Source organism: Ovis aries, chromosome 8 (assembly GCF_016772045.2).
Source record: "Ovis aries strain OAR_USU_Benz2616 breed Rambouillet chromosome 8, ARS-UI_Ramb_v3.0, whole genome shotgun sequence".
Lineage (NCBI taxonomy): Eukaryota > Metazoa > Chordata > Mammalia > Artiodactyla > Bovidae > Ovis > Ovis aries.
Genome location: NC_056061.1, coordinates 38068825 through 38213003, shown reverse-complemented (window position 1 = coordinate 38213003; position 144179 = coordinate 38068825). Strand labels below are relative to the sequence as shown.

General features: G+C 40.4%; 2 protein-coding genes across 3 annotated transcripts; one reads left to right on the top strand and one right to left on the bottom strand.

The window, feature by feature from the left end:
- Positions 1 to 7088: 7088 nt before the first annotated feature.
- On the top strand, positions 7089 to 14230 carry POU3F2 (POU class 3 homeobox 2). Its single transcript, XM_027972434.3, has one exon. The coding sequence runs from the start codon at positions 7398 to 7400 to the stop codon at positions 8712 to 8714; it is 1317 nt and encodes a 438-aa protein (XP_027828235.1). The 5' UTR covers positions 7089 to 7397; the 3' UTR covers positions 8715 to 14230.
- Positions 14231 to 41660: 27430 nt separating this feature from the next.
- FBXL4 (F-box and leucine rich repeat protein 4) lies at positions 41661 to 120024 on the bottom strand. 2 transcript variants are annotated; one of them, XM_012182734.5, is made up of 9 exons: positions 119890 to 120024; positions 98136 to 98253; positions 96897 to 97496; positions 87614 to 87959; positions 79694 to 79938; positions 72351 to 72564; positions 54933 to 55004; positions 51839 to 52151; positions 41661 to 46483 (listed from the first exon to the last, which is right to left on the bottom strand). In XM_012182734.5, the coding sequence occupies exons 3-9, from the start codon at positions 97406 to 97408 to the stop codon at positions 46320 to 46322; spliced, it is 1866 nt and encodes a 621-aa protein (XP_012038124.1). In that variant the 5' UTR covers positions 97409 to 97496; positions 98136 to 98253; positions 119890 to 120024; the 3' UTR covers positions 41661 to 46319. The 2 variants fall into 2 exon arrangements, with proteins under 2 accessions (XP_012038124.1, XP_004011306.1); XM_004011257.6 differs by having other exon boundaries at positions 96897 to 97480.
- Between the last annotated feature and the right edge of the window lie 24155 nt (positions 120025 to 144179).

The window sequence follows — 144179 nt, the reverse complement described above, 5'->3', positions numbered from 1 at the left end:
CCTTTGGGTGATTTTTAAACTCATAACAAACAGCTCATTCTGCCTCTGGTGTCACCGCTCCTTCCCGGTACAGCGTCGCTGTCTTGCGCAGGTCTCTCTCCTCCGACGGCGCTTCCAGCGCTGAGACGCTCCCACCAGGTCTAAGCAAGGAGGGGGTTTCACCCATCGAAACGTCTCTCGAGTTTGGGAGGGTTGTAAGAGTTTTCCTAAATGAAATATGGCAGGGAAAGTGTAGGGGGAGAGAGAGTGTGTGTGGCGCGTCCGCCCGCTCCAGCAGTAATCTGCTTGGCTGTTCCCTGCTGGGCTGGATATCCCCTCCCCTCGTTCGGTGCCCGGATCCTCCCGGCCCCTCTTCTCGAGCCCGCTGTCAGCTCTCCGGGGAAGGGGTGCCAGGCCCCGGGCGGCACTTTTATTTTGGCTGAGAGGAGAGAACGCTGCTCCCAGGCCCGAGGGAGGCGAACTGAGCCCTTCTGTTTGGATTTCCCTCCTCGCTATAGCAACCAGCAGCATCCGGACAAAAATGCGCCCTCCCTGGACAATGGCCGGGCCTCCCGCTTCTCGCCCTCGCCTTCCTCCCCCGGATCGCAGCCAGGACCTGCCTAGGATCTCAGTGGCTCGGTGACCGGGAACGCCCCCACCCCCAGCTCGCGGCGTTCCCTAGCGGTACCCCTGGGAGGTCAGGCCGGGGCGCCCGGACGCCGCCGCCCGTTCTCCCTACCCGGGCTTACGCCCCACGCAGGCCGAGGCCCGGACACACTGCCTCCCGGCGGAGTACGCGGGATCCCACCGCGGAGTTTTCAGCAAGATTGTGTGGGTGGTTGGATGGCCCTGAGGGGCACAAACTCCAGCTTTTTTCAGTGTTTTTTAAAAAAGGTTACTGTAATGCACGAAGCAGACTACTCCTCCACCCCACACATTCACGTAAATATAAGCATCCTAAACCACGGGCCTAGGCTTGATCTCTGACTTTTCTTTCACTCTCCCAAGGTTAATTAAGTTCCTTTCCACGAGCTCCTCGCCTATTCATTATTCTCTTCCTCTGACCTAGGGCGTCAATATGATCAGGCCTGTGACTCTGCCTGTCCTGTTTTCCTATTTTTGCATTTAATGCTGGGATCCAGCTGCCCCAGATTACCATCAAAACTCGCAGCAAAGACCAGAGGGGTGAGATGGTCTCATTGCTCCAACCTAAGGCTCCTTTTTCCTGAGTCTTCTTCCAGACAATGCCAGCCTCTGCATTCCCAGGACCCACATTCTGGAAACCAGTCTTTTAAAAAATAGTCATCTCTAGCTTCACTAAGCCCCAAAGTGCCTAGAATGACAGTTTTGAAACTCAGAGATCTAGAAGAAGGTCCCAGTCCACAGCTATTATCGCTGTGGTCAACTGTACACAAGAAAAGCTTCGCTCAGTGCACCAGGACACTAACAATAGGACTTAGTGCATTCTTACACTTTAGCGGGGATTTGTATTCATACTCTGTCCAACCAGAATAAGAAAAATGAAGTCCGACTTCAACTAAATGCAGCCCAGTTTCCCCCAGTGATGGAAACCCAGCCCTAAATCTTGGACACATTACAGATAAAGTAGCTGAGGATACTCTACCCCTGCACCTGTGCACAGGTGTGTGGGGGTGCTCTTGGCCCCTCCTTCTGCTTCTCAGACTGTGCCCCAGAAGATAAGAAAGAGAAAGGACTGTGGCAAGAACTTAATCTTGGTACTATCTCCAAAAGCTTTGGAGGGAAGGAGGTTTCTGTTGAAATTACTTTTATCTATTAAAAAGTTGTCATTTCCTCCTGCTTTAGGGCAAGGGATAAGGGTGGGAAACACCTTCAGGCTTCATTGTTAGGAAGTCATTGAGTGTTAGCCCTTTGAAAAGGAAATTTCAGAAAGGTAACTAAGAGCCACCAATCCCCTCATGTTGTCTCCCCGCTATTTTGGTATAAGCAAGCTGTATTAATGCCAAATAGAATTTGCCTTGTACACTGATGGAATGTGTCCTTTATGCTCTATCCCCTGTAAGGCCTCATATTCACCGCTCAAAATTTAGCAGACTTCCTTTGATAAATTACTCAAAGTAATCCTTGAAATAGCTAGACTGCCTGCGTGATACGGTTTTAGAAGTCTTCAAGCCAAGCCGTGCCCGTCTATAAAATAGTCACTTGTGGACTACAAAGGTGGGGGGTCACTTTTAATGATGAGATTGAGAGCTTGAGGAAAAGGAGAAACAGATTAATAGCCACAAATTCAAATAATTTCATTTTAAAATACTGAACTTAGAACATTACATCTTACTGGTTTACACAGTAGTAAAGATAGAATCATCCGTATGTGAGACATGGACAAACACAGATTTGGCAAGAATATGAAGAATGGGTGTTTCAACTTTCAGAAAACTTTTCCATCTTCAAAACCGTTCATGACATGGAGATGGATGCACATTTAGAAACTTGTAAAATGTATATATATACAATAACATATAAAATCTATGTAGAATTTTTTTAATCAGGAAGACATTGTGCTGCATAATTAAAGATATTAATTTCTGTTCTTTTTTAAAGTAAATGTTTATTGTGTCTCACAAGAATTGGCAGCTTGGAAATGCGTTTTTCTTGCTTCTTACAAATGCATCTCTAAGCCTGTAAGTCTTCAAGCTCTAAGGAGGGTTTCATTAAAGGAGCCAGCTGCCTCTTTGTGTGGATTGGTTGTTTAAAGCTGAAGCTCTAAAGTAGAAACCTCAGTTTTGACATTCTGTAGGCCCTTAGCAAAGAAGTTCCATTTAAATGAAGCTCTCAAACAGTTCCTGGATATTAGCAGAAGAGCAGAAAGTCCAGGAATACAATGACTGGGATAAGGGAGAAAGGAGAGAGACAGAAGGGACTTGGAATCCTCCTCCAAGATGGAGATATTAAAAAGGAAATCCCAGTAAGTAATTTTACTCAAGTTTAAACCAGCTGCCACCTTGGAAGAAAATTCCCTTTGTTTCCTGATTTCCATTATCATAAAACTATTAAAACATCAGTAAGAAATAAATTAAGATCTATCAAATGAATAAATACCATCTCACCTCTATTTTAATAACTGCATCCTTTCAGCTCAATGTTTGGGAGTGATTATGGCGGTTTTTCTGCCAAGACCTGGTATGGAAAAATACAATAAATGATATTTTACATATGGTGTGTGTTTACTAGATGAAGTTAAAATAGAGTTCAAATTAGAGTATACAGGTTGATATCATTAGTGTTATTCATGTGAAGACTTTGGGAGATTCTGGTCAAGGAGCTGGGCACTACTAAGACCCAGGTCTGGCTCACGCTTTTGAGAAGTGTGACAATGTGGGGATAAATAACTGTCTTTTTGGTTTAGCTCGGATTCTCTGAGTAATTTTCTCTCCAAGTACTGCAGTACGAAGTCCGCACCACTTCCTCAGACCAGTCCAGGTCAGGATACCGACTCAGCAGAGCCCTTGCTGGGACCTAGAGGAAGGGCATGGGCTGGCGAGGTTGCTCAGGACGCCTGGAGCTTGTTCTCGTGGAAGGGGCCCAGGGGACCCAGCAGTCAGCCAAGGAGGCTGCGAGGCCCGCGTGAACCGCTTGCTCAGCCATTGTCCTAGCCAGTGATCTCGGGGAACTGTACTGGAGTGAGGGAGATACCAAGACACCTTGTCAGTTCAAAGCATTTTAGGTTTGTTTGAAATCCTCTCCACGTCAACGTAAGCAGCCTCTGTATTTGAACAGTGCTTTGAACAGTGAAAGGGAATGAGCTGAATCAAAACCTGGAGGTGTCTCCCCGAGACACTTTCAACGTGCTTTTATGAGGGTGGAGAAATGCAGGGAGACGCGTGGACTCTGCTCCAGTGGTGTCAGCCGCAAAGAAAGGCGCCCACGACGGTGGGAGGAAAGCAAGGGAGGACCAAAAACCCCTCATCGGGGGTCTAAAATCTCTGAGGTTCCTGGAGCCCCAGGAAGGGGCCTCGCCGGGAGGCAGACTGGAAGCCGAGGTACTCAGGACCCGGCGTTCGCGCCAACCGGGCCTCCGGCGACAGGCGGAGAGGCGGGGATGGCGCGGGGGGAGGTGGTACCCAGAGACACTGTGCGCGCCCAGCCCAGCCCGCCCGGTGATTGGCCAGGCTGCGGAGGTGGGGGTGGGGTGCAGAGGCTGAGGCCCAAGGGTAGGGCAGTGCTTTGTGTACTCCCGGGGATTTATTGGGTGCATTAATCGAGTAGAACCACCCGGCTTACCCTGTTGGGAATGTTTCGGCTCCGTTGCCTGCCAGCGAAATGAAGCGAAGGTGGGGGGAGGGGGGTGGAGTGGAGAGCTGGGACGTCAGCATGGGATGAATCTCCGAGCAGTCATCGTCAGTGAAGTCCCGCTGCAGACAGGAAGTTTGGATGTACACACGCAACCTATTCTTGCTCCCCCACCCAAAACCCCAGCGCCCAAAGCCTGAAACTGGGGGAAGGGAGGCAGAAGGAGAGGAGGGTGTGTGTTGGGGGAAATTTTAAACTGACTCCGAGTCTGGCCGCCTCGGTTCCCTCGGAGACTGGAAACCTTTTTCTTCCCTCGAGTGTTTCACCCCCACCGGCTGCAAAGGGCCTTGTCCCTTGAGAAATGAGAAATCAAATCCAGAGAAAAGCAGACACCTGCCCCGGAAGGGGGAGGGGGCGAGCTGTTCAGCAGCCGGACGCGGCCCTTCCCGGCGGCTGGATCCTTCCATCTGTGGGAGCTCCGAGTTCTCCCAGCCGAGCGGTTGGGGAGGAGGACAGCCGGCGGCCGGGGGCAGCGGGGGGGGTGGAGGTGATGAAAAGAGGCGCGGCGGGTTGGGCCAGGACGCGGTTGGCGAGTGGCCCGTGCGCTCCCAAAGCCCCAGGAGAGCCAGGCGCCCAGCTCTGGGGACAAGGAGGCGCTGCTGAGGGAGGCGGTCCTACCCCCAGCCCAGCCCCTTCACTCCTGGTCGAGCAGCCGCGGGCGCCAGAGGCCGAGTCTGCGCGCTTCCAGGCTTCGACTTTTTCATTTTTTCCTAGCCGGGCAAAGTTACGGGATTCCTAGCAGCCCCCAGGCGCGCGGCCAGAGTGGCTCCGCGCTTGCGCGAGAACCCAGCGCCAGAAGGTGTGTGTCCTCGCCTCGCCGCGCGGGTGCGCGCGTGGGGGGATGCAGGTCCGTTCGGTTGGCGGCCTGTGGGCTCGCCCCTCCCCTAACCATTTCTCTCTCTCTCTCCCCCACACACGCTCATAAACACAGGGCACGTGGAAATTCTCTGCCAAAGCGCCTTGCCCGGGCGAGTGCTCAACGCGGTGATTTATAAACAGCTCAGCCACTCCCCAAAGACCTCCGCTCCTCGTTAGTCATGATGAATTCTCTGGCCCGTTCCACTTTGCTGTCTAGATTAAGATGCTCGGAGGCCCCAAAGTGCTCCCCTTGAGCGTCGATTTGGCTTCCCTCACAAACCCACGATCGCCGGCAACGCCAGCGCTAAGGGCGACGACGGAGGGTCGGAGGGCGGAGGATGTGAAGTAGGGACGCAATTCACTTTCCCTGTGGTTGGGTTTCCACCCGCTCCCCCCCCAACCCCCGCCTTCCAGGGCAGCAACTTCTGATTCGCTTTGCAGTATTCGCGCGGTACACTCGAGCGTGCGTGGTGGTTCCGCCGCTCCAGCACCGGCCTGCGCCGGATCCTTCTACCCTTGCTAGCAGACTCCGAAAGCGGCGGCAGGCACCTGCTCCGGGTGGCTGCGGCGCTGACGGCGCGACACGCTCGTGCTGGGTAGAACCGTACTGCCGGTGCAGGGTCCCGCAGTCTCGCTCTGGAGTTTTCTACCTAAGGCTAAGCAGACAGGTTCGCCAGTGAGCGCCTGGCAGCTGAGTTAGACCACCCCACCCCGCGGGCGTCCGCCGAAGTTTAGGATTCGGAAGATTCCCCTAGTACAGCCCATTTTCCTTCACTCGCTCTTCCTCTCTTTCGAAGCAGCTAGCGGAAAAAGTTGCATCCAAAAGCTCCAGGATCACGGAGAAGCGCTCACGCAGTCGAAGCCGCCCTTGGTGCCTCCCTGCCCCTTACCCGGAGGCTGAAAACACCCTTGACAGCGCTCCTGTCACAACTGAAGGGCTACCCGAGTAGGATCCTAGTTTTCTCTAAACCCAAACCTGTGCGCGCCCCCAGTGTTTGAATGTGTCAGAGACTTTTAGAGTTTTGTTTTGTTTTCAGTCCAGTCCGCTGCGCTGTCAGAACAGGCAACTCCTCCGCTGCTGAACAAGTAGTCTCTTACAAACCGAGGAGCCGGTGGAGCCTGCCTTTAATGGGGTCCTCACCCCGAGGTGCTGGAAGACCATCGGGTCTGGAACCTGAAAGGAAGAGATCTGGCGCTAGCGGGGTGGGGGGAGGCGAATTAAAGCACCTTTGGGGAGGCAAAAGTGTCACACCCTGGACCAAGAAACACATGGGCACTGAAATTCTAACAGTTGGTGAAAGGAGACTTCAACGTGTGTGTGGGGGGGGTGGGGGGGTCGGGGGAGGTTGTAGCCTGACTTCTGGCTCTAGGTATTAGACGTTGGGGTTGTATGTGTGTGTGTGTCCCAAGGTGAATAAAAGTCGGACTCCCCCTGGCTTGTTGGGACTCAGCCTTTCTCTTCCTCTTTCTTCACTGCTTCTCCCGCCCTATTGGGAGAAGAAAGTGGACCGACACCCCGCCCCCCCCCACCGCCACCCAAGTCTTGCAAGTGGCTGTGGTCGATAGAGGGCCGGGGCGCCCCCGCCCCCCGCCACTTCTCCGCCCGGACCGCCAGGCGCGTCTGCTCGGGAGACAGATGGGGGGCGGGCCCATCCAAGAGGGTCGGAGGAGGCCGGGGGTGGGGGAGAAGGGGAGGTGAGAACTCTGAGAATCTGAATGGGGCGGGGGGGTGGAATCAGAGAACAGCTAAAAGGACTCCGCGCCCGGGAGGGGGGAGGAGGAGGGGGCATCTCTGCGCCAATCAGTGGCGCCGGCCTGGGAGGTTGCTAGCGGTATCCACGTAAATCAAAGGGCGCGGAGCCAATGGGAGGGGGTGGAGGGGGCGGGGCCCAGGCGCGTGCCGCTGCGAGCCGGCGCTGCCAAGAGAGCGGGAGAGAGCTGGAGAGAGCAGGGAGAGGGGGGAGCGCTGAGCTAGTCGGAGAGTGAGCGAGAGCAAGGAGGGAGAGGAGGAGAAAGAGAGCGAGGGCGGGCGGGCGGGAGGCGGCGGCGGCGGCAGTAATAGCAGGAGCAGCCACAGAAGGCGTCGGAGCGGGCGTCGGAGCTGCCTGCTGGCGGGGAGAGAGAGAGAGGAGAGAGACAGAAAGCAAGCGAGGAGAGGAGCCTGAGGCGAAAAAGTAACTGTCAAATGCGCGGCTCCTTTAACCGGAGCGCTCAGTCCGGCTCCGAGAGTCATGGCGACCGCAGCGTCTAACCACTACAGCTTGCTCACCTCCAGCGCCTCCATCGTGCACACCGAGCCGCCGGGCGGCATGCAGCAGGGCGCGGGGGGCTACCGCGAGGCGCAGAGCCTGGTGCAGGGCGACTACGGCGCGCTGCAGAGCAACGGGCACCCGCTCAGCCACGCTCACCAGTGGATCACCGCGCTGTCCCACGGCGGCGGCGGCGGGGGCGGTGGCGGCGGCGGCGGGGGCGGGGGTGGCGGCGGGGGCGGCGGCGACGGCTCCCCCTGGTCCACCAGCCCCCTGGGCCAGCCGGACATCAAGCCCTCGGTGGTGGTACAGCAGGGCGGCCGAGGCGACGAGCTGCACGGGCCGGGCACCCTGCAGCAGCAGCAGCAGCAACAACAACAACAGCAGCAGCAGCAGCAGCAACAGCAGCAGCAGCGGCCACCGCATCTGGTGCACCACGCCGCCAACCACCACCCGGGGCCCGGGGCATGGCGGAGCGCAGCGGCTGCGGCGCACCTCCCGCCCTCCATGGGAGCGTCCAACGGCGGCTTGCTCTACACGCAGCCCAGCTTCACCGTGAACGGCATGCTGGGCGCCGGCGGGCAGCCGGCGGGGCTGCACCACCACGGCCTGCGGGACGCGCACGACGAACCGCACCACGCGGACCACCACCCGCACCCGCACTCGCACGCGCACCAGCAGCCACCGCCCCCGCCGCCCCCGCAGGGCCCGCCCGGCCACCCGGGCGCGCACCACGACCCGCACTCGGATGAGGACACGCCGACCTCGGATGACCTGGAGCAGTTCGCCAAGCAGTTCAAGCAGCGGCGGATCAAACTGGGATTTACCCAAGCGGACGTGGGGCTGGCGCTGGGCACCCTGTACGGCAACGTGTTCTCGCAGACCACCATCTGCAGGTTTGAGGCCCTGCAGCTGAGCTTCAAGAACATGTGCAAGCTGAAGCCTTTGTTGAACAAGTGGTTGGAGGAGGCGGACTCGTCCTCGGGCAGCCCCACGAGCATAGACAAGATCGCAGCGCAGGGGCGCAAGAGGAAAAAGCGGACCTCCATCGAGGTGAGCGTCAAGGGGGCTCTGGAGAGCCATTTCCTCAAATGCCCCAAGCCCTCGGCCCAGGAGATCACCTCCCTCGCGGACAGCTTACAGCTGGAGAAGGAGGTGGTGAGAGTTTGGTTTTGTAACAGGAGACAGAAAGAGAAAAGGATGACCCCTCCCGGAGGGACTCTGCCGGGCGCCGAGGATGTGTACGGGGGGAGTAGGGACACGCCACCACACCATGGGGTGCAGACACCCGTCCAGTGAACTCGAGCGGGAGGGGGAGGGGCAGAGCGCGGGGCTCCCCCTCCCCTTTGGTCCGCGGCCCTTTCCCGACCCCCTTGTTCCCTCTCTAACTTCTGATTGTTATTTTCTTTTTAATTATTATTTCCTCGTCCCTTAAAAAGAAAAAAAATAATAATAAGGAAAACAACTAAGGCACTGGACTATCCTTTAAACGGTAGCAGGTGTAATGATATGTTTTGACCTTTACGGACTAGTACCCAGGCAATGGAGTGGAGTGTCTCCTAGAGAGAGTGAGCAAAGTGTGTGTGTGTGTGTGTGTGTGTGTGTGTGTGTGTGAGAGAGAGAGAGAGAGAGAGAGAGAGAGAGAGAGAGAGAGAGAGAGAGATGGCGAGCACTGAGTTAAATACCTGGCAAAACTAAATAAATTACCAAAAAGAAAAAAAAAAATCCACCAAACCGTAGTAAATACAAAACACAGCTCCTGATGCTCGGTGTTGGCACATGCTGCTGTGTTTATTCAATGTGGATCCCCATCAGGAAAGAGGGAAAAATACTTCCTTTGATATAGGCAAAACTTAACCACATAAATTTGCACTGCAGGAAAATTGAAGTTTACATGAATAAATTCACGAGCATGTTTTTTCTTTCTCCCACCGTTAATTTTGAAATTGCCGGGTTGGGTTTGGTTTGATTCCTGGGAGAGAGTTGAAGCCAGCTTTTGGCCACTCTCCATTTCTGATGCTCTTGTGTTACCCCTCCTTATTCTTACTGTTTGTGAACTTTGGTCACCTTCAGATCGCATCTCCTTACATTAGGATAACGTTTATTTGCTCCTTTTACCAAAGCAAACCCGATCGACTTCATACAAAATAAACAATTCTCTGCTTTCAGGAAATGGGCATGTTCTACCCGCTTTATCCAAGGCGAGAATCCTGTTTGGAATACAAAAATGAAAGTGAAGCATTGGTTTCAGTGACCAGCCACAAAGTAAACTTCATTTTCAGGCAGTGTTTCTGGGGGAGGTTGTGGAGGGGAGAAAAAGCGAAATCGATAGTGAGTGACTGATTGCTTCATTTTATCAGGCGGGGCCCATTGTGAAAGAGCTCAGAGGAAATGCCGAGGTTAAATATATTTTCAGAGTTGTCCAACAGAAGGAAAGTGGCACCTTGAAAGGAACAAGGGAAATATATATCTTCAGACACCACAGCTCAGTTCTTTGCCTTCAGTTTTAATAACTTAATTATGAGGAATTATTTGTGCTGACAGCAGCAGTTAAACTTTGTTCCTCTAATAGCTTTTTTTTTTTTACATAAAATAATCTGGGAACTTAATGGTGTATGCATAGACTACGATTCTTAGCACACAAAATACCCACATGCCTACAGAGAATATCTCCACTCTAGGCTGACTTTTGTCTTCACTAGCTCATTTGTTTATCAAATCATATACAAGTTCCCACACCCTATTCGTATGTAATTTATTACAGAAAATACCAGTTTGACTTGGACAGCTTTCCCCCCTCTTTTACTAAAGAAGCCAAATGAAGTATAGGAAAACAATGTTATTTTCAATCCTTCCTACTCTCCCTTTGTTAACAGTTTTAAGTGCGTTTTTTTTTTTTTTGACCTTATCTTGATGGAAAACGGTTGACTCCCTTAACAAAAGACTCTACCGAGAAGTGTAAGTGGAAAAAAACAACTTGTAACTTTACTGAAAATAAATACCATTAAACTGTGATCAGTTAAAATATTAAATAATAATCAGCACAAAAGGGCGCTAAAAGGGAAAATACTTTGTATTCATCTTAAAAGTTTGGGGCTTTTTTTTTCCTGGTTAGGTCTTAGACAAATTTTTATTTTAAAAAATTAAATTCTCACTACCAGAAAATGATGGTTCAGCATCAAATTAGCATTGCAATCAGTCGTTAAGGTTTTAGGAACTATGCTTTATATTGTCTTTTCAAACACCTGTGCTTGTTTCATTTTCAGTGTTTTTGCAAGATAAATGATGGCTTATAAATGGGCATATTTATTTGCCTGTATTTCATTTCCCCCAGTGAAGGTCTCAAGGAGATGGCATGGAGCTCCTTGGGGGTGCATCATGCCGCCTGTTCCTGAGGTGTGGGAACTGGCCTTTATAGAAGCAATCCAGAGCAGGGCATAGAGCCAATGGTAAAGGGAGGAAATGAATTTTCAAATTCTTATTACCAAGTGGGTAAGGTCAGAAGCTGGAGTTCAGGGGATGTGTCTGTAGCCTCTAACTCTCATAGGTTTACTAAGATGAAAGTTACCACTGAACCTTACCACTATGTATATATGTTTAATATCTGTCTTTTGAAATGCAGAAATAGTTTAAATGTTTCTTTGTCTATTTTCTTTTTTTTAAATGCTACCCAGGGAAATATTTTCATATCATTTTTAAGTGGCCTGCCTCAATGTATATTTATTTCTTTTAAAGCAAAAAGGTTCTGGAAACTGTTTTTCTGTAGCTTTAAATGAGTAGGTAAGCAAAATCTATATGGGATGTAATTTTTTTTGTTCAGTCTCTTTAAAAATACTTTGTTTGGGTACATTTGGTTGTGCTTGTGGGGAAAATAAAAACGCAGAGATCCTTATATATTTATGTTAAAGTAATATTTTATTATCTACATAAAACAGAAATGCACAATACCTTCGTAGTTTGTTCTAATTATTGAAATATCTTTATTTTATTTTAAAAATAGTGCCAAGTTTTAAGGGGGGGAAACCCTAGACCTTATACTGACTGAGTTGAGTTGTGTGTAAACACTTCCCTTCCTTTATACTTCATAAAGTTTTGGAATAAATTTTATGCATATACTGCCAGATTTCATGTTTATAACTTTCAGGAGCTTTTTTTTTTTAAGAGCAGTTACTCTTCTGGTTCACTTTTCTTTGCAAAAACTATCAGTCCCAAACCTTGGAGTTAGTATGCCTGTAGCATTTCATTGAAATGGTCACTGGGTTTGAGCTTCAATTTGTTTCCATTTCATGGTCTGACAAAGAGATATTTGCCCCCTGATATATCTGCAGTGTCCCTGCATCTTCTTTCTAGGTTAGCTTTACCTTATCTGATTGTGCTTTTTTGGAGAGCATCCATGGAACTAGGTGAACTTTGATCTTTTACCCACATGTCCTCACATAATTTGGGACCCACAGAAGAGCAAGGGTTAGTTAAGAGAGTTATTCTTTTTCATGATTAACAACTATCTTTCAACAAAGAATGCTCCTGGCAATATGCACCATGTGTGTTTGCCAGGTGATTAGAGGTAGGTGCTATATGTTTTTCCTTTCAGGCTTACAGAAAAAGATGGGATTTGTAATGGTTTATATAGTAGTGTCTATTTCTCATCAGCCAAGCAAACAGGATCTGAAACAGGAAATAAAAGAAAAAGAAAAGAACATATGGAAGAGACTCAAGATTGAGATGTGAATAATATTGTTTCAGATAGTCTTAGAGGGAACATCACACTTAACCAAAATCAGTTTTAAGGTTAGTGAGAAATACAAGCAGTGTTGCATTAGTTTACAAGTTTGCTGATGTATTTAAAACCCTCCTTGGAACAGTGGTTTCAGTATGCATGCCCATTTGAAAGGTAGTTTCTGGGCTTATTACATCTGATCATCTTTTCTAACTCCTAGTCAATAATACCCAGGTCCCAAACAGATTCAGCCAAATGATCTTATCAATAGTCTGAAAGAGAAGTGACAGAAAGAAGAAGTATTTTGTGACCGCAGTCATGCTGATGGGTAAAATGTTTAAGCTGGCTATAGATTTGAGTTCTGGGTCAATATCCCCCTCCATTGTAGGCAGAAAACAAGCAGCATGTGCCCTCTGCAGGGCATTTGAGTGGACCTTGAGAAGGTGTTTTTTGTTCTTAGCCACAGGGGCTACTGACTGGAAACTGTCACGTGTTAACGGACACGCCATGGTTTTGACCCAAGCCTGCCATTCCGACTCTAGAACTACTCTGGCAGTTTTTGATGCCCTTTTGGGGAGTGTATGGCATGCTAAGATGAAAAACTCCATCATTGCCACTGAGAGAAATCTGTGGGGCAGTCATCCCTAAAATGCTGACTAGCCATGACCAGCCCGTTCGTTTTCCTAAAGACAATAACGCAGAATACAGCCATCCTGAAAGAGTTCCTGTGTTTCCTTTTAAAATTTATGGTGTAAGATGGGGAAGAAACAATCCTGTGGGAGAGTTATGCGATGGTCAGCTGGAGGGAATGGCCATAAATAATATTATGCTTGGCACTTCTAAATATTCTCGGTTCCCATGAAGTTCCCTCCTATATATTTCAGATGCAACAACAATAGCAATATTCTCCTTCCCTTCCAGCTCCTACTGAGGGAGCCACACTGGTTGGCAAAATTTTCTGGTGAAATGGCTTTAATAAAGGCACTCATCTTTCTATCATTTTATTTCTCCAAAAGCAACTAATAAAGAGATGCAAGAGCAACAATGGGGGGGGGGTGGTATGTGAACGCACAGGTACCTGCCCTTGTGTGTCTATATGCTGCATTCATTTGCCTTTCATTTGCCTTACTGTGGAAGCAGCGACTTGGCTAGTGCTGAATTGCAGGGTGAGAGAAATGATCTTTTTATCACTGTTCTCTGTGATTTGTCTTTGTTGATTTTTCCATCAGTTTATAGAACTCAGTTCTAGATTCTATTAAATACTTAAACAAGGTAAAGAATGAGGGAAAGAACGGAGCTTATACAGAAAAAGGAAGAAGGATGGTGAAGGGAAGGTCAAAGGTATAAGTGTTTTTTGGGGTCCGCTTGTATATCTCAGTGAGGCAAAAGGGACAGTGTTTATTTAAAATGAAAGAAAAAGATGCGTCTTGAAGTGCTATGGACAAATCTTGACAACATGACTAAATGGGACCTACAGCTAAATTTTAAACAAATGTTTTCCCTGTTCAGGGAAGTTTACTTTTTCAATGATGCATAGTCTCTTCACAGGGGACAGATGGTGGTAGGAGAGAACCAAGGCTCCTGGTACCTATCATCACTTGATTCAGGATAGGAAATAACACACAAGTGGCAGGGGCTTGCCACTTGACTAGCAAATTATGGAATAAACTTGCTCACATTTGTAGAACTTAAGCCAGACTTATTTCAATGCCCCTTATATAGATGTAAGTACAGAGGGCCAGAAAATGGCTTTTTAGTTTTCTTTAAGGCTTTGCTTGGTTATGGAGATAAAGAAAAATCAAAATATTTTCACATTGTTCTTGTGTTTGGTGGGAAGCTAGGAAATATGTTTCCTCCCTTTTTTAAAAGAAAAAAGTTAATTAACTTTATCATGTAGTACTTTCCCTTTACCATAATAACAACTCTGCTTGGCTTAGCTATTAGAGGTTTTAAACACAATATCATGTCGCATCAAAACAACCCTGGCCTCTCTCATTGTTCCCAGAATTCTAGTTGTTGATAACATGAAGATGTATTACTTTTTTTAATGTCTTAAATGTTATTTAATACATCAGTAAAAGTGCATCTATATCTTAAACTTCATTTCTTCCACGTCTTTTCTGAGTTTTTATAGCTCTTTGTCTGGGATTTGGGGTGGGGGGGACTTCCATACGCCTCGCGGATGAGGAGCCTGGGCTCTGGGGTGGTGTGTAGCTGGCAGCAAACAGCTCTCTGCTCTCAGAATGGGGAGCTGTCATCTAGAGAAAAGAAGAAAATAAATGCCCCACAAAGACTCACTTGTCACTGATTTCAGAAAGACAGGGGAGCACTTGGACCCCATCTGAGTGATATGGAGGGGATTTTGATTGTTATGAATTGTATACGATTAACTCTCAGTGTGCAGAACGACGGCGATAGGAAACCTCGCGATGGAGTAAATTTGAATCTGCATCCATTTTGATTTGGAGCATGTATTTTTCCTCCCATCAGTGTTTGCTCTGGGTTTGTTGTTTAAAAAGAAAGAAAGAAAAAACCCACGCACAACTAAATATGGCCAAAGTTTGGCAGCAGAGTGGGAAAAAGAAAAAGTTTCTTGCGGGCTTGTAAAATCAGCCATTGTGAATTACTGGGCTCTACTGTTTGGGCAGATCTTTGTGGAGAGTGTTGGGAGTCCTCCATCCTGCTCTTAAGAAATCTCATCCCGTCCGAGGAATTTTGTGTTCCACAGCACTGGATTCTGAAGAGAATGATTTAACATTAACAACTTTGTGTTTGTTTGTATGTTTGCTCTCCTAACAATATTTCTTCCAAGTTGTTACAGCGACTGAGCCAGGCGGGCTAGTGTCCTGCGCGCGGGTCTCGGCTGGGCGCCCGGGAGACACCACAGCCCGGCTGCGCGCCCCCTACCTCGGAGAGCCCAGCTTGGAAAGATAGTCCCGGGTTGCTCCCCTCATCCCCCGCCGGCTGGGCGGTTGGGGGACCGAAGGGAGAGGAGCCTCGCTTTCTCCCGATTCCAGCCCCGGCCTTCGCGGAGGGATGAAGAACTACCTCTAAGTGTTTTCGCCAGAGATGGAGATTCTCTGAGGCTCCAGAGGCTCGGACGCCCCAACCCTTTAGGGGGAGGTTGAACAGCCCAGACCTTCTGGGCCATTCCAGCACACTCCTTGTCCAGGCTTTGTCCAGGCAGATCCTGGGAGGCCGAGGGAGGGTAGACGACGGGTAGATCTGGTTATCTGGCCAGAGGAGATCTGATGGTCAGGAGAACGAGGGCAGATGCCCAGGGTGCGACCGCCGCCCCCAGGGAAGTTGTTTGTAGTCGCGCTGAGTTGGCGAGTTCTCTCCGGGGGCGCGCTTGGCCCGGGCATAGATGCCATGGGGGCAGAGAGGTGACTAAGGGTCGAGGGTCCGGGGGCAGTGAATCTCCTAGCTTTCTGCCTGCGCAGCTTTTCCGTTTGTCTCTGCAAAGTTGGGCCCAGGACACGGTTTTCTGCTTGATAGAGGCAATCGTGGAAGAAGGAGCCCCAAGAGAAGAGGGCAGAGGAGGCAACCGCAGGAAAACTGGGGAGGGAAAAAGGATAAGCTGCCTATGAAGTAGGTAATTGGGCCTTTTCCTGTTTGTCGCTTTTGTGGGAGAAGGGGTGGGGAAACGGGGAGGGCCAAGGAATGGAGCAGGGGAGCCGAGAGCTGATAAGCGAACTTGTGTAGCGTGTTCAGCCCACAGCCGTCAAACTTGTGGCTGCCACTGACCTCAGCTCCCAAGCGCTGAAACTGGGAGAAAAACGAATCTCTAAACCCTCGGACATTGATCTCTCCCTGCTGGGCCAAAAGTCACTCTCAGATCTACACAGGAGGAAACTCGGTTCCCCAGAGAAGGGAATCTGGGAGCCCCTCTGGACACCCCATCATCCCAGGTTAGAGCTGAGGGCAGCGAGCAGGGAGGGGCCGCGCCGCACCACCCGAGGCCCGAGATTCTCCTCTGGGGTCTGGGTACCCAAGGCCCAGGTGGATGGTCCCTTGGTCCCCCAAGGCCGCTGGGAAGCGTCGCTTGGTGGAAGGAAATAACTCAATTCTTAAAACCCCTGTCGACGGGCGCAGGGAGTTCTACCAAGGCCTTTCGCCTCCGGAGGAGGGGAAGCCCAGCGGGACACTGGGGCTCCTGGGGCCTGAGGTGCGCGACTGGGCCCCAAGGCGGAAAGCCGGCCTAGGAGGGGTGGGAAGGCGGCCAGGACAGAGGCAGGGGCTCCGGCGGGCGCAGGTCCGCGCTGGCGCCTGGCCCGGCCTCCGCCCCGCGCGCGGGGCCTCCTGCTCGCTCCCGCCGCGCCCGCCCGCGGCCACTCACCCAGCCCCTGGGCCGGTCCGGGCGGGGACGCACGCAAACAAGGATGCTTCTATTTACTCGCCTCTGCCTGTGGATTTCTAAGACATTCAGCAGGCACAATCATTAAACTAATTTGTATTTGATTGTTTGGGCGGACGGAGGGTAGTTTTATTGCGCTAAGCATTCAAGCAGGCACGCATCGCTGATTACCAGTATACATTAAATAAAGTTGTTTGTACACATTGTCTTACCACATATAGGCAGAGGCTTATTATTCTAATTACTCTAATTAGTGCATTGAAATGTTTTCTACTTGATTTGAGGAGACAGTGATTAGTTCTATTACTTCTTTTAACTCGTATTTTATGGAAAACTGTTGGTGCATGTTCAAATTACTTTATTTGCCCCTGGAATATAACGCTGACCCAAACGCAGTGAACTACGCGGCCCTTGCGGGGGCCCCAACTTTGATGTGGGCCTCGGCTTGGAAGAGGCGTCTGTTATGTGTTATTTCCCTCCCACCCGCGCGGCCGCCCCCACCCCATCCTGAGACCCAGATGCGCTCCCCGCACTGACAAAGTCCGAGCAGACGCGGGGCGGAAACCTGCTTGGACGCCGGTTCGCTGGCCCGCTGCTTCGTTAGTTCCCCAGGTGCGATTACTTTTAAGAGACGTCCTGAAGCATATTTCCCGTGAATCTGTTTCTTGAGCTTTAATGTTACTATTAATTGATAAGATCAGCTCATCAAACATACTATTTCGATAGGGAATTGTAATTAAAACCTTAATCCTGTTTGAGACTTTTTTCCCTTTAAATTCCTTTTTCTTATAGAAGGGGTGCAAAGTTCACTATAAAAAGTATTATAACAGGGAGATTAATTCGTTATCTAAATAACAATCTTTGCTATTGATCCAACGCACTTTCCGCCACCTTTTGTTGGTCAGGGAGGCCCTTAAAAAGAAGAATATGACAAAGCAGAAGATTCGGAGCGAGCCCCACAGACTCCGATCCACTTGGCCAAGCGAGGGGGGTCCGCGGCCCTCCCCGCTTAACTACAATCCGAGGACGCTCCCGAGGTGAGTCTTGGGTGGCTCCCGTGATGCCACTGGGAAGAGCCCAGCCGGAGCCCCAGGCCTGAGAGCGGGGCCTCCTCCGTGCTCCTCACCCCTGGCAGAAGGAGATCTGCTCCGTTTCTAGGTAAATATTCCACTGGCTCTGCTTTTATTGTTAATATTTAAACTCGGATTATCCCATCTCCAAATGCGCGTTCCTAACCTTTGCCGGTGGCGGGGATGTAATAAACCCTGGCGGGGCCGGGGCGTTCAGTCTACCCGGGTTGCGGCGGCCGCCTCCCGCCTCCTGCCCTCACCCCGCCCCCGCCGGCCCCCGCCCGGCGCCCCCAGCCGCCTGCAGAGAAAGCCGCGCGGGAATGAAATCAGCGCCTCCCGACAGCTGACGGCTGAGCATCCCGGGCGCTCGCGGGCTGGGGTGGCCGCCCTTTATCACCGCCTAGGAGTCCTCGGGGGCTGCAGATGGAGTTGGGCAACCCCGCCGCGTCCCGGAGGAGAAAGGGACCGGTTTCTTCGAGGCGGCAGCCCCCAAATGGGGCGTGGGGGGGGGGGGGAGGAGGGAGGAGGGAAGGTTGGGCGGGGCAGCTGGTGTGATAGTGGAGAGAGGAGCCTCTCCAAGTCTATAGCCCCTCCTCGCTCGTCCCCTTTAAAAGTGGTCGTGGCCTCTGTTTGAGTAGAAACCCAAGAATTCCTGAAGCGAAGGGGTGCGTCTGTGCTCCTTGGTCAGCTCAGTGGTCCGAGATCTTTTCTAACTTCCCCCCACTCACACCCTCCTTCCTTCCTCCCTTCTAACAAAGTCTTTTTTCCTCCACGCACAGACTTGTTATGTAACAAAGTCTCCCAGGCGAGTTTAACTGGAGAATAAAGGACACCCCAGCCCCACCCCTCCTTTCCCTTCCCTCCTTCCTCCCCCCTTTCTTCCCCCGGTGCATCTGTTCTCCAGGACGTCTGTCCTCGCACCCAAGACGACCGCAGGCCTTAGCCGAGTAGAACTTTGGCGCCCCACAGTGGCACCGGCTCAGAATTACTTTGAATTTTACAGCCTCCTAAATCTATTCAAATATTTTGTTGAAGATCCAATTCTCCTTCCCTATCGTCCTCCTTTGCCTCCTCTGTCTACATTCCTTCCCTGAGTTCCTTGTAACCAAACACTTGTGAGGTGACTCTATGCATCTGACTTATTCAAAGGTTTCTAAACATGCAGTTCTAGAAAGTATTGATAGTTTGTATACCACTTAGCTCCTAAGTAGGAGTTTGAAAAACTATCTGCAAAGACCATACATTCAACACCAGAAAAACTGCCAAAGAAAGATAAAAGACCAGGTCCCCCAGTCCTTGGTTCCTGCATGTTTGGACTGGGGTGGGCAAGTCTTCAGTCTCACAGAAGCCCCAGCTTTTCAGGGCCATCAAGACCAGAAAGCCAGGCTAGACGAAATGGTTAACCGCAGGAGAAAGGGAGCCCAGTGAATGTTATTTCAATTCAGGTTTCACTTGTGATTTCTTCCTGTCTAGTAAGTTTGTTCAGTTTTAAGTTTCAAAAGAGAGTTTCCATATTTAACTTGAATAGAGACCCATCTATGAAAGAACTTCCCGGAATAGGGAAAACATCTCCTCCTCCCCGCAACACCTAACCCGAGATACCAGCTTAGCATTTGGAGCTGAACTTTGCTTCCTTCAGAGCCCACAGTTCCTCTCTCACTGTGTAGGCCATGTTCATCATATATGGTGATTTTCCCCTCTGCCTTCTCCCAAGTAACATGACAAGAGGCAAAAGAGGAAATCAAGGCCTGGCGGCACTGATGGAGCTGGAACTGGGCCTGCAGTCAGAACATCTGCATTTGTGCACCAACTGTGCACTTCAGTGTGAGCAGCCTGAGGGGAGTCAGTGGACATTTCTGAATCTCAGTTTCTTCCTGTGCAGAATGTGGTTAATACCACTTCTTTCTTTCCAACAGGATTTAAGTAAGGCTCAAATGAAACAATGTTCATGAATGCGTATAAAAGTGCAACCCTACTGGAAAGGGCTACTGTTGCCAACTCCAGTGGAGCCTCTGCTGTGACCACCCAACAAGAAAAGTTTCTAACTTAAAAATAACGATGCAGCCTTATGTCTACCAGTGTGGGGAAAGAGAAATTCATGGCCATCTCAGTTGCATTATCCAGAAAAGGCATCACCAATTCTGGTTAGCTTTAAAACTGGGCTGCCGCTGCACTCCATTTTTTTGTATTTAGGATATTCAGGCTCTTCGTGTTCAGTCACTCAATCGTGTCTGACTCTCCGTGGTCCCATGGACTGTAGCCTGCCAGGCTCCTCTGTCCATGAAATTTTACAGGCAAGAATATTGGAGTGGATTGTCACTTCCTATTCCAGGGGATCTTCCCCACCCAGGGATGGAACCTATGTCTCCTGCATTGGCAGGCGGATTCTTGATCACCTAGCCACAGACCCTCACTGGTAGCTAAAACCCTCATGAGAACCTCTGGCACCACATATTAGTAACCACAACGATTTTAGCCACACCGTGATGGCAGGCCTAGCCCAGGATGCCTGCAAGACACTCAATGTCTTTAACATCTTACAACCTCTTCACATTTATTGCGTCCTTCTCTGGGTGTCATTTATAGCAGCTCGCATTAGTCAGGAAGGGAATAGTGGGATGGTACACTTAAAGCCAATGGCACACACACCAAGTAGCAGCAGGAACAACAGCACTAACCACTAGCAGCTCATCTTGAATCGATGCAGGCCTCCCACCTGTAGAGAGGTCCAAAGCTTGAGGGCCCCATCCAGTCACTGGGCTTGCAAATGAAGACAGTTTGGGTCCATCAGGAGCTCTGCGACATTCCGGAGTCGCCCGGAGAGGCTGTGTTGGAAGCCGATCTCCCACTCCGCCATTCAGGGGGGGTCCCATCCCACTCAGAGAGTCCTGCCACCACCCTCAGGTCCCTTCCGCCACCTTAGGGAGTGGCCCGGCCAGTCCCTCCCTGTGCCAGCGCCAGAAGGCCCCCGTGGGGCGCGCAGCCGGGTAGAGTCAGAGGTTCCCGGTGACGCCAGGCCTCACCAGAGCTGGAATCCCAGGTGAAGGTCGCACGCTGGCGAAGCGGAGTCTGCGCGCCTGTCCCGGCTGGAGACCCGAAGGCGCGGGCTGGGCGCGGTGCCTGAAGCGCAGGCGGGGCGAGGTTCGCCCGGGGCCGCTCAGAGCTGCCCTTCCTCTTCTTGTTGGCAAAGCGGGGCGGCCGGGGCTGGGCCAGGGCCAAGTTTTACAAACACTTTGTCTCCCCAGGAGTTCAAGTTGGGGAGACAAGAGGCGATCGGTTGGCGGCCGGAGCCGCCACGCTGAGGGGAGCAGCGGGGGCCCCAGCATCCTGCAGCCGGGAACCCGGAGAAGCCGCCCAGCTCAGAAGAGGAGGTGTTCCCGCCGGGAAATGACCTGCGCGACCCGCGGTCCGCTCCCGGGGGACCCCAGCCGCGCTCAAAGGTCTGTAGTCTGGATGGTTTCCTTCTGAACGCCTGGGAAGCCCCGGGGCTTCCCCGGCCCCGCCGCGCCGGGATGCGGGCGGAGGGGCTGCGGAAGTTGCTGAAAACCCCAGGGGCAGCGCGCCTTGCGGGCGAGGAAGAGAAGAGACGACGGAACCGGGAAGCCTCCGGGTGGGAACCAAGGACTGCACACTAGATGAACCGTCACTGTTTGCAAAAAAAAAACCAAAACACTAGCCCCAAGCCCGCAGGCCTTCTACCAAACGCACGGAGTCCTGAACCAATGTGTGGGCGCTGCTCCCTGCAACAAGGCTTTGCTAATGCCTGGACGTGAAAACACACGCATTTCCAAAAGGACACACCCACGTTTCACCGATTAGGATCCTTAGTTGGAGTAATCAAAGTTGGGAGGGAAAGGTAATTTAGCATTCTTGCTGTTTAAAAAACAGTGCTTTGGCAGATAAAAAGAAAGAAGCGGTCCCTCTAGGCAGGAGGAGATTGGCCCAAGGAGCGGGAGCAGGAAAAGGAAGTAGCTGGTTTGGTCGCTGGGCCAGAGCACAGGAGGCACCCGGCTTGAGATGGCCGCTAAGGGAGCCTCCTATGGAGTTAATTAGAAGAGGGTCTTGAAGAAGTTTTAATTAGATTCGAAAGGCAATTAAGAGCCATTGTAGAGGAGTGATCCAATGACAGTCACGCTTCAGGAAGGAAGAGAGGCGGGGCAGTGCATTGGGGAGGTTGGGGAGAACAGAAATCAAGGAGGTGAGCTGGGGGGGCCTGCCGGAGTCCTGACTCCAAGTGGTCGAAGAAGTCTGCAAGAGACAGCAGCTGGTGGAAAGGAGAGAGAGAATGGCCAGGCCATGATTACAGGTTGGGGGCGGGGGGGAAGTGGGGGGAATTAGATGGACAAGGACTGAGAAATGGAAGCAAGGGGAGTTGCAGAAAAAACTTCTGTTTCAGATGTGCTGGTTTCACTACTTTCTTCTCTCTCTGTCTCTCTGTCTTACACACACACACACACAAACACATTATGCCATCAGGATAGGTTTCTCAGCAACATTTCCCTATTTATTGAACCTGTCTCTAAGGCAGACCCTGGTAAAATCAACTTAATTTCAATTAGGAAATTTTCATTAAGCACCTAACATATGTGAGGCTCTTTCCTAAATGGTGCTTCTGTAACTGAGCTGAAGAGAATAGGAAGGAAGAGAAAAGTAACATATATCAGAGGCCACACGTTTTTCATACACAGTAGGTGGGATCCACAGACTGAGAAACCTTTACAAAAGGACCACAGCCAGGCTTCCTGTAACTTGCCAGAAGCCTGTGTGAGCCATATCACTTCTTTTTTTTCGTGTATCTTCTACCATGTATTTCCATCCAAATCTTTATTTGCTTCCAAGGGAGTTAAAGAAAGGAGTCTATTTTAAAGAAACTTGGACATACATTAAACTTTCCTTATTTAACATGTCAAGTCATCTATAACTAGAGGGGTTAGATTTGAGCATGATATTTGTATACATTTAATACTACTTCCCAATTAAGGTACAGAAACCCCTTTCTCAGATTTCCTGGCCATCAAAAGATAGGAATGGTATACTGGATGGCTTTTTGTTAGGAGAAACAGGCAATTTGAATAGAGGCCAGTGGAATACAAGTATGTCAACATTCTCTTGATTATAGTATAAAGGAACTGAGACTGCCTGGCTTAAACAACAGAGCACAAACTGCCTTCCACATCATTCATTTCTCTTTTTTACATGCCACAGGTAGTCAACCTACAGTGTTTTTTGTTTGTTTTTGTTTGTTTGTTTTGCCACACCACAGCTTCTGGGATGGTCTTAGTTTCCAGACCAGGGATTGAACCCAGAGCCACAGCAGTGAAAGCACCAAATCCAAACCACTGTTGCTGCTGCTGCTGCTGCTGCTGCTAAGTTGCGTCAGTCGTGTCCGACTCTGTGCAACTCCATAGACAGCAGCCCAACAGGCTCCTCTGTCCCTGAGATTCTCCAGGCATGAATACTGGAGTGGGTTGCCATTTCCTTCTCCAGTGCATGAAAGTGAAAAATGAAAGTGAAGTTGCTCAGTCGTGTCCAACTCTTAGCGACCCCATGGACTGTAGCCTACCAGGCTCCTCTGTCCATGGGATTCTCCAGGCAAGAGCACTGGAGTGGGTTGCCACTGCACCAAATCCAAACCACTGCACCACCAGGGAATTCCCTCCTGGCTCTATTTCCTGTTTAAAACTAAGCTGAAAAGAGGACCTTTATTTATTTATTTATTTATTTTCCTTAGGAGCTTCCTAAGTGGTATTCAGAAAAGAACTTTTCACCCAGAAATGTTTGTTAGAAATTAATATTTGGAGGATATTGGAAGAAAAATGAGAAACTATTTTCTGCAATAGTTGTCTGAATAAGATGTAGTCCCAATATATCAAGAGAATTAAAGTTTTCTGGAGTCCTTTCAAAAGCACTTTTTTCAGGTGTAGACATACTACTACATGCCTGGCCCATCCTGTGCAGTATTTTATAAAATATACCATATAATAAACCTCTCATGTGCAACGAAGTGAACTGGCCAGGCTGTCGGCTCTGAGTTGGAAGATGTATGTATGCAGTGGAGTCTCTCTGCTTGTCATTACGTAATTAATTTGAAAAGAAGACAAAAGGGTATTATGAAATGACAGTGCACGGGGGCTGCCTTAGCAGAATAATCTGTATAGTGAGGCAACATTTTAGAAACCAATTATAAAAATATTTCTGAAAGAGTTTCAGGTAGCATAGATCTGAATACTGTCAATCAGATGATAACTATAAGGATAACATTCTTTTTATAATTTTGCAGTGTTTCATATAGAAAGGTCTAGGGAAAATATAACAAATACCTACACACCTACTACCCCATTTAAGAAATAAAACAATATATTATTCACCCCTCAGTTATGGCTCCTTGATGGCCTTCTCCTCTCTTCCCTACCAGAGGAACTGCTATCCTGAATATAGTTTTGCCACTTGAATTTTAAAATATTTTTCTAGATATTTTTACACATGTAAGTTTATTTTTCATGTTTTAAAACCTTATGTAACTGATATAAAACTTTTGAATAAACCATATTTTATAGAAAATATATTAAATATTTCAAATGCAAAAAGTATCTTAGAAATTCTGCTACACTTTTCAGGCTTACATAATGCAAGATATTGGTTCAAAGGCCTGTATTGCTCTTCCAAACCAGTTATATTTTCAAAAATTGAAGTTCTACAAAGCAGAGTAAGAGGCAGAATGAGTGATTACGGTATGTTTTGCCTTTTTCAATAAGAGCAAAACCTATATATATTACAAACTATCTGCTTAGTTGTGTATATACGCCAAAAAAAAAAAATATAGACTAGCAGGTATGCTGCTGCTGCTGCTAAGTCGCTTCAGTCGTGTCCGACTCTGTGCGACCCCAGAGACGACAGCCCACCAGGCTCCCCCGTCCCTGGGATTCTCCAGGCAAGAACCCTGGAGTGGGTTGCCATTTGTGGTATGTGTACTTTTAAATAACTGTATGTTCTAATACTTGCCCCTTCAGAAACACTTTCCAATAAAAATCACTACTTTTCATTTGGAGTACTTTTATAAATACAACAGGGTTCTGGAAGGATTCTGCTGTATGTGTCAAGAGGATTAGGAAATAAAAAGTATCCTAGTTTCTTCGTCCATTATAAATAAAAACAAGAGTGAGGTAGATTGTTTCCGAAGATGGTCACACAAGAGGCCCTATACAGCATCCCTTTCTGCAATGAGATTTTGCCATTCTTCCTCCCATCAAGTGATAGAGTTATTCTTCTACCACTGTTCTACCTAAGCTGAGCTAGTCCTCACTTCTATTAAGATGCAGCCATAGACCTGACTCTACATGGCTTACAGGCTAATCTTTAAAAGACCTTGTAACTTCCATTTTTGCACTCTTGGAACCTCTGAGGGGAGAGGTGAGGTGCCTCAGCCAACAACCTGGCTGAATGCAAGCCCAGCCAATCAGCTAGCTGAAGGTAGCCATAAGACTACTCACTAAAGATCAGACGAACTGCCCAAACAATCCACAGAATTGGGAGAAACAATGCATCATTATTCTCTTAAACCAGACATTCTCAGATGGTTACAATGCAGTAATAAACAACTGAAAGAAAGTAATATGAGAATGGGCTTGTACTGGTCAGGCAAATTGTCAGGCACATTTGACAGTAAGCTGAAGTCATAAGAAAACGTTCACAAAGGGAAGTCTTACCAGTTCAACATCACAGTACAATTAAATATTTTAAAATTCTTGGGGCATCATTCCTTCCCAACTCACAGTCCTCTGAGGGATGTCTAATATGAACTGAAACTTTACACTAGATGAAATTTTTCACACAACCAACTCATATGACTGTACTTATTGGTAAGTATGTGTGGGAGCCCTGAACTCCTCTGTTATCAGTATTATTTATACTTACACAAGGAATTTATAATCCTAATACATGAATATATACCAATTTCCAGAACAACAGAAAGTGAAAGTGAAGTCGTGCCCGACTCTTTGCGACCGCATGGACAGTATCCTGCACCAAGCTCCTCCATCCATGGGATTTTCCAGGCAAGAGTATTGGAGTGGGTTGCCATTTCCTTCTCCAGGGAATCTGCCCAACCCAGGGATCGAACCCAGGTCTCCCGAATTGTAGACAGACGCTTTACCGTCTGAGCCACCAGGGAAGTCCTATTTAAAAAAAAAAAAAAATAGAACAACAGAAGCAGTAGGTATAATGTATAAGCTGACTCAATTAAAAATCTTCATTGGAGGAGAATTCAAAGCTGGGAAGAGTAAGGTAAGAAAATTATTTAGCAGTGTTTTAATAAAATGAGAGGCTTCTCAGGTGGCACAGTGGTAAAGAATCTGCCTGCAATGCAGGAGACGCAAGAGACTCAGGTTTGATCTCTGGGTTGGAAAGATCCTCTGGAGTAGGAAATGACAACCCACTCCAGTGTTCTTGCCTGGAAAATTCCATGGACAGAGGAGCCTGGCAATGGGATCTGGCAGGAAGTGGGATGGCACTCTATAGAGGGAACAAATGGAAAAGACAAAGAGAACTTGCCCTTTATAGGAAATGGGTGGGAGGAAGAGTTGTCTATAAGAACATTCTTCAGCATAGTAGGATCTGATGGTTAAGATGCTTCCATTTGCAACTAAACTGAAATTCAATCAAACCAGCTTTTAAAACCCTCAAGAGCAAAACAAAACCCGAAAACAAAATAGGGAATTTATTCAGTCAGACAACATAACCCTTCTGCAATGACTCAGTCCTAGAGGACAAAAGGCATCAGCAGGACTGAGTCTGGCTCATTTCATCTCCTGGCAACTGAATGCATTCTGGTGACCAGAACCGCTGGTCAGAAGATGGTGTAAGTTTGTATTCAGTACAACGAGGAGCCACAGCTTGAAGAGTTCCACCTGAGGCCCAGAATTAGTTTTATTGCCCATCTTTTTTAAACAATCTGTGTGTGTGTGTGTGTGTGTGTGTGTGTGTACAGGTGTGTGTAAGGAGGGTTGCAATGCTCTGGTCAGTCCTGAGTTCACATGCTAACTTCTAAAACCAAAGAATCAGCTGCTTTCTAATTATACGTTCTAAGAGTCTGAGAGTCTAATTTTCCCAAAGAAAATCAGGGTGGTGGTTCAAGAAGGGTTAAATTTGGCTTGAACAAGCAAAATAAATAAATTAAATAATGTCTACTATAATCAGTGTACTTTTAATACAGTAACACTTGCATTTTTATCATCTCTTGGTTATGACTTGGAGTAAGTATGCTTGGAAAGCTCTTTTTCTCTTCTATCCTGACTTAACAACTTCAAATAGGTTGTATCAATATTTAAGTGAGTTACAAAAACAAAGGTTATTTATCTCTTAACCTACAGTTTCCCTATTTCTTACTGTAGAGGTAATAGACCTTTCTAGGAAACTACTCTTAGAAGATTAGAAGATTTCATCTAAAAAATGTACTTATTTGAAATTCCACAACATTCTTAACGAAAAAATATTATCTGCATAATTACATTAAATGGCTTCTGGAATACATTACCACTAATGATGCTAATAGAGCTAGCCCAGATGCAAACTATAAAAACATCCATTATCTTTCGTCCTTGAAGGAACTTCAAAAATTGCTTTTTTTCTTGTAGGAAGCCTACCGATGCTATAGTCTAATGTCTTATATGTTGTTTTGTAACGTGTTCTACACAGCCCTGATAACTCATAGAAGTTTCTGAAATGATTCTGAAAATATATTTCATAACTTCATATTTTTTTCTGTGGCTCAGTTTTATCTGTAATTGATTTAACATCTGTACTCACCAGCATATTTAAATCTGATTTTTATTTCCCTTCCTATCTTGTATTCAGCCTAGAGATATTGGCACTATACACAACAAAAACATTTTCTACTATTTTATAGGAAGTAAATTGTTACCATTATTGGTAATACATAAAGTTTAAAATGTATTTCATTGTGCATCAGCGTTCTATTAATTTATAGAATTTACAAAAAATGTCTTTAGTGATAAATAAACATATACGCTGGATCTCAAGTTTATAAAAGAACAAATGTCCTACAAAAATGATGTTCATTAAAAACAAAGTAAAGGTGTTGTAAAGTAGGCAAGAGCATGATGATACAAATTATATGTAATGGAAACTTCTGCTAGCTTTGAGTGGTCATATAACATGTCATTGATACTATGCAATGTTTTGAATGTAGTTATTAAAATGTCTTTATTTTGTTGTATATAGGTCATAAGCTTTTTTTGGATTAGTCAGTGTTCTCTGGAGAAAGGGTATATGTGCAGGTAGATATGTATGCGTGTACATGGGCTTCTCAGATGGCTCAGTGGTAAAGAATCCACCTGCAATGCAGGAGACTCAGGTTTGATCCCTGGGTCAGAAAGATCCCCTGGAGAAGGGCATGGCAACCCACTCCAGTACTCTTGCCTGGAGAATCCCACGGACAAAGGAGCCTGGTGGGCATTGCCTGGAGAATCCCACGGACAGAGCAGCCTGGCGGGCGTCAGTTCATGGGGTGGTGCAGTCGGACACGACTGAGCAACTAACACTTTCACTTGCACTTCATGCATGTACATATGTTTACACAGTATTTTAAGGAATTGGGTCAAGGATTATGGATGCTGGTGAGTCCAAAATCTGTAGGGTGGACTGATAGACTGGATACTCATGAGAACCAGTGTTTTAGTTCAAGTCCAAAGGCAGTCTGCTAGAGAAAGAGGAAGAGCCAGTGCTACTGATGAAGTCTGAAGGCAGTATGCTTGAGAAATTCGCTCTCGCTTGGAAGAGGCTAAGCGTTTTGTTCTATTCAGACCTTTAGCTGATTGTATAAGGCCCACCTACATTAGAAAGGCATTATGCTTTACTTGAAATACATTGATTTAAATGTTAATCTCACCCAAACACGAAGAGTACATCCAGAATAATGTTTGACCCCAAAATCTGGGTATTCCATAGTGCCAAGTTGACATGTAAAATTAACCATCACAAATGCACTCTTGGTCAACTTGGCATCCATACATAACTTCTGAAACCATAAGTTGTGTCCAACTCTTGTGACCCCATGAACTGTAGCCCACTAGGCTCCTCTGTCCATGGGATTTTCCAGGCAAGAACACTGGAGTGGGTTGCCATTTCCTTCTCCAGAGGATCTTCCTGACCCAGGGATCGAACCCAGGTCTCCTGCATTGTGGGTGAATTCTTCATCACTTAGTCACCTGGGAAGCCCCTATTAAAGACAATAAGAAGGTCATAATTCTGCCTAACATGGTACAACTGTACCTTGTTGTATACAAGGTTGTCTTCATACAGCCAGAAATGCACTAGCCCTTTCCCCAGAAGAGGATACAGAGTCCTTAGATGTTTACTCTCCTTGATATCCTCTAACTTAAATACTATGGTGGAAAGTTAACAATACTTAAATATCATGATATAAAGATCATATATCTTATACTGCCTGATAAGGAGATTGAATAAGGAACAACCAAGCTATTTGCTATACAAATAGACACAGAGACATTTTCATAGCAAAATAAGGAGGAAATAAGGCAATTTTAGTCCTTGTTGCTGTAACTGGTCACGTGGTCCTGGCTGGTATTCATGACTGCTTCCTTACACTACCGTGTTCTCTTTGCTTTTGGCAAGCATCTCTGCTGGTTCTGGTTCTCTACCTGGTGAGGTGACCCAGACCTTAATACCTGACAATATACTAGCACATAGGGCATATCTAGAAGACCAGGCAGTAAGCGGCAAGCAGGAAAGCCAGGTGAGGACAGGGGAAATGCCCAAATAAGCAGACTGTTTTAATGCGTTTTAATCTTATTCTACTAAAAGTGCTGTAAACATTTCAACAACTACTTTTTTCCTTCAGTTTTCTAAGTGCGTTAGACCTATTGTCTGAATAATCTCATTTCTCTTCCAATCAGCTTATTTTTATGGTAGAAAAACCTCTACCAGTATATGTGCTGGTTTTAGAGGCCATGTATCAGAGGATGCTGAGGAATAAATTATCTTCTTTTTTTTAATCAGGAAGTTTTCTAGTTTTCAAAAGAAATCCTGAACGCTATTACCCATTCATGTACTATCGCATATATGTTTCATATGAAGGTAAGTGCACGGTTTTATGGGAATGTAAATCTCGTGCCTCTCACCAACACTGAATTCATAGTTGAAGTTTCATATTTCAATTAAGTAATTAAAACTTGTTGAAATGAAAAATCAACTTTAAATTGCCACCATTCAAAATAAAGTAGCACGTATAATTAAACAATAGACTAGAAAAAGATGGAAAGTAGAGAGTTTGCAAAAGAGATGATAAATCTGAAGGTAATAAATTAAAATGACTCAAAATAGATGGGACATTAAGAGAAAATATAACTGCCTTTTAAAACATTGCCTATTTTATAAAACTTGGATCTTAATAGCTGTGCCTTTTACTAGAGACAGACTAAGCTGTGGATCATCTCCAAAATTTTTTTCAACAAATATTTACTGAGTACCCACTATGTTTCAGGTATTATTCTAAACTCTGAAGACTGGGCTGTGAACAAAGCACTCTTTGTGCTTATTGAGCTAAAATGGTAGGGGGTAAATATAAATCAATCCACAGTTTGTCAAATAGTCATAAGTGTTATAGTCATAATAGTGCTTTTATAAACAATATAGCAAGGTATAGAGGCTAGTGATTGATGGATGGAAGAGCCCATATTATTTTATCTTGGATTATCAATAAGGGTCTGATTTTGTAGGCAATATTTGAGCAGAAATATAAGTAAAGTCAGAACTGGCATGGAGAAGGTATATTGGGAAGAGCATTTCATCAAACAGCAAGTTGAGGGCAAAGGGGGGCATTGAGGAGCGAAGATCTGATAGAATACAGGCTTTGGCGGTTATTCTGGAGAATTTTAAGCAGAGAAATGACATGAGTCCAAGTTACAAGAAGTATATGGATGTCGAGATTAGACTGAAAGAAAACAAGGGAAGAACCAGAGGACTGGATGTAATAATCCAGCAGCAGTACTAACTTTGTAGTATTCAATATTTCATTTTGTGGCACTATTTATCCTGAGATGGATCTGCCCTGTATGCATTTGGAGAAGGCTAATACTAACCAAAGCACTTTTACTTCAAAGGAATATTAAGATATTTTGGTTTCCACATCTCTAAAACTTATATACGAACATAATTATACTAGTTACAGAGGTCCCATACACTAAATGTGTTAATAGAAAAACTAAATTCACAAAGACAAAATACAAAAACCAAATAATGAATGTAAAATTGAGAAGCATGGTATTAACTAATCTTAAATTATTATGCTAAGTATATAGTATCCCAGTATGTGGGTCTAAAAAAATTATTATTACCAAAATAATTTATAGGATTTGTACTGCTTAGACTAGTTTGGACACCTGGGATGCTTGCTAAATATATTGTTTTCTAGATTCTAGCTAGTCTCAAAGTCTCCAGGGGTTTGAGGACTGGAAATTTACATTTTAAACAAGTTTCCAGATGATTCTTATATACAGTGATGTTTAAACCAGCAAATCTCAGAGTAACAGAAGAGTAGTAGTTTAAATATTAAGATAAAAGCTCATCTCAAATCTATTTTTTAATTGGGCACAAGATGAATAAAATAATATTAAAGACATTAATATTAAAGAATATTAAAGAATAGCAAAGACATTCAGTTCAGTTCAGTCGCTCAGTCATGTCCAACTCTGCGACCCTATGAATCACAGCACGCCAGGCATCCCTGTCCATCACCAACTCCTGGAGTTTACCCAAACTCATGTCCATCAAGTCAGTGATGCCATCCAGCCATCTCATCCTCCTTCTCCTCCTGCTCCCAATCCCTCCCAGCATCAGAATCTTTTCCAATGAGTCAACTCTTTGCATCAGGTGGCCAAAGTATTGGAGTTTCAGCTTCAGCATCAGTTCTTCCAAAGAACACCCAGGATTGATCTCCTTTAGGATGGACTGGTTGGCTCTCCTTGCAATCCAAGGGACTCTTGAGAGTGTTCTCCAACACCACAGTTCAAAAGCATCAATTCTTTGGTCCTCAGCTTTCTTTACAGTCCAACTCTCACATCCATACATGACCACTGGAAAAACCATAGCCTTGACTAGATGGACCTTTGTTGGCAAAGTAATGTCTCTACTTTTTAATATGCTATCTAGGAGAAGGCAATGGCACCCCACTCCAGTACTGTTGCCTGGAAAACCCATGGACAGAGGAGCCTGGTAGGCCGCAGTCCATGGAGTTGCTAGGAGTTGGACATGACTGAGCGACTTCACTTTCACTTTTCACTTTCATGCATTGGAGAAGGAAATGGCAACCCACTCCAGTGTTCTTGCCGGGAGAATCCCAGGGACAGGGGAGCCTAGTGGGCTGCCGTCTATGGGGTCACACAGAGTCAGACACGACTGAAGTGACTTAGCAGCAGCAGCAGCAGCAGGTTGGTCATATCTTTCTTTCCAAGGAGTAAGTGTCTTTTAATTTCATGGCTGCAGTCTCCATCTGCAGTGATTTTGGAGCCCCCCAAAATAAAGTCTGACAGTTTCCCATCTATTTGCCATGAAGTGATGGGACCAGATGCCATGATCTTCATTTTCTGAATGTTGAGCTTTAAGCCAGGTTTTTCACTCTCCTCTTTCACTTTCTTCAAGAGGCTTTTTAGTTCTTCTTCACTTTCTGCCAGAAGGGCTGCATATCTGAGGTTGTTATTTCTCCCGGCAATCTTGACTCCAGCTTTTGTGCTTCATCCAACCCAGCGTTTCTCATGATGTACTCTACATATAAGGAGGTGATGGAATTCCAGTTGAGCTATTTCAAATCCTGAAAGATGATGCTGTGAAAGCGCTGCACTCAATATGCCAGCAAATTTGGAAAACTCAGCAGTGGCCACAGGACTTGAAAACGTCAGTTTTCATTCTAATCCCAAAGAAAGGCAATGCCAAAGAATGCTCAAACTACCACACAATTGCACTCATCTCACATGCTAGTAAAGTAATGCTCAAAATTCTCCAAGCCATGCTTCAGCAATACGTGAACCGTGAACTTCCTGATGTTCAAGCTGGTTTTAGAAAAGGCAGACGAACCAGAGATCAAATTGCCAACATCCGCTGGATCACTGAAAAAGCAAGAGAGTTCCACAAAAACATCTGTTTCTGCTTTATTGATTATGCCAAAGCCTTTGACTGTGTGGATCACAATAAACTGTGGAAAATTCTGAAAGAGATGGGAATAGCAGACTACCTGACCTGCCTCTTGAGAAATCTGTATGCAGGCCAGGAAGCAACAGTTAGAACTGGACATGGAACAACAGACTGGTTCCAAATAGGAAAAGGAGTACGTCAAGGCTGTATATTGTCATCCTGCTTATTTAACTTCTATGCAGAGTACATCATAAGAAACGCTCGACTGGAAGAAACACAAGCTGGAATCAGGATTGCCAGGAGAAATATCAATAACCTCAGATATGCAGATGACACCACCCTTATGGCAGAATGTGAAGAGGAACTAAAAAGCCTCTTGAAGAAAGTAAAAGTGGAGAGTGAAAAAGTTGGCTTAAAGCTCAACATTCAGAAAATGAAGATCATGGCATCTGGTCCCATCACTTCATGGGAAATAGATGGGGAAACAGTGGAAACAGTGTCAGACTTTATTTTGGGGGGCTCCAAAATCACTGGAGGTGGTGACTGCAGCCATGAAATTAAAAGACGCTTACTGTTTGGAAGGAAAGTTATGACCAACCTAGATAGCATATTCAAAAGCAGAGACATTACTTTGCCGACTGAGGTCCTTCTAGTCAAGGCTATAGTTTTTCCAGTGGTCATATATGGATGTGAGAGTTGGACTGTGAAGAAGGTAGAGTGCCAAAGAATTGATGCTTTTGAACTGTGGTGTTGGAGAAGACTCTTTAGAGTCCCTTGGACTGCAAGGAGATCCAACTAGTCCATTCTGAAGGAGATCAGCCCTGGTATTTCTTTGGAAGGAATGATGCTAAAGCACCTCATGCAAAGAGTTGACTCACTGGAAAAGACTCTGATGCAGGGAGTGATTGGGGGCAGGAGGAGAAGGGGACGACAGAGGATGAGATGGCTGGATGGCATCACTGACTCGATGGATGTGAGTCTGAGTGAACTCCGAGAGTTGGTGATGGACAGGGAGGCCTGGCGTGCTGGGATTCATGGGGTCGCAAAGAGTTGGACACGACTGAGCGACTGAACTGAACTGAAGCAGAGTGACAATATACAGCCTTGACGTACTCCTTTTCCTATTTGGAACCAGTCTGTTGTTCCATGTCCAGTTCTAACTGTTGCCTCCTGACCTGCATACAGGTTTCTCAAGAGGCAGGTCAGGTGGTCTGGTATTCCCATCCTTTCAGAATTTTCCACAGTTTATTGTGATCCACACAGTCAAAGGCTTTGGCATAGTCAATAAAGCAGAAATAGATGTTTTTCTGGAACTCTCTTAATTCTAAGAAAAAGTGAGTTAAACTATAATAAAAAATTGTAGAAGGATATGCTTTGTTGATTAGATGACAATAAGAAAACATTGGAATGAGAGCTATACAGTAAGAATGACCATAAGAAACTTATAGAACAACTTTCTTACAAATGAGAAAATTGAGACTCAGAAAAATTGAATGAACGGCCAAACAGTCCAGACTGGATACATGGCTCCCATTTCGCCCCTGCTGTTTCCACCACTACACCATCACTTATCTAGGAATATTTCTGTGATTTTTATCATATTTTAAATTTCATACAGGCTTAAGTGATGGTAATATTTGGGAATCTTTTTATTTTCTAAAAAATGAAATAGAAAATACAAAGAGTGAGGATCCTTCCAGAAATCCTGAACCTACACCAATGTAATCAGTAATCTATTTCTTCTTTAAAAACATTAACATATTATTTTCTTTCATATTACTTTGACATACTTGGGCTACTCATAGTGACCACAAATATTTGTGGTATACGGAGGCTTCCCTGGTGGCTCAGTGGTAAAGAATCCGCCTGCCAATGCAGGAAATGCAGGAGACCTGGGTTCAATCCCTGGGTTGTAAAGATCCCTTGGAGGAGGAAATGGCAACCCACTCCAGTATTCTTGCTTGGAAAATCCCATGGACAGAGGAGTCTGGCCCATGGGGTTGCAAAGAGTCCAACATGACCTAGTTACTGAGCACCCACGTGCATGCAGGTGGTATCACTGTTCAGAATTACCTGTTCCCAATGGTGATGACTGGTGATGACTCACCATGGTTCCAATAGGATGAGTAGCCTTCTTGCCCAGTGACTGGGCTGGGTCACATGACTTTCTTTGACCAACACAGTATGAACAGACTTGATGAGTAGTATTCACACTTAAGGGATTTCCCAGGTGGCACTAGTAGTAAAGAACCCACCTGCCAATGCAGGAGACATAAAAAATGTGGGTTTGATCCCTGGGTCTAGAAGATCCCCTGGAGAAGGGCATGGCAACCCACTTCAGTATTCTTGCCTGGAGAATCCCATGGACAGAGGAGCCTGGTGGCTACAGTCCGTTGAGTCACAGAGTCGGACATGGCCAAAACTATTTCGCACACACACACACACATACACACTTAACCACTTTTGTATGCATTTCTTGTTGCTGCCAATTCTCCTGCATCAGTGGCCCCTGCCACTGCAAGGGTATATCCCAAATGAGCCCTTCTCTTTCAGCCTGGATCCTGGTGAGGCAGACCTGAGCCGGAACCACATCTTGAAGGACAGCCACAGCAACCAATCCAGAGAAGCCAACTTGTCACATGAGTGAGAACTAGATGTTATTGAAAGCCACTGACATTTTGAGATTGTTATTCATTGTAACCTGATAAAGCTAGCACACAAATGCTTCCATATCCAGAGCAAAAATCTGGTACCTGAAGCAGAAAAATATCAGAAGTTTTGAGGTTCTCAAGCCTAAAATCTTTATTATAAAAAATAGATAAGTATCTTATCTACGTGCCTGGATATATATGTGATAGAATGATCTTATGTAGTTTAGCTGTCAGTATATGGATAGGTACATATTTCAGTTATGGTCATTTGTGTCTTGAAAATAGGTGTAATGAATCTACATGACAATTTCGTAATATAAAATTGCACCAACATGCAGAGAGGAAATGTCACAATTTATCTGGGGACATAACTTTCAGAGTCCATGGAAATATAGGGAAATGTTTTTTAAAATTGTAATCCCATGACCAGTGTTGGTTTCACATTAGCAGAAACAACTTGCTTCTCCTTGAGTTTTTTTCAGTTTTTCTTCTTATATTAATTCTCCTACCGATTACTGAATATCAGCTTAGACAAAATATTTTAAAATTTTATTCTTTCAGTGTATTCAATGGCAAGGAAAATTTTCATAGAGTTTGAAGGACCGCTTGATTACAGATAATATTAATATCACCTCTGGGAGAAAACTAGCAATAGGTGTATTTTGCCTACCAGTGTTCAATAGTATCATCCAGTGGTGGTGTGAACTGGAGCCAGTTCAGTGTCTGCATCGCATCCCACCTCAGCCTTGAAGGGCTTCACATTGATAGCCTGAAATCAGTCACAGTGGGAGAATTTAGAAGACAAAAACTGGAAAACACTACAAATCAGGGCTTTAACCCCCTCCACCAGAAAGTTGGTGTCTAAACACTTATCAGTGTACCAATAGGGTTATAAATTCAACTTCTTTAACATTTCATAGTTTAATGTTCAAAGCATTAATAAAATAGATATTCTAATTTGATTTATGGGGGAAGGATCTGAAGCTACAGAATTACAATGGAAGCTAGTGGTGTTTTACAGTCTTCCCTGCTGGCCTCAGTGGTAAAGAATCTGCCTGCCACCGCAGGAGATGTGGGCTGAATCCCAGGGTCAGGAAGACACCCTGGAGAAGGCAATGGCAGCCCACTCCAGTATTCTTGCCTGGGGAATTTCATAGAAAAAGGAGCATGGCTACAGTCCACAGGGTCACAGAGAGTCAGACACGACTTAGTGACTGAACACCACCGCCACCACCGCCACCACCAGTGACTTGGTACAGAGGTTGAGAAGAACAGAAGGCAGTGAGGAGAGAGCAACCAGGAGCGCCGCTCCACGGACTCGAGACTGATAAAACCGGTGCACTCAGTGTAAGACCCGGGACCCTTGATTTTGACAAGAAGTGCCCATAGATGGGAAGTCAGAAGATATTCTCAAAGACTGAAGTTCAATAGTCTAAAAGTGTTTCTACTTTCTGGGCAGATACACAGGGCCAGATACTGCTGACAAATAGTAAGAGTAACGTATGCTAAAAACACATTTAAAGGTCTTTCAACTTTAGAAATATTTCTGATTATAAAAATGTATACCTATTTTAGATTTTATTGGGTACGATTATTTTTAAGACTTTTAAACAAGTTAGCAGGGCTTCAACATTCCCAGTTCTTTATATGAGGTGTCTGTCAGCAAAAAATCTCTCAAATAAGAACAACTGTATGCCAGAATGTCTGTTAGTATTAACAGTTTTCTAGCTTTTGTTGTTGTAATCTTAGCATCAATTTATAAATATTCTATAGAACACATTGCTGAAATATAACTTCCTACTTTAAAAAGGTTTATAAGAGAAATTAAACGCACATTTATTTGTGAGATTGAAATAAATAAATGTATATATAGGTGATTAACATGTAATGGGTTCATGTAAAAGTATCTATTAGGGAAGAAATGATTCTCATAATAAATTACTACCTTCCTTTATCTGAAGACTTTAGCAAAACAGATGACAGAAGTAGATGCTGTCACTATACCTTTAAAAATATTATATAAATATTTTAAAAATGGTCACTGATAAAGTTAACCTAAAATCTCTACTTTTTTCTGTTACTACACAGTTGATTATTAGAATAGTTTATGGTATAGTATAACATACAAATTAACTTGACAGTGAAAGTCTATTGCCATTCAATGTTATTAGTACTGAAATAAATAGTAAAAATAATCAGATGCTGCAGCAGTTCCTTTATGCATTTCTAATGGGTAGACCATGATTCATATTTCACAGAATTTTAGGATACCAATGGTAAACACATATTCTAAAAATCTAATATATGAATAAAAATTGAGTTACAAATTATGGGCCAAGATATAAAGCAATCATGCTCAGAAATTTTTTTAAAAATTTATATCATCAAAGTATTAGTCAACTTCCTAATCTTCTTAAATAAAAATATTTTTCATAGAAGCAAATTAAAATGCATAATCTTTAGCAAATAATGAAAAATTACTGTAGTGAATACTTTTGATACTATACTATATTATGCTGCTTAGCAGCATTTTCCAAACTGTGCTTCAAGAAACTAAAGTTTCCAAGAGACGTTTACAGGTATTCCCTGGAAAACTGGCAATCACTACAAATCTTCACTCTTTCTCACCTTTATCATGTCCATTAGATAGAAGAGATTCTAAAGTTCAGCAGTAAAGGAATCTAATTTTGTTGAATTCATTGCATCCCCTACTTATTCACCATAAAATTTCTTCTTGGCACATAGCCATTTTTGAAAATTACTTTGTTGTTATTTATACACATTCTGCAAACCTGCCCCACCCCTAATCTTTGCCTAGCACACATATCAAAATAGTTTTGTTGTCAATATATACTGTTGACTAAATGGATGGATGAATGTGTTTTATCTTGTGACATTTATTCCAGTCTAGCTCACTAGAAGTAGTTTGGGTGTGACTAAAGACTGTGGAACAACTTAGGAGCTAACTATACATCCATGGAGTTCTCTAGGCCAGAATACTAGAGTGGGTAGCCTTTCCCTTCTTTAGGGGATCTTCCCAACCCAGGGATCAAACCCAGGTCTCCTGCATTGCAGGCAAATTCTTTACCAGTGAAGCCACAAGGGAAGCCCAAGAATACCGGAATGGGTAGCCTATCCCTTCTCCAGCAGATCTTCCTGACCCAGGAACTGAACCAGGGTCTCCTGCATTGCAGGTGAATTCTTTACCAACTGAGCTATCAGTGTCAATACATACTGTTGACTAAATGGATGGATGAATGTGTTTTATCTTGTCATTTATTCCAGTCTAGCTCACTAGAAGTACTTTGGGTGTAACTAAAAACTGTGGAACAACTTAGGAGCTAACTGGTAGTGAATTAATTGGGTTCTACAAAAAGCATGTACCACAGTACAAGATACTTAATAACTAAAAGTAGGAAAATACTATATTAAACTAATAACAATACCAAACAATACAAAACTAGTAACAAATTAAACAAACTGCAAGTGAATAAATCTTATTTGGGGTAGCTACTGAGAAAATATAAAGGAAAAGTAAATAACAGGGTAACTGCAGTTCACAGTTCAATCGCAGACTCATGTAATTTTACAGGTTACAAAATGCCCCCGGGCCGATGGCATTTCATAGCATAAGCATGGATTGCTACTGTTCAGCACATAGATGATAGCTTATCTTCCAGGCTTATTCTTGTCTAATTTCATAGAGACTGTGACACAAACCTATTTACCCAAACCTTCCATTATATTCAGCAGTGTCCTGAAATCATCAGTTTTGAAAGTGAGCTAATGAGATACTCAAGCTTATCTTATTATTCTAAAGTACAGAATAATATGAACAATAAAAATCATTAGGCATTGAACAGCATTTTTATACAAATAAAATTTTAAACATCTCAGTCATTTGTCTATACAGACTCTCATTTGTAACAAAGCATTTTTTTTCCTTTGGTGTAATCTATATAACTTATCTGATCATATGACTGTTTTGCTTTAAAACTTTTCGTTAAAAATTTTACAGCTAAGATTGCACTAATTTACTTTACCAAATACATTGATAAAAATCTTCCTTCATCTGAACATAACAGCCTTTTTTCTTTCAAAATCAAATAAACCATTAATTGTATTCATATGCACAAAAATTTAAGCCAAAAATTTAGACTTATAAGCAAAAATATTAAAGACACTCTGCTCTGCCAAAGGAAAAATCTTGGCCTCTATCCACATTTATAAAGTAATATATAAAATATACATAATAAACCATCTCTGATTAAAGTAATTTATCTCTTCCCTTTTGACTTGCAGCTATAGGTGCCAATCACCTCATTTGCTTATTGACATTAATCCTTATTAACATTATCTGTTAGGGGTCACTGACATAATTTTTGGAGTAACTTAAAAAAAAATAGTTATTCTGAAATAACATTATTTAATTATAAGTTATTATTAAATGTGCTGAATGGAAGAGAACTAAGATGCAATACTGATAAATGGCTTTGAAAATTACTCTGTCAGTAATAGGCATCCTTTAATACCTTAAAGTAAAAAATGAAAATCCAGAAAATTCACTAATAATATACATGGCACATAATTTTTACTGACTTTCTTGGTTAGTATTTTTACACTTGCAAATATGAGTTTTCAGTTTCTAAGTTAATTCCTAGGGAAACACTAAAAAATAAAAATAATTCTGCCAAGAAATCAGCTTTGCTTTGCTACATATTGGCTCAAAATTAATCACTTGAAAGGAAGGGAAGAATTTCAACTGCCTAAACATTTTGCTACATATTGTGTATTTTTATACAAGCAATTTAAATTGAGAGGATCCTTTAATTATGCTCCCAGACTCGGGGAGATATCTTTGTCTATTAAGGGCCACCAGGAAGGTCATTTGTCTTACCAAAATTCTAAGATAGATAATAATAAAAAATTTTAAGTCAGTTGACAATGCTAGCAATAATGAGTCATCAGGCCTTAAACTTTAATGGATAATCTACATATTCACTTTTATTAAGGGAACCCTTGTACATTGTTGGTAGGAATATAAATTGGTATGGCCTTTATGAATATGGAGGTTCCTCAAAAAACTAAAACCAGAAATACCACAGCATCCAGCAATCCCATTTCTGAGAATCTGTACTACCACACTCATTTCAGCATTATTCACACATTCACAGAAGCCAAGATAGGGAAACCACCTAAATGTCTGTCAAGAGAGGAACAAATAAAAAAATGTGGTGCAAATAAAAAAAAGTGTAAGACAGAATATTATTCAGCCTTAAAAAAGAAATCCTGCTATCTACAACATGGATGAAACTGGAGGACACTGTGCTAAGTGAAACAAGACAGAGAGAAAAAAATACATGATCTCACTTCTATGTGAAATCAAAAACAGTCAAATTCATAGAAACAGAGAATATAATGGTGGTTACCAGGGACTTAGGAGGGAGAAATGGGGAGATGTTGGTGAAAAAGTACAAAGTTTCAGTTAAACATAATAAGTTCTGAAGACTTAATGTACAATATGACTAGAGTTACCAATACTTCACTCTATACTTAAAATTCGCTAATAGGGTGGATCTTATTGTCACCACCAAAAAAAAGTGTTAACTATCTGAATAGGCGGATATATTAATTAGCTTGAATGTGGTGATGTTTTTGCACAATGTATATAAAATTAATGAATTGTATACCTTAAAATGTATACCATTCTTAATTGTCAAATATACCTCAACAAAAAATATCTCAACCAAAATTCTTGTCATGGTAGAAGTTTTATTTTCTCTAAGTCAGCAAAATGGCTTTCCTGGTCACTCAGCTGGTAAAGAATCTGCCTGCAACAAAGGAAACCCTCGTTTGATTCCTGGGTCAGGAAGATACCCTGGAGAACGGAATGGCTACCCACCCCAGTATTCTGGCACGGAGAATTCCATGGATTGTATAGTCAATGGGGTCACAAAGAATCAGACAACTGAGCTACTTTCACTTAGCTTAGTTTAGCTTAAGTTATCAAAATACTGTTCTTAATTCTAAAATCTAAATGGTAAAATGAAAAAGATAAAAGCTGAGAAGAGGTTTGATTCTGATGTATAAAATTAGGAATGGGCAAAGGTACATTAACTGATTTCAGAATCTCCTCCTAAAGGGGTCAAAAATTAGGCCCACAAGCCAATTTCAGACTGCAACTTAAAAATGTTTTCTACCATTTCCATTAGAAAAAAGCTAATAATAAACATATCAAAAGAGGAATTATATTTTGTGACACATGAAAATTATATGAAATTCAACTTTAAGTGTCCAGAAATACAGTTTTATTGGAATGTTACTACACGTATTCACTTTTTGTCAATGGTGGCTTCCAGACTACAATGGCAGAGCTGAGTAGCAGCAACAGAGACCTACCTGATGCTCTCATCATTTTGCACTGCTGCTTGGCACATTACAAATCGTAGTGATACAGCTATTACTACCAACATTCTGAATGCCACACGTACTGTCATTCCACAATATTTTTACAGTTTTTATTACCAGTGCATACCCATAAAGTCGGAACAACAAAAGAGAAAAGTAAATTCAAGTGTCATGTATTTAAGGCACAGAAGAGTATGGATTATTTTGTTACCAAATTAGATGGCAAAGCATTGTGCTTAAAATGCAGTGACACTGTAGCCACTCTGAAAGACTATTACATGGGAATTACCATACTAAGCACTCACCACAATATTCTCAGTTCATAGGAATGCAATGGCCAGAAAAATTAGAAAATTTAAAACAAGGTATCTTATCACATAAGAATGTCTTTGCAAACATTAAAAAATGAAAATAAAGCTGTAAAGTAAGTTTGTAAGTGGCTCATTTGTTAGCCAAGCAAGGAAAGCCTTTTACCAATGGTAAGTTAATTAAATTGTTTTTGATTCATCAGCTGAAGAAATGTGTCCAAAGTAAACCTGCTTAAGACTAATAAATTAGCCTTTTGGCCCAAAGAATTGAGAACACTGGGAACAACATCATTAGTCAATACAAAACCAAAGCAAATGATTCTGAGTGGTTCTCCTTGGCTCTTGATGTGTCAACAGATGTTACTGATACTGCCAAGTTATCATTCCAAGGATGAAGTGACTGAAGAGTTGGTTTCTATGAGTGGTCTGCATGGAACAATTATAGACAAGAATATTTTCTAGTAAGTTAAGAAAATATGAATTCAGTATAACCTAAAGTAGAATCTGCTAAGATGTGTTACAATCATTGGTGGTAAAAATATGTGTGGAGCAGAAAACAAAAGGTTTAGTTGGTCAAATTTACAAAGCTTGTGAAAATGCAGTTTAAAACCTATACTTGTTTACTGTATTATTCATCAACAAGTACTTCATGAAATATATATGATTTAATATTGTGTTACTGTGCTACTGGAAAAGCAATGTCAGTGGAGAACTTCATCTAACCATCATGAGTTCTGCTATTTCTCATCAGATAAAGAAGCTGAATATCCTTATTGGTCCTCTCATACAACAGTTAGCTAAACAGTGGTCGTTTTATTGCGAGTTTTTGAGGTCAGAGCTGATATTGAGATTTTTCTGAACTAGAAGAAATGCCCTCAGCCACTATTACAGAATATTGAATGGCTCTGGAATTTAGCTTTTGTTGCAGGCTCGATAATGTTTTATAATGAATTCAACCAAAAATTGAAACAGTGCACAACAATATGACAATAGTTATTCCCACTATATGTGGATTCACTGGGATTAAGGGAAAGATTCAGACCTAAGGAGAACTGTAGAACTGTAGTGTTTCTCAAAGGGTGGCCCTCAGAGCAGCAGGAGCAGGAATGCCTAACTAGTACTAGAAATGCAAATTCTACTGAATCAGAAGGCTTCCCAGGTGGCTCAGTGTTAATCTGCCAGACAATGCAGATGTGGGTTTCATCCCTGGGTCAGGAAGATTCCTGGAGAAGGAAATGGCAACACACTCCAGTATTCTTGCCTGAGAAATCCCATGGACAGAGAAGCCTGGCAGGCTACAGTCCATGGGGTCACAGAGAGTCAGATACAACTTAGTGACTAAACAACAACAACTGAATTAGAAGCTCTGGAGGTGAAGCCAGCAAAAGAGTGCTTCCATGTGAAACTTAATACAACAAAGTAATATTGATGACAACTAACAGTGCATCATAACGTTAACACAGAGCTGCTTTATTACTTCCTGAGCTATGGAAAGGTAAGACAAATGACAGGAGCTCCATTCTCACATGAATTTGCAGCAGATGTATTTTCTGAGTTCCAACAACAGGTCTGGCAGTGTTTTCTGGATCTCTGAATGTAAGTATAAAGAAAATACCTACTTGTCAAAATCTATTCTATTGTGCAATTGAGGAACTTCCACCTAAACTTCAATCAGGAAGTGAGTCGGGAAGTGAATATTTGCAATGTAATATCCTGAAAGGAAAATATCAAGGGAAGAAAGAACCTAATGAAATTCTATTAATGCCTTCCAAGTGATAAATCTGCTCCATGAAAATCATATTCTCATGGATTAATGTATTTGGCAATCCTTATGTATGAAAAGATATTTTCAAAGACAAAATATGTAAAATCTTACTACAGATGAACATTAACAGATGAATATGTACAATCAATTTTTTTCTATTTTGATGACAGGAAATATTAACACTGACTCCAAACTAACTGAAATGTTACCCTCCTCCAAACTATTTCTTTCAGTTAGTAGAACTGCAATACAGAAAACTTCAATTATTTTTGTTTTGAATTCTGTCAATAAAAATTTTGTGGAAATTCATTTTCTCTTGAGTTATATATATACTTACAAAATAATCTCAATTTTTTGCCTCTTAGCCCACAGTATTCAGTATTAGGTCTGCCTGAAATATTCAGTATCCAGGTCTTTACAGAAAATGTTTGCCAACCTCTGCCCTAGAACCAGGTGCCTCACCTGGACACTTTTAAAGCACAGACTGACCGTACAGCATCGAAGGCCAGATGGCTTGGGTGTGTATGCTTGGCTCTGCTAGTAGCAGCTATGGTCATGAGATAAGTTCTTTGATCTTTCTTTGTCTTAGTTTCCTCACCTGTAAATGGGAGTAACCAATGATATCTATCACACAGGGTTGTTATGAAGACTAAATGAGTTATAAATGGAATCCACAGGAAACAGTGCCTCACAGGAAGTATTAATTCAATGATAGCTGTTAGCTTAAGAGAAAAGCACTACTTCACCTAGTTGGTAGTCAAATTATAAATGCCATCCTCCACTGAAAAGGACATTTAAGATGATGCTTACATATATTCCCGAGTGAAAAGCGAGGGCTTGAAGATAGTAATGGAGACTAAGCAAGCCCTTTTCTTACTGCCCTTTGCTTCTGCCATCAAACAGAAGATATGGGGCGTATCAAAAGGACAGCAACTCTCATACAATGGTTTCTTATGTGGAGGAGACTGGATTACTATTTTAATATTTTAAATGTCACATACTACATTCTTTATATTCTATAAAAGAATAGGCACAGTACTACTTGTAATTTATAATTTTAAAATTTGACATATGGCTGAATTCAATAATATATTCTTATTCATTCAACAACTATTTACTGAATGCCTACTACTTCCCACATGTATAAATTCACTAGCTTAAGAACTTTGGTAGGGGTAAAAATGCTTTCCTGTACATACTATTGAGAGTATCTTCAAAAATTTCCCAGAGATATATGTTAACTATGCTAATTTTTAACCCAAATATGCTTCTTCTTAAATGACTACATCTTATAACAAGAAATTATAGAGTAGCGCTGTCCAATATGATAACCACTAGCCTCAGGGAACTACTGAACACTTAATGTGGCTAGTACAACCTAGGAATGGAATTTTTAATTAAATCCAAGTTAAATAAAACAGCCACATGTGGCTAGTGGCTGCTGTGTTGAACAGCAGAGTTCTACAGGATCACTCTAGGATGTGTGGATATTGGAAATTTACACTTTGCCCTGTGTGGGAAAATACATTTTGTTACAGTAAACATTTAACATTAGTTTGGTATTTGGAACAGCCCTGCTTTTTCATTCCACAAAATATTTTCTGTCTACTTTCTTAGCAGCAGAACTAAATCAATTTACAATTAACAAAACAATGTTTCTTTTCTTTGTTTCCTCCACTATAGCTGGTTTCTGATTATTAAAGGTGCTGGGGCACAGAAAAAACAAATAAATAAAATCCACATATAATTCAGATGACTTAAACCTTTCCCTCTGGCAAATTTTTAAGGCATCTGCTGAGCAATTGTAAAATTATTTCATTTAGGACCTCTTGTTCTTATCTTTGCCCATCTTTTTATACTGTTATTATCCAACAGTAAAATAGATAAATATATCAGAAAAGTAGAGAAACTAAAAAGTTTCAACTTGAATAATTAGTATATCAACTTAAAAAATAACCTTAACAGATGAAAAATAAGATTCTTCCTTCACACAACTCTGACAATTTTGTACATGCCAAACAGAATACTGGCCAGGTCATAAGGCTTATTATTAATAAGGCATCCTTACATGGAGGTGTGAAAAATTAAATTTATTTTTGCATAAATATCATGATACTTTATTGTCCAAAGTGCTCCTTTCAAAATAAGTTAAAATGTTTCCATATTACTTTTATCAAACATATAGTTACTGACTAAAGCATCATACCACTGATTAACCAAAGATAAAAACAATATGAGCCACTCAAATATTCTTGAAGGAAAGTGCTTACATTATTTTGTGAAAACATCTGTTTAAATCATTGATGCAGTGATTTAAGGGACAATTCCACATTTTTCTTTAAAATCCACAAACGTCTTAATGGGACATTAAGACATGCCCACCATTATAAAAACTAAACAAAACCAACCCCAAAATAAAACCCTAAAAAAGCACATTCATTTTATTACAGGATATATATGAAGTCACTGGGTAAAGCTCTTTTTTATGAACACTTTCGGAAAGCTCGCACTTAGTTCCAGCACAGCTCTATTATCAATCTGAGAACAGAAGGACACATCAAGTAAGGAGAGATCTTTGCAAGATTCCAGGAGTTTTCTTAAGGAGGCCGGACTTACCATTCTTGTTCCTGTTTAAAAACAATACAAAACAAAATATTATACAACCTTTATATAATATCCTGATGAAAAATTCCTTTTGTTAATTATTTAAAACACATTTAAAATAGCCTTTTAAAAATTGAGAACATTTCTTAAAAGATTTAATATTGAAACTGTCCTGTAAAAAATAGTTTTCCAGCCAAGCTGGTGAATCTAGGACCTGAATTTCATCAACGACCTACCCATTTGATTTTCATTCCTACCTCCTACCCTTTCCAATCAGCTCCTCCAGACTTTCCTATTTCTGTTCGCCCCAGTTCAAAACTGTTTGCACATCTCATTTTCCTGAACCCGTGGGTCAAATCTGGCCTCAATACTTACAATTATTCAACCTCTAATTCCATGCAGTGCAATTACTAAACAACTGCCCTGTAGAAACTTCTGTCTCAGGGCACTGGAGATACAAAGATTAGTAAGACATGTGCCTGCCTTAAAGAACTCATTGACCAGAGTTGAAAGCAAATAAGTACAATACAACTTGATAAGTTTTACAGTAAGTATAAAATGGCATGACTGGAAGACAAATGATGGCTGATGAGTACTATTTAGCTCATAATAAATCTGAAGTGATTATGGGGTATTCAGATGGACTATAAATCATATAAATTAAGTAAAGCACCTGATACATGGCAGGTACTCAAAACATACCAAATATGACTAGGCTCTAAGATGTCATGTGTTGTAACTACAGATTTTCTAGGGAGGGGAAAAAAAAAAAAAAAACCCACAATGGTATTGCGTATACATTCGTGGGATGGGAATTAAAGTTTCTGCAACAGTCGTCTATGCCTTTTGCTCTGAGAAATCCTATCTCCTCCCCTCCCTGCCACAGACTCTTGAAGCTGTGACTATACTGCTATCCTGACTGTGACCAGCCCTGTGACAAAAAAATGCAGATCCTCCTGGGAATTCAGAATTGGGATTCAGTAAAGTCTCCAGTGCCCACTCAATCTCTTGAACTAAAGACATGGAAAATTGGGTCAGGATTGCGATATTTGGCCATGTGTACCCAGAGAAGCAGAGATGGAGAGCATGACAAGAGAAGAAGAAAGCAAGACCAGAGGGAGATGCAGACACAAAGCCTACGGAAGCAGAGGGAGGGCATTGGGGATGAGGGCCTCAGCAGGCAAGACAGGAGAAGGAAGGAAAATGAGAAAAAGCTCCCTCGCCTTTTGATGGTTTTCGGTCCCTCCTGAGGTCTGACCACAGGCAGCTTCTACCCATGGGATCTGAGATGGACACCTGTATCTTCATGATAATTGTCTTTTTTGTATGCTTTAGTTGGTGGCTCAGACGGTAAAGAATCTGCCTGCAATGTGGGAGATTGGGTCAGGCAGATTTCCTGGAGAAGGGAATGGCTACCCACTCCAGTATTCATGCCTGGAGAATTACATGGACAGAAGAGTCTGGTGGGCTACAGTCCAAGGGGTCACAAAGAGTCAGACACGACTGAGAGACTAACACTATACTGTAAGCTGTCATGATGGGGATTTTGTTATATAAGATCAGAAAACTTCACCAAAGCCTGTGAAGTTTTTCACCTAGGGTTGTGACCATTGTCTATTTGCCAGTCTTGGTCATTTGAATCTGAGTTTCCTGATAAACTGTTGTTCAGTTGCTAAGTCGTGTGCAAATCTTTTGTGACCCCATGGACTGTAGCCCGCCAGACTCCTCTGTCCATCGGTTTCCCCAGGCAAGAATACTGGAGTGAGTTGCCATTTCCTCCTCCAGAGGATCTTCTGGACTCAAGGATCAAACCTGTGTTTCCTGCATTGCAGCTTGGATTCTTTACCACTGAGCCACTAGGGAAGTCTTTCCTGATAAATCCGGAGCTCCTAAAGCCCAAGAGAATTTCAGGGAAGGAAGTCAGAGACTGAACATTTAACTGGGCTAGTGTCCCCTGTCGTATTCTTCCAGGGCACTCTGTGCTGTGGTTTTGTCGTCTACTTAGGACACAGTCCTGTTTTCAGTCAGCTTGCTCTTTCAGGGCACTGAGTATCTCCAGTGTTGAAAACAAGGCCAAACACAGTATATGCTCAATAGGTGTGTAATCAACAAAAGGATGAAGGGATGGTGGCTAATTTCCCAATGCCATTACCCTGGTGTAGACCCGCATTAGATGGATTATTGCAGCCAATCTCTGGTTTTGATCTCTTCCTTCTCCAAGTCACCTACTACTCATTTCCAGGTAAGGATTCCTAAAACATAGCTCTAAATATATCATTCATACCCCTAACTGAAGCCCAGTAAGAGCTCTTCCTTAATTTTGTGCAGATTCCTCATCCGGGTGTTTAAAACTCCCCATGTTACCCTCCATTATACCAACATTTTAGATCAAATAAGACTGCCTATTCTCTAAAGATATCCTGTGATTTCAACTCCTCTGCTTTTGCTTCATTCTATTCTTTCTGCCTAAAATGCCCTCCTCCCCCAATTTCCTGCTCATTTTTAAAGTCTATCTTTCAAATACCTATTAGCCTTTTTTTAAAAAAAAATTATTTTACATATTTATTTATTTGGGGCTGTGCTGGATCTCCGTTGCTCAGCACGGGTTTTCTCTAGTTGCGGCAAGCAGGGGCTCGTCTCTAGCTGTAGCACGTGGGTTTCTCCCTGCGGGGCTTCCCTTCTTGCAGAGCGTGGGCTCTAAGACAGCTGGGCTTCAGTAGCTGTAGCACATGGGCTCAGTTGCCCCACAGCATGTGGGATCTTCCTGGACCAGGGATCGAACCAGTGTCCCCTACACTGACACACGGATTCTCAACCACTGGACCACAGGGCAGTCCCCTATTAGCCTTTTGAATTAAGCCTTTCTTTATTTCTCTCATCATATATATATTTCTCTTTGCTTTGAGCCTCATCATGATGGACTTGCTTCTACCTTGCATTACAGTTATTTATATGCTTGTTTTATTTCTTCTTGCTAGGTTATCAACTCTCTGAAGACAGGTACTCTATCTTATTCAGCTTTGTACTGATAGATACGTACGTTCAGTATGAAGAAGTTATGCCACTTAACATTCATATGTGCTAATCACAAAATGACAAATAAAATAATGAATATCAGCATGGTTTAACTAAGAATCCCTTTTAAAAGAAAACAATAAGGATTCTAACACTAAATGGTGAAAAGAAACGAAAAAACAATAAAAATACAGCGGAGTGGTTAGAAGCAGAGACTCTGGTTCAAGTTCAGATTCCTTACTAGTCAGGAGCCCTGGACAAATCATTTAACTTATTTCTACCTGTTTTCTCTTCTGTGGCTAATATATCTATTAATACCTCATGAGGTTACAGTGATGATTAAATAAGTTAAAATATGCTCAGAACAGTATAAAGCATACAGTCACTTTGGTGTTAACATTATGAATTATTATTAGTGACATTTTACTGTGCTCTTTATATTTGAAATAAGATGCTCCAATATATTTGCATGATGGTCATCTTCCATTGAAAATTATATAACTATACTCAGCAAAATAAATAATGATACTCCCTTCCTCATGCAAGTCACAAATATTTCAAAAGAAGTCATGATACTTCTTACCTATATTTCTTTTATGTCTCTGTCAAGTAATTCATACATTCATAGACCAAACTTAGGCTACCTGACAACAAAACCCATGGTCCATAACACCTGTGCTTTGTTTTGGGATCAGTGTTACTTATGTGTTTGGAGTTTCGTGGCATCTCTTTCAGATACTGGCTACTTTCCATTCTAGTATGTTTCTGGGTTTATTTGAGGGTTTTTTTGGAGGGGGAACTGTAAAATAGATTTTAAACAACACTGGCACCATCCTCTGAAGTGAAGCCTGATGGAATTCATGATTATTATTTTTTTTAATACAAATTTATTTATTTTAATTGGAGGCTAATTACTTTACAATATTGTATTGGTTTTGCCATACATCAACATGAATCCACCATGGCATGATTATTTTTAAAGGCCTTTGGCTGCTTTTTCTCATCGTCCCTGTGACTTTGACTTTTTTTTGAACATTTCAAAATATTTATCTTATAAAAAAAAGTCTAGGCTAATTCAAGGGAGAACGTGAATAGGCAGGAAAAGAAACAAGCAAGTTAAGTAGATGTGGTGTTTTGAAAAGACAGTACTGATCCTGGGCTCAAAATCCTTGTACTTGACCCTTGCTCTGCTACATGTTAACTGCTGGCTCCAGCACCCTCAACTATGAAAAGACAAATGATATCCAGATTTCTGAGCTATGAAGATAAAGGAGAATATAACACAGATGAAGTATCTAGCCCAAAGTGTGTATATAATAAACAAGAAGTTCTTCCTAAATTTTTTAAATCAACTTTTTAATTGATTTTCTAAAATGTATTTACTTTTACTGAAGTAGAGTTGATTTATAATATTGTATTAGTTTCAGGTATATGGTACAATGAATTCAGTAATTTTTGAAGATTATATTCCATTATAAGTTATTATAAGATACTGAATATAATTCTAGCGTATATATATCTTTGTTACTTATTTTGTAACTATTAACCCCATATGCTTAATTTTCCATTCCTAAGTTTTTAAGAAACAATTTCTGCCTATAAGTAACTCTGATAAGTAACACGTGACTATATAAGCAACACCTACAAATGTACCATAAGCCTGGACTGTGGAGAGATTTTAAGTGAAACCAGAAACACCAGTGCTGAAAATCTTCAGGTTTCCCTTTGGCTAAATGTTGAATAAACAGGAAAAGATATAACTAGCACTTCAAGGACTAATCTATTAGTATTAACAGATTACCAGAAACACAGGGCAAGTGTTTTGGGTTCATAACTGTGTGGACAATTATAACCATGGCATTCTAGCAATTCTGGCCAACATCAGAAGTAACAAAATATCACACAGTTTCTGGCTGTAAATTGCAATAAAGACACAAGGAATCCCAGAACTGGGAAGCATTTTCAATAGCTCTGCCTTAGGGTAGAACTACTCCTAAAAGCACAATCATCAGGGATAGAGACTTACAGTATTCTTTAATCAAGAATTTAACATCAAGAAGCCATGTATGTGTCTTGAATTCATTATACAAATGAATTATTTCTTATCTGTCAATAAAAATGGAGAACACGGCTCATCCAAACTCTCATTCTTCTCACTAGACCAAGAACTACGGATTATTCAGAGCTTTCTGATAAATTCAATGATAAAATTCTGTTATTGCCCTCCCTCTCCTACTTAAGGACAGTTATAATTATCAAGACAACATTTTGATTGCATCCAAGATTTTTTTTTTCTTTATAAAATGTCTGAGATTAGCTTTTATGTCAAGGCTTTAAAACAAAACTTACAGACTGCACCTTACCTAATATGTCCAATTGGCGTAATCTGGTACAATTACACGCCAGCTCTTCGATGTCTGTATCACACACCGACCTGTTAGCCGTTAGAAAGAGTTTCTGCAAGTTTGGAAGCTGACGTGCCAGTCTGGCAAAGCACCCGGTGCTGCTCTGCAGAGTAGGGCACCAGCCGAGGTCAAGTTCCTCCAGAAGCGGACACCCTGAAGCCAGTTCGGCTATCCCACTCTCAGTGATGTTCTTACATCTCCACAGATCCAGAGTCCGGAGTTTTTTACACTTGGCTCCTATCATGCTAGCTGTCACATCATAGTCTTCAATCTGGAAATCAAGTAATTTCAGTCTTTCCCACACAATGCTCAGAAACAGAAACTGTCTGGAGCATGTTCAAACATCCTTAATCACCTCCTGTTGTTTGCTTCCACGTAAACATGCCCACATTGCAGTTAATACAGATCTGCTCACTCATCTCCCAGAGCGGCCGCTGTTTCATAAAACAGCAAGAGTAATCACGTCCTTAAAAAGCCACTTACAAGAATTCCAGACAGGATGTTAATGAATTAAATCCAAAGGCAGCCTGAAATCCTCAGGCCCTCTTGAAGAATCTGAGGATTATTTAGTGTATGCCTCCCATTTTGACAGTGCTGTTGCCACTTTGATAGGTATGTAAGATCTCCCTCAGAAAGGTCTGTACTTTGCTAGGCATTAAAATAGTAAGTGAATATGTTGATAGTATTAATAAGGATACTAGTTTTGGTTGAAGGAGGTCCCTGGAGACTGAAAATGCAACTAGAAAATAATTTATATCGTGATACATTAGCTGTTGTCAGTTATCAGAGGTGTCAAGTGATTTAACTTATGATTATGGGATAAGCTTCTACTAATCAAGAATTAAACATTGTTCATGGACTTTGACTGTTTTAATGATGTTTCTTTAAACAGATTCTTTTTAAGAGTTTTATTTCCTTTTGCTATAATCAGGTTATTGGCATTATCACCAGACATCAAAAGGAAATGAAACCGCAAACATTGTCAATGATTACTTCCTTTTGTTTATTTCTTTATTCATATTTTCATCTACAATGTGCCAGCACTACTCCAGACATCTGGAACAACAGTGAACCAACAACAAAAAAAAATACTGTGTTCACATTTCTCGGAAAGACATACAGACAGATAAGTGAGCAAAATAAATTCAGAGAGTGATAAGTAAAATAATAAAACAAGGTGCTGCGAGAGTGATTACAGTGGCAGGGGTTGAAGGAGGGAGTAGCAGCTGCCAGGGTCTCTGGGAACGAGTGGGACACGTTCATAGATGTGATATGGAGAAACAGGTTCAGTGTCAGGTAAAGCTAGAAAATATTGGCTTAAGCAAAGGCAAACTCTCTTTATTGTAGGACATACTATTGAAAATGTCAGGAGGAAGATATAGAAGCATCATTTCCTAATTTTGACCCAGAATTCCTATTTGCCCTACTCTTTCCCATAAATACACAACTTTCTAAATTGAATATCTTTTAGGACTAACATTCCATAGGTCAATATTTGGAAAATACTGCCTGCTACTATACCTAATTCCAACTATAAACATACATAATTCCAACTCTAAAGTGCCTGTGATCAGAGGCCTGTTTTTCTAGAAAATGCTGCTCTACTTTATGGGGAGGTAATTAACAGGCAGAAACCTTTAGCCAAAGTTAAAACAGGGTCCTTACCAATCTAAAGAAGGTGGGCTAACAATAGGCAAAGATCCAAGTGACAGTAACTGGCTGGTGTGTTGTCACAGAAAGTGCCACGGAATGTCACTGAGCTCATCTACAAGAGAAACTAGAAGGACCCAACAGAAGCCCATGAAATGGCTTACTAAGGTAAAAAGTTGATCAGAAGTAAGCCAAACTTAATACTGAGTGAGTAGGCTCCCAAGACTGTCTCCAGAGACCAAGATGAGCCTAAGCCTATGAAAGTGAAAGTGTCAGCACCTCAGTCATGTCTGACTCTTTGCAGCTCCATGGACTGTAGACTGATAGGCTCTTCTGTCCATTGAATTTTCCAGACAAGACTATCGGAGTGGGTAGCCTTTCCCTTCTCCAGGACATCTTCCTAACCCAGGGATCAAACCCAGGTCTCCTGCACCACAGGCAGATTCTTTACGGTCGGAGCCACCAAAGAAGCCCGCTGGAGTCTATACATGTGGTTTAACAAAGCCTAAGAAACTTTGATCTTGCAACCATCCTGCTTATTAAGGTCTTCCTAATAAGTGGATGCAAAACTGGAATGATTTAGGGTTTCCCAAGTCTGCTTTGAGTGTGTGCGTTGGGGTTGGGGGGGGACAGATAAAAAAATTAAAAGGAATAGATTGCTCTACAGTCAGTTACACTGGGAGATGCATTTCCTTTGAGTGTGTATGCACACATACACATACACAGAACACACACACATAAACACACCAAGGGCTCTGCTGTCCCTTAAGTGTCAGTACTATCTATTAACCATGCCATTTAGTTGAAAAACATTTAATTCATGGCATGAACTCTTTTAATGACATGTAAACTACAATTTTAAATCTCAAGATTATTCCAAGAGTCCCTAGACTTTTGGATTTCACAGACCAGTGACCACTGCTTCAAAAATATGTGAGCATCAACATAGGCTGGTGTCCATCATTTTATCTTACTCAATAAGGGCAGTAAAACAAATGCAAAAGCAAACAAAATAAATTTATCTACTATCATCAACATTTCCAGGAAATAATCTCAGATCTCAAAAACTAAACTTAGCCTTGTGAAAAAGTTACCAAACTACTGGCATTTAGGTATGATTGATTTACTATTTTGTAAAGAAGCCCAGAGAGGTAAATAGCTTGTCTGAGATAGCATCTTACTTGAGGCAGAACCACCCACTTTATACCACACTATACTTCTCTCCTTGTTCTCACAGATAAGTAATGTCCATGTTTCAAAGACAAACTCTTCGATTTAAGAAAAATGTTTGAAAGTGGGGTGCACAGTTGCTAACCATAAATCTGAAAAGCTGCGAGTGGGTGTGGGTTGAGTCGGGATAAAATTCACCCATGGGAAGAAAAAGTAATTTTCCAATACTTACCATGACACAACTACCCAAACTGAGGTGCTGGAGGTCTGAACAGAAGTTCAAAATGCTGAGCAGGGCTGTTTGCTGCATTGGGACCCACATCAGACGCAAATAAGGAAAAAGAAAGAAAGTGAAACAAAGAGGTCAATTAGACATTAAGGGCTGTCACTGCTTTTCCTGAAATAGAGCTCAAAACCTCAGTTACAGACACCACAAATGCCATTTAATGAGTCCCCAGGTGTTCACACCATTGATTGGCTTGGAGTCAAAGTAATCATTACTCGTCTCCACATAAGTCATCACTCTGTATATGATTTTGCATGTCCTAAAGACACCTATATTCCCTATGACCTCTCAGTGCATTTCCCAAAGGTAAGCAATTTGAAAGCCTGGTGAAGACGAAATAACAAGATAAGCCAAACCATCCCTCCCTAAAACACACACACACACACACACACACACACACACACACACACACACACGAGAGCTGGTGACTGTAGAACAGCACAGCTTTGACATTCACTGATCAGCTGCAGCCTGATGGAACTGCCAATAGCCACCCCAAATCAGGATGGAGCCGGTGACTTTAATGTCAAAGGATTCTCTCTGTTGACAAGGATCCCAACAACCATCGAGCACCTGTCACTAGCAACATGCTCACTGAAACGTATATACTGTGTGCTTTCTAGTCATGTTCCTGCCATTTCAGCCCATCCACCCTGGGCAGTGAAAAGGGTCTCACCACTAAAGAAACCCAAAGGTGTGCGAGACTGCTACATAATCATGGTTCCTGAAACATCTCTAAACAATCAAAATTTCACTTGATTACATGCCCACTGTGACAAATTTTAAAACAAACAATGCAAAACATCCAGATTACTAGTTTTTCTTTTATAAACTACAAAAAAAATTACTACTCAAACATGTGGCAAACTTTCTAAATATTTGAGCTAAATACCATCTAAAAAAATTAAAATGATAGTATACAACCTCTGTTTAATCTATTTCAAGTGTGTTATAAAACCAAAAAAAAAAAATAGCAGTTAGTGCTGTATTTAAAATGGATTACCAACAAGGACCTACTGAATAGTAAATGGAACTCTGCTCAATGTTATGTGGCAGCCTGGATGGGAGGGGTGTTTGGGGAGAATGGATACATGTATATGTATGGCTGAGTTCCTTCACTGTTCACAGCTAATTATACTTGTTTAGGCAAATATTTTACAATAACTTACACAGTCTGCATATTAAATTGAGAATTAAAAATTCATTTAATTATACATAAAAATGATAACTTTTCATTCCTACCTTAAAAAAGGAACTAACATAGAACATAAGAGATTCATATTGAATGATATCACACATCTTTCCTAAATAAGAGATGAGAGATCAAATGCTGATACCAAGCTATGAGGGGATAAGAATGACCTTGGAAGAGATGCTGTGAGGAATGTAACAAGGAGTCAAATAGAGATAAATAAAAGGGTTGATTGGGAGCACTGAGGTGAGCCAGCATAAGTTAACCGTTTCCTGACTTTCTCCAGCAGAGCTCATGATAAGCCAGAGACTGTAGGAATACCCAGATACCAGTTCAGGTTGGTCACTCAGTTGTGTCCAACTCTGCAACCCCACAGACTGCAGCACACCAGGCATCCCTGTCCATAACCAACGCCCAGAGCGTGCTCAAACTCATGTCCATCGAGTCAGTGATGCCATCCAACCGTCTCATCCTATGTTGTCCCCTTCTCTTCCTGCTTTCAATCTTTCCCAGGTATAGAGTACAAGTCTATAGATCAGCCTGCAATCTCTCCAAATCCAGTTAACCAGTCTCCTTCTAGGGTATCTTTAGTATCTTTTCTTTTCTCTATTCTATTAGTATTCAGAATGAAAGTACTACTATTGATGATAAAGCAAAAAGCAGAAACTGCCTCTTCACTTCCAGGCATAAAATGACCTGATTTTAGAAAAACTACAGACTCAATGATTTAGAGCAGGAGCTGATGAAACACTGCTCATTGGACTATCGTCTGTTTTTGTAAATAAAGTTTTGTTGAAACAAGGCACACCCATTTCTTTCTGTATTGTTTATAACTTTTCATTCTATAGCAGCAGGGCTGAGTAGTTACGACAGAGACCATATGGCCTGCAAGGTCGAAAATATTTATTATCCTCAGAATGAACAGGCCCACCTCCAACTTAAGAAAACAATTCTACCTTAATGACTACTTGAAGCACTTCTACACTTCTAGAACACACAAACAGATGGATTAAAGCTACATTAAGGGTACTGCAAAAAAGGTATTCACAAATAAAAACTGACCAATTTTATGAACCTCTCATTTAAAAGATTTAAGATACCTTTAAGGTCCCCAAATTGACAAATTCTGCTGGTTAGTCCTGTAAAATTCAATATAAGCATAAGAGTAGCTCTATAAAATTAAAATACAATTTAAATAGTTAGAAGCTTTAATAATGCAAAGTAGCAGATTCATTTTCAAATGAGTTTGCAATTTTTAAACAAAGGTCAACGTTATTTAAATCACTGTGGAAGGGGAGTCACTAAGAAGTGACTGGATTCATGTTAATTCCTTCTGCAGAATTTTCAAAACATACTCTAGGTCAGTAGTCCCCAGCCTCTTAGGCACCAGTGACAGGTTTCCTGGAAGATAATTTTTCCACGGACCAGGGTTGGGGGGACCAGTTTGGGGATGGTTAAAGTGCACTATATTTATTGTGCACTTCATTTCTATTATTACATCAGCTCTACCTCAGATCATCAGGCATTAGATCCCAGAGGTTAGGGACCCCTGCTCTAGATGAATGCTGGCACCTGATGAGTAGGATTTTCACTCATAAAGAAAGAATCCTTTCGCATTCTACCTGAAATCTACCTACTGGCCTTGATAAAATCCAATGGATAACTATAGGTTACAGACAATTATTATTGCCACTACTTGTTACAAGGAAATTTATTAAGAAATAAAGGAGGGATTCCCTGGTGGCTTATGGGAAAGAAGCCACCTGCCAATGAAGACACTGGTACACTGCCTGGTCCAGGAAGATCCCACATGCCGTGGAGCAACTAAGCCCTTGCACAACTATCAAGCCTCTGCTCTAGAAGCCAGGAGTCCCAAATACTGAGCCCACATGCCACAACTACCAAAGCCTCAGTAGCACTCTAGAGCCTGATCTGCAACAAGAGAAACCACTGCAATGAGAAGCCTGCATATCACCCTAAAGAAGAGCCTCTGCTCACTGAAACTAGACAGAGCCTCTACAGCAATGAAGACCCAGCACAGCCAATAATAAATAAATAAATATTTTTAAAGCATATGTAAAAGATGAAAGAAGATAGAAATTCAAATTTTCATTGACAGTTTTTTGAAGAGATGCTATCCATAAAGTAATCTATCATAATCTCCTTTCTTCCAGACTTCTAAAGGGCTAAGCAAAAATAAAAATGATAACTGATGCTTATTATACTCACATATAAGTTTTAGATAGTCCTGATTTATAGCTTAGTAGAATAACAATTATATATATTCATGTATCATGCATATTGTATAATATAATGAGACCTTATATAATCCACATATGCAATATTATGGTCACTATCTTACATTAATATAGGTTTATAGTTATTGTAACTAGTTAATAAGTTTTACAATTAAAATTTTTTACAGTTAAAAATTGTTGCTTATCTTTAATAACAAATACAACATTACTTACAACACTCTTAATATAGGATGGTAGAATTTTTTAAATCAGTATTTTCTACTCTAAAACATGATTCCTAGACAGCATATTAATGAAACAGATAACAGGTCTATATATCACAAACATACATTAAATAAAATAGACTAGTGACATCACCTTATCACAAATGTGCTTTCACTGTCAGAGCAGTAACTACAAGTAATGAGATGAGATGTTAGAAAAGTATATTCACTAATGAATATTTATAAATTTACATAAATACCACCAAAGAAATCCTAAGAACACAATAACTCAATTATTGAAATTTAAGATACACATACATGTATGAATTTCTCTTTCTCTAATATTTTTGGGGCCCAGAATTCTAATATCAATAAATTTGGGTAAGGGAAATATAGACTAAAAGTTGAAGTATTTTAAGAACTATTTAAAGTACTTGAAACTAACTATATTTAGGATATTTAAATTCAATTACTTTATAGATGTTTATATAAATCTTTACTATAAACTGTTTCTTTTATACTGTTTAAATACACAATATGATACAGTTTAGATCCTGATACATAACCACAACTTGAAAGTAGTATTGTCTTTAACAGGTTAAACCTGAAGATCAACATTGTGGTAGAAAAGTTAGACTTCTGATTGAGCTCTAAAAAGAGAACGTTCAAGATCATGTCATTATTCAGTCGCTCAGTCGAGTCTGACTCTTTGCAACCTCATGGACACCAGGCTTCCCTGTCCCTCACCATCTCCCAGAGTTTGCCCAAGAAACTATCTTGGGCGAGTTAAATAAGCAGAGTGACAATGTAAGTCTTGTCATACTCCTTTCCAATTTTGAACCAGTCCATCGTTCTATGTCTGTTTCTTCTTGACCTTCATACAGGTTTCTTAGGAGAGTTAAGGTGGTCTGGTATTCCCATCTCTTTAAGAGTTTTCCAGTTTGTTGTGATCCACACAGTCAAAGGCTTTCACACAGTCAATGAAGCACATGTATAATCCAATGAATGTTGGCAATTTGATCTCTGGTTCCTCTGCATTTTTTAAATCCAGCTTGTACATCTGGAATTTCTTGGTTCACATTCTGCTGAAGGTTAGCTTGAAGGATTTTGAGCATTACCTTGCTAGCATGAGTGCAATTATGTGGTAGTTTGAACATTCTTTGGCACTGCCCTTCTTTGGGGTTGGAATGAAAACTGACCTTTTCCAGCGTCAAATTCCAAAAACCAATGTGTGTGAAACAATAAAACCTAAGACCAAATCACACACATATGCCTTGCTCTATGGTCTCATTTCAGAGTTTATTTCTACCATGGTAGTGGATCTCTCCTATAATAATACAGTTGAACACATCTTTGGTCACAGATGACTAAACCAATCATTTTCCATATCAGCCCATGATGGATGATGGCAGAGATGCGCAGTCAAAAAGTCGTGGCACTTTGCATACCAGCTGAACTGGGCTGTAACCCTACTGCCTACATTAACAGAAAGAATGCTCTGATCTGAGGGTTAAGGGTTGGACTGTTTAGAGAGCACAGGAGACAAGTCTGAAGCACACTTGGTTGACACTGTTCATCTGAATTATGCTCAGGTGAAGAGGATGCACATGTCCAAAGACTATCTGCTTCCAAAAGCATACCTTTCCTTCCTGCTAAGAGGGAGTTATCAATCTGTTTTGTGCTGAAGTCTTGAAGCATTTAAGTCACATAAGTAACGCTCACGGTTCTCATTCTAAACTCACTATACAGGTCTCATAACTGTAATCTGGTTTCCCCTGTGATGTGCCAATAATGAAAGAATGTGCTAATCAGCTGTTTTTAATGAATGTGTCCTTACCAGGTAGATTGCTTATACCTGGTATATTGCTTACTGTCATGATTGTGGATGATAATGAATCTGACCCCCAAGAAGCCAACAGGCTTGTCACTGTAGCTGAATCATGGCCAATCACACAGGTCACACACACTCACCTCCACCAAAAGCCTCATTTCCACTGGCACTTCTATAAACTCATCCAAGATAGAAAAGAAGTATAGACATAGTCTTTCCTGGAGACCTATATTAAGGACTTTTAAAAGTTTGTTAGTTTTAGAATATATGAAAAGTTATTACAATCAATTCTTGATTCTGTTTAAAAACAAATAATTATTAATATCTTTTGTTTTCAGTTCAGTTCAGTTGCTCAGTCGTGTTCAACTCTTTGCAACCCCATGAATCGCAGCACACCAGGCCTCCCTGTCCATCACCAACTCCTGGAGTTTACCCAAACTCATTGTCCATCGAGTCAGTGATGCCATCCAGCCATCCCATCCTCTGTCGTCCCCTTTTCCTCCTGCCCCCAATCCCTCCCAGCATCAGGGTCTTTTCCAATGGGTCAACTCTTTGCATCAGGCCAAAGTAGAGTTTCAGCTGGAGTTTCAGCTTCAACATCAGTCCTTCCAAAGAACACCCAGGACTGGTCTCCTTTAGGATGGACTGGTTGGATCTCCTTGCAGTCCAAGAGACTCTCAGGAGTCTTCTCCAACACAACAGTTCAAAAGCATCAATTCTTTGGTGCTCAGCTTTCTTCACAGTCCAACTCACACATCCATACATGACCACTGGAAAAACCATAGCCTTGACTAGACAGACCTTTGTTAGTAAAGTAATGTCTCTGCTTTTGAATATGCTATCTAGGTTGGTCATAACTTTCCTTCCAAGGAGTAAGCCAGTTCATGGCTACAATCACCATCTACAGTGATTTTGGAGCCAAAAAAAATAAAGCCTAACACTGTTTCCACTGTTTACATGTTACCTAGCTAAATGAAGCTCTCTAAAATGGACTGCATTTTAGGTATAGCTAACAACAGTCTGCATTAGTCAACAGAGGTGACCAAAGTAGGTTCTTCCTACTTCAAGTGTTCCTCTCGATCTTGATCTCAGTTAGTAAGCAGCACTGGGTTTGGTGAGAGGCCATTCGTCCTCCTGAGTTTGTTAGCTGCACTCACTCTACTAAAGAAAGGTCAGGGGCTTCCCATGCTGTCCAGTGGTTAAGGCTCTGCACACGTCCACTGCTGGGGGTCTAGGTTCAATCCCTGGTCAGGCAGCTAAGATCCCATAGTCCCGTGACTTGGCCAAAAGCTTTTAAAAATAAATAAACAAAATAGAGGCCATCTGTGCTCTACTTACCAATATACATAAATATGTTCTTTAAATCAAGTAAGAATGCAGCCAGAAGAACATCATTATCTATGTGTCAGAAAGCAAATTCATGGCACTAAATCAAATCATACTGTTTTCAAAAGACATGCATCTTCTGTAGGAAAGCTCAGGTGCTCTCATCAACAGATGGGAGTGGTACACATTTTACTTATATATAAACCAGCACAGAAAAAAGAAAATAGGAAGTGAGTTTTGATATTCAACAGAAGTAAAGATCAACTGCTTTTGTTTATCTTCTAGTCCATTAAGATGAAGGCAGTGGGGCCCTTGAAACTTGTCCCAGCACAGTGAGCCCGGTAAACACTTGCTGTACCATACTTACGGATTACTGTCATATGCTAGTCCCCTACAATACCTACAGTCAGTTTTTTCACTTCTTCAGATTCTTTCAATTTATGCTCTATCATTCTTGAAGTGAGGCAATCAAAACTGGATGCAGGTGTTCCATTTATAACTCCAACTTAAAAAAAAAAAACACTCTGGTTCTCTTGTCTGCTGCTAAGCAACAGAATGACATTCTTACTGAGCAACCTACACACCCCAACTCACCCCCAACTCCAGACATTTTTTTCCCCAAAACAAAGAAAAGGTAAACAGGTTGAAACTCCTAACACTAACCCATATTGCTTTAGACAATGTGAAGGCCTTCTTTTGAAGTCACTTTTTGTGCAATATGTTAAAAAACTATCCTATGCCATCCTGTACAAGTTGTATTAGTTTGCTAGAACTGCCATGACAAAATACTGTAGACTGGGTAACTTAAACAACAGAGATTAATTTTTTCACAATTCTGGAGGCTAGCAGTCTGAGATCGAGGTGTTAGCAGGGTTAATTTCTTCTCAGGCCTCTCCTCTTGGCTTGAAACCTGCCATTTACTTTCGGTGCTTTCATATAGTCTTCCCTCTGTGTATCTGTGTCCTAGTCTCTTCTCATAAGGAGACCACTCATATTGGATTAGGCCCCACCCTAATGACCTCATTTAACTTAATCTTTTCTTGAAAGTCCCTATCTCCAAATACCTCACATTATGAGGTACTAGGGGTCAGGACTCCAACACATAAATTTTGGGGAGACACAATTCAGCCCATGGAACAAGTATTTAAGAATAGTTGCAGATATATGCCCCTTTAGGGGTAAAGGAGAGTTATATCTTTATTACTTTCAAATGGTTCAGGAAAAAATATGCATAAAGGAGAGCAATCTACTTTGTACGCAACTTTTCATAAGTCTAAAATTATTTCAAAATAAAAGCTCTTTCAAGGATTTAAGAGTCTATTTCATGAGTTAAATTTCTACAGCTCTCTCACAAAAACACATCATCACGTATGGCTAAAGAAGGACCTGTAATTAATGTTTATCATAAGTAATAAGAATCTTGTGAATAGAGATAAAAAGGACTAAAAGAACTTGAAGTCGTTCCAATCATTACATATCTCACTCTACTATAATAACTTCCTTGCCATTAATGGTAGAAGAAACTAACTACAATTAAAGTCTTCTTCATGTTTGTCCCCACCTTTTGCCTTAAGTCTTGCCTATACAATCATCAAGGACCCACCAAATTCAGTAAAAAGAAAATTACTGCATTTAACCATTCGTTTCACTAGTTATTCTGAGATCACGCATTAAACAGGGTCTTAACCTCAGCATATGGGTCATTTCTGTTTTCCATCCCTTTGCACTATCTTTTCATCAGGCATACAGTTACAGCCCTGCATCTACTGAAATGTATTTCACTATCTTTTAGAGCTAAAAATTCTGGACAAATACAAGTTCAAAATATTTTTTTACAAGTTTTCCAAGTTGTAGATCTCCCATCCATCTGCTTAGCTGATGTGCTTATTCTGTAGAAAGACAAACTTATCTGATGCTTACTAACTTATCGAACAAAGAAAAGATAAATTGACAAGCGAGAGCTATCACTCATTCATTCAACACAGGTTTACCACGTATCTACTATATATATTCACTATAGTGAATACCCGACAATGTTCTACATACTAGCTGTAAAGATAAAAAGAGTCAAACATGATCCCTCTCATTATGGAGTTTATAAGTCAGGAATGTACTTTCCTTTTACCAGAAACAGATCAGAAGCATGAAGGCAGTAATTTAACCTAAGTCCCTCATAGCACATGATGCTGCTGCTGCTGCTGCTAAGTCACTTCAGTTGTGTCTGACCCTCAGCGATCCCATGGACTGCAGCCTACCAGGCTCCTCCATCCATGGGATTTTCCAGGCAAGAGTACTGGAGTGGGGTGCCATTGCCTTCTCCCATAGCACATGATGGAAAAGATATTCCTATTTAGGAGGATCTATAAGAATACTTCACAAAGTTGGGAGTAACTTGTAGGATCATACTGAAAAAATCTATACTATCGTTTTCACATGTACACAAGTCTATCTGATTTACAGTGTGATGTTATTTACAAGTACGATCTAATTTGGTCTTCTCAATAGCCTATGTGATTGGGTAAATTTTTTAACAGGTAAACTTTCAGCTTAGTATAAGTGACTTTCTCAAGCACATAAATCTTTCAAGTGGGAAAACCAAGAAAACTGTTTTATGATGTGGGTCTCTGATACAGACTAAAAAACAAATATCTTCCCAGTTTTTACATTATAAAATAATGTCTGAATCAGATACCCAGAACTTGCTGCTGAGCAGTTTTAACCATAGTTTAAGTGTGATAAAGATCCTACTGCTGCTTCTTCTCACAGTAGGGTACTAGCTATGGTATAATCCAAAGCAGTGGAGCTGAGGAGAAAAATCTTAATGAACTAGGCCAGGGCATAAAAGGCTGGGTTTCAAAATGACACTTGGGGCTTGTTTTAAGGTTGCTTTCATTTTAATTGACTACCAAAGCAGCAATCAGACAGTATACACAAAATGCATTGTGATACAACCTCAGTTTCTAACAAGGTTATACATGAGGCTCAGTGGTCACTGCAGCAGGCCTTGTCAGTAAAATCTATCAGGTAGAGAGAAGTATAGTGCTCTGGACCCACTGTTTCACCATTGGCTCAGGGAGGTGCCACATCAGCATACCAGGCTCTACCTACCAGCATATAGGGCAATTCTGACCCTGCTGCTGCTGCTAAGTCGCTTCAGTCATGTTTGACTCTGTGCGACCCCATAGCCGGCAGCCCACCAGGCTCCCCCATCTCTGGGATTCTCCAGGCAAGAACACTGGAGTGGGTTGCCATTTCCTTCTCCAATGCATCAAAGTGAAAAGTGAAAGTGAAGTCGCTCAGTCGTGTCCGACTCTTAGCAACCCCATGGACTTCAGCCTATCAGGCTCCTCCGCCCATGGGATTTTCCAGGCAAGAGTACTGGAGTGGGGTGCCACTGCCTTCTCCCCTACTCAAGTTTCATTCTCCTGGGTTCTCATTCTAATTCAGTACCCAGGCCAGAAACATGCTTGGCTATACCTAACCACTTAAGATCACACCACCTAGACATCAGCTATGCACTACTTTACATGCTAAAATATTTGGGGGATTATATGTCCCAGTGCTGCTCCCCACTATGATACAATATTGAGAGTTGGCCCATATATATAAACCATTTGCTTGAGGTAATTTATTATGCATTGATTATACAAACTATTACTTAAATGTTTCTAAATGTGATTTGAATAACTGGTATTACAAATTCAGAACTAAGACTTCAAAATAAGTTTGCTCATAATAAAAATCAAAGTCCATTTTCCTATAGCAATTTAGACTGGAAAGTATTTACAGAATATAACTTCATAGTTTGTATTTTACACCAGATCAAAATGTTGTATATCTTAGTTACAATGTTTTATTTCCTTACCAATTGAAGATTAGAAAAGGATTAAGTGGTAAAGAAAAAGCTCTATTTTATTTGCTGAGTCATTTTCAACTCTTTGTGATCCCATGGACTGTAGCCCACCAGGTTCCTCTGTCCATGAAATTCTCCAGGCAAGAATACTGGAGTGGGCTACCATTTCCTTCTCCATTATATAGAGGTAGCCAAGCTATTAAAAGAACTACTATCCTATGTTCTTATGTATCTTACAATTTTCACTGTAACACTGAGGCCACCAAATCTGGGATCAAATCTTAATTCTAATTTGTTGCTCTGTGTCACTGGGAAACATTAACTTTTGGGGGGCTTTCATTTCAACATCACTCCAGTACTTTTGCCTGGAAAATCCCATGGACAGAGGAGCCTGGCAGGCTGCAGTCCATGGGGTAGCGAAAAGTCGGACACGACTGAGGGAGTTCCCTTTCACTTTTCACTTTCATGCATTGGAGAAGGAAATGGCAACCTACTCCAGTGTTCTTGCCTGGAGAACTGCAGGGACAGGGGAGCCTGGTGGACTGCTGTCTATGGGGTCACACAGAGTCAGACACGACTGAAGTGACTTAGCAGCAGGAGCATTTCAACATATGTAACGTAAAGAAAGCCAAGCAGCAAAGAATCGATGCTTTTGAACTGTGGTGTTAGAGAAGCCTCTTGAGAGACCCTTGGACTGCAAGGAGATCAAACCAGGCAATCCTAAAGGAAACCAGTCCTGAATATTCATTGGAAAGACTGATGCTAAAGCTGAAGCTCCAACACTTTGGCCACCTGATGCAAAGAACTGACTCATTGGAAAAGACCATGATGCTGGGAAAGATTGAAGGTGGGAGGAGAAGGGGACAACAGAGGATGAGATAGTTGGATGGCATCACCGACTCTATGGACATGAGTTTGAGCAAGCTTTAGGAGTTGGTGATGGACAGGGAAGCCTGGCGTGCTGCAGTCCATGGGGTCACAAAGAGCTGGACTGAGCGACTGAACTGAACGTAAGAATAACACTTACTCTCACTGGACTAAAGGATTAAATAATATGCAAAATGTCTAGGACAGCAAACAAAATACACCCAGTGAGTTTTCTCAAACTTTGGGACAAAAGCCCCAGGTTCCAATATCCTCTAAAGCTACATTCACCATGCACACACACTTGCTTAAATCCTAAAAAATGGCATAAATGTATTTCACTTACTAATGTAGATTATATATAGATATATAAAATATAAGTCTACTATATCATAAATTGGTCTCTCTGAACATAATATGCTATCATGGTATCAATATTTTGTAATACTAATTTTTGCTTATTTTAGAATTACATAGAGTTCAGGGGAAAAAAAAAGGTAAAAGTGGCTAGCACTGGATAATCTGTATTCCTTAAAAGAAAAAAAAAAAAAAACCTCTCCCAAGAAGTTCAAATTCATATCTTCTTTTTCTCCTCATATATTTCCTTAGAGCCATCAGAGGCATCTGAAATCAATTGCTGTTTTTTTCTTTTCAGAACAGTTTAAAACATCTGAATGTCCTGCCAACGATCACGTGAAGATTTAGAGGGAAGCCAATCCCCTACATCTTGTCTTCTCACTCAGTTTTCTCATCCACCAACAACCAGCGCAGGACTGAAACAGTGCACTTATGGAAGGGAAAAAGGGTTGACACAGTGTTTTTCGCTCAGTCATGTCCAGCTCTTTGTGACCCCATGACTGTAGCCCACCAGACAAGAAAACTGGAGTGGGCTGCATTCCCTTCTCCAGGGGATCTTCCTGACCCAGGGATCAAACCCAAGTCTCCCAAATTGCAGGCAGATTCTTAACCACCTGAGCTACCAGGGAAGCCCACGATGTTCTGCCTAGGTAACAAGGGAGGTGCTTACAGATTGATACGATTACCAGTGTGTCACTTCGGTGTGTTTTAAAAGAGACCAGTTGATTGTGCTGTCTTTTCCCTTTATTCCTCTGAGTCACTTAGTGCCTATAGGGGAGTCTGATGCAGATCTCCCCTATGATGAGAATAACAAGATAACAGATGTAAATAAAGTATAGGCAGAGAGCACTGAATACAGAGCTGGGAAGCTGTTAAAAGTCAACACTGCCTAGGTAGGTTTTTCTCCATTTTGAATTTTGCCATTTGTATCACTAAAATGAGATTATTTTTTATTTTATTGTAAGTCCAATGCAGATCAATGAAAATCAATTTTATAATTTTTTTTATGTACTAAATGTCAGAAAAATCATCTAGAATAAATTTAAAAATGATTTTATGGTCTTTTAGCAGCTGGATTAATAAAAACAAACTTTAATAGGTAGTAACATATGGTACAAACCAAATTTTACTTAATGAAATCATACAATGATTTCACATCTATGTTTAAGTGACTGGGGGAAGCACAGTTGATGCTATTTAGACTTGGATACATATGTATAAGGTCTCCAGTCTTGAGCTATGAAATCTTCTCAATCCCTATAAAATCAAACTTTTTAAAATATATATAATCATATACTATCAGCTTCTGGAGGTAAATTGAAGAAAATTGTAGACTATTTAATGATTCCCTCACACTTAGATGATGTGAATTTATAACATTTCAAAAGCATATCATGGGAAAGATTTTTACAAATCAACCCAGATGTAAGATGCCTAGCAAGTTATATAATTTCTTCGTTTTTACCCTATTTTTCTTTCTGAAGGTTTACTTAATAATGAACTAAGCTACATTTCTTCTTAAAGTTAAATTTAATCAGAAGATTTTTTTAAATGGGGTGTTATCTTGCTCAGAGGGTATCAAACTTTACAGCACACAAGGCAATATATAACAGTAAATATACCAGTAAAACACAGGTGTGGCATAATTTCAGAATGCAAAATCTACTCAAGCAAAGTTAGCTGACAGTTTTACACCCTCATAAATCATGAGTCACTTCACCATGGACTAATGAAGACATGGACTAACACTATCTTTAAACAGGCATTCAGGGACAAAAGTCTTCTCATTCTACAGATAAAGAACCCTGGAACTTGAGAGTCTAGGATGTGAAAGAGATCACTAAGAAGTCACTAAGCTTGTTACTGGTGGGGCAAGAACTAGCATCAAAGTCTTCTTTCCACCAAGTCACCAGCTGAACTCTGGCTAAAACTCTGTCCCAAGTCAGGAATACTATATTCATGTTTCCACGGATTAGTTTAAAAACTATGTCAAGCTAAAGATATCTACTCTGATCTAGCAATAAAAAAGCTATACACCCAGATAGTTTTATAGATAAATTCTACCTAACAGATAATTCTCATTTATTAAAGTTATTCCACCACTCGAATGGCAGAAAGCAAAGGGAAACTAAAGAGCCTCTTCAGGGTGAAAGAGGAGAGTGAAAAAGCCGACTTAAAACTTGACATTCATAAAACTAAAATCATGGCATTCCAGTCCTATTACTTCATGGCTAATAGATGGGGAAAAAGTGGAACAGTGGCAGATTTTATTTTCTTGGACTCCAAAATCACTGCAGATGGTAACTGCAGCCATGAAACTGAAAGATGCTTACTGCCTGAAGAAAAGCTATAACAAACCTAGAAAGTGTATTAAAAAGCAGAGACACCACTTTGCCAACAAAGTCAAAGCTATGGTTTTCTCAGTAGTCATGTATGGATGTGAGAGTTACATTAAGAAGGCTGAGTGCCGAAGAATTGATGCTTGGAACTGTGGTATTGGAGAAGACTCATGAGAGTCCCTTGTACAGCAAGGAGATCAAATCAGTAAATCCTAAAGGAAATCAACACTGAATATTCATGAAGGACTGATGCTGAAGGTGAAGCTCCAATACTTTGGCCACCTGATGTGAAGAGTTGACTCATTGGAATGAGAAAGATTGAGGGCAGGAGAAGGGGGCAACAGAGGATGAGACAATTGGATGGCATCACCGACTCAAAGGATATGTTTGAGCAAACTCCAGAAGACAGTGCAAGACAGGGAAGCCTGGCATGTTGCAGTCCCTTGGGTTGCAAAGAATCAGACACAACTTAGCAACTGATAACAAATATCCAAGCAAAAGATGTCAATGTCACAAATACTTTTTGCCAAGATATCCAAGCTCCAAACATGATAAAATGGCGTGAAAAGGAAAAACACAGCTCAATTTCATTTAAGAAAGTAGACGTAAAAAGTATTGATAAATCAGTCTTAACTCTTAAAGAAAGTTTACTGTGAAACAGGTACTGTTGTAAACTCTTCATGTATATTAAATCATGTTAATTCTCACAACAACCATTTGAAAGGTATATTATCATTATATCCACTTATATAGAAGGAAACAAGGCATCAAGAAACTTCCTCAAGGTAATATAATTAGTAAGTGATATCCAAAGTAGAATCCAAATCCAGGCAATTTGGCTCAAAAATATTAGGAAAATAGTCTAGCTATGTATTAAGCTAAAACATGTAGGAATTATCCCAGGAATGTAAGGACTGTCCAGCATAAGTCATTATATTAACAAATAAAAGAAGAAAAAAGATCAGTGTGGTAATGGAGGCTTTAAAAATTTTTAATACAATACACATTTTTGATAAAAATAGTCTCACTCATATGATATTTATCAGAAAGAACATCAAACAATAGATAAAATTAGTAAGTTACATGAGGCGTTGTCTATTTAGTTCACTAATGAAGTCTCAGTGCCTACACTAGTACCTGGCACATATTTGTCATATAAATATTTAAAAAAGAAAAAATTCCCTCTATATTAGAAATAAGATTGGTATACCTATTGTGACTGTATTATTCTACATTATTTATGAAGTTCTACTTATCGTAGCAATACTTTAAACATTGGAACAGAAAGAAAAAGTATATTAATTTTCAGGTTACACAATTACATCATTAGAAAACTCAAAAGATATAAGTTATTAGAACAATTATAAGCATTCAGTAAGGGGAGCAGATACAAGATAAATATGCAAAACTCAATTTTTCTTTATATTAAAAATAACCAATTAAAAAGAAATAAAATAGTGTCTGAGACTATAAAAGACAAGGGATAAATTTAACCAGAAGGATATAAAATCTAAATGAAGAAAACTATAACCTGCTCTTGAATGTAAAACAAGACATTTATGAACAGATATGAAGTCTTATTAAAGAACAAAATGAAATATAATAAAGGCACTCCCAACAAAATCTTTGCTGAAAGATATACCTGAAAGAGTAATAATACACAAGGATTTAAGTTTAAAAAAGAATAGAGAGAGGAGACCTTTCCTACCACACAGCAAAACATATACAGAATTGCCATAATAATTATTATTACTCTAACTACTGTTTTAGCAGATAATATTTGAGAGTTTATTATGTGTTTGGCACCCTCTAAGTACATTACATGTAAATGATTCTCAAAATACCTGGCCAAGGCAACATTCAAGGCAGGCAAGGGTTCACTAGAGTGGAGAGGCAACTGGTATGTCATTTTGGAAAAGTAATTTGTCTTTTAAATATTTACTGAATATTTACTGAATGGCCACTCTTTACCAGGTACTATACTAGATATCAGGAACATGGCAATGAAAAATACAGATAAGGCTCCTACCGTCATGAAACATATGTCCTAGTATAAGGAGACAGATGATCATAAGAAAACCAACATGATAATTTCACAGTGATAAAACTGTTAGAAAGAAAATACACTAGGTGATATGAAATGACAGGAGCCAACCAGAAGGGGGTGAGGAGACTACCTTTTATCAACGTCTAAGAAACCATCTCTGAAAAAAAATATTTAAGTAGGTCACTGAGTTGAGAAGAGGGCAGCCATATAACAAGCTGGAAGGATATTTCAGACTGGCATAGGACAAAAACCATGAGCTGGGACTGGACTGGAATGTTCAAGGGACAGAAGGAAGGCCAACATGACTAGAGTAGAGGAAACAGATATACAGCAATAAGTGGATGTTTATTATAAGGGTCCAGGCACGTATTCTGACCAGCAGTACTACTTACAGAACTCTATCCTATAGCAACAATAGCCAGTACACAGAAAACTGCAAAATAATGCTAATGCTAGATGGTTTGTAAAAGAAAAACAGCTGGAAAAACTGAAATGTTGACCATTTGGGGAACAATTGAGTTGATCATGGTAAAACATAAACTACACAGTTATGAAAAGAGTCAAGTGGTAATATATATAATGATCTGGTAAGATGTCCTAGAGCTAAGTGGAAAAAAAGCAAGGAGATCAATAAATATTACATGACTCCATTGTTCTTTAATGAGACTTCTAAACTATGTATTAGGAATTTTAACTCTGAAGTTAGCTCCTGGATGAATTCCACTTTGCTTCCTCTCACTCCAAGCAAACGTCCTCCTACACATTTTCCTCCCACCACTTTCACGAACTAATTCCCTGCCAGCATTTCAGCTCACCTCAGCTTATTGCTTGCTTCTTTACCTAGAAACATGAACAGCATTACAAAAATTTTAAGAGCACAGAGGGTAACATTTTCCTAAATTGAAAAACAAAGAAACAAAAAAAATACAACAGACTAATCATAAAATGACTGAAATCAGCTCTAATTGTTTTAGGATAGTCAGGTGGTGTCATAAACTTAATTTATTTAAAAATCATAAATCATATTATTATGAGCAATTACAGGCAACTGATCATTCTGCTGGTCATTATATTACTAAAAGTGTAAATCTTACCTCTACTTTTGTTCGATAGAGAACAAGTCGTTTCAGGCCACACAACTTGGCGATGTGGCTGAAAGCCTGAGGTGGTAGTTTATCACAGGAGGAGAGATTCAAGTCCTGTAGATTTGGGCACATCTCAGAAATAATCTCCAAGCAAGTTTCATTAAGGAAGTGGCTGCAGGATAATTCAAGGCGCACTAATTCAGATCCGCAGACCTTCAGAAACCTGTAAATACAATGCTCCGTGTGAATTTCATAAAACTAAAACATATTTTTTGCAAGCACTTTGGAATTATATCGACTCTAAGCAGACACCTTCAGAAGAACATATTTCTATCAGGGAAAATAAAAAAACTTGTTTCACTTAAATTCTCATTTACTGCCTGCCGAAACAGGCATGGTTAGGCTACAATAAATCAACCTGAGAAGATTAAATGGATTCACATCACATAGAAAGTCAGCTACTGCTAAGTGGGAAATTAAGAAAGCAAGAGGGTGCTTTCTTAATTTCTCTTTCTTAATTTCTGCTTTCTTAATTTCTCTTTTCTTCTACTTACCTGTAATTCACACCTGAGCTGATAGAGCCAACAAATAAAATATAACAAAACTCTCAACTTCTGGAAGATATTTCTTTCTAAACAGTACCCATCTGGTACTGGATAATTTATTTTGAACATGGCACACATAGAGACAGCTCTAACTAAATGACCTCAAAACAGACCAGACTAGCCTCCTCTCAACTCAGAAAATTTCTGGGTTGGTTTAACCATACTGGTGAGATATGTTTCTTGACTGCTATTATTTAATACCTAGCTGCTGCTGCTGCTGCTGCTACTGCTAAGCCATGTCAGTTGTGTCCGACTCTGTGCAACCCCACAGACGGCAGCCCACCAGGCTCCACAGTCCAAGGGATTCTCCAGGGACAGAGAACTGTGGTGGATTCCTCTAGTCATATGGTCACAGAGGCGGATATGACTAAGGGCGTGCACACACGCGCGCGTGCGCACGCACACACACACAGCACTCCCTCAGCAGTAAAAGGCAGACTAGAAACATGAAACAGCACTCACCACACGGCTTGTGGTTTTGAACATTCTACAATGATGTGAAAGAAGTCTGCAAAGGCCACAGTGCGCCACAAATATTAAAAGTGAAATCTTAGCCAACACACAAACAATAAAAATGTTAATTGCTACAAACATTTAAATATTGCAAATAAGTCAGTAGCCCACACAGCTTATTTACACCCAAACATCCAAGAACATCCGGTTATTCTTAATCCATTGCAGTCTATGTTCTGCTTTCCCTAAATTCATCCTTTCCTTTTAAATGCCAAGTTAAAGGGCCTTTCTTTCCAGCCCTTGTATTACTTGATTTACTGGGGCATTTCACACACCCTCTCCTTCCTTCAAATTCTCGGGCACTCTTCAAGCTATCCCCTCACCTTGATTTCCTCCCACGTTTCACTACTGTTCTCTGCTACTGCACTGGCTACATTGACAGTTTACATCAAGCACCTTCAGGGATTCACTCAACAAATATTAACTGAGCTCCTACTATGACCCTGCGTTACTCTAGACACTGAGAAGTTGGGACTTTATGGGCAAAGTCCCTGCTCTCATGGAGCTTACTTACATTTCAGTAGGAGAGGCAGACCATGAACAAATAAATGAGTAAAATTAATAGTATATTAGAGAGTGAAGAGTGCCAAGAAGGAAAAAAAAAAGCAGAGGACAACAGAAAGTGTGAAGAGTAGGCAGGGAAGCCTCACTAAGAAGGTGAGTCAAGACCCAAAGGAAACAAGAGGATGAGCAAAGGAGTTCCCTAGAGAAGTGGCAAGCAGGCAGCAGCAAGGATGGCAGCTCAGAGGCAGGACACCTCAGACAACGCCTCGAGTTGGGAACTGCAAGCAGGCACAAAGTGAGAGCAGATGGGAGCAGATCAGAGTGGTAAGGGACAGGTCATGGAGTGTGTACCCTCCAAAGACTCTGGCTTTTATTTTGAGGGAGACGGGCTTCTCAGACATCAGAGGGTTTTTGAGCAGAGGTGTGGCACCACTTGCTTGTGTTTTAACAGGATCACTCTGGTTTCTGTGTGGAGAATAAACTGAAGGGGAACAGGCGTGAAAACTGGGAGATCATCAGGACACCATAACCATATTCAGGGAAGAGGGGATGGTGCACTGGATGGAGGTGGCGGCACCGATTGTGGTGCTCAATATTCAGACTGGGGATCTATTTCAAAGGGAAGCAATGGGTACTCAGTTAACAACGTATCTTCTACATACTGAACTGAATGAACTCAGCTTCTCTATTTCTCAACCAAAATTCATTTTTCTGTTAACCATAATTCCCTTATTTACTGATTTGTTTATATTGAGTCTATCCTTGGTATACTTAGTACTTAGCATGATGTCAGGTGCATAAAAACACTTGATGAATTTGCTGAATAACTCTTCCAATTATGAAAATGCATTTGAGGAATTTAAATTTCCTCTGCTCTGGAGCAGACTAGGTTCTATGGACTCAGTTTTTTCCTTTAAGAGGGTCAAACTAGGAAATATAACAAAATGAACCTTTTTACATTATTTTGAACATACATTGTAGTTATGGCTAGTTCATCATCATTTATAAGCTAGCAATCTAGAAATGAATGTAGGGCATCCTATTTTGATTTGATGCTTCTAAAATTATTTGCAGATATAAGATGCCTAAAGATTTTAAGTTAATATAAATGAGTAAATGAGTATATTAACTCTTAAAATTAAAATCTTTAGGCATCTTATCTACGGAAGGTCTTCATTATTTGGCAAAGCACTTTGTTCTACAGTTCTTTTTAGTAGTAGACTTGGAATGCTTTGATACCCCTTTTCTCTTTTCTCTTATTAATGAACTTTTCCCTTCGAAAGATAGCAAGCCAATCATTAGAAAGCTGTTAATAGACTAGAAAACTTCCCAAATTGATGTAATGAATGATAGAATTTGGAAGCACAATAATGACAATGATCATGCTTATACTACCTTTATGACTCTCTCCCTTTTTCTATATTCTATATTTTTACTGAGTAGGTTATTTAGTCAATATCCCCATAGTTAACTCTTCCTAAACTTATGAGATCTACACCACCGGCTTTTTCATATTTCCACTACAAGAAGGCAGACATAGCAGAATCAATTATTAGCTGAATACAACTCATTTCCTTCCTTAATGTTCCTCATAAAGTTTTAACACATAATTACAGATCTTAGTCATCTGCTTATTCATCTCAATTGTAATACTGGTCACCTGAAAAGAGAACTATAGCTTGTTTATTTCTTGAAGCCTGTTCATTCCATCTTATGAATTCTCATCAAGTATTTCTTGATATCGAGGGTATTATGAGAAAACCTAAGTTCAGATAAACAATCCCAAACTAGGTCTCCTGCTATGAGAAAAGGAGTCTCTGGAGAGATAAATAAATTGCCTATCCTTATAAGGTGAATTAATTTGTCCAGAGAAATACAGGTACATAAGAAGTAATTTACTAAATGGTAATTTGTACCCTAAAATAATTAACATTATGTGAATGAATGATTTAATCTGAGTTTATTCATCACAAAATAAAAGGCACTAATCCTTACAACCTGCCTGAAGTTTCAAGGTAAAGAGGAGAATTAGGTATAAATATCCATGGCTCTGAATCCTAATCTCATGTTTTATAGCTGGCCCTCACTGAATTTTATAAAACAGTATATTTAAGATATTGTTAATTCCAAATAGCTGGAGCATTATTTACTATATCAGATCCAAAATAAAGTTATGAAAAACAAAACTTCTTGCTTAACTGTGTACGGCACCATCCAGCAATGGTAGGACATGGAACTGTCGTCAGTTGTCTTTAATCTCTAGGAGCTGACCATCTAGAAGATGCAACAGTGTAAAAGCATTGGCAGGCAGCTGAATAGACAAATATGCTGCTGCTGCTAAGTCGCTGCAGTCGTGTCCAACTCTGTGCGACCCCATAGACGGCCTCCTCCTAGGCTCCTCTGTCCCTGAGATTCTCCAGGCGAGAACACTGGAGTGGATTGCCATTTCCTTCTCCAATGCATGAAAGTGAAAAGTGAAAGTGAAGTCACTCAGTCACGTGTGACTCTTAGCAACCCCATAGACTGCAGCCTATCAGGCTCCTCCATCCATGGGATTTTCCAGGCAAGAGTACTGGAGTGGGGTGCCATTGCCTTCTCTAAAACAAATATATGAATATGCAAAAAGCTCTCTATTGCATAAAACTGTAGTTTTGTGTCAAAACATCAAGTCCTTAAACCTAAAAAGCATCCAACAGTGTTTTCTGAAGAGAACAAGTAGATGGGTTAGGGGTAGAAATCTCTACATAACTGAGGTGGAGCTCAAGCTGATTAGTTTGAGCAACTATCTGAAGAAAGACTATAGCAGAAAAAATGGAATCTAAGGCTTTTTGAATATCAAAATGGTATAATTAAGCCTCAGAGCACAAACAGGGTGGCAAAGGAATATCCAAGACTTTAGGGAGTGTATTCTAAGAGGAAAGTGTGGTTATAATAGATGTGATCTTAATGAATAATGATATACATGAGCAGGACTTGAAGTTACCAATCACAAATCTGTAGATAGAATAGGATTTTAATAACTGATTAAAAGTTTTAAGTTCTCAGGATTCCACTTCCCCTGCTATTTTGAATAAAATAAATTCCTAACTTCTTTAAAGTACAGTGAAACAGTTTCAGTTTTGTGAGGATAAGGTTTTTAGGCAACAAAAATTACCTATATCAAACTTCTCCCAAAGACTTGCTCAAAAGGCAACTCATCATCATCAGTTTCTAGTTCAAAAATGTACTTTTTTTCCCTTTAAAGTATTATAAATAAGCCTTCTTCACAGTAATGAGCATAAATAGACCACACTTACTCATAGATTATTCATTAATAATCAAGCCATGAATATTTATTGTTTATTCTGGGAATGCTGCCTACAAGCCATAATGACTATCAATTCAGCAGTCAAGTCAAGGGGGCCAACAGTAATCAGTAGGCAAAGCTCCAGTATCTCCCATCCCCAAAAAGACTCTCTCTCTGTTATTTCAACTTTTTCTTTTCTTAATGGGAACAATGACTATGCTCAAAGGAATGCTATCAAGATACATGGTTTTATAGGCTGAAATACTCCTGTGAAATACAGAAAACTTAAATTTATGTATGTACTTTTGTGATTATTCAAACAGCTCCACAGCAACTAAAGGGGCGAATTGAAAATGGAAGAGAAATTGCTGTTGAGAAAGTAGATTGGAGCTTTAACCTTATCCATTGCAAGTCTAAAATTCTTAAAATAGCATTGTGAAGTTTTCTTCTAACAACTTATGTTTCTGCTCATGCGCCAGAAGAAGCTACAAAAAGAGAGTTTCTAAAAACTGATTTAATATTATCTTTATATTTTACTCATTATACTATGGGTATATGCCACATTTTGCCTAGGAAGTTGGACTTGGTCATTCATTACCAATGTTTTCTTTAATGTCTTTACTCATTAGCTGCCTCCCTGCTATTTTATTTATAAAAATATAGGAATGACATGTTTAAATGTTTATCTTTATATCTGTATCGTTTTTGTTGTAGGAACTATATCATCTACCTCTTCACGTGGTCCACAATACTCACCATAATGCTTTACACACTACACACCAACAGTGAAAACAAACAAATAATAAGTCCCAAATAGTGGGAAACATTGAAGAAAGAGCTATGAGGGGAACTGAAATACTCCAAAGTCCTTAGAATGTAAAATAATGCTTACTGATACCAATGGTTCTACCTGCTCTCGGTTAGTCTTGGTTTATGATCCATAGCGCACTCTCTGAATACCCACAGTCATCATTAGCTTCAGTTCTTCTTGGTCCCATTAGCAGTGAGGACAATTTGCCAATGAAGGGTGTGTATGGAGAAAGGGAATCAGAAAGGACTAAGCTGTGTTGCAATGGAGAGCTGTCAAAAATTCAGCAATTTTCAAAATGTGGATTCTATCAAAATTCACCAAAATTACACTGCCGAAAAGAAACTCATTTTCTTACATATATATAATACCTACTATTATATATATATACATATATATATCCCCCCTTAAGCAAATTTACATAATAAAAAGAATTTTGTATACATAGCATGTTACAGAATCTTTATAGATTCTGACCCTCAAATCCCAGAACACTTTATCTAAGAACCCCTTCCTCTAGTTCTGTTTCCGGCAGAAAAGAAAGAAACCCAGTGCGTCCATGGTTTCAACATGTGCTGTAAGCTATTATTGCTTGTGTTTTTTTATTTTGATGCACAAACTATTAATATTAGCATTTTGAACACATTGGTGCTATTTCAAACATGATTTCATCTGAATCTAAGGGTATCAAATATTTATTTCTGGAACTGCATCTTTAATTTTATACTCTAAGTCAAGGGGAAACAAAGCTCAAAATACAAATTTCTAATTCATAAGCCACTGTGTAGGAATGCATCCACTGGGGATGTGTGTAGGGAAAGCTGTAGTTCATTCTAACTTCTAAAAACATGATAGGCGATTATTCGTTAATCAAAAATAACAGGTAATTTCCCCAAAGTGTCTATTTCTTCATTATTTAACTTAATGAAATGGATTATACTGTAACTTACAATGAGAATAACCATCATCAAGGTTAAGAGAAAAACACCTGTTTGTATCACAAGAAAAAATGACTATGGCGTTGCTAAATGAATATGCACGCGTGCAGGCTTTCAAATGTTTAACAGGTGACATTTAATAGTAAGGAAACTAAATGCTTAAATAGAAAGGAGCAGAAACACCTGGGCAGGTCTGCAAGTGTGGTCGCCTATTTAACATGCAATTGCATTTTCAACATAATTAGTTTAAATGAGCTTCTAAATTTGGGTGATGTATTGCACATGTAATTAAGATTTAATTAAAAATGTTCTATAATAAATTGTTTTCCATTTCTGACAAATCACATTAGAGAGGTAGATTTTGATTTGGAAATAGTTCTTAAAATGTGTTAATCATCTGTGCTGAAAATATGAGAAAGAAAAAAAAAGGACCTCTGTTGAAAGTTACTTGGGATTTTGAAAAATTTGAGGTAAAGGACATAATTTCCCCTCCATCTTATGAAGCTGAGATGTAAGAGGATGGTGAAATGAACTCATCCACTTTTGTAACCAGAAGCATTCTGAACAGGATACACAAATGTATTTCTCTTGATTTCTATAAAGTACCTGGTATATAATTTCAAACTTCTATTATGTTAACTACTATATAGCAAGTACAGTCTGCTGGTGAAATAACCTCAACGAGGTTTGGCACTAACCTGCTAAATCCCGCAACAGAGATGAATCCCCTATTGCCGGTCCAAGATAAATTAAGCCACTGCACAAGAGTGCAGCGAGCCTGCAGAAATTCTAGAGAGGTGTCATTTAGTTTCGCCCAGTACGGTTGCAGATTGAGGTGGATGTACTGCAGAGGATCACAGCAATGTTGGTTCAGTAGTTTGCAAGTCTGTGCTAATCTACACAGGTCTGGTAGCGTAAGATGATTCAGAATCAGTTGAATGAGCTACATAAAACAGAGAAACCAAGTTCACCCAGACTGAAAAAACGGTATCACTTTATGAAGCATATGATATGATCTAATAAAGAACAACAGTATCATACATTTTGTAATAGTATTTTCACATACTAAATAAATCAATATTCAACAGAATTATCCACATCAGTAGTACCCATACATACATAAGGCTATATATATTACATTTCAAGAGTGTTCACTGGATACTCAATTCACGTTAGTTACTCTTTTTTTTTTTTAACAGTGCAAAAAGTATGTATTGGTAATCTATTGAATAATACAATTTGTCACAGACTTAACCTTTACTGAACATCGATTACACATCTATCACTGGTGAGAGAAGAGCTCCCCCTTTCAGGGTTTTCAGAGTTCAGTGGGATGTTGATAAGGACAATGACTGTTTTAATAACTTTGCTAGGAGCATAGGCTGCCACTACAGCCTGACAAGACACAGGCTTAACCACAGTAAAAGGAGACTTGGACCACGAAGGCTCAACTCTAAAGAGCGGGACGCAAAACTGGGGAGAGGAAAGACGAGAGTCTCACAGAGGAGACTGGATTTACGCCAAAAGCAATGAGGAGTCTCTAAGGGATTTGAGCTGCAGAGTGACAGAGTCAGATTTGTGTTTTAGAAGGATCACTGCAGGGGGTACTCCTGGAGGCAGGAAGGGAAACTGCAGAATTCCAGGAATCTGGAGCCTGCTTAAAGCCACTGGCAGTGATGATGGGGTAGCTAACAGATACCAAAAGAGTATTAAGGAGGAGGAAACAAAAAGATATTTATCTCTAATTCTAATAGTTTCTTTGAACTGTTAGTAGTTCAAGATTTGTTTTTTCTTAATGGTGAACAGTTGGGAGCTTCTAAACTAATTTTCAAATAATCAGAGCTAAGGAGCCTATCCTGAACCAAGAAACACAAAGAAAAAAAATCGAATATTTGCTGAATGGTAAAAAAAGAAACCTCTAGATGAGAGAGAAGGATGACTTTTTCACTTAACTCGTGCATTTATCTAGCTATACTTTTTGATTTGTGATTATGCCCTTTAACCTAAATGTTCTTCATCAATTTATTTAACTATGTAAGCCTGGTATTATTTTCAGGTCAGAATAACCCTGTTTGAGGCCAAAGTATAACAAAGAGTGACAACAATATATTTAAAATAAGCTTAAAAAGTACATATAAAAATGCACATTGATTATACACATATTAAGTATAAGAAGGCTTGGGGTGTTTTTATTATTTATTTTTAACATGTGAACTTGACTTTTGAAAATAACATTAAGGGGTGTGGGTGTTTGTGTTATAAAAACAGGGAAATACAGGGAAATTAAAAATTAGTCTAAACTCTCACCATCCAGATGACATGCAAACTGTCGATATGCAAAATATTAAACAAATAACAAGAGAAAATTCAGGTAAAATATTAGAAAACCCAAACACTGAAGGCAGGTAGAAAATGATAAGATTTTCCCTCTCTACCCTCAAATCTAATAATCCCTCAACCCCTTGGTAAACACTGCTAACAGTTTTTCTGCTCTTTTCCAGATAAATATGTATGAAATTCTATTCCTGGATTTGCACCAAAAGAATGATACTTTAAACACTGTTCTTCCCCTTGCTTTTCTCATTGAATGATGTAGATATTTCTACATTTGCACACACAAATCCACCCCATGCCACTTTGTAGATGTGACCCACTAATTCGACTAATTTCTCATTGATGTATTTCCTGGTTTGTTCCCTACTGTAAATAACACTGCAATATCATTGTGTGTATGTATGCATATCTTGGTAAATTTTGCAAATATATCATGGGATAAATTTCATGCATTTAAAAGTTTTGATACAAACACAAAATTGCCCTTCAGAATGTTTGCATCAATTTATACAAACAGTGTATAAAAGTACCCATTCACTCATAACCTATCCAGACTAGTATCAATACTTTTAATGTTGCCATCCTGAAAGGCAGGAAAAGGAAAAACAAAAACAAAACAAAAAAAAAAACAGCACAAAAATAGCAGGGCACTGTCATGTTAGAGTTTTGTTTGTTTTGCTTTTAACTACAGAAATGTAACTCTTGCCAAGGGAGTTTCCAATGTTTCTTTCTTTCTTGTTGGTCTCTATTCTATTCCATTTATTTCTCCCATAGCAATAGCCCACTGGGTCAAATAAGTTCTGTTCTGTCTTTTTAAAAGTTTACATGTGGCATGAAAAGATGCTCAACATCACTCATTATCAGAGAAATGCAAATCAAAACCACAATGAGTACCATCTCACGCCAGTCAGAATGGCTGCCATCAAAAAGTCTACAAACAATAAATGCTGGAGAGGGTGTGGAGAAAAGGGAACCCTCTTACTCTATTGGTGGGAATGCAAACTAGTACAGTCACTATGGAGAACAGCGTGGGGAGTCCTTAAAAAACTGGAAATAGAACTGCCCTATGACCCAGCAATCCCACTTCTGGGCATATACACTGAGAAAACCAGAACTGAAAGAGACACGTGTTCCCCAATGTTCACTGCGGCGCTGTTTATAATAGCCAGGACAGGGAAGCAACCAAGATGTCTATCAGCAGACGAATGGATAAGAAAGTTGTGGTACATATACACAATGGGAAATTATTCAGCTATAAAAAAGAACACATTTGAGTCGGTTCTAATGAGGTGGATGAAACTGGAGCCTATTATACAGAGTGAAGTAAGTCAGAAAGAAAAACACCAACACAGTATATTAACGCATACATAATGGAATTTAGAAAGATGGTAACGATGACCCTATATGCAAGACAGCAAAAGAGACACAGATGTAAAGAACAGGCTTTTGGATTCTGTGGGAGAGGGAGAGGTGGGATGATTTGCTGGAATAGCACTGAAGCATGTATATTACCATATGTGAAGCAGATGACCAGTCCAAGTTCACAGCATGAAACTGCACGCTCAGAGCCAGCGCACCGGGACAGCCAGAGGGGTGGGATGGGGAGGCAGGGGGAGGGGCGTTCGGGATGAAGGGACACACGTACACCTGTGGCTGATTCATCTCATATGTATGGCAAACACCACCACAGTACTGCAATTAGCCTCCAATTAAAATAAATATATTGAAAAAAAGTTTATGTGTGGGGATGTACTGGATTATTTGGTTGCAAATGAAAATCTACCTTCATTGCTGACCCACAAATATCGGTACTATGGCTTCGTAATCTGTTTTATTCTCTAGTGGGACTAGGGCTCCCTCCATCACTCTTCTTTTCCAAAATTTTCCTGAGTATTTTCATAGTCTTTAGGTGAACTTTTATATTAAAAAGTAAACAAATTATGTTTGCATTTTACCTGGAACTTCATTGAACACATAGATTTTATTAAAGAAAACTGATCTCTTTGTTGTGTCTTCCTACTCAAGAGCATGGCATAATTTATCATTTAACTATCTTTTTTGATCCTAGAGTTCTTAAATCTATTGATTTTTTTTATCTATTAATTTTGTAACCTGCCAACTTACTTATTGTTCTGAATAGTTTTTGGTCTATTCTCCTGAGTGTTCTAATACATAATCATATTGTCTGCAAATGACAATAATTTTACAGCCTTCTTTTCAAAAATCACGCCTCTTATTTCTTTCTCCCATCTTCCAGCACTGGATAGTATATCTGGAACAATGTTAAGTAAAACTGTTGTCTTGTTCCTGACTCTAATTTGTATGTGAGCCAAAAATGTGAGGCACATATGTAATTTAAAACTTTTTTAGTAACTACAAGTTGTTAGAAGTCAAAAGACTCTAGTTAATAATATAGTACTGTATACTTGAAAGTTGCTTAGAGTAGATCTTAAGCATTCTCACCACAAACACTCACACAAAAGAGTTAAAAACGGGAGGTGATATATGTGTCTGTTATCTTGATCTTGGTAATCACTACACAGTGTATATCAAGCCATGTTGTACACTTTAAATACAAACAATTATATTTGTCATTATTCCTCAATGAAATTAAAAAATAAGATAAATTCAAAAATAGGTGATACTAATTTTAATGTATTTTATTTGATGAGAGGTATTAAAATGATTATTTCAACATGTGTTCAACATAAAAATTATTAGAGAAACTAAATCTTTTTTTGTCATATTAAGTCTTTGAAATCTTATGCGTATATTTTCAGCTTATTTCACTTCAGATTAGACATAAAGTACTCAATAGTACATGTGGCTAGTGACAACCATACTGAACATTTCTAGTGTTTGATAATTAAATATGACGTTAGCTCTCGGTTACTAATACTTGGTAGCAGACAATTCATGGCTAGCTTAATAAGATATTTACTTTTAAACTGACATTGATAAAAATTTGGATTTCTATCCAGCTGCCATTTGTCAACCAATTTTGCACACCTACTGAGATGACCGTAGAATTTTTCTCCTTTGACTATGTTACCATTTTATAGTACTGTACATTATCATATATATTATCTAATACCTAAATACCCTTAATTCCAGGAATACACCCTGAGTGATTTTTTTTATTTTTATGTAATTCTATTCACTATATTTTGATGCAGAAGTAAAATCAGTCTGTAAGTTCATTTTTACGTGCTATAGTGTTATATCAGCTTCATTAAGAAGTTAAAAACTTTCCTTTTTCTTTATTCTAAGAAAGAGTTTAAATAACACAGAATGTGATCACTTCTTAAATGTTTGAAGGAACCTATGATCCATCCAGGCTTGGCAACAGTAGGACCTTAAATATTTGTTGTTTTAACTACAATATTAAACGTCATTTCAGTAAAATTTTAAAGCAGTTAGTACAAAGAAGCATTAAAACTTAAATATATCCCTTTACCAGAGGATAAATAATTTATTTTTTTCCAGATGATTTGTAATTTAAATAACTCCCAGCAATTGCTGGCATCATTCCAAACAAAAGTCACCAATATTAAAAGATGTGTACTGTGTGAAAACATTTCCTGATCCTTAATATTCTCCAGGCAACAATACTGGAGTGAGTTGCCATTCCCTTCTCTAAGGGATCTTACCAACCCCAGGGGTTAAACCTGGGACTCCCACATTGCAAGTAGATTCTTTACCATCTGAGACACCATGGAAGCCCCCTAATGTTATATTTTAAGCAAATATCAAAATTAAAAAAGAATAATGAAATTACTGAGACCATGACATTGGCATGTGAAAAAGCACTTTTGGATTTTGATTAAGTGAAAAATAACAGGCTTTAGGCCCACAATACCTGTTAATCATTACTCATCCAGTAGCTAGTGTCTGTCAACCATGTTTTTATATCCGGGTATCCTAGCCTACAGAGAAGGCAATGGCACCCCACTCCAGTACTCTTGCCTGGAAAATCCCATGGACGGAGGAGCCTGATAGGCTGCAGTCCATGAGGTCGCTAAGGGTTGGACACGACTGAGTGACTTCACTTTCACTTTCTACTTTCATGCACTGGAGAAGGAAATGGCAACCCACTCCAATTCTTGCCTGAGAATCCCAGGGATGGAGGAGTCTGGTGGGCTGCCATCTATGGGGTCACACAGAGTTGGACACGACTGAAGCGACTTAGCAGCAGCAGCATCCTAGCCTAAGACTTTCCAGGTGACTCAGTGGTAAAGAATCCATCTGCCAATGCGGGAGACGTGGGTTCAATCCTTGGGTCAGGAAGATCTCCTAGAGAAGGAAATGGCAACCCACTCCAGTATTCTTGTCTAGGAAATCCCACGTACAGAGGAGCCTGGCGGGCTACAGTCCATGGAGTCACAAAAGAGTCAGACATGACTTAGCGACTAAACAACAAAAACATCCTAGTCTAAAGTATCATTTGACACCATGCAATGTAGAAAAGGACTCTCAGAAAAGTTGATCTGCCCTCAAAATTCATTCCACTCATAATACAATTATTTTCAACAATGAAAAGATGATATCACTTGGCTTATTTATTTAAATGTGGAGGTTTTTTTCCCCCTTAAAATGACTTGAAGTACCTATAATTTGGGTAACTTTAAAAAACAGTTTCTCCTTTTACTCACTGTGAAATCACTTGGTGTTTTGGAGCATTAGCCCTCTATACATTGCACTGCTTTCATCATGGCTATTTAATGTCCTTCAAGACGACTGATTCTATCTCCCAGTTCTTCCACATGACTTTGTTGTATTGACTAAACCCCCTGCATGTACCAGAAGCTTTAACTCTCTACGGTCTCCTTCCCTACAGCATAAAAACATGCTGAAATCTCTCCCAACCTGTGTTACAACAGCAACCTTCCTCCTCTGTTGCATCTTCTGCCACCCATCTTTTCTCCTTTTAAATGATAAATTAGAGCAAATAATATCTATAAAAATGTCATACTCTCCCTCATTTTGATATGCCCTTCTCTGAATATGACATGAAGGACTGGAGTGTTAGTCAGGATGCCAAGCATTATTCATTATTGGTGAACAGTCTTATCCACATTATAGCCCATAATTAGAGTATATTAACAGAAGTTTTTTTTTCTGCTTATGCTCAGACACCAAATATTTTTGTCTCTGCTTCTTCCCCTCTCCTTGATGGCTTAACCAGATGTGGTAAAGTTTTTCCCATCTCTTACCTATGGTCATAGTTCCATTGAACTGATAATGGTAAAGGATTACCAAAGCTCTCCCAATGACCAAAAGCAGGGGCCACTGTCAGTGAGCTCTGCGGTAGTGTGGCTGACCACACCCATTTTACATTCTCTATACCTCTTTAGCTCCCTATCGCTGCTTTTAAGACACTCTCATCTTTGTCCCAAGTGCCTTTTCTGACTTGGCCGCCTGTATTTGACTCTTGGATGTTAGTAATTCTAGAATTCTGTTCTTGACCCTTTATTTATACCCTCAGAGTATGAATATCCTCAGAGATTTCCTGGTCAGTTTCATCTACATGACAGCCCTCTCCATGGTAGTTTGAGTTTAGAAAATTTTCTTGAAAAGATCTGATTATATTATTGATATTTTAAACCACGCACAGCTCTTCTCAGCGGGGGCCAGAAATGCCTGGCCCCACCCCCATTCCAGGAGATGTGCTAATGGCATCGGATGTCTGGGAGCCAGGAGTGCTAAATATACCCTAGAAACAACCCTGTGGAGACACACCGAAAACAAGACTTTAGGTAAAGCCTCCCTGAACCTGCCTAGACCAAAAATTATATCTGGTTAGAAGAACACAGAATAGAGTTAGTAGAGAAGAGTAAGTTACACTTGGAGAAACTGTGCACTATTAAACAGAATGAGGATTCCTCTCACAACCATATTAATACTATTTTCACAACAAATCATCTTTAAAATAACTGGTATCACGTTAAATACATATTGCCCATGCTTACACTGTGTAACTGTGAATTAAAGTAGAGTGTAATTTATTACTGCTTTGTGTATTTTGGTTATTATTAATCAGTGATAAAACAACATATATCTAAGAATTTTTCCAGAATCACTAGAGTCAATCCAAAACAAAAGGGGTGAAGTTACTGAATACAATTTTGTCTAGTTTTTCCAAAGTCAAAACACACAATACATCAGATTATGTATACTTCACTAATGCTCCAATTTCTCTGAAATTCAGCAAAATAAACATTAATGTCTAAATATTTTTAAAATGATAGTATGTCCAATATTGCTACTGAATATCTTTGGCTTACCTCATAGGGTAGTCTATCAAAATATCCATTGCTTGGCCCTTCCCTGAGAGCAGTACTGCTAAACTTTTTGTTCAGATTGTCGATTTCACAATCATCCTTTTCTTCATAGTCATCATCTTCTAGATCATTCATGTCAATAAGTGAAGTCTTGAGAGAAAGCATGGGCTTGTCCTTCATACCATGTAATACAACTGCATCTAATTCAGTGTAGTAATCCAGAAGAGAACTATTTATTTCCAGGCGTATAAGATTTGTAGGAAAATTTATCTGCTTAATACAAGGTTTAAACTGGCGAGCTTGGGAAGCATTCACCTTTGTAGGTTTCTCTGACCAAAGAGTCTCCCATCTGCCAAAGAAAGAAATTCCTCTATAATACCATTTAGAATGACATTTCTGTTACTGTAAAGTTAGGGCCCCATGCCCAATATGTTCCAGTATGAAGCAAAGCCATTAAACAAGGCAGATAGATACAATCGAACCAATAATTATTACCAGGACATGAAAAAATTTTAAATCTAAATGCCATAGACCTTATACTTAAAATATTTTTACTACTTGAATTATTTTTACAACTCCTTAGAAAGTAATTTTAGGCCGATTTCACAGTTAAAAACTGGAATCACTAGTCAGAGGTACATAAACAACATTCAGTTTTACAGAAAAAGTAAACTCCAAGTATTAAAGCACATGAAAGCAAGCACTCCTGGACTTCCCTGATAGCGCAGTGGATAAGATTCTGCCTGCCAATGCAAGGGACATAGGTTCAATCCCTGGTCTGGGAAGATCCCACATGCCATGAAGCAAATAAGCCCATGTGCTGCAACTATCTAGCCCACATGCCTAGAGCCTGTGATCCGCACCAAGAGAAGGCACCGCCATAAGAAAGCCGAGCATTGCAACAGAGAAGCCCCCACCTGCCGCAACTAGAGAAAGCCTGTGGAGCAACGAAGACCCACTGCAGCCATAAATAAATTAATTAACCTTAAAAAAAAGAAAGTGTGTGTATGCCCTAAACCAACTGTGGAAACTAAACTGACCACCTTGCCTCGTAAAGTCTCCTTTCCCATGTCTGTTACTGGCATCATACAAATTCAAAGTTTTCATTATCCTTGATTTTCTTTTACCCAGTCATTGCTGCTGCTGCTGCTGCTGCTGCCGCTTCAGTCATGTCCAACTCTGTGCGATCCCATAGACGGCAGCCCACCAGGCTCCGCCGTCTCTGGGATTCTCCAGGCAAGAACACTGGAGTGGGTTGCCATTTCCTTCTCCAATGCATCAGAGTGAAAAGTGAAAGTGAAGTCGCTCAGTCGTGTCCGACTCTTCGGTGACCCCATGGACTGCAGCCTACCAGGCTCCTCCATCCATGGGATTTTCCAGGCAAGAGTACTGGAGTGGGGTGCCATTTACGTTTTATCAGAGTTTTCATGAAACTGTCTCATATATGCCCTTCTCCTAAATTTCCATTATTGTCATCTTTGAGTCATCTTTGTATCCTCCATACCTGGCAACTAGCTAACATGTTAACAGGTAAGTAACATTTTCTCTTAGTTCTTAAAAATGAACTTTTACTATTCAGCCAGGTTAATCATTACTTTCCAGATAATAAACTTATTTTCACAGAAAGGTATTTGCTCATGTTGCCTCTTCACACAATGAAACGCCTAAATTACAATCATCAGCTCATCTTTTCTTCAAGGACTAACTCATACTCCATGTCTTTACATAGATATTCTTATAAAATTATTTTCCAAAATTATTTAAAGATTCTTCATAACATAGCATCATTAAATATATATACTCTCACATATTTAGCATAAATAACCATTTCTAATACTTTTTTCTAATATATCAGAGAAAATTAAAAACACAGACAGAAATACTTCAACAAATACTTCTTTTGCTGTTTAAATTTACTTTAACTGGCAGAACTTTTAAATAAAGATTTTATGTCAAGGTCTAAGTACACTTTTAAGTCTCCCAACAAATACTGCAAACTATTTTCAAAGGAGCTTATGCCAACAGCATATAAGAATAGCCACTGAAAGCATCCTCTATTTTTATGTATATATTTATTTATTTGGCTGTACCAGGTCTCAGTTACAGCATTCAGGATCTTTGGTTGTGGTATTCCCTGACCAGGGATTGAACCCAGGCCCTTCCTTGGGAGCCTGGAGTCTTAACCACTGGACCACCAGGGAGTTCCCAGTATTCTCTGTTTAAAAAAAAAAAAAAAAATCTCTAAATTCATAGTGACCCATATCTCTGTGACATAATTTATAATTCACTGTTAATAATACTTAAAATGTTTTCATATATATGCTTATTGATCATATCAAAGTTTCTTCCTTCTAGTATATTGTCAGTTCATGTCCTTGCCCCAATGACTTATTGATACCTATATAAAAGTTGACTACAGCAAAGCATTTAGGAAACTGAAATATACAAAAGACTGTGAAACTCAGGGAAGAAATCTGAGCCAAGACTATAGAAGTCATCGACATACAAGTACCATTATGGTCTTTAAGCCAAGATGGGAGCAAGATAGGCATACAGCACCAATTTCAGGAGAAGGGAATTTTGGCAATTTCTACTTTTAGGAATAAAAGCATAAGGCAGAAACTCAGTGGGGATTCCAGTAAACATATCACTGACAATAACAGCAGGAACTTTTACAGTTAACAAAACCCTTACAATCACCCCATATTTGCGAGATTTGCTACTTCTCTCCTGAACACTAGGAATAAAACCCATCAAACATATAAAGAGACTCTGAGTATTTGTATCTAGAGACAACCTGAAAGTAGGAATAGAGAGACTGGCCCTGCTGTATAACCAGCCTTGGGAGGCAGGGGAAGAGTTCAAGGAACACAGCAGGGTGTGGCAGATTTGAGGAGGAAACGAGAGCAGGATGAGCATTCTTACTCTCTGTGACAAGGCAGAAGAGCAAATTTGAAATGCCCGCCTAGATTAAGAAGTGCTCCTAAAGTCTAAATGCAAAAATCTTGAGGGTTTCTAACAATGGTATTGATCTGAACACTCTACTGAAGATCCAGGCAGTTCAACAGAGCTAGCTGTACAGGAACAGAAGTATGAAACATTTAAAACCATGTTTGTAGGGAAACGCTTTCCTAACTTTGGACAGATTGTTTCCAAGAATCCTGGGGTACATGGCAGAAAGTATGAGAAAACTCAGACTTCGGTTTTGCTCATCCTTTTGTTGCTGCTGGAAAATGACATCAAGTGATGTTGGAGGGTTTTCTCATGTCCAAGAAGCAAGGACCACTCAGGACCCTGTGAAATAACTGCCTGCTCTGGTTCATAGCACATGTGGACAAAACCAGCCTATTTTATTGTTTAGCTTCAATGAGAAGTTTTTATGAAGCTTAACAGAAACACTGAAAATGTAATATAGAAATCACCTCTGCCAGGTCCTTTGCAATAAATAAAGACACAGACAAAACATGTTCTTTATGCAGAGCTGGACCTGTATTATAATGCAAATTACATTATAAAATTACAAATATAAGCTTGAAGACAAGCATTGATTAGAGCAGAAATAGTCTATTGAAATAATGTATTAATCTACTAAAGTCTCCCCATTTCTCTCTCTACTTTGCAAAATGGACAAGGTTAAGATGATACTTTAAAATGACTTCCTTAACATTTCTAGCATGTTTAAACATGTAAGCATTAATGCTATTTTAGTATCACTTTTGCTTCTGACTTTAGATAGTGTAAATATTGTATAGTTATACATAAATCATAAGTTTAAATATGATAGCATACTTAAAGTAGAATAATATCAAATCATCAGTTTTTAGAAATATTTTTAAATGTCTAAACATAAAAAAATTCAGGTATCATTAATTATATTTTATTTTGATTTTTCTTGATAACCTAAAAAGTAACTAAGAAAAGTGCTAAAAAGATGAAAAATTATTTTATAGGTCTGTGGCCATTTAAATTAACATTAACTATGAGACCAATATAATTGATTTAGGGGTATCTGCACTAAAGTGAATTTTTGTTTAAAATTCTACCAGAACTAGACCATATTATTTTAAAGTTAGAAAAATATCTATCCAATAAGAGAATATATCAATATATTTTTTAATTATAGTATAATTGATTTATAACATTAGTTTCAGGTGTACAACACAATGATTCAATACTTTCATAGGCTATAAAATATTATTACAAAATAATGACTATTCTAAAATATTGGTTGTATTTCCTATGCCAAAATCTTTCTGTTTAGAAAACTAAAGCCTGAACTTTAAAAACTAGTGAGTGAAAGCAAGCAAGCAGATACAAATAAACGCACATGTGCATGCCTGTGTACACGTAATACACACAAACATACACACTTACACATAATTTTCCATGAGACAGCCCTGACTCTCTTAATCCTTTAGACCCAGAGCTGCACTGATGAGATTAAACTGCTCTAAGTCATGGCTTCTGTAGTCTGCACATTTATATGCTAACTTTATCTGCCCATACAGTATATTTCTCTACTAGACAAATCTGACAAACAATTATTTTAAATCTACAGTCGCATGTACAGAATTTACTGTGGAATCCCCATCAGACTGTGCTTCATCTGCACTTGAAGCACTTAATTCCGGGGTGGTATCAGCATTCTCTTCACCAGTCCACTTATTTTTCCTTCTCTTGATTGTACTGAATGCCTACTATGTGTCCAGTGCTTGGACACCAGACACTCTGTCTCTGTAACTGCTGACCTGCTGTTACCCACTGAGAAAGTCTCTCTAGGGCTCCCAGGAAGCAGCAGGTGGACAAGAGAGGAAGAGAGATGTTTATCAACAGAAAGTGGAGAAAGCAAGTTTTCTAACATATTCAGGTTGGAAGCTAGGCACATAGATGCAAATTACTTCCCTGTATCCAAAATTTTTCCTGGTTACTAAGTACATCTAGTAGTAGCACAAAGAAAGATCTCTTGCCAACACTGTTTCATTTTACCAGCTGAAAGTGAAAGGAGAGAATAAGAAAACAAGAATAAAAGTAAAGTATTCTAAGAGGTATACTTAACTCACCCTCTGTTTCTCAGCCCGCCACTATTGGGCACTAACAAACTGGCATCTGCTTTAAAAAAGAACCAGTAAAGGGTCTGATTATTTCGGACTTAAATGACAAAATCATGCTTCACAAAGTCAAGGGGACCAGATCATGACCAATTCGTGAAATCACTGCTTAAGCAACTTCCTTTGGCAGCAAATCCTGTAACAGCCATTTTCTTTCTCCCTGCTGTCTTTAAACTTCAAAACTATATAGTGAAAATGCTTTCAACACTCCAGAGTACCACTAAATTTTAACCCCAAATAGCTTTATTCCAATCAGTTTTTTAAATATGACCTCAATTTCTCTTCTCTTTTTCCTGTCTCTCTCTCTTCCAATGTGTAACCCTGTACTTGCCTTTTTTCTGACTCTTACATAAGCATCTATTAAGATCTTATCCTCAGGACCAGGACACTCTATATGATTTTCTTTTCTCTTGGTAGAACACTAGGCAAGAAGTCAAAAGACTCTGAGATCTTACAGGATTACTTGTAACTTTCCCACTTTACTCACCGAATATAAGAAATGTAATCAGACAAAATGGGGAAAGATTGCTTTTCAATTTTCTGGGACACATTCATTTCCCATTAACAAATTCTTGAACTACTCCAACACACTCTCTTACTTGCTAAGCCCTAAGGTGGAAATAAGGGCTTCCCAGGTGGCTCAGTGGTTAAGAAACTGCCTGCAGTGCAAGAGACTCAGATTTGATCCCTAGGTCGCAAAGATCCCCTGGAGAAGGAAATGGCAATCCGCTCCAGTAATCCTCCCAGGAAAATCCCATGGACAGAGGAGCTTAGTGGGCCCCAGTCCACAGGGTCACAAAGAGTCAGAATCAGGCATGAGCGAGAGACTGAACACACACATACACGCACACATACACATGTAAAGCTGCCAACTGCTCTTTATTTGAGATTCTGAGCATGCTAATTTCTCAGTATAAACTTGGGTTTCTTTTATGAAATGACAGTGATGAAAATTACATTGGTAGCAAAGTAAATAATCTGGCAACTCTGTACCAGTTCTCTTTTATTATCAATATATTATGTCTACCAGTGGACTAAAGCTGACTTTCTCTACTTATGCTCAGCTTATTTCCTGGTAGTTCCATGCTCATACCCCAGATCTGCAGCCTTGCTCCTTAGGGCTCCCAATTGCAGCCTTCTATAGAGATCCACATGGGCTCCCAGAGCCTCTTCATCAGAGTGGCAGGTCTCTGGAAGACTTCCATCCCCTCCCATTCCCCCAGCTCACAGCCCAAGACAGACCAGCAGGGGTGTCCGAGTCCAGCTCCCTGGCAACTCAGCCCCAGGCTGACCGGGACTTCACAGGACACTGCATCCTTGCCTTCTTCCCTTCCTTACAGACTTTCTCTGCTCCCTTCCTGGTTTCTCCAGGAGCACTTTCCTAACAAACCCTTGGTTGAGGAACAGTCTTCTCAGGTCTGCTTCTGGGAAACTGGATCCAAGAGCTCTATGAATTCCCAGAGCTTGTGACCCCTCGACAGCTTGTTCTCTCCACTCTGGGACTTGTCTCACTTCTTGGAACACCAGGATTTCACCTCATGATTCCACTTTTGCACATGCTGTTCTCACTTCACCTTTTCTATCCAAATTAAAGCCTTACTCAACCCTCAGTCCCAAGGAAGTCACTTCCTCTGGGAGGACTTCTCTGAGCCCCACAGACTTTCCTCTGTCAGCAAAGGCACCCAGCAGTACCCCAGCCCTTTTCCAGGCTGGCCTGTAAAACCCAAAGAACAAGACTCACATCAGTCCAGCCCTCTGTTTTGTTCCCAGCAGTGAGTGGGCAGAGAAGGTGTTCAATCAATGTTTCTTGACTGTCTAAAGATTCACCAGAATGCTAACATTTACTAAATCTGGGCAGAAGAATTGGGTTTTTTTAATACAAATTGTGGGGTATTTTCTAACAAGTTTTTTAAACAATGAAACTGACTTCATAATCAGTAAAAATTTTAGGCCCTTTTTTATCCTGCAGTAATATATATTAGTTATATTCTTTTCCTCAAAAATGAATGGTGTTTTCTGTGGAATAAGGCTAAAAATCAGTTAAGCAAAGTAGACTTACATCTGTAAATATAAAGTTGTCATTTTCATCACAATCACACACTACAACTCTCAGCTAGGAACCCAAGAGCATGATTTATAGTCATCATCAGTCATGCAGAAATTAAGTGTTATATCTTATCCAGATACTGATTCATCTTTTCAAGGAAAAACTAGATAGCTTTGTAGGAAAGAGGCAGAGGATGACAGAATCCAACAAAACAGTTTTCACATAAGCAAGCATCCTATTCAAAGAAATTCAAAGCATCCCCTTTCAGAAAAAAGTCTGTATAATAAAGGATACTGGTTTTCTGTGTTTTAAAAAACTGATTCATTAATAACATTGTTGACAATGAATTATCAAACTTGTTCTTATAAGAATGAATAAAGATTATACCAGCAGTGTCCAGCTTGAGCTGAGCTGTATTCTGTATTTGCTTCCTGGTAGCCTGGGAGGTGTTCCTTGGAGCTGAGGAGACAAGGACCTCTTCTCAACTCAAAGGGAGGAGTGTGTTAAACCACACCAGATCTGTGCCTACTCCTCCTCCATGGGCAGTTGAGCTCCTATAGTTTTACAGGTGCCCACAAACTGCTCTTGGCCTAGAATAAGCTTATAAGGGCAGAGATTTTTGTCTATTTTGTTCATTGTTCATTAACGTACCGCAACAGAGAACAATGCTTAGTACATGGTAGACACTCAAATATTTAATGAATTGAATAAATGAAACAATATAAAGATTTAAAATTGGTAAGATCAACAGTAATAGAAAATGGACAAATATTACTAACATGATAGTTCAAGGAGAAGGAAATATAAATGGCTCTTAAACATGAGAAAACATTCAACCTCAGAGATGATACAAGAATTTTAACTTAAAGTTAACATGAGATAACATTTTTCACCTACCAAATTAACAAAAATGCTGAAATTTCTTAAAACACTCTACAGGTGAGGCTTTGGTAAAACACACATGCACGTACACTGCTGGTGAGAATACAAATAGGTAGAGCCTCCTTGAAGGGAAGTCTGGCACATTTGAACACTACAAATACACAGACCCTTGGCCCAGCAAAATTTCTCGCAAGTTACCTACATGCATGCTTGTACACATGCAAAGTGACTCAAGAGCAAGGTTATTCACTGCATTAACACTAATAATAGCAAAGTATGGAAACGACTGAGAAGCCATCAATAGGGGAGTGGTTAATAAGTTGGCATATACATATACTGTCCATTATTTGCAACTGTAGAAAAGAATAAGGAAGCTCTCTTTGCATTTATATGAAAAGATCCAATATATACCACTAAATGAAACAAATCAGGTGTAGAACAATGCAAACAGTGTGCTTATTTTTGTGTATAAAGAAAAGTAAAATGAATGTATTTGTTTATATCTGCATAACAAAACTTTGGAACAATGTAAAGGAAATGGATAAAAGTGGTTTCTTTGAGTACAGGGTGGATCCTAGGCACATGGAGAACAGGGTGTAAGAATGCATTATGTACTTTTTAGATTACTGAATATAATTACCTAGTCAAATAATTAGATTCTAAAAAATCAGGAGGTTGAATTACAGAAACAACAGAGGAAGAGAGAGGCACCATGATGCAAATCAATGATGTAAATAAATAGGTTTTTAGGGAGAATGCATGAACACTTAAGGCAGCATTTATTTTTAAATGAATATACTTGTTACAAAAACATCCATTTAACATTAAAGCTAATCCCCGAAGGACCTCCTCTAAAGTATTACTCTGTAGGCTGACTTTGAGTTAACCAAAGTGTTTAAAAGCAATAACATGATGCCTGTTTGAAAATATGTTAGAAATCATATTTCCAACTAACTTCTCAAATTGGCTCATGTTCCAGTTAGTTCAAACCATGCTCTTCATTTATAGTAAACTCACACATAAATCTCACAATCCATGATTATTATGGGGTGAGGTATTATAGGTATAAAGAATGCATTAAATTTATCTGACCCTTCTTTCCCTATCAGAAAAGAAAGGGAAAATTTTAAAATTTGAATTTGTTTAAATTACCTAAGAGAATGCTTTCAATGAAAAAAGACCTCCAGTATTGAAACCACCACCATCTTTCAGCGATAAAATGTGGTCATTAAAAAAAAATGAGTCTTACCTGACTTCAGCCGGTGGACCTGGGGAATAGGGGTTTGCAGAACAAGCTAGAATTCTAATGACTGCTCCAGGATGATAGGTTTCCAGAACGTGAACAGCTGTAGGATACACCTGTTGTTCAAAAGCAAGTTCCACATAGTCTTGGCTCTGGAAATTTGCCGGTGTCCTCTTGAATGGCACAGGAGCACTGGGACACTGATCCCACCATGTTCCGTAAGTTCGAAACACAGCTGTCTGAGTAAAGTCACCGGAACTCGGAAATACATTTGGGACACCTGCTAAGTTCCACATGGTATAGGACATGCTATTCTCACTCCCATAATGGGAGCTGAAATCCACTACCTCTTTGGCATACTGGACCACCTCTGCATTTAGAGGGGAGGTCCGGCTGTTTGATTCTACAGTTCTATGGCTGTTCATTATTTCTCCTCTTGTAGCCGTCCTGGCTCGGCGCCGAAGGCACATATAATAAAACATAGTCAGAACTGTTAACATGGGAAAGACTGGTGACATCTAGGTGTGAATTATGAAGCTTCAAAAGGTCAGGTGTCCTCAGTAAGACGCATGAAATCTTTGAAGGATGTTCTAAAAAAATGAATGGCTTGGTGAAAAAAAAATAATTTAAATAAGTAGAGAAATGCATGGATAAGGTAACAAACAGGCTTTTTACCCAATGTAATTTCCCAGAATGAAACAAAAAAACAAAAAATTCACTGTAAATGTGAATCTCTAAATTATCTATCTAATGTACTTTTAAGAAACCTGAATATTGAAAATGTATATAATTTTATGCTATATGGGAAGCAAAACTGATATTATAAGGCAATGGAAGACATACAACCCCAAAAACCCTATTTTGTACAAAATTATAACTATCCTTCAAGAAATACTAAGTCCTTGAACTTTTAAAATTAAAATTATTTAAAATATATGGCAAGCCACTAAAATACTGCTGTAAATCCAAAAGGATCTTAGGCATTTTATAACTTCACATTTTAACAAATGATTCCCTATTGTTAATTATGACTCACTTCTGAACATGCTAAGTACAGATTTCACATTATGGGAATATAGTTTTCTAGAGCTGACAGTTAATCCAGACCAACTAAATTAACTGCCTTACACATCACAGATCACCAGACAGTGTTTAATTTATTATAACTCCCAGCATTATTTGTGAGGGCAGTCCATGGCTGGCTAGCATCTGGTTGGTTGCCAGCTCCTCTTAGAAATCACTCACCCTAGACAGATCAGTCACAGGATACACATCGGAAACGCAAAGGTTGGCACGCATCCATGTGGCCTAACAGGTACACCCTGATTTCAGGTGCAAATATTGAAATATGACATTCTTTTACCTGTAAGACAAGAGTTTTAGAAAATATGTTTTATTTCTAACTTAGGAAGCCAAATATCCCAACAAGATTATTATCATAGAGAAACAGCTACTTACTAGATACAGAACACTCAAATAAAACAGTCACGTTTTTCTGAATTGCATGGACAATTTTGAATAATTAATATATTTTTAAAATTTTATGATAGAATATAACACAAATATTATAAATGAACTCTTTCTATATGAAGTTTACAAACCCATAGCTTATGGGTCAAACCATGCCAGCAGATATGCTCATGCTAAGTGCTTAGCTGCTCAGTCATGTCTGACTCTTTGTGACCCCATGGACTGTAGCCCACCAGGCTCCTCTGTCCATGGGACTTCCCAGGCAAGACTACTGGAGTGGGTTGTCATTTCCTTCTCCAGGGGATCTTCCCAACCTAGGGATTGAACCTGAATCTCCTGCACTGCAGGCAGATTCTTTACCATCTGAGCTACCAGGGAAGCCCAAGGGTAAGACGTGTCCCTGGGTGGATATACCTTAATAGGACCAAATAGTGATTTGTAAAATTGAAGAAGTTTGTAACTTTTAATAGTCAAGAAGACCCTGTGAGAAGAGGCCTGGGCTTCCCTGGTGGCCACTCCTGTTCTCAGCCAGCTCTCCTAGTTCACGACAGACCTGGCCCCTGTCTGGACTGACCAGCTAACCTCTTGGCTACACAAACAAGGCAATCAAGCATACTCATTTTTCTACCTATAAAGCCTTGAGTTTAACCTCTCCTAAGTAAAAGAAGGAAAATACAGCAATTTTTCTTTAGTAGAGCAATGTGCCAGCCTTTCAAAACAGTACACAAAGATTATAAAATATTAGACATCTCTCCTACCCAAAACCTCTCACGGCTTTTTGTTCTTACATACCAGATACAACCTAAACCTCTTGGTTTGAGATTTCAAGGCTCTCCTCAAGCTAGACCCGTTTCTTTACATCTAATGCAGTCAACTCTGTCACCTGCTAAACGTCCGTCATATTGTACTTTAATCTCCCTGATTCTACCGTTCCTTTTCCCACCTCTTTATTCCGTAAGTAGGCTTATTATCTAGCACCACCTTTGTATCAGGTATGTACTCGTTAATGTACAAGGGCCTACATTAGGACAAAGTTTCTTGGAGGAAGGAATATAGCCAAAGACTTCACTTATCAAAGCACTCAGTACACAAAATATGACACATGTTGACAGAAAGATGATGAGATACCAGCATCTTCACAGGTGATGCTAGCGGTAAATGACCCCACTGCAATGCAAGAGATGCAGGAGACAGGTTGGATCCCGGGGTTGGGAGATTCCCTGGAGGAAGAAATGGCAATCCACTCCAGTATTCTGGCCTGGAGAATCCCATGAACAGAGGAGTCTGGCAGGCTGCAGTCCGTAAGGTCACAAGGAGTCAGATACGACTGAAGTGACTTAGCACAGCACATACAATGGCACCTTCTGCCTCTCAGTCCTGGCCAGATCCAAACACACTGAAATGCTTGACAAAATATAACCAGTAAAACAGGAAATAAAGGGCTGAGTTAGAAACAAGTGAGGAAAACCTAGAGTTGTGAGAAACAAAGAGGAATATCAAAGAGCAGACAATAGAAACTGAAGCTATGACTCCGGGAACCCATTATAGGTCTCAGTGGTTGTAGTAAGAGGACTTTCAACACCCACGCAGAGAGGTGACTTCAAGCCGCAGGTCCCATTTGGAAGAATCTTCCTAAAGCCAAAATTCAGGAGAAATCACCCTATCTGTGAAACCAGGAACATGAAAGCTTAGCTCACTGGCCAGGAAGCCAAAGGATACTTGACATCAACGTGGGCAGTGGGGAGAAAGTCAGTGGAGGGAAGTCAGAACCCTGTTAGGCAAGTTCCATGCAGAGTATGGGCCTAGATTCACACTGCCTTCACAGTTGAGAATCGCTATACCATCCCCAAGCCAAAAGATCTAAAAAGAAACAGTAGTCCTGAACTGGCAGAGGCAGATAAAGCCTTACAAAAGACGCATCACAGCACAAACTTACAGACCACAGTAGAAAATGAACCACTATGACGGTTGGTAGGCAGACTCACTAAATGGAAGAACCTGCACCCTAAGAGCAAGACACAACAGAACACTCTGGACGAGAATTTGGGGGGGAAAGAGGAACAAAAGCATGTATTGAAATAAATAAGGTACTTCTGCAACACATGTTACATGTTCTCGTCCTGACAAACCATGAGTCAATGAATCAGATTCATCTCAGGACAGACAACACGGAGTGCTGAAGTATAGGACGGGTTGTAAAGGTGGGGAAAATAATTATTTAGAATATCACCTCTTTATTCAAACATTCCACCCACCACAAGGATAAATCTGTCAAAGAAAAAAATTTACCAATGCACAAATATCAATCAAATCTTTAACACCAAAACCTGAAATGACATAGCTCTTTCTTTTACCACTTATATTTTACTTCAAAATAGGCCCCTAGGTAAATTAAGAAGCATAATTTCCCAAAGAAGTTACTTGGCCCCTCTCTTTCTTGAAAGAAAAAGAATTAATGAAATAAAATTAAATTGCAAAAGTGAAATTCAGAAAATCCCACTCGATTGACATCTCAGCTAATTTGGGAAGACTGTGGGTGTTTTATTCCTGGAAATCTTCAAGGGAAGGACAGAAACCTATTTGTCAAGGTGGATGGATGGGTTTGACTCTATAATCTTCAGATATCACTTCTCCCTCCACAGTCTATCAGTTGAAGCAATGGAGCTCCTTTTACTTTCTTTATAAAACTGTATTTATCAGAAAGTAATAGTTTTATAAAACCAAAGAAACCTCTGCAAAAAAAGATACCATCATTTATGTGAACTTGCACAATCATTCTTGGCAAAAAGATTGAGACAAATTCTATTTGACCTACTGAACCACAAACTTTATAACTGCTTCCCAGCTGGCTTTTACCATCAGCTTATGGGATAATATCAAAAGCAGCAAGACTGTCATGTGGGCAATATCATTTTTAAGCTGGTGTTAAGCAAAATTTTGCATTGCAGCAACATACATAAAGATGAGTTATAAATATACATATTATATGTGAGAGTTATAAATACATGTATTATATATGTACTATAAATATATGTATGCTCAACAAGCTTCGGTGTAGAAAAGATGCTTTATTTTTTTCAACTATGGATAATAATAATCTACAGGGTTTAATTTTCTGTGAGATAAAGCTATACTGACAAAAAGAAGGCAAGGCACTAGAAAACCTAATATATTTATTCTTTTACCAGCCATAATATTTAGAGAAATATAATGCAGCTAACACCTGTTTGTTTTTTTTAAATAAACATGGCATAGAAATAGAAAAGGAAAATGTACAAATCCATTGTTAACATCCTTCACTGATTCTAAACTCCTTCCCAGTCAACTAAGATGACACATAACAGTATCTGGGGGTGAGGACGAACATATGGAGAAGAAAGGATAGCTCACTCTACTTTTCCCTGGGAAATGAAGCTGAAAAAGGGAATAGAGCCGCAGTTTCAGGACTCATGTGGGCAGCAGCAACCAATACACAAGTTCAAATTGTCCATGTACTGTCTGGACTTCTGCCAAGGCATTGAGGCAATTTGTGATAACCAATGAATATCCCAGTGGGCAATGAACCAAATGCGAAAGATACAATAACTCCTCTTTAGGAGGAGAATGGAATTCAGAGACAAAATGATTTCCGCCCCCCAGATGCAAGTAAACAAATATTAGTCTGGTACACTAAATTTGTCCAAGAGGGTGACTATAATATACACCTTTGGGGAGACATTTTCTTTGCCAGTTCATTCAAAAAACTACATTACTATTAAACACAACATATAAAAACACTATTTTCCATTTAACAAAAATGTCTGAATTAGAAATACAATGATCTTTATTCATTTAATCCAATAACTTGTCAACAATGATTACAAAGTAAGAAATTCCCCACAACACACTGAACGCTTATACTAGCACAATCAAGGAATACAAAACAACAGCCATTTTAACCTGTATCAGGAGACTTTCATACTCCTTGGGAAACAACTTGCTTTATGCGACATCATTTTATTATTATAATACAACTTTATTTTTAACCTCATCTTTCATATTATAAAATGTTTAACAAAGTTAAATAATACAATTACAGAGAAAGCAATAACAGCGGAAAAGAAAAATTAAGAGGTATAGACAAGGGAGAACATATGTTTACTACTGAGATTTGAAGTGAGATGGGGAGCCGATGAGGCGGAGAGAAACAGGATGGCAGGAGCTGCAGAGAAGAGGGCAGAGGAACCAGGAGGAAGGAAACGGGGCTTTTCATGAAATCAGCAAAAGGAGGTAACTTGCGATGAACGGGAAAGCTTAGGTTCATGGTACAGCGGAAGAACCTGGAGAACAAGTTTAAAACCCCGCAGAGGATTCTCAACTTATTTTAAAGTGAAAAGATATGGGAAAAGATAAAAAGGCTAGGCAAAAAGGCACAGTCCTACACTGAAGGCAAGTCATAACAATAAGTACTTGCAAAATAGCCCACAGAGACATATCAGCGAAGTGACAGAAAAAAAACTGAGAGTTTCGGCAGCCTTGCAGGATGTTACCAAAATGTCATAGAGGGCGGAATGTGGTAACAAATCCAGAAAAAAAGCTGAACTTTAAATGCTGTCATTTCTGAATCCTGCTGAAACTGATCAAGAGACACTCCTTTGAGGAAAGGACTTTTCAGGTTGAGTCTAGAAATCCAGACATAGCGGAATGGAGGAAAATATCAGTCAAGAAAAGAAAGGGGTTATATTTGAACTTGGTATAGCAGCTGACACTCCCAACCAACCCTCTTCCCCTGGCCTGCCCTCTGTAGGCTTCCACGCCATCACATGCTCTCCTATCTCCTCCTGCCTTTCTGGTAACTTCTGCGTCCTCCCTCAGGATCGTCTCTCCTCATTCTTTTAAAATATTTAAAGGTTCCATTAAAGGAAGGCTGTCTTTTTAATAACTTCCCACTTAGCTTGGCCTAGTCTTCTCCCTGTGTCTTCCACTTCATACACCCACCCTTCCTACAGACCTACCAGAACACCTATCACGGCTCAGCTGCACCTGTACTTTCATACCTCAGCATCTCCAGGTCTCCCACTGAGGCTATGTGGTTCTGAAATTCCCTTACTCTTCCTCTGTTTGACACCCTCTTACTCACCTATAAGGTTCAGACCTTATCCACTACTCACTTTTTCCTTGCTCTTATTTTTTGTGTGCATTTCTTACGTGTGTATGCTCAGTCACGTCCAACTCTTTATGGCCCCCTGGATTGTATGTAGCCCACCAGGCTCCTCTATCCATGGAATTTTCCACACAAAAATACAGGAGTTGGTTGCCACCTCCTATTCCTGGGGCGGGGGGAGGAGGGGGGGCAGGGTGGAGAGGGTCTTCCTAACCCCTAGGGATCAAGCCCGTATCTCTTGCATTTCTTGCACTGACAAACGGATTCTTTACCACTGTGCCACCTGGGAAGCCCACCATTTCTTACGTGCTGAGATATTTTTTTTCTACTATAATAGACTACAAAGTCCTCAAGTTAAAAGAATGTTTCTTAATGAGAACTATATCCTTATGGCTTAGCACATGCCAATATATGCTCAGTAAACATTTATTCATTTTTTTGAGACCAGCAGAGTAGATGGTAGAAGAGAATTAAATAAGTTTAAAATAGACACAAAAATAAACCAGTGACCCTTCAAGATAAGGCACATGTAGAGAAGGCAATGGCACCCCACTCCAGTACTCTTGCCTGGAAAATCCCATGGATGGAGAAGCCTGGTAGGCTGCAGTCCATGCAAAGGGTTGGACACAACTGAGCGACTTCCCTTTCACTTTTCACTTTCATGCATTGGAGAAGGAAATGGCAACCCACTCCAGTGTTCTTGCCTGGAGAATCCCAGGGGTGGAGGAGCCTGGTGGGCTGCCGTCTATGGGGTCGCACAGAGTCGGACACGACTGAAGTGACGCAGCAGCAGCAGCAGCAGGAGCCCCCCCTCCACCAAAAAAGAAGCAAAAAACAATGTTCCATATCTTGATACAGAGAAAAAGGGAAAAATGGATAATAAAAACAGAAACACAATAGGTAAGAATCACATATATAACCTTCCTTGAAGCCATCCAGTAAGGAATAGTATATATATATTGAAATTTTACTATTCAAAGAGAATGTAAAAAAGTGGTAACTTCTATTAATACAAAAGCAGCCTTGAATACATAAAAGAGACCTGACCTTAGCCACAAAGAAACTCTGATTGAAATTAAGGAAAGATTCATGAAAGACATGATTGGAGAGGTAAAAGAAGCTATTTTCTCAAATATGATGATTTTTTTTAACACTCCAAATCTATGTTAAGACCATATGGTGATTACGGAGAACTGGAAAACACTGTGGATGAAAAAGTTCTTTAAAAAGCGAGAGATAACTTCAGAGTGAAAGAGAAGAGATAAGCCAAAAAGGGCAGTAATATAACAGTAAGGGTAAAAAAGACAGGTTAATATTTTTCTGCTATTAGATACACTAGGGAGGGGCAAAGGTCAAGTCTTACAAAAGCATCCCTCTTCCTCCATCATTATTCACAAAGAACTACATTGAAAACATACAGCAGTGTCAGTAAGGAGACTATTGCGGGTGGAGTATTATGACATTAAGTGCCTCTCTCTTCCTCTATGTAAATTCTTCTCCAGTTGAAACATTTTTATTATGACTACAGGTTTTAATCAACAAGGTCCCAACACAGAATAAACAAGTAGAGTTCAACTGAACCATGTGGATGAACAAAGAGAGCCTTCTATCCAGCTTTATGGCTATTTGAAAACCCAGGCAAATAAAGCAAAAGGAGAAGCAACCAGGAAGAAATACCTGAAGGCCAGGGAAAATACTTGAAAACCAAAGAGATAAACAAAAATCTCCCAGAAATCAAGGTAGGCCTTGAAAATACAAAAAGTATGAAACACAATGGGCTCTTCAGAATTTCTGCTCAGTTAACGCGCAAATGGTGAGGATGAAGCAGGAAATGCCTAACAAGCGAAACTAGGAATAAACTTGTCAGAAAACAAAGGATGAGGTTCAGAACCACCTTAAACTAGCAACTGACAATGGTTAGTTCTGTACAATGCTTTATTTCTTTTCTTTCTTTCCTAGACTTTAACAAGCAAATCTAAATTTATGAAATATTTCACAAGCAATCTTTTAGTAGCAAGAAAAAGGAATTTAGGAGTCAATGTTTAAAAAAAAAAGCCACATAGTGGTAGGATAAGTGAATTGTAATTTTCTGATACAATAGACATGGAAACCATCTTCCTACCAAAGATACTATTTCACAAGCGACAAATAAGGAAGTTTCTAGTCACACAGGCATGATACTATAAAGTACCTTAGTTACAAACGCCACTAATGCTATCTCTGTTTTACATTTTTCTTAATTATTTATAATGAGTAAGAATAAATCATCTGAGTTGGAAGAACTATAAATTAGAATAACCCAAAACCTTTAACAAACACATGATATATATGTAACTAAAACCTAGAGTATTAAAATTTAAGAATATCTGGTTGCACATAATTTTAATGCATGCACTGAAGAACGGAAAAAAAAAAAACCTTTCTAGCTCTTAAAACCGTAAGGTAAATGTAAATTTATTTTAGCCAAATACTAGTGATATATTTGTACATTAAAATAAAAAGTATTTTACCTAATAAAAAAATAACTGAATTTAGTTAGCCTTCCTAACAAAAATCCAAGTACAAAACCACAGGTATGTCACTGCTAGCCATTCAGGCTAAAAGAACAATTAATTTAAATGGCATAATACTGTTAAATTAATTTTGGAGTATAATTTACATTCTAAAACATGTACTCCATTTTAAGTGTACAGTTCAATAGGTTTGACAAAGACATTTAACAATGCAAACCACCACCAGGACCAAGATACATTGGTTGGCCAAAAAGCTAGTTTGGGTCTTCCCATAAGATGTTACAGAAAAACCCAAATTTTTTGACCAACCCAATAAAAAATTTCTCTTCTCCCAATCACTCATCTGGGCTGGAGGAAGCACAAGCTGGAATCAAGATTGCCAGGAGAAATATCAATAATCTCACATATGCAAATGACAACATGCTTATGGCAGAAAGTGAAAAAGAACTAAAGAGCCTCTTGATGAAAGTGAAAGAGGAGAGTGAAAAAGTTGGCTTAAAGCTCAACATTCAGAAAACAAGATCGTGGCATCCGGTCCCATCACTTTATGGCAAATAAGATGGGAAAACAGTGGAAACAGTGTCAGACTTTATTTTTCTGGGCTCCATAATCACTGCAGATGGTGACTGCAGCCATGAAATTAAAAGACACTTACTCCTTAGAAGGAAAGTCATGACCAACTTAGACAGCATATTAAAAAGCAGAGACATGACTTTGCCAACGAAGGTCCGTCTAGTCAAGGCTATGGCTTTTCCAGTGGTCATGTATGGACATGAGAGTTGGACTATAAAGAAAGCTGAGCGCAGAAGAATTGATGCTTTTGAACTGTGGTGTTGGAGAAGACTCTTGAGAGTCCCTTGGACTGCAAGGAGATCCAACCAGTCCATCCTAAAGGAGATCAGTCCTGGGTATTCATTGGAAGGACTGATGTTGAAGCTGAAACTCCGATACTTTGGCCACCTGATGCGAAGAGCTGACTCATTGGAAAAGACCCTGATGCTGGGAAAGACTGAGGGCAGGAGGAGAAGGGGACGACAGAGGATGAGATGGTTGGATGGCATCACTGACTTAATGGACATGGGTTTGGGTGGACTCTGGGAGTTGGTGATGGGCAGGGAGGCCTGGCATGCTGCAGTTCATGGGGTCGCAAAGAGTCAGACATGACTGAGCAACTGAACCGAACTGAATCACCCATCTACTCCCTGTGCCAGGAAAAAAAAAAAACATACTGCTTGTTGTCACTATAAATTAGACTACCTTTTATTCTAGTTACATAAAGTGAAATATGTCTGTACTTTTGTGTCTAATTTATTTGGCTCAGCATAACTGAGATTTATCCCTCTTATGTTTATCAGTCATTAGTTCCTTTATTGCTGAATCATCTCTATAAGCAGACATATTCATTCACCTGCTGATAGACATTTGGGTTGTTTCTAGAACCAAACTGTTTACAAAATGAGTGTAACATTTTACATTCCCACCAACAATGTATGAAAGTTCTAGTTGCTCCATATCTTCACCAACAGTTATTATTGTCAGTCTTTAGCCATCCAGTGGGTGGGTCATGATACCTTATGGTTTTAGTTTGCATTTCTCAGTTGACTAGTAATGATGTGTCCTTATTTTCATGTCCTTATTTGCCACATGTATCTTCTTTAGCGAAATGGGTATTTTCCCCATTTTTTAATTGTCTTATTACTCATTTTTTTGTTTTCTTATTATTTATTGAGTTATAAGAGTTCTTTATACATTCTAGATACAATCTTTTCTAGATATATGTTTCGCAAATAGCTTCTTCCAGTCTCTCCCTATTTGTGCTTGCTTTTTCATCTACTTGATAATAGATTTATCTTTAGAGAATAGCTTCTCTTTAGAAAAGTTTTCAATTTTTAAGTCCAATTTATCATTTGTTTTTCTTTTATGACATACTTTTGTGTGTTCTGGCAAATGTTTTACTCGGGAGCAGTTTCAAAAGAACCCTAAGACAGATAGTGTTTAATATCTTAAATCTGAGAACAGTTACAGATTCATCAATTCTAAGATGATATCAAACTGGATGCTACAAACACTTCTGGTGGGAATACGAAATGGTACAGCCACTTTGGTTAAGTCTGAAAGTTTATAAAGTTATATACCCTTACCAAACCATCTAGCATTCCACTCCTAGGATATCTACTCAAATGTATTAAAACCTATCAGTTCCGTTATTCAAACAAAAACCTGTACACAAATGTTAGAGCAGATTTATTCATTCTCATTCCAATCTGGAGATGTCCAAGATGTCCTTCAACAGGCAAATGGATAAACAGTGGTACACCTAGTCAGTGAAATACTATTCAGTAATAACAAAGAATGAGTTACTGACTCAGGTAACGGCAAAGATGACTTAAAATGCATTTTGTAAGTGCAAGAAGACACACACAAAGGCTACACAATTGTTTAATTTCATGTATACGATACTCTGGAAAAGGTAAAATTATAGGGAAGGAAAGCAGATCAGTGTTTACTGGGGAGTTAGGGAAGAAGACAGGATTGAGTCTGATGACTACAAAGGGGCCACACAAAGGAATTCTTATGGCAATGAAACTGTTCTGTATGCTTTTATTTTCAGTCTTCACTGTGGACCAAGACAGGTTAGAGGTCTGGTATCCCAGAACTGGGCTGTTTATGGGCATCCTAACTTATTAGTCAGTTTTTGACCAGCACACCCTGAAAAATATCTAAGAGTTGACATGTTCTGCCCATGCATTTGCTCAGGGCAAAGCCTGATCTCAGAGCCCCAGCCAACTCACCTGGCCGTAGACATCCACCCTAAAGACCAAAAAGCAACTTGGCCAATTAGAGCAACTGGTCTCCAACAACAATTAATGCAAAAAATAGGAGAAGCGTTTTTAAATAATAACTATTATCTTTAGTGTGGATTCACATGGCATAGGCTCCATAAAATAAGTATAAGCTAATTTAATTCTTTTTTAATTTTTAGAAATTAAAATCATTGTAGTCAAAGAAGATTTAAATGAAAAAATAGGAACACAGATGCAAGAAACCCAGCATCTATATAAAGTGAATTCAAGAAGAGATTGAAACTGATGAAAGTTCAAAAAAATGCTAAAAGATAATGGAACATTTTAGAAATTACAAAGGAAAAAGAACTGACTCAAAGTTTTATTCACATAGAAAAACAAACAACAAGCCAGAAACTATTTCTGGACATGCAAGTATTCCTCCCATAACTCATCTTAAAAACATTACTCAAGAAAGTATTCCAGTCAAAAAACAAATGAATTAAATAAATTTTAAAAGAGGAAGACACAATATTCAAGTGACCAGTGACCTTATAGTTAAATTTAAATCATTAGATGCAGTAGTAGTAAAGTTGAAAAGGATGGTTAGGGAAAAACACAAGTGATATAAAAGGAAATAATAGAACCAAGAATGTGGGGAAGGCAAAGGGTCAAGGTCTTGCCTCATTAAATGGAGGAATAAAGGCAAAAGAAAATCAGTTCTACATCATTTTAGAATTTCCAAACTTTCATGGCAGAAAAAAAAAAAGTAAATACGAATAGGTTAAATTTTCCTGTGAAAAGGTAAGTCCTTTTGCACAAGGGATCCTTGTAATGGAGTGATTCTATATTTTGACTATGGTAGTGGTGGCAAGATCTACATAAAATGTCAGAGAACACACACACAAAGGTATGTAAAACTGAGGAAATCTGAGTAAAGTGTGTAGACTGGGTCAATGTCAATTTCGCAGGTGTACTATAGTGTTATAGTCACGCAAGATGTTGCCACAGGAAGAAACTGGATGAAGTATACATAAGATATTCCTTTATTCTTTCTTTCAATTGCATGTGAACCTATAATTAGCTTTTATAAAAAGTTTTTTAACAATACAAAATAAATAATAAACACAAACTCTCAGGTTGGGAGGGCGAAGGTTGGAAGGAAAAATAAAAGTCTGACTAAATGGTGCTTGATATTTATGAGAGAGTAAAACAAAACAATGTAAGTAACTGAAAGAAACATATGAGCAATAAAAATCTATCCAATACACACAAAACTGACAGAGATGGCAATAGTAATATCAGAAATCATCAAACAGAGCAAAAAATATTTTATATTTTGTAAGATTGAAATCCACTAAGAACAAACACCTACAAAGATGAATCCAATCAAATTCATAGTCACAGTAAGAGACTAATATATTCTGCTTACTGATTTATCAGTTTTGAGAAAACAGTAAATAGTGATATGGTACAAGGAATGTGTCAAGCCAAAAAACAGGGAAATGACAGCTTATCAAAAATATTTTGGGAAAATGTCTAAACACTTAGAAAAGTAAATTTAAAACACAGTTGATCCTTGAACAATGCAGGGGTTAGGAGTACCAGCCTTCTGTGCAGCTGAAAACCCATGTATCACTTACAACTGGCCATGTATATACACAGTTCCTTCTTATCCACAATTTTGTATCCCTAGGTTCATCCAACAGTGACTTGTTTAGTACTGAGCATTTACTACTGAAAAATATCCACACGTACATGGATTCCTGCAAGTCAAACCCATGTTATTCAAGGGTCAACTGTATTATTCAAGCAACTAGTTTTTTAAAATTTAAATAAGTAACACAAAATACCCAGTCAGAGAATATGTACAAAGAGCATTTTAATAACCTTGGGGTAGAAACTCAGGATGCCATAAAGGAAGAGAATACAGAACTGACAACATATATATTAAAACTTTCTAGATGATTAGATAGCATCACCAACTCAACAGACATGAGTTTGAGCAAACTCTGGGAGGCAGAGAAGGACAGAGGAGCGTGGTGTGCTGCAGTCCATGTGGTCACAGAGTCAGGCACCACTTAGTGACTGAACAACAAAAACAATATGGCAAAAGCTCCCAGAAAAAGCATTTAAAGAATAAACTATGAAAAAATACTAGCAATGGTGTACCAAGTCACTGATAGATGACATATAAAGAGCTATTACCAATTAACATGAAAAAGAGGAACATCAACACAAAATTAAGCAAAGAATATGAACAGGCAAGTGGATACTCAACTCCATCAATAAGCAAACAAAGGCAAAATTAAAACAGTAAAAGTACCTTTCAGCCATAAAAATCATAAAATGTAAAAAAATGATATCATTTTAGCAGTGACTGTTTCAGAACAATTCTTCACAGGTCTCTCACATTTCTGCACATCTCATAAGCAGGGACACTGATAATCTCTGTTCCAGACTATCCTTTCAAAGGTTCTTTATACAGTGAATATTCTTGGCAGATACAGAGAAGTCTCCCTCTGGAGTAGAGGACAGATTTTTTTTTTTATTATCCAGCATAATAAAGATAATGTCTCTCTCTAGGGTAAAGGTTAGGCAGACTTGCTTGCAGCCTATTATGAACAGTCAGGTTCCCTAAACTCAGGGTTTCACTCCTATAATCTAATCTACTGCATATGCTTGAACTCCCTGGCCCTCATCACATCACCCTGCGGAAATCAGGGATAAAGGAAGTGACAGAAGAAAAGAATGGCAGAAGGACTGTGCTCACCTCCTCCTGGGAAAGCACTGAACCACAACTAACTGCTGGACAACCAGCAACACACAGATGCTGAAACTGACCAAAAAAGATACCCCACATTAAAAGACAAGGAAGAGTCAATGAGACCGCAGAAGGGGTGCAATTAGGATAAAATCAAATCCCACACCTGCCAGGTGGGTGGCCCACAAACTAGAGAACAATTAAACCACAGAAGCTCTCCCACTATTGTGAATTGAAGGTTCTGAGCCCCACATCAGGATTCCCAGCCTGCAGGTCCAGCAAAGGGACTAGGAATCCCCAAGGAATCTGACTTTGAAGGCCAGTGGGATTCGACTGCAGGACTTCCATGGAACTGGGGGAAACAGAGACTCCACTCTTGGAGGGTACACACAAAACCTTGTGCACAGCAGGACGCAGTGGGAAGGAGCTGTGACCCCACACGAGACTGAACCAAGCCTACCTATAGTGTTGGAGGGTGTCTGCAGAGGTGTGGGGTGGCAGTGGTTCACCTCAAGGACAAGGGGACTGGCAGCAGCAGTTCTAGGAGTACCAACTGGTGTGAGCTCTCATGAAGGCCACCACAGGCCGGACCATAGAGTCTGTAGGCTCCAGGGCTGGGTCTTTAGGCCAAACAACTAATAGAGAGGGATCACAGCCCCACCCAGCAGCAGACAAGCAGATTAAAGTTTTACTGAGAGGACCTACTCCAAGTCCGAGGTCAGGGGCAGAAGCCGGGAGGACCCCATGCCCGAGGGGCGGTGGCCAAGAGGAGTTATCCCACATTCGAGGTCAGGGGCAGCGGCCGAGAGTGCCAGGCTGCGACGGCGCAGGAACGGCCGAGAGGAGCTACCCCGTGTCCGAGGTCAGGGGTGGCGGCCGGGAGGAGCCACCCCAGTCCAAGGAGCGGTGGCTGGGCTGCGTGGGCGCAGGAGGGCCTAGAGGAGCTATTCCATGTTCAAGGTCAGGAGGGGTGCGGTGAGGAGATACTTCTCGTCCAAGGTAAGGAGCAGCAGCTGCACTTTGCTGGAGCAGTCATGTAGAGATACCCCACATCCAAGGTAAGAGAAACCCAAGTAAGACGGCAGGTGTTTCAAGAGGCCATCAGAGGGCAGTCACACTGAAACCATACTCACAGAAAACTAGTCAATCTAATCACACTAGGACCACAGCCTTGTCTAACTCAATGAAACTAAGCCATGCCCGTGGGGCCACCCAAGAGGGGCGGGTCATGGTAGAGAGGTCTGACAGAATGTGGTCCACTGGAGAAGGGAATGGCAAGCCACTTCAGTATTCTTGCCTTGGGAACCCCATGAACAGTATGAAAAGGCAAAATGATAGGATACTGAAAGAGGAACTCCCCAGGTCAGTAGGTGCCCAATATACTACTGGAGATCAGTGGAAAAATAACTCCAGAAAGAATGAATGGATGGAGCCAAAGCAAAAACAATACCCAGCTGTGGATGTGACTGGTGATAGAAGCAAGGTCCAATGCTGTAAAGAGCAATATTGCATAGGAACCTGGAATGTCAGATCCATGAATCAAGGCAAATTGGAAGTGGTCAAACAGGAGATAGCAAGAGTGAACGTCGACATTCTAGGAATCAGCGAACTAAAATGGACTGGAATGGGTGAATTTAACTCAGATGACCATTATATCTACTACTGCGGGCAGGAATCCCTCAGAAGAAATGGAGTAGCCATCATGGTCAACAAAAGAGCCCGAAATGCAGTACGTGGATGCAATCTCAAAAACGACAGAATGATCTCTGTTTCCAAGGCAAACCATTCAATATCACAGTAATCCAAGTCTATGCCCCAACCAGTAATGCTGAAGAAGCTGAAGTTGAACAGGTCTATGAAGACCTACAAGACCTTTTAGAACTAACACCCAAAAAGATGTCCTTTTCATTCTAGGGGACTGGAATGCAAAAGTAGGAAGTCAAGAAACACCTGGAGTAACAGGCAAATTTGGCCTTGGAATACGGAATGAAGCAGGGCAAAGACCAATAGAGCTCTGCCAAGAAAATGCACTGGTCATAGCAAACATCCTCTTCCAACAACACAAGAGAAGACTCTACACATAGACATCACCAGATAGTAAACACGGAAATCAGATTGATTATATACTTTGCAGCCAAAGATGGAGAAGCTCTATACGGTCAACAAAAACAAGACCAGGAGCTGACTGGGGCTCAGATCATGAACTCCTTATTGCCAAACTCAGACTTAAATCAAAGAAAGCAGGGAAAACCACTAGACCATTCAGGTAGGACCTAAATCAAATCCCTTATGATTATACAGTGGAAGTGAGAAATAGATTTAAGGGACTAGATCTGATAGATAGAGGGCCTGATGAACTATGCACTGAGGTTCGTGACACTGTACAGGAGACAGGGATCAAGACCATCCCCATGGAAAAGAAATGCAAAAAAGCAAAATGGCTGTCTGGGGAGGCCTTACAAATAGCTGTGAAAAGGGAAGCAAAAAGCAAAGGAGAAAAGGAAAGATATAAGCATCTGAATGCAGAGTTCCAAAGAATAGCAGGAAGAGATAAGAAAGCCTTCTTCAGCGATCAATGCAAAGAAATAGAGGAAAACAACAGAATGGGAAAGACTAGAGATCTCTTCAAGAAAATTAGAGATACCAAGGGAACATTTCATGCAAAGATGGGCTCGATAAAGGACAGAAATGTTATGGACCTAACAGAAGCAGAAGATACTAAGAAGAGGTGCCAAGAATACACAGAAGAACCGTACAAAAAGGATCTTCATGACCCGGATAATCACAATGGTGTGATCACTCATCTAGAGCCAGATATCCTGGAATGTGAAGTCAAGTGGGCCTTAGAAAGCATCACTACGAACAAAGCTAGTGGAGGTGATGGAATTCCAGTGAAGCTATTTCAAATCCTGGAAGATGATGCTGTGAAAGTGCTGCACTCAATATGCCAGCAAATTTGGAAAACTCAGCAGTGGCCACAGGACTGGAAAAGGTCAGTTTTCATTCCAATCCCAAAGAAAGGCAATGCCAAAGAATGCTCAAACTACTGCACAATTGCAGTCATCTCACACGCTAGTAAAGTAAATGCTCAAAATTCTCCAAGCCAAGCCTCAGCAATACATGAACCGTGAACTTCCAGATGTCCAAGCTGGTTTTAGAAAAGGCAGAGGAACCAGAGATCAAATTGCCAACATCCACTGGATCATGGAAAAAGCAAGAGAGTTCTAGAAAAACATCGATTTCTGCTTTATTGACTATGCCAAAGCCTTTGACTGTGTGGATCACAATAAACTGTGGAAAATTCTGAAAGAGATGGGAATACCAGACCACCTGACCTGCCTCTTGAGAAACCTGTATGCAGGTCAGGAGGCAACAGTTAGAACTGGACATGGAACAACAGACTGGTTCCAAATAGGAAAAGGAGTAGGTCAAGGCTATATATTGTCATCCTGCTTATTTAACTTCTATGCAGAGTACATCATGAGAAACGCTGGGCTGGAAGAAGTACAAGCTGGAATCAAGATTGCCGGGAGAAATATCAATAACCTCCGATATGCAGATGACACCACCCTTATGGCAGACAGTGAAGAGGAACTAAAAAGCCAGATGAAAGTAAAAGTGGAGAGTGAAAAAGTTGGCTTAAAGCTCAACATTCAGAAAACGAAGATCATGGCATCTGGTCCCATCACTTCATGGGAAATAGATGGGGAAACAGTGGAAACAGTGTCAGACTTTATTTTGGGGGGCTCCAAAATCACTGCAGATGGTGACTGCAGCCATGAAATTAAAAAACGCTTACTCCTTGGAAGAAAAGTTATGACCAACCTAGATAGCATGTTGAAAAGCAGAGACATTACTATGCCAACAAAGGTCCATCTAGTCAAGGCTATGGTTTTTCCAGTGGTCACGTATGGATGTGAGAGTTGGACTGTGAAGAAAGCTGAGTGCTGAAGAATTGATGCTTTTGAACTGTAGTGTTGGAGAAGACTCTTGAGAGTCCCTTGGACTGCAAGGAGATCAGATTCTGAAGGAGATCAGTCCTGGGATTTCTTTGGAAGGAATGATGCTAAAGCTGAAACTCCAGTACTTTGGACACCTCATGCAAAGAGTTGACTCACTGGAAAAGACCCTGATGCTGGGAGGGATTGGGGGCAGGAGGAGAAGGGGACGACAGAGGATGAGATGGCTGGATGGCATCACTGACTCGATGGACGTGAGTCTGAGTGAACTCCGGGAGTTGGTGACGGACAGGGAGGCCTGGCGTGCTACGATTCATGGGGTCGCAAAGAGTTGGCCATGACTCAGCGACTGAACTGAACTGAGTGAGCAAGGCCCTAACCACCAGAGCAAGAACCAGTTCTTCTCACTGCCAGTCCTTCTCATCAGGAAGCTTGCACAACCCTTTTAGATAGCCTCATGAGGCTTAGTATCATCAAAACAGACAACCCAACAAAAAAATAGGTGAAAGATCTAAACAGACATTTCTCCAAAGTAGACACACAAGTGGCCTAAAGGCACATGAAAAAATATTCAGCATTACTAATTATTAGAGAAATGCAAATCAAAACTGCATTGAGTTATCACCTCACATGAGTCAAAATGGTCATCATCAAAAAATCCACAAACAATAAATGCTAGAGAGGGTGTGGAGAAAAGGGGACCCTCCTACACTGTTGGTGGGAATGTAAATTGGTACTGCCACTATGGAGAACAGTATGGAAGTTCCTCAAAAATCTAAAAATAAAGCTAGTATATCACCCCAGAATCCCACTCCTGGGCATATGAAAGTGAAGTGGAAGTGCTGGTCGCTTCAGTCATGTCCAAGTCTTTGTGACCCCATGGACTGAAGCCCACCAGATGCCTCTGTCCATGGGATTCTCCAGGCAAGAATACTGGAATGGATTGCCATTCCCTTCTCCAAGGGATCTTCCCAACCCAGGCATAGCACCCACGTCTCCCGCACTGCAGGCAGACTCTTTACCACCTGAGCCACCAGGGAAATTATATATCCAGAGGAAAACATGGTCTGAAAGGATACACGCACCTCAACGTTCACTGCAGTACCGGGTACGATAGCCAAGACATGGAAGGAACCTAAATGTCCATCGACAGAGGAATGGATACAGAAGACGTGGTAAATATATACAGTGGAATATTACTCAGCCATTAAAAATAAAGAAATGACGCCATTTGCGGCATCATGGATGGACCTAGAGATTGTAAACTCAGAGAAGGAGAAATATCATAGGACATTTTTTATATGCAAAATATTAAAAGAATTATTTGTTGTCGTTTAGTCACTGAGTTGTGTCTGACTCTTTTGAAATCCTATGGACTGGGACCCCATGGACCGTAGCCCTCCAGGCTCCTCTGTCCACGGGATTTCCCAGGCAAGAATACTGGAGTGGGCTGCCACTTGCTTCTCCAGGGGATCTTCTGTACCCAGGGATCAAACCCACATCTCCTACATTGCAGGCAGATTCTTTACCACTGAGCCACCAGGGAAGCCTCAAAAAATACACAAATGAACTTATTTACAAAACAGATACAGATTCACAGACTTAGAGAATGAATTTATGGTTGCCGGGGAAAGGGATAGTTAGGGAGTTTGGGACTGACATGTACATACTGCTATATCTAAAATGGATAACCAACAAAGACTTTAGCAACTAAAAAACAATAAGAACTGTATAGCACAGGAAATTCTCTCAATGTTATGTGGCAGCCTGGATGGAAGGGGAGTTTAGGGGAGAGTGGATACATGTATATGTATGGCTGAGTTCCTTTGCTGTCCACCTGAAACTACAACAAAATTGTTAATCTGCTATACTCCAATATAAAGTAAAAGTTAAAATAATTATCTAAACTTTCTAAAGTTTAGATACTTAGATAAAATTATCTAAACTTATCTAATTTAAATAATTATTAGTTTAAATAATCTCTGGCTACTGTTATTGCTGGCTCCTGTCTTCTACCAGCATCCATGAAACTGTGAGCTTACAAATAGGGTAAAATTCAATCTTGACAATTCCTGGCAATGATACAGCAACAGCAGGCAACATTTTCAGAAACTGTGTAAACTGACTCTGACAACAACCTTTTGAAGAGAAATATGGAACGATCTATCATAATTTAAAACATATGTAACTTTTTATTTTTTAAAAAAGGTATATAACTTTTGACCCAGCAATACCGTGTATAAGCATTCACACTAAGGAACTAAATAATTTCAAGAGGCAAGACACTTTAAGGAAGAGGTAGGGTAGAGAGGAAGGGGTAAAAAGGGAGTCAAGTTACCCTCTCTAAATGAGTTCATTTCAAAAATGTTTAGAGATGTCTACAATATGCCAGGCACTGTTTGAAGCACTAGACATTAAAACACATTATAAAACTAAAGTAATAAGAGCAGCATGGTATCAGCACAGGAAGCCAGAGATTGCTAAACATTAATTCAGTAAAAGTTTCAAGAATATACTAGAATTAGGGCCTCAGATAAAACAGTATTTGCTATCAGTAGGGGAAAATGGAATTCTACAATTGCTGGTGGGGACAATGGCTAACAACTATGAGAGAAAAGGGGGTGCTTTATTTCCTTGCTTATATTAAATATAACTGAGGTAAAGACTTAAGTATGAAGAATGCTCGGTTGCCAAGTCATGTCCAACTCTTTGCAACCCCATGGATTAGCCCACCAGGCTTCTCTTTCCATGGGATTTTCCAGGCAAGAATACTGGAATGGGTTGCCATTTCCCTCTCCAGGGGATCCTCCCGTCCCAGGGATCAAACCTGTAACTCCGGCATCTCCTGCATTGGCAGACAGATACTTTACCACTGAGCCACCTGGGAAGCCCAAATATGAAGAATAAGACTATTAAAAGTACTAGAAGAAAATAAAGGAGTATATTTATACACAATTCATGTGGCAAAACACCATTCTTAAGAGGATACCAGAGTTAGACCCATGAAGTTAAAACTGATTACATTCCTCACAGCAAAAGTTAAAGAGGATGTGGCAATGAAACTAACACAGTAAAGAAATAAGAGGGAGTTTTCCCTTTACTGGCCATGGTTAGAAGTAAAAGATAAATAGCAACATTTTAAGATGCCTCATACACAGGATTAGATCATGGGTGCTGGTAAAAAGGATATAATTATCTTATACTGATTTGACCTCTTTGATTTTTATGTCCATAATAAAAAGGAAGAGTATGAAAATGCAGGGCCCAGAAAAAGCAAATTTGGGGGGAGTAGTAAAAAAAGAGCAAGGGAAGAAAAAAAATGGTACTCTGAAAGGAAGTGCGGAAAGAAGGATCCAATTCAACGAACAAGTAGAGTGTCTACTATGGGGTGATGCACAGTACCACTAGAAAGATTAAATATAACTGTCCCTTTCCCCCAAGAGCTTAGTATCTAATAAAGGACTAGAGAAGCCTTGGTGTCTCAGGAAAATCTCCCTCTATTCAGCCAACAGGTACGATATGTAATACAGGACAACACAAGCATGAAGTGAGCTTTAAGGGGGGGAAATGTACTTATATTCTGAACTTAAGACACCAAAGACTGCATGCCAAGAAGCAGTAAAGGCAGCCTGTGTCCTCTAACACATCAAAGCAAGCAAGACCCCGCACTTAGGGAGTCCTCCAGGGCATAAAGCCAGACGCCCCCTCAACTACCTGATCACAGGTTTATAGCATCTTGACTTTCTAATTACTTGTATATTTTAACTAGTGACTACATGAGAGGCTTTGTGGCAACGAACGTATTTGGGAAACCATCAAGGAAATCCAAAACCGCTCCCACTGCAAACAGGCTGACAATGAGGCCAAGTGAATGCTCATCATCTCACTGCATTCTAATGATAGCTCTAAACACAGAAACAGGGCTGCTGCCGGGCATCTCGTGGCAGTTCTGAATTAAGACACGGGCCTGACTAGGCGAAAACCATCGGGTGCCAAAGAGAAATCAAAGTAGCACGCGCAGGAGCAACAAGTACCCAGGCGGGAGGGTGGCCAACTCAGGGTTGCAGGGTCAGCGCTACCTGCCAAGCCCGCAGTGTAAACAACCCTGCGCCGTCCGCACTGGGCGACGCCTCACGCCTAGCAGACAGTCGTGCAGAGAAGCGGCGCCGGAGGCAAGTTAGATGCTTGCAGGGTCCCCAGCAAGCCCAGCAAACGCAAGCTGGCGGCGGGGGAGCGGAAAGCCGGAGCGGGGACCTCTGCCGGGCGCCCCGGCTCCCCAAAGAGCGGCTCCGCCCGGGCCCGGCCCAGCCCCAGCGCCGAAAGAAGACGGAGACCCCCAGGAGGGAGAAGTAAAGGAAGGGCCGTACCCTGTAGGGTCCGGGAGAGGCGCGCGCCGTGGGCTTCACCAGCGACCAGACGGCGCGGGAAGGCCGGGGCGCGGGGGCGGCTCCCAGGCTCCCGCGCTGCGGCGAGACCGCGGCGAGCCCGGCCCAGGGCGACCCGGAAGGAAGACGCTCGGGCCGCGCTGAGGGGCGGAGCCAGGGACGGGGCGGGGCCACGTCGGCGTCTGGACCGCCCCCTCCCAGGCTGAGGGGAGGAGCTTCCTACTGCAGTCCTGGCCTGAGTGGTACCCTACGAATTGCCAGTTACTCCTCAAGGGGCAGTGGTTGCACATGTGCTGTGGAAATAATCTCTTCCTCTAATCGGCCTGCCATCAGTAGTGTAGTAGAGCTAGGGCTTCTTCAGTCTAGAGTTGTTGGGTGAGAGGATGCACAAGGATTATGGGTGTTAATGTTCTCAGAAGAAAAGGGGAACAAAAATAATAGGTGCTCTAAAGGCATACTTCACCAAGTTTGCAAAACTCTTCTGTCCCAGATACAAATCCTTTTTGCAGGCTCATCTCCCTCCCAACTTTCCAAAGCCTGTGATTATTACCTCTATTGAAGAAAATGCTCTCATGGTCTCCCTTAATCATTTTAATGTATTTTCAATAGATACAATACTACCCTTTTTTTAGTTTGCATATTTACCTTGCATATTGCACGGTTTCCATTAAGATGGAAAACATTTAATAATGAAAAAAGGTAAAACTACACATTACTTGCTATTAGAAGTAAAACTACACATTACTTGCTATTAGAAATTACTCCTAAAGAGGCAAAATAGTAAGTATATTTATTCTTAAATTATATACCTGAACGGAACTAATATATGATGTACAGTATAAATTGTATACAAAACTGGAAAATTTTTAAATAAATTGAAGTTTAATCCCCATTGTACCCTCAACTCTCCTTGAGTGTAGCCAGCATCTGGTGACTTGCTTCCAAAGAATATAAAAAGGAGAGAAAAGTAGCTATACTGTGGAGAAATCTGGGAAACACTATCTTGGTCAGATGGAAGTTAACACTGTTAGCAATAAGCCAAGTTGGTAGCATGTACCTTGACATGGTGTGATGAAAAGGATACTTCATCTATGTGATAGTCTTCCTCAAAACCCATAAACCCTGTCTAACCTTGAGAAAGCATCAAAAAGTCCAGGTATCCTAATAAAAAACTTGAACACAATGCCAAATTTTTTTCATGGGAAAAAAAAAAACTGAGAAATTTTCACAGACCAGAGCTCTCTCCCTTAGGAAACGGGGCCACTACATGTAACATGGTATTTTTTAATGTGATCCTGGAACATGGAAAGAACATTAGTGGGAAAACTAATTGTAGTAGAGTAATGAATGAAATTTAGTTTAGTTAATAGTGATGTACCAGTGTTAGTTTCTTAGATGTAACAAACATACTATTTAACAAACAATGTTAACAATAAAGGGAAAATGGATGAGTGATATAAGGGAACTCTCTGTACCATCACTGGAGCTTTTCTGTAAATCTAGATCTATTCTAAAATAAAGAATGGCTTGCAAATAATAAATTAATTACAAGTAAATGAAACTGACCCTTTCATGGTTGCCAGCGAGACTTGAGCTGATGTCCATAAAATACTCAGACTCAGTCTTCCTAAAACAGGTTCTCATTTAATTTCTAAATAAACTTTCCATTGAAGTATTAAAATATATTCAGAAAAGGCACAAAATATAAGTCGAGTTTAATAAAAAGTGAGCATACTCATATATTCACCACTCAGATAAAAAAATTAATTACTAGCACTCAGAACCCTATCTGTACTGTTTATACTTCCTCAAAGGTAACTATTATCCTGACTTCTAACACCAGAGAGGCATTTTGCTAACTTTTGCCTTTATGTAGTTGGGTTCATACATGATACACTCTTCTGAATCTGGCTTCTTTCTCTCAACATTAGATTTGGGAGAGTTATTTATGTTGTTAAGTGTAGGAGTTTATTGAGTTTCTGTTGCCCAAATATGCCATAATTTATTTACCTATTCTACTTGTGATCAACATTGAGTTGTTTTTAGCTTTGATTATTAGAAGGGATGATGCCATGGAATTCTTCCTCATATCTTTCAGTGCCTTTCTTCTGTTTGCCCTCCCATACATTTCTCTTCTTTCGGTGTGTAAGAAATGTAGTAGTTGGTGCTGTTGTTTCATGTAGTATTTTGGTTTAGTTTTGTTTCTAAAGGCATTTGAAGTCCTGCTTGGAATGTATACAAGGTTATATTTAAAGAAAGGAAAAGACTAGGGCAAAGTTCCATTTCTGTGAGTAAATGGAATTTTGATCATCATTGTTCAATCTGTTCTCCCTCCAACCTTCTCATCTCATGGGCCTTGCCATTGTATGCTTTGTTTGCTGGGCAGAAGAGCCAAGTGAGGCCAAGGAAAAGGGTGATACTTATCAGTTCATGATGGCGCTGATTTGATAGATGAACTAATGCCTGGTTATTAAATGGACTGTTGTTTGCAACTGAATAGCATCCCACGCCGTAACTGTGCTATTACAAATAAAGAAAGTCCCAACAAAGCTTAATTGTGCTTAAAGTCACCAGCTCAGCAAGCTGGTTATGATCTATTCTATGTTAGCTTCAAAAGTTACAATGTTCTACTCAGATGGGGAGGCGGGCAAAGAAGCAGCAGGTTCAAAACTCTTCTTTGTCTCTAACTCTTGAAGCACTCACCATCATAACCTCTATTTTCAAGTGATTTTTCTTCCTCTTAGAAAGAAATGTCTACCAGTTGTAATAAGCTTTCATGGCAAGGAGTAAGCATGGCAATGAGATAATATACCAGAGGGGCAGAAATCTCATTCATCATTCTTCCCAGGGGACCCAAAATGTCTTCACAGGCAGGTGAAGAGAAAACCCTTAGGTTTTCTGTTACTGGTTCCTAAACAAGCTCTTCTGTCAAGACCTCTCAGAAAATGCAATCCTATACATTTCTTACATAACTCAGCCAAAATAATTTACCCCTCTGTGAAATTTTAAGTTAACTAGTTTGTTGGAAAATGACTTTCACTCTAATATTAGTCCAAGATTTTTAATATGCAGCTGGTGAAAAAGCATGAATAATCAGCAGTAGAAGTGGTCTCTCCGTGTACTATTCTTTGACTTCTTACAATCTAGTAAAAAGCTTCAATTTAACATTAATGTGTCACAAAATTAGTCTAGATATAGTCTTCTCCCTAGATATAGTCACAGATATTAAAAAGAAAATACTAATTTTAAGCAAGAAGCCCCAAAGTCATGTCCAAATCCCCTTTTTACAGATAAGGAAACTGGGACTCAGAGAGGTTGGGTGACTTCCCCAAATCAAAGTGTCAGAACTGTCCATGAAACCTACTTCTGCGACTTTAAATCCAGTCTTTTTTTTTTTAATGATACCATGTTATTATTTTATGATTTAACAAAACCTTTACTATGCTTCTGTCTTTCTATCATAACCTTGAAGGAGCTGAATACAATAGAAAGAAAATTGAACTTGGGAGTAGGAAGACCTGTCTATCCTGCTCCTCTATGTAAGTAACTCTGTGATCTTGGGTAAGCTACAACTTATCTGAGCTTGTCCTCGGGTCTATGAAATATGCCTAACTCACAGGCAGTGGGGAGGTTTAAAAGAACTCATACATGTGAAAGCACTTTGTGAGCTATAAAGTAGTATGCAAATATATGAATATTATTAATATTTATTAAAATGTGTTGAAGATCAGAAATTGAGTCTTTTCAGCACAAAATGTCAGAATAGAACCTTCAAATTCACATTAGTCTAACCCTTCCCATTGTCATCAGAAGAGAGAAAAGCCTAGAAAAAGTGAATAATTAATCAAAGGCTTATGGTAAATTTCTGGCAAAGCCAATACTTGAATATAAGTCTCCTAACTTACAACTGCTGATGTCTTTGATAGTGGAGTGAAAACTGCTCAGTTGTGTCCAACTCTTTGTGACCTCATGGACTGTAGCCTGCCAGGACCCTCTGTCCATGAAATTCTCCAGACAAGAATACTGGAGTGGGTAGCTGTTCCCTTCTCCAGGGGATCTTCCCAACCCAGGGACTGAATCCAGGTCTCCCACATCACAGGCAGATTCTTTACCATCTGAGCAAGAAGGGAAGCCCAATAATAAGTGAATACTAATTACAAACCAGTAACATGGTTTAAAATAACCAGATAAACCTTTAGACAATTTACATAGGCCTAGAAGGGGTATGTTGAAATACTTAAAAAATATATTTTAGGGGACTTCCCTAAGGTCTAGTGACATGCAACGTGGCATCTAAGCCTGCACACCACAGCTAAAGAAAGTCACAGCAAAGACTCAGTGCAGCCAAAAAAAATTTTTTTAAATGTTTTCACATGTACTGTTCTTTCTTCTGTAGCTTGGATCATTGACTTAAAATTTTTAGCATTAATAGAAGATTGTCAGTGGTGGAGGATAAAAGAGAAACTCCACCTGGAAGCAGTGGACAGAATAGATCTCTTCCTGAGGTAACTTCACACCTATGGTTCTGTGATAGATGGAACACACAGCTTGAAAATGAAGATTGTGGTCAGGACCTCCACGAAGCCCAAATGAAGCTACAATCTCTCTCCTTTCAACTTATTCCTGTTTTAAGTGGAGATGCTTTTGAAAGAGTTCTTTTGTGTCTGCATTAGGCAGATCCCTGTGGTCTATTCACAGGGTGACATAGTAATCAATAGAAAAAAATCAGTTTCTCTGCCATACAGATAGAGCAAAAGTAACATGTGACTTTCTGAGAGTTTCAGTAGTAATGTTCCATATAATTCAACGTTTTTAATCCTTCACAATTGTTTTGTCCTCAGTAGAAGACTTGGGGGGACTGAACTATCCAGATAAACACTCAGTATCCATTCCTTTATTTGTGCCCTGGCACAAGTGTGGATATCCTGGCCCCCCTGTAACATAAAGTGTGTATTTATTTAAAAGAAAAATACGGAAGTATTTTTTCCTAGGTTATATCCATTGGAACATAAAGAAGTGTATCTTATTTTTACCAATGATTCTTACATATTTTCCCCATCAAGTTAAATAAGTTAAATAATATCGTCTATATAGTGAGTATACATGCCCCAAGAATAATTTATTCTGCATAATTTAAAAGGAAATCTTTACAATAATTGATGAATCTTTATTACAAAGCTTCTCCCAAACTCAGTACCCTTTGACGATGCATTTCCTTCATCCAGCAGTATTTCTCACCTCTCTGCTCTGCTTAGCTGCTCAGTCATGTCCAACTCTTTGCGACGCTATGGACTGTAGACCCCAGGCTCCTCTGCCCATGGGGATTCTCCAGGCAAGAATACTGGAGTACGTTGCCTTGCCCTCCTCCAGGGGATCTTCCCAACCCAGGGATTGAACCCAGGTCTCCTGCATTGCAGGTGGATTCATTACCATCTGAGCCGCCTAGGAAGCCCATTTGCTATGATGTAATCAAATAGAGGCAACAGATTATGTTTCTTTTTTGGATAGTGTGTAAAGGGACAAACGTCGTCTGACAAGAAGCTCCCTAAAAGTGCATTTTTAAGTATCACTCTTTATAATGCTATAAATGTTTGGGATTTTTTGACTAGAATCCTCAGTACCTTACGGGGAAAAAATCCTCCATGTCAAAGAAATATAGGAGAACAAATTTAAAAAATAGCTTCCCTTCTTTCTCTTTCTTCTGATTATAAATTGTAGAAGTTTTCCAAGTTTTGAGGAGAAATTGACTTTCCTCTTATAAGGGTTTCTCAAAATGTTACCAAGGATAAAGTTCCCTATTATACACTATCCTTTTGCTATTTTTTTTGTTTTGTTTATCATTTCACCCTTTAATGGTGACAGATCTGATTGCTTTAGAGTAGGGGGTCTTTCCTCCAAATCAAATAACTGACAAAGCAAGTCATTAAAAGAAGAGGTGAAAAGCCAGGATGGTTTGCTGGCAGCAGTCCCCCTTCCGCCTGCCTCTTGGCCTCCTGCCCCCTGAGAATGCCTGCGGCTGCCAGGACAGCACAAACATCTTGGAGATGGGCCAAGCAAGATTTAACAATGGTCAGTGGGATCGATCTGTTATGGAACCAAGCACTTTATTTACTGTTTCCTAAGTAGACTGCTATTCATATAGTGTTGGACTATTTTGTAGGATGAGAGGTCTTGAGCTAATTTCATATTTGGATGTTCTCTTTCCCTAATAATGAATATTTTTTCATAGTCTTTAGTGCAGCAAGAAAACAAACTTAATGCAATCACTCAAAAGTACTTCTTTAGGGAAACAACACAAGTATTTGAAATTCAAAAGAGTGGGGTTTTGAGCTACTTTTTGTGAAGGTCATATTTTGAGGATGGGAGGGGCCATTTGGGGGGGAGGACAATATCAGTATTTATTCTCTCACTAATAAGCATTTATGTTCATTTAGACTGAGAGTTGGACCTCACATACAAATTGTGTTTGGTGGTTTATTCTATTTCAGTTCTGTCTGTGCCTCTTACTGTAAGTAGGAATCTAAGTAGGCATTCTTTTCAGGGAATGCTTGACAAATACCATTTGTAGTAAAAATAGTAAAAGTCATATATGCCAGTACTTCCCAAACTTTAATGAGCATTTGAATCTCCTGGAAATCATATTAAAGTATAGATTCTGATTTTGGGTGGATCCTGAGTTCTGAACTTGTAACAAGCTTCCAGGCAATGTGGATGCTACTGAGCCTTGACCTACACTTTGAAGAGAACGCTTTAGGCCATTTCACTTGTGAATATTGTATCTGAATGATGAGGATTTGGCAAGACCAAGTACCAATATTACAGAACAGTATTTCAACTTTGACTGAAGTCTTAAACAAGGTATTGAATGGATAGAATCTTGTTAAACATGTGTGTGAAACCTTTAGATGGTTTTAAATTTCTTTAGGAATAGGCCAAGTAGTAGCAGCTCAGTGTTAAAGAATCTGCCTGCAATGCAGGAGCTGCAGGTTCGATCATTAGGTCTGGAAGACCCCCTGAAGAAGGAGATGTCAATCCACTCCAGTATTCTTGCCTGGAGAATCCCATGGACAGGGGAGCCTGGTGGGCTATAGTCCATGGGGTCACAAAAGAGTCGAGACATGACTTAACAACTAAACAATAACAGCCAAGTCCAGATTCTATTTTCATTTTACTGAAAGAGCCAGTGCAAGAGAAAAATCTATAAGTGATGCCACAAGCGGGCATCCCTACAGTCTCAGAACACTGTCTCTGATTCATCTTGCAAGGTAACTGAGGAAGCCAGCAGTCAGTATTAGCAGAGTATTGTAGCTATAATTCTGGCATGGGCCAAGACTGCATGAACTGGATGAGTTTAGCTTTCTATGTGTCAAAGTTCTCAACCAGTAATGTCAGTCTCTAGGGGCTGTTCTCTGGCCTGCTTTTGTTTTCACCAAGCCCAAGTGCAGCACAGAAATGAGAGCAGAAGAAAAAGATTTGTTATTCACAGCAACAGCTCGAAGCCCAGAAAGCTTCAGGGTAAACCTGAGCAAGTGACTTTGGGACCAAAGACTTAATGGTCTCATATCATTAGTGGGCTCTGGCATTTTATCAAACCTTGATATTGACCAACTACCAGTAATTGCTGATTTATGGGCAAAGTTTTCTCTGCCTTATTCCCTTCAGGATTCTAATATACCTTCGTCTTCTGGAAATGGGTTGAATGAAGTCAGTTCACGTTCTCTGTGAGCTTTGCTGTTGACATATCTAAACAGAGCACATCTTGCTCTTTTACCTGTTGCTGTTGAGATGACCTTGTAGCACTTTATGTGCCTTAAGCTATCCCTTTAAGAGAACAACCATACTTTCACATATTCAGGGAGGGCATTTAACAGACTAGAGCATTGGGGAATAAATTTTATTGTTCTATAATTGTCAAAAACTATTTTTTTCAGATTTTATTTTATTTTACTTTACAATATTGTATTGGTTTTGCCATACATCAACAGGAATCCGCTACGGGTATACACGTGTTCCCAATCCTAAACCCCCCTCCCACCTCTTTACTTAAGCAAGATACAGTTATGATAGAACTAGAAGGATTTATAAAGAGCATCTAATCCAGGGTGACAAACAAGTTTCACTTCCAGTGTCACAGGATAGAGGAGTGAGGGCAGATATGCCTTTCATTTTCCAATCCAGATCTGGTATCAACCCTAACTTTTTTAAAATTTATTTTTAATTGGAGGCTAATTGCTCTACAATGTTGTATTGGTTTCTGCCATACAACAGCATGACCCTAACTTGAATTTTTCTTTTTCCTTCTTTCTCTCTCTCTCTCTCTCTTTTTTTATTTCTCTTTCCAGGTACAAATATTAACCAGGCCTCAAAGTTACATCTGAGGAAAGACTGTGGGCTTACCAAGAGCCTAGGACAACTCTGCCAATTTCATCTCCCCTTCACACTTTCTCTACCCTTTATCCCAATGACTGACCAGCATCTGGGGCTCCCCAGAACCACATACATCGCAACCTTCATCCTCTAGCATTTTTAAAGGGGTCTGTGTTATAACTGGGTGCTTTGTGCCTGATTCCATGATCACAGATGTTCATGTTACAGCAGTCCTTGAATCATACTATGGAATGTTTATGATCAAGCCACAGCTCACAGTAGTTGGATACATAGAAACTTCTCTGGTTTCCATTTATATCCTTTTCCAGAATCAAGGCTTCGAAACTGCTGTTGGGTGCCCCCTTCCCTTTTCACACGTCCTCATTCATTGCCTATAGTACTGGGAGGGAGGCAGAGGTTGGTGACAGCACCATTTGAGACCTTATAATATCCTGGAAACATCCACATGTAGAAATATATTTTGTCCTGTTTACTTCTGATTTCAGAAGAGTGTTAATTGCAGCCAAGACGTCTAGAGCTGATTTAGATCTCTTTCTGGCACTATGACCTTGGCTAAGTTACTTCACCTTTTTAATATTTTGTCAAGTGTGGATAATGGCATCTGCTCTTAAATGTGGTTAATCAAAGATATGCAAAAGAACTTCACTCTCTCCACAGGAAGTTTCTAGTCTATATAAACACAAGGAATTATTAAGATACTGATATTTTCAGGCTGAGTTAAGTGTGATTGAATTTTGCACCATTAAATGTGCATGTTCAGTGATTTTGTTATTGGTGGGCTGATTCTTGATATGTTAATGAAGACCTATGTATAGTTTTCTTGATTAACTCATGGCTCAGGACTTGTTACTTCAAGCACCAAACAAGATTCAGTTTTTTGAGACATTGCATCCAATATCTCAATTATTCATCTTAGGAATTAGTGTAAAATTAGCACAGATCCCTGTTCATATGGAAATAGATGGGTATGTTAATTGAAATGCTGTGGCTGGAAAAAATTTTGCATAATGAAAGGATTGATATTAATATCTTTGAATGGAAGATGTATATCATATTGTTAGTAAGGAACAATTCATTCATGTGTACTTGTTCTAAGCAATTATTTTGTGTAGTTTATCTCACTCCCAAAATAGAAGCTATTCAATATATCTAGCAAATATTTTGAAATAGAAATATGCTAATAACACTTTTTAACTTTAAGTAAAATTATGTTAAAACATAGAAAATTTTTTCTTGCTTCTTCTTATCATATTTTCTATCACTTTCTTTTTTTTTGATGATTTCACATTTAGCTGCTGTAAGGGTTTATTAATTCTTGATCAGAACCAAATAATGAGGGTACACTTCTACCAGCTATCCAAATTAAACACTAGGTGTGTGTGATAATTTGCCGTCACTAAAATTCCTTGTTTCTCCCAGGTAAGTTCCTTGAAGTCATTTCTGAAATTAAATGCAAAGTTAAGCCCCCATAGTAAGAACAATAATTTACAGAAATGTGAAGGAAATGAGACACTGATTTATATATGTAAATATATATATATATTTATACTTCTGTACACATACACACCAAACTCAAGTCAAGGATCTGATAAGTTTTAAATTTCTGAAGCTTATTATAATATATAAGAAATACATATCATATAAACTTTACAATATGATAACCTTATCTATTATTTCACTGTTCCTTGTCATTTATAAATTTAACTCAATGAGCTTGTATTGAGGATCTCTTATGTGAAAGGCATTCTGCTAAATGCAAAGGAAATAAACACTAACAGAGACTCACTATCTAGTCAAGGACATAATCCATGTGTGCAGATATCTTAACCACAAGAAGAGGATTTTAAAGTATTATAAACAAAATTCTGAGGGAGCATAAAGTTGGATAAGATGAAACCAAGCATGGCTACTTAAAGGAGCTGGTCAGCTTCCCAGGTGGCTCAGCAGTAAAGAAATGCTCTGCAAAGCAGGAGTTGTGGGTTCAGTCCCTGGGGTCAGGAGAATCCCCTGGAGAAGGAAATGGCTCCCCATTCCAGTATTCTTGCCTGGAGAATTCCATGCACAGAGGAGTCTTGTGAAGTCCATGAGGTCACAAAAGAGTTGGACATGACTTAGTGAATAAACAACAACAAGTTTTTAACTGAGCTAAAAAGATAGGTACAATTCTGGAGCTTCCCTGATAGCTCAGCTGGTAAAGAACCCGCCTGCAATGCGGGAGACCTGGGTTCAATCCCTGGGTTGGGAAGATCCCCTGGAGAAGGAAAAGGCTACCCACTCCAGTATTCTGGCCTGGAGAATTCCATGGACTGTATAGTCTACGGGGTTGCAAAGAGTCAGACATGACTGAGCGACTCACTCACTCACTCACTCACAATTCTGGGGATTTCCAGGCAAAGGCAAGGACATGAAGAAAAGCCTGCAGAGGCAAAAAGAGGCAGGAAGAATTTTGGCACTGGTGATGGGAGAGAGCTGCCAAGAGAAGCAAAATATCTCCAATCCTTTTTTTACCTTTTTGTTTACAGCATATTGTGATCATTTTACCTCCTTTTTATCCATGAGGTGAAAATATTGTTTTTGAATGCAGATTAGTATGTGAAGAAATTCTAAAGCAGGAGTGATTTTCTAGGAAGCACATACACAATAATTTCAGAGCTTCAAATGGCCCAAGATGACCGAGGTTGGTAGTAACTGACATTGTCAGTGTTGACTGGGAGCCTAAGGAGTGCCCAAGAGGGAAGAAGAAGCATCTGGCAATACTGACCTGGCAGCAAGCTGACAAGCTTAGAGCAAAGGGAAGATGGCAAGGGGGTCACAGGAGGGCCCTGGGTGACGGGCTGTCAACTGAGACTGCCAGTCCTGGCCCCAGGTACCACTTCATAGTCCAGTGCAACCCAGTAGTAAATGAGAGTAGGAGCTAGGGATAAGAGCATTGAGCAAGTAGTCCTCAAATGAAGGGACTTCTTCAACCGTTCCTAAGTTAAAATTCTGGGACAAGAATCCCTAAATGTAGTATTTACTTTATTTGTACAAAAGGCCTATTTCAGTTACTGTGACTGCACAACAGATTACTCCAAAATTTGATGGAGAAAAATAACAATTAATCATGTTCACAGATTCTGTGGGATGGGCTTTTGGACAGAGTATAGTGGAGTCAGATTGCCTGTATCCTATACTTTCTGGGTCTCAGCTGAAAGACTTCAAAGCTGAGGTCTGAAATCTTCTGGAGGCTCATTTGCTCACATGTCATGCAGTTAATACTGACTGTCAACTGGGGCTGGAATTCCTCTCCACTTGGGCTTCTCCATAGCCAAAAAAAGCTAGTTTGAGTTCATTAAAATATGGTGGAAGAGTTCAAAGGGCAAGCATCCTAAGGGAGAGAGTCAAATGGAGACTATATCCTTTCTATTCCCTGGTTTTGGAAGTTATATAACATCAGTTCTATCATATACTATTTGCCGAAGTAGTTAACAAGCTCCTGCTCAAAATTATGACCAGAAAACAGAGATCCTACCTCTTGGAGGGAAGAATGGCAAAGTTCTGAAGAGCATCTTTGAACCAGAAATTTTTACCATAGTCATATCAGGAAGATCTGCCCCTAAGCCTTGGAGAGATCACAGAACCAACAGATCCTGCAGGCTTTGTTTCTGCCTTTCTCTGACCCTTTCTTATACCCCTTATAGCTATTGCAGTTTCTAGAATTTACAGAGGGGCAGAGGACTTAACAGAAATCTGGAGTCTCCTTGCGTGGGTGTATGCTCAGTCGCTACAGTGGTGTTTGATTCTTCGCAACTCAATGGGCCATAGCCCTCCAGGCTCCTCTGTCCACGGGATTCTCCAGGCAAGAATACGGGAATGGGTTGCCATGCCCTCCTCCAAGAGATCTTTCCAGTCCAGGGATCAAATCTGCATCTCCTGCATTGCAGGTGGATTCTTTACCACTGAGCCACTGGGGAAGCCTTGACTCTGCTTAGGGGAATTCTTAATAAAGTTGATTATGAGTTTTCAAAACCAAAGCTCAATATAGGTTAGTATTTCTGGAGCATGGAAAAGGCAAATGTATTTAGAGAGATGGTTTGGGATAAATCATTGAGGATTTTAAATGCCATGCTAAGAATTTAGATTTTCTAATGGACTCAGGACTTTGTTCCATGGCGTTGGAGAAATGGCTGCATGTTTCTGATCGAGCAAGCAACATAAACATTCAAAAAAATGACTCAGTCTGAAAGCCCTGAGCAAAATGGATCAGAATGGCAAGAGACTGGAAACTGAGAGAAAGTAGAAGTTCTCTTAACTGACCCCTGTTAACTGAAATACCTCATTAGGCCCTGCTGTCAATGCTGCTTCTCAAATCTCTGGATGCTGAGGCCAGGAAGACATATTCTAACATGCCCTTGTATTCCTCCTCCTCCTTCCAGATAAGTTGCCTGCTGACCAAGAGTCGGGATGTTTGCTACCAAATGTGTGTGAACTTTAATTGCTAACGCATTACTTAATTAAATACTTTAAGACAAAGTCAACTGAGTGCAAAACGAAAGAGAGTGGTTGTTTCTTTGAAAACCAAACTACCTGCTTTGGGAAAGACTAAGAGTGTAATAAACACTGTAGGATTAAGGGTGGCTGAGACAGGCAAAAGATTGGGCAGGGACGTGGAAATGAACAAGAAAGATTCTATAGTCAAGTTACTTTGTAAGAGTTTTCCACGTTCAGAGTACAGCACAATAATCAAGCATCTACAGAGCTAAACTTAATCAATCCAATTCCAATTCTACCATTTGTTATCTATGACTTTGGGTAATTTACATAAGCTTTATGTGCCTCAGTTTCCTTATCTGTAAAATAGGGTTATAATAGTACCTACCTCATAGACTGCAGTAAGGATTGAGTTAAAAGGATATACAAAAGATTCGGCTACATTGAAAGTATTACAAAAAGACTTATTATTACTGTTATTAGTATTCATTATGGATATGGCTTCAAGAGGATAATAAAGAACAGCAATAAATGGATCAACAGTCAGGAAAATATCATGGCTACATCAAAAGATGAATGAGTGTAAATATATAGGTTCTTAAGCTATATGTGGAAAATTCTGAAAGAGATGGGAATACCAGACCACCTGACCTGCCTCTTGAGAAACCTATATGCAAGTCAGAAAGCAACAGTTAGAACTGGACATGGAACAACAGACTGGTTCCAAATAGGAAAAGGAGTACGTCAAGGCTATATATTGTCACCCTGCTTATTTAACTTCTATGCAGAGTACATCATGAGAAACGCTGGACTGGAAGAAGCACAAGCTGGAATCAAGATTGCCGGGAGAAATATCAATAACCTCAGATATGCAGATGACACCACCCTTATGACAGAAAGTGAAGAGGAACTAAAAAGCCTCTTATGAAAGTGAAAGAGGAGAGTGAAAAAGCTGGCTTAAAGCTCAACATTCAGAAAACAAAGATCATGGCATCTGGTCCCATCACTTCATGGCAGATAGATGGGGAAACAGTGGAAACAGTGTCAGACTTTATTTTGGGGGGCTCCAAAATCACTGCAGATGGTGGCTGCAGCCATGAAATTAAAAGACGCTTACTCCTTGGAAGGAAAGTTATGACCAACCTAGATAGCATATTCAAAAGCAGAGATATTACTTTGCCAACAAAGGTCCGTCTAGTCAAGGTTATAGTTTTTCCAGTGGTCATGTATGGATGTGAGAGTTGGACTATAAAGAAAGCTGAGTGCCAAAGAATTGATGCTTTTGAACTGTGGCGTTGGAGAAGACTCTTGAGAGTCCCTTGGACTGCAAGGAGATCCAACCAGTCCATCCTAAAGGAGATCAGTCCTGGGTGTTCATTGGAAGGACTGATGCTGAAGCTGAAACCCCAATACTTTGGCCACCTGATGCGAAGAGCTGACTCATTGGAAAAGACCCTGATGCTGGGAGGGATTGGGGGCAGGAGGAAAAGGGGACGACAGAGGATGAGATGGCTGGATGACATCACCGACTCGATGGACATGAGTTTGAGTGAACTCTGGGAGTGGTGATGGACAGGGAGGCCTGGCATACTGTGATTCATGGGGTCGCAAAGAGTCAGACACGACTTAGCAACTGAACTGAACTGAAGGTATATGAATGTTTGTATTTTTATAATTCCTTGCTTAAACAGACTTAAAAACAACATCGACAAGCCATTGACCCAAACGATCTCAGGTAAAAGAGCTTTTGGTATCTGGAGGGCTCTTGCCAGGTGGCTGATGCTAGGGTCCTAGGGAAGGGGCAGAGAGAATGGACAGTAAGGGACAGAGAGGAGATACTTAATGAGAGGGGACTCAAGAGGAGAGGGGGGAATATGACTCGAAGTTTTGAGCCCCAGCATTTGAAAATATATTCATCAGAAGAGAGGACCTAACGTGGGAAGGGAGTGGAGAAACATTATATTTGAATATAACTGTTTTTAAATTTGGTATTTCCCAAGATTTGGTTCTGGGCCCTCTTCATTCTTCCACAAAACACTCCTTAGGCAAACTCATCTCATACCTTTGGTTAGTGTATTATGATTGTGCCAAAATTCACGATCCAACTCAAACCTCTCTGCTGAATTTTAGACTAGTTTATACAGCTGGCTCCCACACATAGCTCTTCTTGAAGGTTCCATAGAACATTCACTGAACATTCAATATGTGCAAAGTGATTTATTATCTTCCCACTAACATCTGTTCCTTTTCCAAATTACCTTAACAAATGATGCCATCATTTACCCGATCATTCATGCTATGGGTGATCTGGAAACCAATATAAAAATATCTCCCTTTACTCTACTCTTCACATTCAGTTGGTCTTTAAGACTTGCCATTTCATCTTTTAAATATTATTTGAATCTATCCCTTCTGCCTTCTAACTGACTTTGTAACTGGTACCTCTGCCTTCATGTTTTCTTCCTTCTAATCCACGCCTCACATTGACTTACATTTATAAAATGCAATATGATCATTTACACTAATGGTTAAAACTTTTCAATGGCTCTCCATTGTCTATAAGCATCTAGCCCCAAATTTTTGTAGATGGTACATAACATACAGGACACATCATAATAAGCTCTCTGCCTCTCTCTCCAGATTCATCTCTACCCTTTGTACCCTATGATCAGTCATATAGAATTATCATGAAAATAACTCTACTGTCCAGAATTTCCTATTCAAAAAACTCTGCACAATGGAATTCTCAAGGCAGAAGATCTTACCCTGATCAACAAAAAGCACCTGTATTTTGCTTCAAGAAAACTTTCAAGAAACAGAGAAAAGCAATCTCAATCCAAACTTTCTGAATTCATTTTAAGAACACTTACCTAGTGTAATTCCACAGAGAAAAAACTCAAAAAAGGAGTATTTGCAATATATGTTTTATTCTAAATATTTGTTTTATGGAGTTATAAATATTTGCTTCTAATTACCTATATTTTGTAATTTCCTTGCATATACTTTTATGATTAACATTGTATTTTGATAGTACAATTAGGGCCAGAGCTCTAATTCTTAACACTGTTCTCTATAGGACTTTATCTAAAGAATTTATCTAAAAATGACTTGACTCGTAACAATCATACAAGAAGCAATTATGCTGCCAGAAATGCCCCTACACAAAGATAGAAATGAAAAAGAGAACAGAAAGGATATTAAAAGAACTCCAAGAAAATGCTTTGCACATCTCTATAATAATAAAATCAGAAAGAAATGAACAGTAGTCTAAGAAAATATAAATTACCAAAATTGGCCCTTGACGAGGTAGAAAATCTAAATAAATCAATTTTCATGGAAAAAATAAAGTTGTCACAGAACTACTCCTCAAAAATGTGCAGGACGCAGATGGTTTTACAGATGAATTATTTCAAACTTTCCAGGAACAAATTTTTTCCATGTTATATAAACTGGTCCAGAACATAGATAAAGAAAGAAACTGTTTCTCTCCCTCATATGAAGTTAGCATCCATTCTAACAAGGAGAATACAAACTTCAAACCAAATGCCCTTAAAAGAACTGACACAAAACTCTTAAGCAAAAGATAAGCCCGTTTACTTTGAATATTTTTAAATGTTACAGAATGACCTAGCAAAGTTAATTTTAAAAATGCAAGGATAGTTCGATAGTAGAAAATGCATTAATAGATCAAAAGAGGAAAATCATATTACAGTCCTGTAATGAAAAAAGAGCATTTATTTTGATACACTTAAACTAGGAAAATGCAGACAATCCATATTTAGTGAAATGGTTAAACAATAAATCCCTGAGATGCCACAAGGTATCATAAATGCCATACATTTTGTGCAGAGCCTTTTTCAGTCAATTCTGTCTACTCCCTCCCCCCAGAAATGTAGCATGAGATGTAAAGCGCTTCCCATGTAACTGCCCTGGACCAGAGTAGGTATAGACAGACCACAGGGAGGCAAGGCAGAGAGCAAGAGCACTGCTCAGGTATGAGAGCCCCACTCCTGGAAAAGCAGGCAGCCACAGCAGGCATTTCAAGACATGACATCAGGAAAAAATACAGTTGATCAAGCAACTGCTAATGCAGTCTATTCATTCTCTGGAACTGGCATCACAGATCTGGTGTAGAGAAGTGCTCATTGAACATAGATGACTGAAGACCTGATCAGTGGGGGAGAGAGGAAAAAAAATTCAGTGATCCAGCTCAATATAAAAAGAGCATCCAAACTGGGGCAGGACAGAAATATGTTACCTTCCTCATACCTGGAACCACACTGAGGATGTGCTCTAGTCTGGGATATTTATTTATAGCTGAGTTCATCATACAATTCATAGGATGAAGGAAGAGGGAGGTATTGATCATGCTTCACAAGCCCATAAAGACTGCAGGGTCTGCGGTGTACTTTGCCCGCTTCTAAAAAACATGTCTCCTGAACTGCTTTGTCTTGCTTTGTGTTTTTCTCCCTTTAAAAGCTGGGATGAGATGTGCTTCAACTTCACGTGAAAACAACCTTTCACTGTGGCCACTGCTAATTGGGGAAAAGACTATGTGAAGCAGACAGCCTTAGAGGGAGACCCATGAACCAGGCATTAAACTATAAGAGGTGATGAAAATTGTTTACAAATGCAATAAATTTCAATGAAAAGCTGATGCTTGAACTAAACTTATGATTCAGTTCAGTTCAGTCACTCAGTCATGTCTGACTCTTTGCTACCCCATGGACTGCAGGGCTTCCCTGCAGGACACCAGGCTTCCCTGTCCATTACCAACTCCTGGAGCTTACTCAAATTCATGTCTATTGAGTAGGTGATACCACCCAACCATCTCATCCTCTGTCGTCCCCTTCTCCTCCAGTCTTCAATCTTTCTCAGCATCAGGGTCTTTTCAAATGAGTCAGTTCTTTGCATCAGGTGGCCAAACTATTGGAGTTTCAGCTTCAGCATCAGTCCTTCCAGTGAATATTCAAGACTGATTTCCTTTAGGATAGACTGGTTGGATCTCCTTGCAGTCCAAGGGACTCTCAGGAGTCTTCTCCAACACAGTTCAAAAGCATCAATTCTTTGGCACTCAGCTTTCTTTATACTTCAACTCTCACATCCATACATGACTACTGGAAAAACGAAAGCTTTGACTAGATGGACCTTTGTTAGCAAAGGTGTCTGTCTTTGCTTTTTAATATGCTGTCTAGGTTGGTCATAATTTTTCTTCCAAGGAGCAAGCAATTTTTAATTTCATGGCTGCAGTCACCATCTGCAGTGATTTTGGAGCCCCCCAAAATAAAGTCTGTTTCCGTTGTTCCCCCATCTATTTTCCATGAGGTGATAGGACCCAATGCCATGATTTAAGTTTTCTGAATGTTGAGTTTTAAGCCAGCTTTTTCACTCTCCTCTTTCACTTTCATTAAGAGGCTCTTTAGTTCTTCGCTTTCTGCCATAAGGGTGGTGTCATCTGCATATCTGAGGTTATTGATATTTCTCCTGGAAATCTTAACTCCAGCTTATGCTTCATCCAGTCCAGCATTTCTCATGATGTACTCTGCACATAAGTTAAATAAGCAGGGTAACAATATACATGTGATTACTTTTTTAAAATACCCTTTGGTGGTTTCTATGCCTAGGCAGCCATGTCACAAGTTCCAAGACTACTACCAGGGTGAATGTCCTGCTGAAAGACTCAAGAAAGCATTGTACTCATGCTTATGATTTATTACACAGAAAATATAAAGAAGAAGACAGGAAAAGGGTAAAGGTGCATAGGGTGAAGTCCAGGAAACACCAGGCACAATTTTCTAAATGCCTCATTTCAGTGGAATTGCACAAGGACGCACAACTTTCCCAGCAATGATATTTGACAACACATACAAAATGTTTCCCAAAAAAGCCTGTCTACTGAATCTTGGTGTTTAGGGTTTATAATGGATACCAGTCATACAGATTGACTTAAAAAAAAAAAAAAGAACATGTTCTATACCCAATTAGCATGAGAAGAGTGTAAACACTACGATTTTCATCCAGACATCTTTAAGTAACAGGCAATGCCCACTGGCTGAAATGCTGATTCTTCTCTGCTCAGAAGGGGCATTTTCATCTTTCCTGGGTTGATGCTACTTCAATCTCTTTTCTCACCATCACATCTAGCTAGTACTGCATCTTGCTTGCAGACATGAGAAATAAAACCCTCTACTGTTCTCTGGGCTGGAAATGCAGCCCTTCCCTACCCATGGGGTCTGGGGGAGGCTAGAAAGAAGCACTGAAGCTTGCCTGAGTCTGCTCTGGCATTAGTGAGTTGCAGTTCTTAGAGAATCCATTTGGTTAGAGGAAAAGAACCTGCTCTCAGTTCCTACTCTGGAATTCAGTAAAATATTAATCTTTAACCAGACTACTTTAGAAAAGTGACAATTCTTTGCAAGGCCAGGATGTGATGCTATAGAAGGAAGCATGTGCTCTGGGCTAGCAATGCTCCATCTCTCTCTTAGCCAGAATGTTTGGGTCTGGGACACAGGGAGGAGATGAGAATGATGCCCCTCATAAAAACACCTAAGCATCCACTCCCAACGTATAAAGTTAGACAAGGCCAGTGCAAGAAAAATAATCCAAGCATGTTAAGAAGGCTGGATTTATCCTAGAGGTAATGGAAAGCTATTGAAGGAATTTACAAGGGCCATGGCAGACTAATATTTATATTTTTAAAATATTGCTCTGCACACAATGAGGACTGAGGGAAACAAAAATGCATGCCAATTTAGGAGATTAGTGCATTAATTAAGGCAAAACTGGATGGATTAAGATAGTATCAGTGGGAATGGAGAGGCTTTGGGGTAAGAGATATTCAGACAAAACTGACATGTGCTAGAAAGAAGCTGATAAGATGCCCATATTCCATGCTGGATGAGAGAAGGAGAGAGAATCTGTTAGTCTGAAATCCGCTAGTAGGAAATACAAAAGAGTAACACCTAGCATGGTGGACTACACTTAGGAGGGGCTAATACATCTTTATTAAGTTGAATGTTGGAATAGGAATTTTAAGATTATTCTGAAAGCCACAAGTCACAGGCCCCAGTTAAACAAGAAACAAAAGCTAGAGACCCCAATTAAGGTGTAGCAGTGATAAAAGGAAAGGAAAGAAAAATCACTAACTTGAAACCAGAACAACTCCTAGAAGAAAACATGGGCTGTTTTCAAACATTCCTGCCGCTCCTGTTGTATAGTCACTCAGTCATGTCTGACTCACTACAACCCCATGGACCATAGCCTGCCAGGCTCCTATGTCCATGCAATTCTCCAGGCAAGAATACTGAGGTGGGTAGCCATTCCCTTCTCCAGGGGATCTTCCCAACCCAGGGATCGAACCTATGTCTACTGCTTGGCAGGCAGATTCCTTACCACTGAGCCACCTGTGAAACCCTGCCCAACATCACGAGGCATCAGGAAATGCAAATCAAAAGAACAATGAGATATTGCCTATGCAATTGTCTCCTCTGTCCTCCACTATCTCCCAGGGTTTGCTCAAATTCGTGTCCATTGAGTCCATGCTGTTATCTAACAACCTCATCCTCTGTCACCCCCTTCTCTTTGAATATTATCAAAAATTCAACAAAGAACAAATGTTGGGGAGAATATGGAGAAAAGAGAACTCTGGTGCACTGTAGATGGAAGTGTAAATTGGTGCAGCCACTATGGAAAACAGTATGGAGATTCCTCAAAAATTTAAAATAGAACTACCATGTCATCTAGCAACTCCACTTCTGGGTATCTATCTGAAGTAAAGAAAACACTAACTTGAAAAAATACGTGCATCCTCATGTTTATTGCAACATTATTTACAATAGCCAAGGCATGGAAGTAACCTAAGTGTTCATTATCTATGAATGAATGGATAGAGAAAATGTGATTATATATATATGTATGTATACATACATATATATATATATACATATATATACATATTTTATATATATATATATATATATATACACACACACACACACACATACATATAGTGAATGTGCTCAGTCATGTCTCTTTGTGACCACTGTCCATGGGATTCTCCAGGCAAGAATACTGGAATGGGTTGCCATGTCCTTCCCAAGGGGATCTTTCCAACCCAAGGATCAAACCCACATCTCTTGTATCTCCTGCATTGGCAGGCAGACCCTTTACCACTGAGCCACCAGGAAAGTTTATACACATACACACACACACACACACACACACACACACACACACACACACACACATAATCATTATAGTATATAATATAATGTATACATACATATATGGTTGATAATATAATGTATACTTACATATACATATATTGTTGTTACTGTTGCTTAGTCACTAAGTCATGTCCGACTCTTTGTGACCCCATGGACTATAGCGCACCAGGCACCTCTGCCCTCCACTATCTCTCAGGATTTGCTCAAATTCATGTCCATTGAGTCCATGATGTTATCTAACCATCCTATACTCTGTCGCCCCCTTCTCCTTTTGCTTTCAGTCTTTTCCAGCATAAGGGAATTTTCCAATGAATTGGTTCTTCACATCAGGTGGCCAAAGTATTGGAGCTTCAGCTTTAGCAACAGTCCTTCCAATGAATATTCAGGGTGATTTCTTTTAGGATTGACTGATTTTATCTCCTTGCAGTCTAAGAGCCTCTCAAGAGTCTTCTCCAGCACCATATTTTGACAGCATCAATTCTTTGGCATTCAGCCTTCTTTACAGTCTAACTCTCACATCCATACATGACTACCAGAAAAACCATAGCTTTGACTATACAGACCTTTCTTGGTAAAGTGATGTCTTTGCTTTTTAATACTCTGTCTAGGTTTGTCATAGCTTTCCTTCCAAGGAGCAACCATCTTTTAATTTCATGGCTGCAGTCACCATCAAAATTCAGCAGTAAAAAAGGATGAAATCTTGCCATTTGCAACAACAAAAACAGAATGGGAAAGACTAGAGATCTCTTCAAGAAAATTAGAGATACCAAGGGAACATTTCATGCAAGAATGGGCTCGATAAAGGACAGAAATGGTATGGACCTAACAGAAGCAGAAGATACTAAGAAGAGGTGGCAAGAATACACAGAGGAACTGTACAAAAAGGATCTTCACGACCCAGATAATCATGATGATGTGATCACTAATCTAGAGCCAGACATCTTGGAAAGTGAAGTCAAGTGGGCCTTAGAAAGCATCACTACAAACAAAGCTAGTGGAGGTGATGGAATTCCAGTAGAGCTGTTTCAAATCCTGAAAGATGATGCTGTGAAAGTGCTGCACTCAATATGCCAGCAAATTTGGAAAACTCAGCAGTGGCCACAGGACGGGAAAAGATCCGTTCTCATTCCAATCCCAAAGAAAGGAAATGCAAAAGAATGCACAAACTACCACACAGTTGCACTCGTCTCACATGCTAATAAAGTAATGCTCAAAATTCTCCAAGCCAGGCTTCAGCAATACGTGAACCGTGAACTCCCTGATGTTCAAGCTGGTTTCAGAAAAGGCAGAGGAACCAGAGATCAAATTGGCAACATCCGCTGGATCATGGAAAAGCAAGAGAGTTCCAGAAAAACATCTATTTCTGCTTTATTGACTATGCCAAAGCCTTTGACTGCGTGGATCACAATAAACTGTGGAAGGTTCTGAAAGCGATGGGAATACCAGACCACCTAACCTGCCTCTTGAGAAATCTGTATGCAGGTCAGGAAGCAACAGTTAGAACTGGACATGGAACAACAGACTGGTTCCAAATAGGAAAAAGAGTGCGTCAAGGCTATATATTGTCACCCTGCTTATTTAACTTCTATGCAGGGTACATCATGAGAAATGCTGGACTGGAAGAAACACAAGCTGGAATCAAGATTGCCGGGAGAAATATCAGTAACCTCAGATATGCAGATGACACCACCCTTATGGCAGAAAGTGAAGAGGAACTACAAAGCCTCTTGATGAAAGTGAAAGAGGAGAGCGAAAAAGTTGGCTTAAAGCTCAACATTCAGAAAATGAAGATCATGGCATCCGGTCCCATCACTTCATGGCAAATAGATGGGGAAACAGTGGAAACAGTGTCAGACTTTATTTTGGGGGGCTCCAAAATCACTGCAGATGGTGACTGCAGCCATGAAATTGAAAGACGTTTACTCCTTGGAAGAAAAATTATGACCAACCTAGATAGTACATTCAAAAGCAGAGACATTACTTTGCCAACAAAGGTCCATCTAGCCAAGGCTATGGTTTTTCCTGTGGTCATGTATGGATGTGAGTGTTGGACTGTGAAGAAGGCTGAGCACCGAAGAATTGATGCTTTTGAACTGTGGTGTTGGAGAAGACTCTTGAGAGTCCCTTGGACTGCAAGGAGATCCAACCAGTCCATTCTGAAGGAGATCAACCCTGGGATTTCTTTGGAAGGAATGATGCTAAAGCTGAAGCTCCAGTACTTTGGCCACCTCATGAGAAGAGGTGACTCATTGGAAAAACTCTGATGCTGGGGAGGGATTGGGGGCAGGAGGAGAAGGGGACGACCCAAGATGAGATGGCTGGATGGCATCACGGACTTGATGGACGTGAGTCTGAGTGAACTCCGGGAGATGGTGATGGACAGGGAGGTCTGGCGTGCTGCGATTTATGGGGTGGCAAAGAGTCGGACACGACTGAGTGACTGAACTGAACTGAACTGAGTGGACTTTGAGGGCATCATGCTAAATGAAATAAGTCAGACAGAAAAGAAATACTGTGTTATCTCACTTATATGTGGAATCTAAAATAAAAGAAAAACTTACGAACTCTGTTGATTGGTTAATAGAATACAATGTATGATGGGGGGAGGTGGGAAATAGCTAAGATGACTCCTGTCTTCCAAATAATTCCAGCTAAAGTACCAGTGTCATATGACAGGAATACCATGGATAAATAGTATTATTAATTTTAATAAGAAACTTCAATTTGAATTTTTATTGTATGACTAAATTATTTTTCCATTTGGCACAAAAGTCTCATTATACTTGCAACAACCATTATCATTGGGAAAATAAGTTTTCTTGTCCAGAATTGAGCTGACTGCCAAATTGCCATTTGTGCCAACAAGGTTTAAGTGCCATAGTTTTTGTTTCTTCATTACTCTTGCTCCCTGATGAATGGTGATTTAGTTTGTATAACTGTTCGATGCACCAAGTTTTAAAACCCGATTGTAACTTATTGTTCAAGAAGTTTGAACTTTTATCCGCATTTAAATATCTGAAAAACATTTGGAAACTTCAGCTGGGAGATCAAAAAATTCTGTCACAGTTTCCTGACCTTTCTATGTTTCTGAGGAACGGAATTAAGACTTCAGGCTTTCTTAATACATACTTGAAACAAAGTTCATTGATGCAAAGTTTTCTGTTCTGCCTTTGTCTCCTTGGCATCAACTAA

Excerpts from the sequence above, each read along its gene's own strand:
- FBXL4 (XM_012182734.5), bottom strand. The coding sequence starts at position 97,408 with ATGTCACCAGTCTTTCCCATGTTAACAGTTCTGACTATGTTTTATTAT. Across the intron at positions 72,565-79,693 it reads TCTGTTGCGGGATTTAGCAG|GTTTCTGAAGGTCTGCGGAT; the intron begins GTTAGTGCCAAA and ends TTGTATTTACAG. Across the intron at positions 46,484-51,838 it reads ACGCCAATTGGACATATTAG|GAACAAGAATGGTAAGTCCG; the intron begins GTAAGGTGCAGT and ends GTTTTTAAACAG.
- POU3F2 (XM_027972434.3), top strand. The coding sequence starts at position 7,398 with ATGGCGACCGCAGCGTCTAACCACTACAGCTTGCTCACCTCCAGCGCC.